Source organism: Psammomys obesus, unplaced genomic scaffold (assembly GCF_907164565.1).
Source record: "Psammomys obesus unplaced genomic scaffold, mPsaObe1.curated_primary_1811, whole genome shotgun sequence".
Lineage (NCBI taxonomy): Eukaryota > Metazoa > Chordata > Mammalia > Rodentia > Muridae > Psammomys > Psammomys obesus.
The window spans coordinates 1,410,225-1,512,802 of record NW_026589732.1 but is presented as its reverse complement, the minus strand read 5'-3'; the positions used below and the strand labels follow the sequence as shown (position 1 = coordinate 1,512,802).

The 102,578-nt window shown below is 46.9% G+C and overlaps 4 protein-coding genes across 7 annotated transcripts in view; 3 read left to right on the top strand and 1 right to left on the bottom strand.

Moving 5' to 3' along the window:
- The first annotated feature begins 5,965 nt into the window (after positions 1 to 5,965).
- On the top strand, positions 5,966 to 8,559 carry Tomm5 (translocase of outer mitochondrial membrane 5). The gene is made up of 2 exons (XM_055605226.1): positions 5,966 to 6,171; positions 8,095 to 8,559. The coding sequence occupies exons 1-2, from the start codon at positions 6,051 to 6,053 to the stop codon at positions 8,127 to 8,129; spliced, it is 156 nt and encodes a 51-aa protein (XP_055461201.1). The 5' UTR covers positions 5,966 to 6,050; the 3' UTR covers positions 8,130 to 8,559.
- Positions 8,560 to 23,707: 15,148 nt separating this feature from the next.
- Fbxo10 (F-box protein 10) lies at positions 23,708 to 69,725 on the top strand. Of its 2 annotated transcripts, none has more exons than XM_055605340.1 (11): positions 23,708 to 23,799; positions 44,171 to 44,761; positions 48,043 to 48,864; positions 54,643 to 54,792; positions 56,623 to 56,759; positions 58,886 to 58,956; positions 60,469 to 60,621; positions 61,382 to 61,651; positions 62,836 to 63,149; positions 64,123 to 64,304; positions 67,618 to 69,725. In XM_055605340.1, exons 2-11 carry the CDS (start codon positions 44,177 to 44,179, stop codon positions 67,790 to 67,792), a joined length of 2,859 nt encoding a protein of 952 aa, XP_055461315.1. In that variant the 5' UTR covers positions 23,708 to 23,799; positions 44,171 to 44,176; the 3' UTR covers positions 67,793 to 69,725. The 2 variants fall into 2 exon arrangements, with proteins under 2 accessions (XP_055461315.1, XP_055461316.1); XM_055605341.1 differs by lacking the exon at positions 23,708 to 23,799 and adding an exon at positions 32,646 to 32,660.
- Positions 69,726 to 71,206: 1,481 nt separating this feature from the next.
- Polr1e (RNA polymerase I subunit E) lies at positions 71,207 to 84,324 on the bottom strand. The gene is made up of 12 exons (XM_055605230.1): positions 84,183 to 84,324; positions 83,616 to 83,719; positions 80,483 to 80,559; positions 79,483 to 79,568; positions 77,418 to 77,476; positions 76,564 to 76,708; positions 75,985 to 76,092; positions 75,355 to 75,451; positions 74,224 to 74,357; positions 72,837 to 72,918; positions 72,075 to 72,206; positions 71,207 to 71,598 (listed from the first exon to the last, which is right to left on the bottom strand). Exons 1-12 carry the CDS (start codon positions 84,301 to 84,303, stop codon positions 71,439 to 71,441), a joined length of 1,305 nt encoding a protein of 434 aa, XP_055461205.1. The 5' UTR covers positions 84,304 to 84,324; the 3' UTR covers positions 71,207 to 71,438.
- Positions 84,325 to 95,414: 11,090 nt separating this feature from the next.
- Positions 95,415 to 102,578, top strand: part of Zbtb5 (zinc finger and BTB domain containing 5) — a 28,926-nt gene continuing 21,762 nt past the window's right edge. The window contains exon 1 of one of the 3 annotated variants that reach the window (XM_055605291.1): positions 95,415 to 95,538. Coding sequence is in view for 1 of the 3 variants with exons in the window: in XM_055605289.1 (XP_055461264.1) it covers positions 95,957 to 95,961 (5 nt within the window). In the remaining 2 variants the exon portion in view is untranslated. Of the gene's footprint in view, positions 95,539 to 95,572; positions 96,852 to 102,578 lie in introns of those variants that run through there. The other 2 variants (XM_055605289.1, XM_055605290.1) reach the window with 2 other exon arrangements.

Genomic DNA, 102,578 nt, shown 5'->3' with positions numbered 1-102,578 from the left:
TTGGGAGAGGGTCTCTCTGACGGAAGATACCCTCCGGGGATCTTTCAAAACCACTCTATTAGTAAACAATATATTTGAATGAAAGTGTCATTATGAAACCTGTATTTTGTATGATGACTATGCATTAATAAGGCTTTTTTTAATTAAAAAAAAATGCTGGGCAGATCTCTGTGAGTTCAAGGCTAGTCTGGTCTTCTTAGCAAGTTCTAGACCAGCTAGAACTATATAGTGAAACCCTGTCTCAAACAATGAAAAAAAATGGACTGGTAGATGGCTCAGTGGCTAAGTATACTTGTAGTCAAGCCTGAGGACATGAGTTTGATCCCAGGACCTCAGTCTGGACAGCAACAGCACTCATCCACTGGACCATCTCACCAGGCCCCTAACTTCCTTAGTTTTCTTTAGCCAAACAAAGCCAAGTTTACTAAAGCTGTAAGTCCTTACACAGAAATACAATAAATACAATTTGGAATAAATTTTTTTTGGGGGGGTAAACAGTTTCCTTTCCATCTAATATATATCTAATATGGCCATTTATTCATTCACTCATTTTCTCGATGGAGGGTAAATTTTATTACACATCAACACATGCCCTTGGTGATTGCAGGGGTTGAGAATAAGCAGTGCTATACTCCTTCCGCTTGAGGACTCCTTGAAAAGAGAAGACCTAGATACTTACAGGTCATTCAGATGATGGAGGCCTATCAAAGAGAGCAGTCTATAAAGAATGTGCCAGTGACGTAAAGCTTACCGGAACTCTCCCCGATCTTTAATTTAACCCATTCTGAAAGGGTTCGTGATGCGAACTCACTAGGCAGTAATTTCTGGAAGTAAGATACCTTGTCTATTGGGTGAGGATTATGAGCATCTATTACAGAGCACTCTTCTCGTTGTTTGGCATAGGGTCTCATTATACAGCCACAGCTGCCCAGGAACCCTCTATATCAGATCCGCCTGCCTCTGCGTCCTCAGCTCTGTGATCACAGCAGAGAAATCATTTTAACCATCTTTTCAAAAGTTTGTTTGTTTATTGCTGAAGGCACCAGTATGGAGGTCAGAGAGCAGCTTGCAGGAGTTGTCTTTTTATCCCGTGGGACTCGTGGGGGTCATCCGTCTTGGTAGTAAAGCGCTGTACTTGGTGAGTCATCTCCCCGACCCCACACAACAGTTTTCGGAAGTCCAAGTCTCCCTGGGCGGTGGTGACGCACACCTTTAATCCCGGCGCTCCGGAGGAAGAGGCAGGTGGATCTCTCTGTGTTTGAAGACAGCCTGGTCTACAGAGTGAGTTCCAAGACAGCCAACGCTACACAGAGAAACCCAGTCTCAAAAAACCAAAAAAAAAAGAATAAATAAAAATAAAAACACAACAACAAGAGAAAGCAGGAAAGAGAAAGGGAGGGAGGGAGGGAGGGATGGAGGAAGGGAGGGAGAGTCCAGAGGTCTCTCTTCATTGTCCTGATTTTATTTCATTTGAGTCAAAGTCAAATCTATTTTTATTAAAGTCCAAGTCAAGTCTATTTTCATTATTTTTATTATTATTTTTTTTTTGATGTGAGGGTCTCATGTAGCCCGGGATAGCCTTGGACTTGTTGTGTAGCAGAGGATGGACGCCCTAACGTCTTCCTTCTAGCTTCTGAATACTAGGTGTAAAGGAATGCCCCACCACACCCAGCCAGTGTGATGTGTTTCTTCCCTAAGGAATGAGGAAGGACAGGAATGGAGCTGAAGAACTCAGTCCAGATCACCTGCCATCACGGGTGTGGGAATATGGAAAGAACTCCCCTCTCAGCCTGCTGGTGGGTAAGCCCTGCCTCTCCAAAGATGGAAAGAGCCCCATTCTTCCTCTTCTTATCTCTCGGGGGGAGAACTGTCAAGGAAAGTTCTTATCCTAGCAGGATCTGATGGTCTGATGGGGGGGGGGGGATGCCAAACTAGAGGTCAGAGTGCCACTCATGTCATTCCTGTCCTCAGGAAGCTCTTCTCTGGGCTCCAGTTTCCCTGCATGTTAAATAGAGAGGTTAAGTTGATCGGTACCCAAAGCCCCTTTTCTATAGCTCACAAAGCACAAGCTCATTGATATGTTATATTGTGTTAATTCCTCAATCAAGAATCATCAGGGAATCTCTGGCCATAAATTTGTCTCCAGTGATGGAAATCAAAACACTTAATTCTCTTACAGTTTTGGTTGTACACTCTGAACCCTTACATGAGGGCTGTCTGAGAAATTGAGTCAAAGGAAATGGCTCCTAAATTCCTCCTGGGATCTAAATGGAAAACAAGACAGGCTATGACATAAGTTGCTATTTCCTCTGTGATCAAACTAAAGAACACAAATGTCAATATTAAATTAGGTATGCATACTTTTTGTTTTTGCCTCTCAGTGCACATCACAGTAAATCCATTGCTCTTAGATTTAGTTCATTATGTGGAAAGAACAGGAAACATAATAGTCTTAGAAATACAGTATTTTTAGAGTTCCAAGTGACTTCACAAATGGGACTTAAAACACTCAGCATGCGGATAAGGACAAAAATGAGGGGTGTAAGATATGAAATGGCTCCACCCAAAGCTGACTCCTGGAGGCTTATTTCCTAATTTACCTCACCTGCATTCACTGTGACCGGCTGACGATACCCCCTGTGCTAAATAAATAGATATATAAACAAGCACTACTTAAAAGCCTAAAATGGGGAGCCCATCTTTATTAGTGTCCTGCAAGACAATTAGAGGGCCATGCAAGGGGAAGAAGGCCAGGTTTACCAGCATGAGCGTTTCTGACACGGACACAATCCTCCTAGACTGGCTTCAGACCAGCCAGGCTTGTTGATTAATTCCTTCCTTGTCACTCAAGGCAGACAGGCAGCAAGCCTTCCTAGGAATTTTAATGAGAATTACATTGCCCTGGGGCCGAACAGAAGTCAGTGAAGAGCACCTGTTGCTTTTGCAAGAGGACCCAAGTTCCATTCCCAGCACCCACAGGGGGCGCAAAGCCATCTGCAACTGCAGTTCCAGAATATGCAACACGCTCTTCTGGCCTCCCTGAGCATCAGGCGTGCACATGATGCACAGACATTTGTGTGGGCAAACACTCATACACATAAAATAAAAAATAAATCTAAGAATCACACTGCCTTTTAGCAGATCAGCCATTTTCTACATGGACATAAACAGGTGCCTCTTTAATTGAGCATTGGATAAACACAATTCAAGTGTTAAAAATCTGTTTGTTTTTCATCCAGAAGTATTTTTTTTTGTTAAATTAATATCTTCTTTGATCTGTGAATCCAAACTACTCAAAAGTATCTCAGTAACTGGGGGAAAAAGTATTTCCACATCAAAACTAGGTCAGTATTTGGAGTCTAACTTATTGGAATTATGTAATTAAAACTTTTTTTCTTCCCAATCTGTGTTGCCTCACTTTTCAGGTGCAAATCTGCTTATTGATTTTGTTTTGTTTTGTTTTGTTTTTCAAGACAGGGTTTCTCTGCGTAGCCTCCACTGTCCTAGAACTTGCTTTGTAGACCAGGCTGGCCTCAAACTCAGAGAGATCTTCCCACTTCTGCCTCTGAATACTGAGGTTAAAGGCTTGAACCATCATGTGGCAAGATCTGCTTGTTGTTACACTCTTTCCTACCTTGGATAATACACAGACTGGCTCTTTTGTTATCTGTTTTAGTATGGTCTCATTGATGTGGCAAATACCATAACCAAAAGCAACTTTAGGAAGGAAATAGTTTATTTCAGCTTATAGCTATCGTCCATTACAAAGGGAAACCAGGGCAAGAATTCAAGGCAGGAAGCTCCAGGCAGGGACTAAAGCGGAGGCCAAGGAAGAATGCTGCTTACTGACTTGCTCAGCAGGCTTTCTTCTACAATCCAGGATCGATTGTCAAGGAATGGTACTGCTCAGTGGGCTGGGCCCTCCCACACCAATCACTGATCAGGAAAATGTCCACAGACTTGGCCACAGGACAATCTGATGGAGACATTTTCTCAACTGAGGTTCCCTTTTGCCAGGTGATCTAAGCTTGTGTCAACTTGACAAAAATCTAGGCAGCACACTATCTGACCACACGTGATGATATATTGACATTCACACATTCCAAGCTATTATGCCCTCCTCAGTGACACAAACAGATTTCAAAATGCACAGACTGTCAGAAGTGGAAGGGACTTTAGAGCATCTAACCATAAACCTTTCCCATACTACTCAAAAAAGTGAAGTTGCAATGAAACAGACTTGCCCCTGGTTTCGCGGGCAATGAGAGGCATTGTCAAGCGTGACCTTTCCAGGTTCCTTCTGCAGCACTCACTTGTGAAGGCTTGGCTGGGGCTCTTCCTTAGGAGTCAGCCCCTCCCACACCACGGCTGCCCCTGCTTGTCCACTGTGTGAATTATAGCTGCAAATACTAAGCAGAAGAGCTTTCCCTCCTTCCCTAACCCCAGGGCACTGTCAGTCAGGAAGGTGGGTAGGGTCGTTTTTCTAATATTATCAATTGACCTCATAGTAAATTAGTGTTCTTATTTAATCCCCAATTCATTGTTGCGATATAGTGTGCACTCAAGAAAAGAACATCCTGATATTGAATTATGTGAAAAATTCTGATTCGTGTCTGAGAACTCTCACGCTGGACTTAATTTCCTCTCATCTGTACAATGCTGATCAGATTTGAACTTGGCTCACACTTGCTGTATTCCAAGGTCTGCATTGGAATATTCAAGGATCAGTCACGTCCAAAAATGAGGATACAGAAATAATTCGGGAGATGTTAAGAGCTCACTCTCTGGGCTTCTAGAAGTCTAGGTATGAAACTCACAAACTGAACTCAGTAGCTGAGGATAATGACTTTGAACTCTGATTTCTTTTTTTTGGGGGGGGGTTGTTTGTTATTTGAGACAAGGTCTTTAGTTCAGATTGTCCTTGTAATTATTTTGTAACTCAGGCAGGCCTTAAACTTGCAGTAGTTCCTCTGCCTCTGTCTCCCGAGGGCTGAGATTACAAGGGTTGAGGTCAGGACCTCGAACTCTTTGTTTGCTTGTTTTGGGTTTTGAGACAGGGCTTCTTTGTAGCTCTGGCTGTCCTGGACCTCACTCTGTAGACCAGGCTGGCCTCCAGCTCAGAGATCTACCTGCCCCTGCCTCCTGAGTTCTGGGCTCGAAGGTGTGCGCCACCACCCTGACCTTGAACTGCTGAGCTGGGATCACAAGTGTGCACCACTGTGATGGTTAGTTTTTGTCACCTTGACACAAGCTGGAGTCACCTAGGAAAAGAGAAACTTAGCTGAGGAATTGCCTCTCTGAGACTGTCCTGTTGGTGGGTTTGAGGGGCATTGTGACACTGATGGAGGAGGCCACCTGGCAGGTGGTCCTGGGTAGGAGACTATACAGGTTGCTACTGAGCCTGCCCAAGCTAGCCCTAAGGGAAGCGTCTCTGCGTGGTCTCTGCTTCAGTTCCTGCCTCTCCTTTCCACTTTCAACCCCTGCCCTGGCTTCCCTGGACTGTACCAGGTTAGGCGAAATAAACCATTTCCTCCCCACGTTGCGTTGGTGTTTATCACAACAGAAAACAGATAAACAGTCACTACAAGAGGTTTATGCGGTGCTGGGGATGGAACCTAAGGCTTCATACATGCTAAGTAAACGCTTTGGCAAATGAATTACATTCCTAAGTTGTTTCCGACTGGCGTGTTTTAAATTTCGAACCCAGAAAATGAAGATTATATATGGGTACTCTATAAATGCCAGCACACACCTCCCCACTTGACAGCATAAGACAACTTTACAGGTGCCACCGCGGCCGACTCAAACACCAAAACCAAAACAGTCCGGATCCACCCAAGGCTCAGAGACCTAAGACCGCGGCCGCCCCCTTCAGGTCTCCCTGCTTTAAACGCACTCTGGCTGGATGAGGATTGTCTCTCGCAGGTTCCCGTCGCAGGACGAAAACGAGGGGTGGGACAGGAAGTGGAGTCTGGCTGAGTTCCGGACGCAAGGCGGCCACTGGAGGAGAGCGCGGTGCGGCGCTTGCAGGCTTTGAAGTCGTAGCCGCAATGTTCCGGATCGAGGGCCTCGCACCGAAGCTGGACCCGGAGGAGATGAAGCGGAAGATGCGCGAGGACGTGATCACCTCCATTCGGAACTTCATCATCTACGTGGCCCTGCTGCGAGTCAGTGAGTGTCCTTCTGGGCTGTGACCGTGAGGCCACGCGTCCACCCCAGCCCAGCACGCGGTCGTTGGACCTTGAACTGAGCATCCTGAGGAGATCGAGGTGCTTGGACGTCCAGGGCGGCCCAACTGCGGGCATCCTGGGGGTCTGCGGGTCGTGAGGATGTGCCAAGTGCACGGGGTGGCCGAGGGCGTGTGGTTAAGTCTCCTTGGCTCGCCCGACGCTTGTGTTGAAGGAGCTTCCACGTGTTATCCCTAGAGCAATACCTTCGTTTTGCTAACCTAGAAACGGTCCCTGAGAAGTGGCTGACCGAAAGTCATTTGACGATTCAGAGAATGAACCTCATCTAGAATCCCGAGCTCTTAATTCGGTACCAGGCGCTTCTCTTAATGTGCTTGCCTTTGAAATATAAAAAGATTTGCTTTCTTTGTGTTTATTTATACAGAGGCTAAATAAATAATTGTCTTTTTTCCTTGGGGAATACCTGAAGCATTTTGTCACCATTAACAAAAGTTAATTTCGTTACTTGATCTATGTCCCTTTTTAAAAATGAGAGCTTGAGTTCAAAGGGCACATATGCAAGGTTAAAAGACACAATGACAAATTAGAAAGCGGGGCCCGTCTAGGCTCACTGAGTTTTTTGTTTTTTTTTTAAGCGAGCAGCCTTATAGCCCAGTTCTCTAATAAGATTAACATAGAAGACTGGAGTTAGGCTTCTCCTGGAAGGCGCTGAAAACGGTGCCTCACTCTGGTGCCTCTTTTGCTGTATTCTCTCGGTATTGCTGGCTTCGCCAGGATGGCGTCTTGAGAATACAAACACCCAAATCATTTTGCTCATCTGACAGCTTCTTGAAATTGCTTTACCTTTACCTTGGGTTAGCTGCCAAGAAGATATTAGTTTTGTGGTCTTTGTATTGGACGTGCACTGATTTGTCATTATTTAGAGTTTTTTTTTTTTTTTTTTTTTTTTTTACTTATAACTGGGCACGGTGGCACATACCATTAATCCCAGCACTTGGGAGGCAGAGGACTCTGGATCTCAGTGAGTTCAAGGCAATCCTGGTCTACAAATCAAGTTCCAGGATAGCCAAGGCTGTTACACAGAGAAACCCTGTCTCCAAAAAAAAAAAAACAACAACAACAACAAAAAAAAGATTTTTATTTATGTGTTGTCTTCGTGTCTGTATATGAACCCCATGCCTGCAAGGTGCCTGCACAGTCCAGGAGGCATTGGCACTTGTCCCTGGAACTGGAGTTAAACGGGCAATTGTAAGCTGCCAGGTGTGGATGCTGGGATCTGAACTCGGGTCCTTTTTAGTGACATTGCACACATTTAAATGCTGAGTCATCTCTGGCCCAGTAATGTCACTTCAGTGTTCCGTTCAGCTCTATGTCTACTGATCAGTCAAACCAGCATAATAACTGGTGACAGGTAGAATCAGAGAAAACAGTAGGTGTCTGCTCTTCCGCTTAATTCCTTGGGGGAGAGGAGGCTGTCCCTATCCTGTATCTTCTCCCAGCATTGGGAATGGAACCTAATACCCATCTGTTTCCTCTTGAATCTTGCCCTATTTAGGTTAAAATAAATAAGCCCCGAGTTAGAGGTATGCCTTGGGGGTAAAGGAGCGTGCAGGGCCCTGGGATCAAGTCCTTGTAGTGCAAAATTGGTAAAAGGTCCCCACAGGAAAGGACGGAAGGAAGAGTGCAATACTGTATGGGCGTGTTCACTTGATGGCCCTGGTGGCTGAGGGACACGAGGTGGGCAGCTTTGCAAAGCAGTGGATCTCTTTTGGCATGTAGTGCAGGTCTGATCACAGTTTGAAAGTTGTTTTTAAAACCATATTTCACAATTTTTTACCCCTCCCCCCAGGGGCAACATAGCCTGTGGACTCACAGAATAGAGCCTAATTTAGGGTTTTTCTTTCAGCTCCATATGTCTTAAAGAAATTGGACAGCATATGAGGATTGGGAGTCGGCGTGTGGCGTGAAGAGCCTGGTGGTGGTTTCTCTTCCTGTCTGCTGATGAATTGGCCCAGAAGGGTGTAAGACTGATTAAATGGACATGAAAACTTGTTAAGAACAAGTTGGGAGCTGACCTTCATAGCTGAAATATAAAACTATTTGGGAAGTGCAAAAAGATGTCTTGTGGTCATGGTGTGCCCTTAAGCCTGTGATAACACACCTCTGTGAGTGTTGATGGAATTGTAAGTAATCTCAAATTCTAAGGGGCTTAAGTCTGAAATGGTACTGTCTTGGCAGTCATTTCTGTTTACAACTTGTGTTCAAAGTGTATTTGTGAAGAGTCTGTTTGATGGAAGTCAACATACACCACAATGACATTTAAGCACAAGACCATCAGTCTATATTTTTAATAAACATTCTGATGAAGAAAGCGTGGGTTTTTTAATCCTGGCATGTGGTATTCTGCTTCTTTGCCAAGGTCTTCATGAACTGCAGATGGCTGTTTGATTCTGAAAATACAAAGACCATTAAAGGGGGTTGAGGAATGCTGTGTTTAAAATCAAATAGTTCTCTTAAGTGTTTGGCCCAAGAGGTAATCAGTCTTCCTAAGCAACTATCCGTGCTCACTCTTTAGTAATGTATATGGGTTGTATTTTGTTTATGCATATGTGCCTGCCTACGTGTATGTATGTGGGTACCTGGTACCTGGAGGCCAGAAGAGGACGTGGGATTCTCTAGAACTGGAGTTACAGACAGTTAGGAGCTGCCATTGGGTGCCGAGCCTTCTGCAATACCAGCAGCACTCTTAACTGCCGAGCCATCCCCAGCACCGCCAGAGTGTCTTAGTGGCACGATGGTGCTGGCACCATTTCTGTTTTAGATCTTGCCTGCTTGCTTCTTGGTGTATCACTACGACTTGGGCTTCTTTTCATTCTTTGTATCACCATGCGTGTTTCTTGTCACCCGTCTTCTTGTGTGCAACCTGGTATGGTTTTGGTTAGGCCAATGACTTTCTTTTCCTACTTATTTTTCATTTTTCTGTGAAGTTTCCGCTAAATGAACTCATTTTTCAGCCTGTACCAAGACTGTACACATCATTTGGTTTGATTAGGCACCACATTGTCTCATCTGTCCTAGGGAGTTTTCCCCGGAGCCTCTGCTGTTTCTTCCTAGACTGTATGGTTGTGACCTGAGAATGGCCTTTCCTCTCGTTGAGTGTTTTAAGGCATTGGGACATTGGCTCTGGCTTTGAGTGCTGCTAAGAAATTGGAAACTCTTCTGATTACTGGTCTGTCTGTGAGGCCTAATTTTTCTCCCTGAGAAACAAGGATTTATTGTCCTGGTAGTCTCTTCCATTCTACAGTGACACACTTGTATTTAATTCACTGTGTAGATGCCTGATTGCTGTGTTAAAACTTGGAACATACATTTATTAGTTCTTATAAGGTCTGTGTCTTTTTATTGATTTTTTTTTCCTATTTTCCCCTCTTCTCTTTATAGAACAATATACAATTATTTGTTTTTTCTTTGTCCTTCATAGTTTGTTGTCTAAAATGGCTTTTGTCCCTTTTCTTTCACGTTAGACACTTCGCCTTTGTTAGTGACTGTGTAGGTAGAGCCTTGTCCGTGTTTGCTCTCCCTAAGGGAGAGCTTTGAAGCCTTTAATGGAGAAAAATGTTTGAGTCCATATCGTAGGTATTTTGTATTAAGCTGGTCATTCCTAAGAGAACATTCTTCCAATCTTTTATGTGAAGGCCTTGCTAGGGTTCTGGGAGTTGAGCCAGAGGGCTGAGGCCCAGGACAGAGAGGGGTGTCCATCTTGCAGAGGTTGCTTAGCCTTGCAGAGTTACAGGCGGCATCTGATACATAGATCTCTGACTCATTCTTACTTTGATGTCTCTTCACTCCTTACTTGCAGGGGCACATGAAACCAACAGTTCCTGAGTCTTGGGAATTCTGAACTGAAATCACCAGTTCCAGAGAGTTCCATAATATCCTGTATTAAAGGATATTTTTGTTTGTTTGTCTTGCTTTTCCTCCTCTTGGCTCAGAATTCTACTTGACTTTTCATCTTCCAACTTCCAACTTTTTGTAACTGTTGTCTCATTCACCCTCTATCCTTTCAGATTTTAACCTTAAAATGGGCAAAACCAGTTGACTGTTAGTGAATGGACACTCTCAAGCGAGCGGGCACATCCCTTATTTGTGAGCTTAGCACACCATCTTTATCCAGACAGCATGTATGTCTTAATCTTCTTCTATGTGGTGTGTTAGTACTTTACTCTTAGTTAAGGGGGTATGATTTGCAAAACTGTGGTCATGAATACTGCCCCTGAAGAAAAGTAGATTTGCTCTTGCTCCCGGGTTTGAGAGGCTTGGAGTAGCTGAACCTCTGAATAGTTTTCAGTTGTAGAATTAGGGTAGCAGAATGCCTGTCAAGGGGAATAACTGTAACTGTTGCCACTTGGTAAATAAACAACAGTTATTGATAGTCAATATAAGTTTCATCCGGCGTTTCCAGATGTGCTGAGGTAGCAGCGTGTCAATCCTGATGCATTCAGACTTCAGAATTACCTCATACTAACTAGGCATATGTGGCACCCACCCAGAATCCCAGCAGGAAGAATTCTAGTTTGAGGCCAGCCTACATTGCTTGAAAACAAATAACAAAATCAATTAAGTTCATTACCAAAAAATAACCTTGATGGGTCAGTATTAATGTCTTCTAGCAAACGGAGAAGTTGAGGTCCAAGTTTTAGTGTGATAACTAAATAGTTTGCCAAATCTTAGGGAACTTTTTTTTTTTTTTTTTTTTTTTCCTTTTTTGAGACAGGGTTTTTCTGTGTAGCCCTGGCTGTCTTGGACTCACTTTGTAGACCAGGCTGGCCTCCAACTCAGAGATCCACCTGCCTCTCTCTCCCAAGTGCAGGGATTACAGGTATGTGCCACCATGCCCAGCTCCAGCTCTTAGGGTACTTTTAATATTATTTGTGCGCTTAGAAAAAGTATGGGTGCTCCTGACGATTCTAGTGTGTGATCAGTATGAAGAAAATGTGGTGGTTCAGTCTTTAACGAGTGGCTTCTTTCAGAAATGGAGTCTTGCTGCTACATAGCCCTGGTGACCCTTGAACTTTGAATTCTGATGCCCCTGTCTTCCAAGTGCTGGGGTTAGAAGTGTGCACTTCTGTGCCCGGCCTGTAAGTAGCTTTTTAATTTCAGACTACACCCACTGGGAATGGTTCAGTGCTTGGAACAGACAGTTCTGAAATAATAGTTAATATTTAGGGTGCTGGAGCCATGGCTCCGTGGTTAAGCTCACTGACTGTTCTTACAGGGGCACCAGGTTCAGTCCTGAACACCTACGTGGTAGTTCTCAACCACTCCAGTGTATGTATGCCACCACCGACTTGCTTCCTCTGGGTTTGGTTTTGTTTTCTATAAGAGCTCAGTGCACTAGTTTGAGGATTAAGGCAGGGTACCTGAAAGTGAAGGTGGGGTATAACCTGTCTACATAAAGGCTTAGTGTTGGTAGAAACAGGCTGAGAATTATCTTTGTCCCGGGACATCTTTGTAGAGCAGGCTGGCCTGGACTCACAGAGATCCGCGTGCCTCTGCCTCCTGAGGGCTGGGATCACAGGCACAAGGCACCATTGCCTTGCTAGAGCAAACACTCTTATTCATTGAACCATCTCCCCAGCTTCCTCTAATGCTTTACTTACTGAAACTCAAGTAGCATTATTTGAAACTAAAGTATGAATTATTTGAATTGATGAGAAACAGGTAACATATGATCAGATGATAAAGATAGTGTGAAAATGTTTTGGGACTGTGGCAGGTAAGAATAAAACCTCAAAATTACCACTTTTATTGGCTCTTTCCCAGTTACATGTGTTGGGGGTTGTTCTGATGCTGGCACTCAAGATCTGGTTATTCCCTGGATATACCTGTCCTTGTTGTGTAAACTTGCCTAAGACAAACCTGATTGGTTAATTAAAGGGCCTGTACCAGATGGGGTAGGAGTGGTTAAGGTTCCTGGGCTTTTGAGTACAGGAGAATCACGGTAAAAAGATGGATGGGAAGAGAGGTGGAAGGAGGATGCCTTGATGGGTTAACATGGAGAAGAAGCCAAGTGGGCCAGGAGGAAGGACTCCAATCATGGCATGAAAAGGCGCAGATGAAGAATACAAGCAGGTATCTTGGGATTGTGGATAGAAGGTAGCCCAGATAAGAATAATTATGGCAGGTGGCACTGGGTCTGGGAGTTGGATGGTGAGCTTATTGAGATAGTGTAGGTAGAAATATCTGCCCGGCCCAAGGTAATAAGGCAGTCTAACAGGTGTTTGTGTTTTATTTGTGATAGTGGGTCAAATAATATCGCCTCGATAATTATAGGGCAAATAATACAGAGTCCAACACCCCTTTTACTTAACTACAACGCACATGTGAAAATAACAGTATATTTTACTTTACATTCTTTTAGTTTTTTTGAGGCTGATATCCTAATTTGGTCTCATACTGACTCTGGAACCAAGGAAGATAATCTTGAACTTCAGATCTCTTGTGTCGTCTACATCTCAAGTGCTAGATGACTTGCATATGTTTTTGCAGTGCTGGGGATGGAAAGCAAGACTTCGTGCATCCTAAGTGAGCACCATACAAACCGAGCTACAGGCCCAGCCCTAGTATAATTTAAAATACTCATGTTTCTTCATTGAGAAAGAACTATGGCAAATGTATCTTTGCTGTGACCTCTGTAATGGATCTTCTGATCACAATCTCTTAAAACAGCTGTCAGAGGCTACATACCTGCAAATCAAAGAACGCACACTCGGAGCCAGAAGCGTGCTCGTACCCTGGTTCTCCTGGTGGTGGGCTCCCTGTGAGAGAGGCTTAGGTATAATCAGGAAAACTGCACCTGTCCTGGTACGTACGTTTCAGATGTCAAGAGCTGAGGTGCCTTCCAAAACAAAAGGCACATTAAAGTCACCTGGCAAGCTTTTTAACAAAAGGCCTATGGAAGCGGAATCATTGTGGACCGGCCCCAGTAATCTGTCATAAGCATTCGGGCGAGTCACTGGCTCTGGATCTGCTCTGGTTAGCTGATAATTTCATACTAACTTCCAATTATAAAATTACATAACTGTTTAGGAGTAAGAAGCAAAAGGACAACTGAGAAGTTGTAGCTTTCATGAGTAAAACTGGCTCCACACACCTGTAATCCCAGCACTTGGTAGGTAGAGGCTGCTGGAGGCTTCTGCATGCTTAGTGTCAGCTGAGCTTCAAAGCAACCCTCTCTCCGAAGGGCTCTCTGCTCTGACAGATGCATCAAGTTTAGCCATCTGGCCACAGGGAGGTGGGGCAGTTAGTGCTGAAAGGGGACTGGAAACCTGGCTTCCAGAGAAGACTTCTGGGCTGGCCAGAGACCCAGCTCAACTGCTTTAGAAGCTGGGTTGTTTGTTGTTGTTTTGTTTTTGTTTGTTTTGTTGTTTGTCGAGACAGGGTCTCTCCAAGTAAGCCCTGGCTGTCCTGGAACTCACAGAGATCCACCTGCCTCTACCTCCCGAGCACTGGGATCAAAGGTGTGCAGCTCAGCTGAGAAGCTGTTTGTTTTTAATTACATCTCTATATTGTGTAGATGTACACGCTAGTGCAAACCTTGTGGAGGTCAGAGGACAATTTTGTGGAGTTGGCTTTCTCCTTTCACCACTATGTGGGTCCAGCTAAACTCAGAACCTCAGGATTGTCAGCATGTATACCTGCTGAAACATCTTGCAGACTCCAGGGAGCTGTTTTTACAGATGAAAGGAGGTGTGTTTTCAAAGAGTAGTTATCCCAGAAGGCAGAGTAGGAGCACCATATTGAAGCTAAGGAAGAGGATTCCTTCCTGAATCCACAGTTACGACTAAGACAAGCTGGAATAGGGAGGGAGCCTTTCACTTGAAATTATTCACCCTTTGGCAGTTTGCTAAATAGCAGAAGGGGGGGGGCTTTTTCTATTTCTGAAAACTGCTTTATACAAGTTCCCACATTTTCTCTGTGTCTTACATCGTAAAAGGGATTGAATAAATGACAGCTCGAATTAAAGGAGGAAAATACTGGCTCTGTGGGTGCAGCCTAATGTCCAAATATTGAAAACTATCTTCTTAATGGAAGGCTTCACAATCACAAGTATTTCTTTCATTTCCTCTGGTGCACCAAGCATCAATGGTAGGAAGATGACCCAGAATTCAGCCATTGTCTTAGTTAGGGTTTCGTTATGTTGTACAGGCAAGTCAACTGGCCTGCCCTCAGGGGCCTTTAGGGACCTGACAACCTGCATTCTAAGACATCACCTGGGCCAGGAGCTCCAGATATAACCACTCCCAACAGCTCTCTCTGTCTCAGATTCTCTTCTCTTTTCTGCTCTCTCTGACTTTCCTCTCGGGGCACCTCACCATGCCCCTCTTTCTCTTCTATGCTCTCCCACTGTCTTTGTCTCTGACTCTGTCTCTTTCTCTCTCCCCTCATAGCCCACTCAGGCCCTAACTCTCTCTTTTCTTTCCCCCAGATAAATTTCTTCATATCAGATTTGTGTGGCACCTATAGTTCCATAATGATAATAGGTTTCTCTTGCTGTGAAGAGACATCGGGACCATGGCAACACTTGTGTTTTCCTTCAAGATAGGGTTTCTCTGTGTAACCTTTGCTGTCCTGGACTCACTTTGTAGACCAGGCTGGCCTGGAACTCACAGAGATCCACCTGCCTCTGCCTCTGCCTCCCAGAGTGCCACGATTATAGGAGTGTGCAAGCACGTCCAGTTTGCCATGGCAGCTCTTATAGAGGAAAATATTTAGTTGAAGCTGGCTTACAGTTCAGAGGTATAGTCCATTATCATCATGTCAAGAAGCATGGTGGCATGCAGGCGGACATGGTGCTGGAGAAGGAGCCAAGAGTTGTATATCTGGAGCAGCAGGCAACTGGAAGATCTTGACACACTGGGCCTGGCTTGAGCATCTAAGACCCACCCCCAGTGGCACACTTCCTCCAACATGGCCACACTTCCTAATAGTGGCAATCCCCATGAGTCTATGGGGGCCATTTTTATTCAAACCACCACAGCCAAGGTCTCTGACCTTAAAGTCTTACAGGGCTAGAGAGATGTCTTAGTGGTTAAGAACATCTACTACTGTTGCAGAGGTTTGGTTCCCAGCAGCCACATAGCTGCTCACAGCCCAATTACTCCAGATCTCAGGATGATGCCCTCTTCTGGCTACAAACACCTGCATGCGTGGGTTGTACATAAATTCACATGGCCACAAACACAGATAAATTTTTTTTTTTTTAAGAGACACATGCCATGTTTTTAATCCCAAAGCTTGGGTAGCAGAGGCAGGTAGGTGTATCTGTGAGTTCAAGGCTTCACAAAAAACAGAAAAAGGAAAGTGTTATGGAATCCAGCAGACATTATGTCTTTTCTCCTCCATTTCTGATTACATCATTATGTAAACTCCTATGAGAACCAAGTGCAAGTACTTGTGAGAAGATGGAAAAGAAGAGCCTGGAGCATCTTTGGTTGGGGAAGAAGCAGAGAGGATTCTGTTTGGAAGATACAGCAAGATTTGGACCAATAGCACTCGGCCAGAGAAAGAATGGAGACTGTCCGAGAAAGCTGAGGTAGAAGCGTCCAGAGGAAGAAGGGAGGCAGCGTGGCTGAAGTAGTCAGAAAAGAAGCCGTCAAGGCCTTGAGAAATTTGCTTTTTCTGTTTTCATGCTTCACTCTGGAGGAATAGGTCCCAGGCTGACACCTGCTGGCTGGTGTGCACACTGCAGGTCCAGGCACCTCTTCATTAAGAATTGTAATAATAAAATTGCAGTGTGCTGCAGGAAATAGATGCCAGATGCAAGTACGTGTGTCCTGAAGAGATCCAGCTTGGGTGTTCCTCCAAAAGCCTCCGCAGATAAGAATGCTAAGGAATGTAAAGTTCCTGCCTATTTTAAGGTATGTTGCTTGGGTGAAGCAAAGTCAGCTGGGTGTCCTTGAGCTGTCCCACCTTAAAGGTGAAATAGTTTGGCCCCTACTGACTTGGCTTGGAGCTCCTTCCCCCATAACATGGTTCAGTCTGTCAGGGATATAGAGGAAGAGCTACAGACTTCTTCTATAGCAACTGGACACTTGAGAGCTCCCTTTTGGCTTGGGAGGGCCCTCCTGGAAGGGGCTCTGGGAACAACACAGAAGCCGCTGGCAGGACACAGGTAAAGCAGAATTCTAGGAAAGGGAGCCAAGGAGCACTCATGGGTTTGGAGGAGCTCAAGGGAAAGGTAGACTAGCTAAGTAAAGGGACACAGATAGAGATTTCTGGAGTTTGCCTGTAATCCCAGAAGCAGGTGGATCTCTGTGAGTTCAAGGGCAGCCTGGTCTACAAAGTGAGTCCGGGACAGTGAAGGCTACACAGAGAAATTCTGTCTGGAAAAACAAACAACAACAACAACAACAAAAAAGATTTCTAAGGAGCTAGCAGTTTTGTAGAATCGGGCTTGTAAATATGTATTTTTGTATATAGTTCAGAAAATAGTTACCTCACTGGGCTAGCAGATTTTTACCTCCGTTTATAACCTCCCCATGTCTTTATTGGTATAAATATGGGATAATTTAAAAGGCTAGATATTACAGTAGTGAAACAGACTTTCAGGCCAGTGAGATGGCTCTGGAGTAAAGGCACTTGCCATCTAGCCTGGAGGCCAGAGTTCAATTTCCAGGACCTAAATGGTGGATGGAGAGAACTGACTCTGGGTAGTTGTCCTCTGACCTGTCCTCTCAACAAACCATAGCACAGCCCTCCCCACACACACGTGAAAAGGGAAACAAAGTTTAAAGCACCATACTCTTCCCCTTTGCTTTGTTGCCCCTCCCTGAAGAATAAGTAGTTGCTACTTACATAGGTTCAGTATTATAAGAATGTTTGTATGGTACCAATTGTCTACATTAGAACAAGTTCACAGAAACATAGAAGCCACATGGAAAGGGTGCATAGACTTGCTACTGAAGCATTAGAACATTATAAAAGCTCTCAAATGCTTTGTCTTTTTTCATAAGAATGTCTGCGCAGGGGCTGGAGAGATGGATCAGTGGTTGATAGTACTGCTTTCTGCTCTTGCAATGGATAAAAGTTCAGGTGCCAGCACCCACCCTGGGTGACTCACAGACATCTATAATTCCAACTTCAGGGGATCTGACAAACTGTTTTTGGTCTCCAGAGAACTCACAGAGATCCATCTGCCTCTGTCTGCCTCCTGAGTGCTGGGATGAAAGATATGTGCCACCACCGCCCAGCTCTGATACAATATTCTTAAATTGTCTCTTTAGAAATAAAACATGAGGGCTAGTAAATGGCTCCCCAGTTAAGAGCACTGTCTGCTCTTCCAGAGGTCTTGAATTCAATTCCCTGCAACCACCTGATGGCTCACAACCATTTATACTGGGATCTGATGCCCTCTTCTGGCATGCAGGTGTACGTGTAGATAGAGCACTCATATACATAAAAAAATAAATGAGCTAGAGAGATGGCTCAGAGATGCTTTTGCAGATATAAATGTGTTTTGTTTTAGCCCCAGGAGTGGGATGTGGGACTGATTCAGATGGTCCACAGCAGCAGACTATTTGCTTCACCTGGGCTCTGAGAGGAGCTCTTTGCCAGCTGCAGATAGTTTAAATCTGAGGACTCTGCAGAAAGAATAAATGGCAGAGCCCAGAGAGTCAGGAGAAAGAACAAGGCTGCTACTGCTTTCCCCTTGCTGCTCTAGTTCCTGTTGTGAGACAAGAAGTTGGAGATCTCCTGAAACGAGGATTGGACTGATTCCAAGGAACCCAAAGACCCTAACAGCAGCAAAGAGAACTGTGCCCCCTCTCCCACTAACCCTTTCTCTCCTACCTGGTGTTGGGGTGTTGGAAGGGATTGGGGTGGAGTAGGGAGAAAAAGATAAGAAACATAAGAGTTTTTTAAAAGGTGCAACAACAGCAGAGGAACCGGGCTTGTTTACCTGCACCCATGCTGACTCCAATTCCAGGGAATCCAGTGCCCTCTTCTGGACTCCACAGGCAACTGAACTCATGAACACAGCCACATTCAGACACATTCACATACTTCTAATTAAATCAACAAATCTTCAGAAATAATGCAAGGCCTGGCAAGGGAGCACACACCTTTAATCCCAGCACTCAGAAGGCAGAAACTGGTGTATCTCTTGATTCACCAGCCGAGTCTATACAAGTTCCAGGTCAGCCAGGGCTACTTAGTCAAACCCTGTCTCAAACAAACTAAATAAACAGGCCTGGGTCAGGTTATAGCTCAGTAGCTGAGAGTTTGGTGTGCTTGAGGCCCTGCTTGATCCTCAGCACCACAGAAAGATGGGAAAACAGCTTTATTATTCTTCTAAGGCTAAAGATAGGCCTTAAGATGCTCCATAGTCCCACACTTCTCAGTTACATTGGTAATTTTCATATTCCACTCATGTCTCTAGAGACCAAAAATAAAAAGCAAGTTTTTGTTTGTTTTTTAGGTTTATAGAAGAGGGCTGAGAACATGAGTGTCTGCTGTACAAGAGGACCATCACCCGCATAAGAAGTTAGTATGAGTGGCAGCTTGAAGCCTGTAATACAGCATTGGAAAGACAGAAAGTTCAATGACCAGATTATAAACTGCTATACTCAGATCAGTGCCTGGCTCGGCATCAGAAAAGCTGCCTTCTGCCACAGATGGGGACAGATACAGAGATTCACAGACAGATATGCAGAGAGTGAGAGACCTTGGAACAGAGTCCTAAAGGATATGTGCCTACTGAATCCCTCCCCTCAGGGCTCAGGAACCCCCGTGGAAGAGGTGGAAAGAGTGTAAGAGCAGAGGGGATGCACCAAGAAAACGATGTTCTCGAAGTGGACATTAGCAAAGCTTTTTTTTTTTTTTTTTTTTTTTGGCTTTTCGAGAGTTTCTCTGTGTATCCTTGGCTGTCCTCGAACTCACAGAGATCCACTTTCCTCTGCTTCTCTGAGTGCTGGGATCAAAGGCGTGCGCCATTGCACCTGCTTATTAACTCGCAGAGGCAGGCAGCAGGCACAGGTGTACACCAGGTCCTCTGCAAATACATTATGTCCTCCAGCTTAGAGTTTTTATGGGGGTCCTGAGTGTGTGAACAAGCGAGTTTCTGATTCTTGTGCCGTCTCTTGAGCTCTTTTCCTTCTGTACAACTGTGATGTGATAAGTTTTTTAAATCTTATTTTATTATCATCCCTTAGGGGAAAGGCCTGGTTTTTTTCTAATTAGAGAGAAAAGGGAGTAGATGCAGTTGAGAAGGGAAGTGGGGAGGAACTGGGAGAAGGAAAGGAAGGGGAAACATAACCAGGGCATATTGTATGAGAAGACAGTCTGTTTTCAATAAAGGAAAACAAAGATGGAGAGCGATTGAGGAAGATGCTCTCTGGTGACTTCTGGTCCCCCTGCCGCCCATGCACATGCATACACAGCACAAACAAACAGGCACCCACACATATACCGTGGAGAGAGACAGAGAGAATGAATTCCATAGCAGATGCACAATATTTCTGTCTTCGAAACTGGATGTTCCGTTGGCAGCCGCCCCCTCCAAGCAGCCCACTCAAAATGTTTATTTTTCAGCTTCCATATAAATTCTGTTAAACTGATACAGAGATATCGATACTTAATGTAAAATTATGGACTGCTGGAACATGGAACTATGCATGTGGAAAGAACTCTAGGATCATAGTTCCTGGGTAACAGCTTCAGCTGCTTAATAAAAATATTGTGAGTCTGAATTTTTAGTTGCGAACATCAAAATCCAATTTTGGCAGTAGTTAGGAAAGGACTTTATTAAAAAGATAAAAGGAATTTCAGGACCACCAGAGATCTAGAGAATCAGCCTGGGATGGCAGACATCTGGAACAGCACCGTTGGTCTGTTGACCGTTAGGTACACCACTTTGAGGAAGCAAGCTGACAGCTTTCGTGGCACCCGATGATGCGCTAGCCAAGTTGCTGACAATGTTCCAGAGATGTTTTTATTTTTGGTTTTTCGAGACAGGGTTTCTTTGTGTAGCCTTGGCTGTCCTGGACTCACTTTGTAGACCAGGCTAGCCTCAAACTCACAGAGATCCACCTGCCTCTGCCTCCCTGAGTGCTGGGATTAGAGACATGTGCCACCACACCAGGCTCCAGAGATGTTTTTATATAGCATATAGGCCTCAATTCTGTATGGGGAATATTTATTTGTAAAATTAGAATTACATAGGAAAAAATCTAGACCTTCAGCTTCCATAACAAAGCACATAATTTGCTTTTTAACAAGATCATCAATGATGGTCCTGAAGCCCCAAGCTGAGTGCTGTGGCCCACGCCTGTAATCCCAGTGCTCAGGGAGGCAGAGTCAAGTAGATTTCTGTGAGTTTGAGGCCAGCCTGGTCTGTAAAGTGAGTCCAGGACAGCCAAAGGCTACCATAGAGAAACCCTGTCTTGAAAAACCAATAAATAACCCCCCAAATATGATCCCCACCCCAGATGTGGAAGAAAGTTGACATCCACAGGCAGCCAAAAAGGATGACAGCCATTGGGTTAACTTTGGACAAATGATTCTGCCCGAGTCTAACCTTTCTACAAAGTAAAACCTTGCATAGCTGAGGAGATGGGGTATCCCCTTATTCATTTGCTGTAAATACAAATTATGTGCCAGGCTGCTAAAATGAGCAAGCCCACTGTAGTCAAGTGAAGGAGAAAAGTGTCAACAGAATTTGAAAACAAGAAAACACTGCACAAATGGTGGGATGGAGGCCTGTACCAGACAGATGAGGGCACGAAGAAGATAGCAACCAACTGTTTACAAATGCTATTCTTGTACACGGGCATTCATGTAGCCAAAACACACATAAAATAAAATAAATCTTAAGTAAAACATCACTGTTTTGACATTTAAGTACTTATAAAAGAAATCAATCCCCCTCGTAGCACGCGATGCCTCCAGCACGGATGACGAAGGCAGGCAGCATGCTGTGGTAATGTTCTTTGGAAGTCCTGACTCTTACAGAAATGCCAAAACAAACAGTAATGATTGACAGCACCAATCCAGGAACTCAGGACTGTAACTGCTCACTGAAATTCATATCCAGCCTGCTGGTTTTATACAATGGGGGCACTCTGCAAAGGATTAGACATGGGATGGGCTTGCCAGTCATCAAAAACAAGCAACATCACCAAGTTTTTTGTAGTGCGTTTGTCCTGTTGTAGGCTCAAGTTGACCTAAGCATGGCCTTTTCGCTGCATCTGGGGGCCTGGTGCACAGCTTTCAGCCTTTATGTTGTTCTTAGACCTAGGTGTTTTATTTGGGGTTTAAACAAATAGCTAAGGGCTGGGATGTGCGTGAAGGGGATAGCATTTGCCCAGCATGTACAAGACCTTGAACTTGCTCCAACTACCACATGAAGCAAAAACCCCTGCAGCTACATGGTAATGTAGGCCTCACCCTATCATGCCAAATTCATCCTATAGTCATAATGGATGAAATGAATTTTAACAGACTATTTTTTTGTAGGCCCAGGAGCTGGCACAGGTCAGTGGGACGGCAGGGGTCTGGCATAAGAACTTCTTTTCTCAACAATCTGAGTTAGGTTCCCGCACCTGACAGTCTCTTCTCTAATTCAGAAGTCTGTAGAAGGAATCTCTTGTGTCTGTATGGAAGCATCACCTGTCCATAAAAAGCTAGCAACCCATTAGCTGAGGCAGGAAATAGGAAGTGGGAGTTCTGGCAGAGAGATATAAACTCTGGGAAAAAGACAGAGGTTGGGGGAGATTCGTCCCAGGAATCTGAGAAGATGAATGTGTAAAACTGGGGAGAGGTAACTAGCCATGTAGAACACATAGAATAAATGGGTAATTTAGGTTAAAGGTGAGGTGGGGAACAAGCATGGCCTAGGCAGTTTTTCATAAAAATAAAATCTCAGAGTCGTTATTTCAGGAACTGGGGTGTGGGAGAAACACCCTGTGGTTACAGAGGTCTGAGTCAATATGCTTTTTTAATTTAAAATTTTTTTATCATCCATCCATCCATCTCTCTATCTATCCATCTGGTTTTTTGAGACAGAGTTTCTCTGTGTAGCTCTGGCCTAAATCTCACTCTGTAGACCAGGCTGGCCTGGATCTGCCTGCCTGTGCCTCCCAAGACCTGGGATTAAAGGTGTGCACCACACCCGGCTTTCTTTCTTTTTCTTTATTTTATGTGTATGGGTGATTTTTCTGTGTATGTTTGTGTACCACATGTTTGCCTGGTACCTGAGGAAACCAGAAGAGGGCGTCAGATCCCCTGGAACTGGAGATACAGAGGGTCGTAAGGGATCTTGTGAGTGCTGAGAATCAAACTTGGTTTCTCCGCAAGAGCAGCCAGTGCCCACCACCTTCCGGCAAAATAAATTCTCCTGACGCTACACAGGTATCACACATTTAAGAACTCCAAAACGGAGGTTTTGATCTTCTGCCTGTCTGTGTTCCTCTTATGACAGTTCGATTTCTGCAAAGAGCACTTCCTTAGGCTGCGATGGTCGGTTAAGCGAGAAGGTTGGCTTCCCCCCAGTGTTTTCATAACCCCAAACTGACTCCACTGCAAAACTGTCTTCATCCTGTGCACCCCCACATCCACTACAGTACCGGAGTCCAATCGCTCTCCTTCTCTTGTCTTCTCACTACAGAGTAACAGTGACAAACACCGGAATTCTCCATCCCTTCTGTGGCTTCCGCGTACATAAAGGAAAACCTTTATCAAGGTTTGTGAAATACTGAGGTTATTGCTCTAACAAAGGATCCACTTACTTGGTGGCTCACAACTGTCTGTATTCAAGTCCCAGGGGATCCAGTTCCCCTTCTGGCTTCCAGGGGCTCCTGCATGCGCGAGGTGCACACACAAACACATAAGAATAAAGAATCTTGTGTTGTTGTTGTTGTTGTTGTTTTTCACACATGACATTTTTCATTTCTCTAAGAAGCGGTCTCACCTCCCTTGGCGCATGAACTTTCTCAAACACAGGCTTTCTCTGACCTCTTTCATAGAGCTACCACCATCACATTCCTCAACCCCTAGTTTTTCCTGTACCTCACATAAATTTAAGTACGTGTGGACTTACATAGCTTTTCATGTTTATCCTCTCCACCACGGAATGGATTTCAGAACAGAAGCCATCACCGCCTTGTTCTCTTGGGCCGGTAACTAGTAGTTGCCTCAACAAGTGCTATACATATTCAGATACATCATGCATCGTTATGCCCATGACTTCTAGCCAGGGTCAGGTTTTCGCAGGGTGAACCCAGCTCCCCGCGCTCACCCGCCCGGAGCCCAGGGTGCTGTTAGTCTCTAGTGGCGCTGGGAAAGATCCACGATGAGCCCCTGGGAGCCTCCCGCGGTCGCCGCCCACGGGTGCTACTCCTGCTCTGCCGAGGCCAGGCTCGCGCTCCGCAGAACCGCGCGCGCTCCGCCCCCCGCGGCCGCGCGCTCGCCGCCGGCCCCGCCCCCGCGTCACGTGACAGTCTCCGGGGGCGGGGCTGGCGGCGAGGTCGGTCCCTCTGGCTGCGCGCCGCAGTCCTCGGCAGCCCTGCGGCTTCCAGGGCGTCGCGGCCGCAGCCCCGCAGCGCCGCTCCCCGAGGTAAGAGGCGCGGGTTCGTCGGCGCGCCCCGGAGGCCTCTCGGGAGCCCGCGGATGCTCCAGGTTACCGGCCAGCTCGGCCCCGCCGTGGGCCCAGCGTGTTGCTGTGGGTCCCCGGCCCCGGGCAGTGCGGGAGGTGGGGGCCTCGGGCGCCGGAGCTCCGGGAGAGCTGTGCCTCGGTTTCCCCCCGGGACCACCCGCGGTCTCCTCCAGCCCCAGGGCTTTGCGAGTGTGTGAGAGAATTAACTGGACTTGGCGGTTTGCGAGCCGTCACCCGGGTTGCAGGACCAAGTGTGCAGTGGAGCACCGAGTAGGTCTAGTTTTAGCAAGGCGCCCGAGACTCGGTTTCTAGAAATCTTTGAAGGAAGAGGGCTAACCTCTGCCCGGCCTCCCGCACCGAAGAACTGATGGCAAAGCTGTTTGGAGAGCCAGAACTCCGGAGTTGCTCTTACTTCCACCACCCCCTAGCCAGGCAACCTTGAGCCACGTCGATGGTGCTCTGTTAAAAGAAGAGATGAATACTCCCGGCCAGAGGTTGCTGTGAGGATTAAGTATGAAGAGTTGAGCATAGTGCGGGGCCAGAGGGCTCCTTAGAGAGTGCTCTCGGTTTGAGCATTATTAAAATGGCAAGCTAGAGAGGACTCCAAGAGAGACACCGGCCACTGTGTGTATGATCCTGAAAACAGTACCGTTTTTGGCTGTAGAACCCTCTCCCCTTTCCCAGGCCCCCTTTGCCTTCTGTTTCATATTGGCATGTGAACCTGTTGTTCCTACCGAATGAGTCAGGCAGGATGGGAACGCTAATTTACTTGAGCAGATGGGTATCAGATTCCCTCTGAGGGGAAAGAAAACTGCCAGGCATGTGCTACCACCAAAAAAAGCACAGTAGAGGGATTGACTGTCTACTGGAAGATGCCTAGGAGCCCATGTAATCCAGCTGTCTCCTGCACATAGAGAAACTGGACCAAAAATGAGGCCAGGACTTGGATTTTGCTCAGACTTCAACACTGTTGGCCCTGGGTAGTAGAAAGAATGCTTGAGCTTCCCTATGCTCTAACTCAACTGTTCCTTCATTCTGGCTGCATGTTTGTATGTCTACAGGGAGCTGGAGATAGCTGTGAACCAGACAATGGTGTCTCTGCCTGTGGAGCTCTTTCCATAGCGAGCTAGGTTAGTTTAGGGTTATATAAAAGTCTCTTTTGTGCACATGTGTGTGTGTGTATGTTCATGTGTCCGTGTGTCCCTCTGCTGGTTCACAGTATGTTTTATGGTAACAGTAAGTTCCAGCTCCCAGGGAGCTTGCCTCACAGCAGCTGGCCCCAGGGGACCAGCACACAAAAGAGGCTTGAATTGTTTCTTGATCCTGGTCAGGTCTCAGGCCCTGGTGGAAGCTTGGTGAGATTTAGAGACTGGAGAAAATGGCACTTCGTAGGAGCTTTTAGGAAAGGATTTCCTCTGGCCTGGAATGCCTGGATTTCTTTGTCTCTCTGGCTTCTGGCCTCTTATGTTTTTTTAGATATCTAAAGAGAGCAACCCTCACCATGGTGCTTTCATTTTGGTTTCCATGGTTATCAGGGGAATTACATTTTCATGATAGCACCAGTAGCTCGTGAGCTGTGTGGCCAGCCACCAGTCGCTCACCCACCAAGTCCTGCTTTCCGGTTTGTTTTGTTTTTCTGCTGTAATGCAGACATATTCTCCCTTTTCTTTTTTTCCTCCTTCCCTTCAACGAATGACAGTGTGAAGAGGGATGGGAATATAGAGATAGACCCGGCCTGAAAGATTGTAGAATCCTTTTGTGACCCATTGCTGTTAGTAGTGATGATGATGATGATGATGATGATGATGATGATGATGATGATGTGCTGTGGCATAAAACTGAGGACATTGCCAGCTGTGAGAGGCAGGAGACTGGACCTTTGGAAAGGTGCAAATGGCGAACCAGCAAGAGCTCAGAGGGAGAGGGACAGTGTCCTGGGCAATAAAGAATGCCTCACCTGCTTTTGAAAGGTGATATGAAAGAAACATGTTGCTTTAACGGGCCTCAGTCACAGGAATACTAGCGAGCACAGCAGCGTTTTGTTCCGTGAGTTTGCCTTAATGGATGAGCCTTCTCTTCAGTCACCTGTCATGGGCTTCCTCTGAACGAGCTACTGCTTTTCCTGTTAGCTTGATGGCTTGTTTCCCAGCTCACCTGATGTAATGGGGTTGTTAACATAAACGGGGACTAGAGAAAACAGCTTTTTATGATCCGTCCGTTTCAGTGGAGATGTTTAACCTGTGTGTCTGATTTCTCAAGTGCAGTCACACATCGCTTTATTTTTCTCAAGTAGCCTATCAAGTGTTCCAAAGCCCTGGTTAGTAAGGATTTTAAGCTTTATGGAAGCCTTTGTAGCCCAAAGGGGTCCTTCCTGTCACTCTCAGATCAAGAGATTGTTATCTCTGACAGCCATGTGGCGTCACCGTGGAAGAGCTGCCCCTCACAGTCCAAGATGAGTAGTGATTGCTGCGCAGGGCCTTTCAGGGACTAGATCCCTGCCGGCAAGATCCCCTGCTTTTCTAGTTCATGCTCACATGCTTAGCTTTGTATTCCCAAAGCACTGCTTGTGGAGCCTTGCATTGAGCTTGCTACTAGGCTGGCTTCTTCTAGACTTCCGGGTCACCACAGATCACCAGGATTCTCCTCCTTTCAGAGGAGGAGAATTCTTTAAAATTCCTTTCTGAATTTTAAGAGCTCCGTCTTCCTTCCGTTCTCTAAGCTTAACCTAAGTCCCTTTGGTAAACTGGTTCTGCTTTGTCACCAGGGTTTTACCTACGCAAAGATTCTCAGGAATTGCAAATTTCAGCAAGATGCCACCCTAGGACTTTGGGTACCTTTTGATCCCTGTTTTTCCAAGTGTAAGAGGGGCTCCTGGGTAATTCTTAGCAATGCATACATCTCTTAAGAGGTGAGTGTTTCCCCCTGCAGTCCTAAGAAGTTAGACAGTTGAAAACACATCCTGCTTGATCTGGGGGCGTACCCTTGCAGTCTCACAGGCTGTAGGATAGGCAGGAGGATCCAAGGTTCAGGTCCACCCAGGCTGCCTGAGACCTTTCGTAAAGAAAAGGGAAAAAGAAAATATGCTTCACTGAAAGTGAAAATGTATTTGCTTTATACGCCATTAGGAATTTGGGAAGCAAGTTTTAAAACTAAAAACAAAGGACTGTGGCCAGGTAAGCTAACACTGTAGTCTCAGCTCTTGAAAACTTGAGACAGGATTGCCTGGGCCTAAAAGTTTAAGTCAGCGTGGCAAGATCTCAACTCAAAAACAAACAAAAGGCTGGTTACAAGTTTGGGGATTTTTTTTTTTTTAATAATGGTTTTTTTTAATGTACTTTCAGTTTTTCTAAGAATCAGTATGTTTATTTCATTATCTTTGTTTTGAATGTTTTTACTCTGAAGATATAGATAGATAGATAGATAGATAGATAAATAGATAGATAGATAGATAGATAGATAGATAGATAGATAGAAGCACAGAAGTAGAGTTTAGCAAATAGTTATGAGGGAAATAGCAATGTGAACACCGCAACCTCAAGAACTGGAACGAGCCTCCTTCAAGCCGTAACCTCCTCCCTGAGAAGCTGCCATCTTGGCCTGTAGATGACCCTCATTTTTGTTTCATCTATTGTGTGTAGGCATCCGACGATGCCATGAATGGTACACAGTACCATTTAGTTTAACTAGTTCGTGTGGGTGAGATCACCCTGTTCACATCTTATGTTTGGCTTCTTTTGCTCGGTGTATCCCTTGGCATGCATCCCTGTGGTAACTTCATGTTGGTTGCTAACAGTATCTGCCGCTGTGAATAGGTCACAGTAAGTTCAGTCATGAACAGCGGATGAACAGTAGGTTGCCAAGAACATTCTCAGACATAGTCTCTCTCATTTGAATTGAATTTACTCATTTGTTTGTTTAGTGGTAGGAGACATGCACAAGTTGGTTCTCCTTTCACTGTGTGGGTTCCCAGGATGGACCTCAGATCATCGGTCTTACCTCATGAGCCCTCTCCCTGGTTTTTCGCAGGCGTATTCTGTTGTGTATACCAACAAACTTCTTCCTAGGTTGCATTAATCTAAATAGAATTGCTTTGTTGTTGATGGTGGCGGTTTTGTTTTTTATTTTCTCTGTTGCTTTTTGAGATAGGACTTACTATGTAGTTAACGCTGGAAGTCAATATGTAACCAAGACTAGCCTGGAACATATAGCAATCCTCCTGCCTCAGGCTTCTATTTGTTGGAATCTACAGGTATGAGCTACTATGCCCAGCTTCTAAATGTCTTTCCTGCTATCAGTTTGTGAGTTATGCTTATTTTCAACCCTGGGAGGTACTTGCCTTGGTCAGTTTATTATTTGTAATTGCTTTCCTGTGTATAGTAGATCTTGAGGCTTTAACTTGCTTTCCTTGGCTATTGCTGATACTGAACGCTTCTTATGGTTAATGGATGGCCTCTTTGTGAAATACCTAAGTCATCAGCCTTGTCTTTCAGTGTGGTTCCACGTTGGCAGGCTTGAAAGTCACTTCATCCACAGATGGTTCAGCTGGTTCTGCAGGTACTTGAAGTTGAACACACACTAGATTCAACACTGTGAGCCACCTATAAATGAAAACATGTAGCGCTTATCTTTCTCGGTCTGGGCTGCCTCACTTAGTATAATATTCTCACTTAGTGTCCTCATCCCTTTACTTCCATTGTGTGGGTACCGTGTTTTTCATTATTGATGACATCTAGGCTGTTTCCCTATCTATTGCCAACAGGGTAGCAGTGAACATGGAAGAGCAGATATGTCTAATAGGGCGTGAGTCCTTTGGGTATGTCTGGAAATGGTGTAGCAGGGGCATGTGCATTTCTAGCTCTTTGAGGAATGCCACCGTAATTTTCACTGTGGCTGTGCCACTTTGCCTTCCCACCAACAGTAAATGAGGGTTTCTCTCTCTTCACGTTCTTGCCAGCATTCGTTAGTCATTCTGACTGGGGTAAATGAAATGCCAAAGTAGTTTTAATTTACATTTTCCTGATGGCTAATGCAAATGTTGAATTCTCTAAAAGATATGTCTTAGATGTTTAAGTTTTGTTTTTTTTTAAGCTGGGTGTGATGATTTTAAGTATGTTCAACATAGTCTTGGGCATTTAGAGGTTTAGGAGGTGTGGCTTTGTTGGAGGAAGTATGTCACTGGAGGTGGGCTTTGAGAATTTAAAGACTCGTATTCTCTGTTTCCTGGTTGTGGTTTAAGATGTAAGCTCTCAGCTTGCTGTCCCAGCCATCACTATACCACCATAGACCCTAACCCTATGGAACTGTAAGCCCAGACAAACTCTCTGTAGTTGCCTTGGTCATGGTGTTTTATCCCAGCAATAGAAAAGCAGCCAACACACTGGATCTCATTATGTATCCCAAGCTGACCTGGAATTTGCTGTATAAACCAGGCTGGTCTTGAACTGACAGGGATTTACCTGCCTCTACCTCGCAAGTGCTCATAAAGACACCTGCTTCCATGCCTGCTTAGTCATTGTCATTGTATTTGTCATCATCACCTTCTTCCTCCTCTTCCTCTTCTGTTTCTCCTCCTCCTATCATATTTAGTGTGTAGTGTGTGTGTGTGCGTGCTCGTGTGGAGGTCAGAAGTCAATTTTTAGGAGCGAGTTCTCGCCTTCCCCCTGTGGGTTCCAAGGATGGAATTCAAGTTGTCAGATTTAATGGCAACTGCCCTTATGAGCCATCTTTCTGGCCTTTGTATTTCTTCTTTTGAGAAGTCTTTATTCAGTTCCATTAGCCAGTTTTTAAAAATTGGGTAATGTGTTCTCTTGGTGTTTAGTTTTTCTGAATTCTTTGTGTAGCCCAGACACCAGTGCTCTGTCAGATGTATATGGCAGGGATTTTCCACACATTCTGTAGGCTGCCCTTTTAGATGACTAACAGTTTCCTCTGCGGCACAGAAGCTTTTCAGTGTCATGAGGTCGCATTGTTGGCTGCTGGGTCCCCATTTAGAAGAACCTCTATCTAAGTATATCCTGCCATATATTCCCTACTCTTTGTGAATTTTCAGAGTTTCAGGTCTAACATGGAGATTTTGACCTATTTGGAATTTTGTGCAGGGTGACAGATAAGGGCCAACTCTCTCCCACAGGACTCAGAACCTCCCAGAAGAGGGAGGACCAGGGTGAAATAGTACTTCTGGGTATGGTAGGACAGGTGTACCCATGAGCCCCTGCAGCTGGGTTGCCTGCACAAGAGCAGGCCAGTCAATATTCCAGCCTGGAGTGGGGAGGGGCCCACAGCCCGCACCTCCAGCTGAAAAGCTAGTGACAGCTTCTGGCTTCTGCTGGTGGGTGGGTCAGTTTACTTTAAAAAAAAAAAAAAAGTCACAAGATAGTGATGGCGGTAGAGCAAGCCTTTAATCCCAGCATTTGGGAGGCAGAGCTAGGCCAGTCTCTGTGAGTTTGAGGCCAGCCTAGTCTAAAACCGAGTTCCAGGACAACAGGCAAGCCTGTTACGCAGAGAAACCCTGTCTTGAAAAGACAGAAAAAAAAAAAAATTAGCTGGGTGTGGTGGTGCTAGGGAGGCAGAAACAGGTGGATCTCTGAGTTCAAGAGATCTACAAAGCAAGTCTAAGACAGCCAGAGATACACAGAAGTGCTGTCTCGAAGAAACAAAAACAAAACAACGATAAGTCACCTCTGGTGGGCGGATGGTGCTCCAGTGGTCTGGCCCACACCCGTGTGTATCCGGGCAACACAGACATCACACCCTCGTGCCTCTGCCTCCTGAGTGCCGGGGCCCAGTGGGTTATCAAAAATAGCTCTTTGGAAAGAAGAACAAGGAGTTAGGTGGAGGGTGAAAGGTGTGTTTGGGAAGAGTAGGGGATGAAGATGGTCAAAATTCATTAGTCTTAGTCACTGTTCTGTTGCTGTGGAGAGACACCATGACCAAGGCAACTCTTACAAAAGAAAGCATTTAATTGAGAGCTTGCTTACAGTTGCAGAAGACCAATCCTTGCTTATCATGGCAGGGAGCATAGAAGCAGGCAGACGAGATGCTGGAGAGGGAGCTGAGAGCTCACATCTGACCTACAAGTTGCAGGCAGAGCGAGGCAGAGACCTGGAGAAGAAGACACACTGGGCTGGCTGCCTGGGCTTTTGAAACCTCAAGCCCACACACAGGGTCACGCTCCTTCAACAAGGTCACATCTCCTTGTTGAAGGAGATATACACACCTCTATACATGTATTACATTCTCAAAGAATTAATAAAAATATTAAAAGGAAAAAAAAAAGTCTCAGGCTAGCAAGATGGATCAGCAGGTAAGGATGCTTGCCTCCAAGCCTGACGACCTAAATTTGGTCCCCAGGAGCCACATGATGGACAGAGAGAACTGACTCCCACAGATCATGCTGTGACCTCCAAATAAATGCTATGACAGGTGCCTTCCTCCAACATAAAGTAAATAAACATTTAAAAAAGAAGAAAGGAAACCTTTTTGTCTCTGAACCCCTGTCTCACTTGCTCTAATCTGGCCATATTCCTCAGTGCCTCAGGGGATCTCTCTCGAGTTTCTCCTGTTTCTGACAAGGGGCACGGATATCTGTCTACTTTAGGTCAAGAATCTATCCCACGTGGCATCTTGCCCTGGCTTGAGGCCCTGTGAATGACAGCCCACGAGGCTAAATGGGCTGGGAACATGGCTTTAAGAACAACGTGCTAGGCTTGATGTCTCAGGTCTGTAACCTCAGCTCTTTGAGGGGCTACAGAAGAGCATCACAAATTCAAGGCCTGCCTGGGTAGCAGAGAGCGGTCAAGAGCAGGCTCGGCAATTCCGTCAGACCGCAGAAGAGGAGGACTGGGGATCTAGCCTAGCATACACAAAGCCCTAGGACCACTGCCAGTACAGAACACAAGCAAATGAAAATGAGGAGGAAATACACGGCTGGGGCTTGCACGTTTAGAAGTAGAAAGTTTGAGACCAGACTAAGCAATATAGCAAGATCCTTTGTGAAAAATCAAAAACAAAAGCGAAGGGCCCGGAGGGGTAACTCAGCGGCCACAAGATTCTTTAGTATTCACAAGGCCCTGGGTTCAAACCCTGATGCTGTGAAAAAAAAATATGCAGAGTAAAAGTGGGCAGAGGACAGAGGGCTTTGGGCTGCTGTGAATCCAGACTTTCTGTCCTGTTGCGGACTGGCATAAGGTCCTTAACGAGCTCACCATTCACTCCCTTATTTGTGCTTGAAATAAAAATACTCCCTAGAATTTGGTATTTGGGAACACGCCCACCCAGGTGAATTTCTGCTGTCAAAGCTGTTTTAATCGCCCTATTCTGAATAAAATAACTCAGTCTCCTTGCCATTTGATGGTCAGGAACTAGAAACCTGCTTACCTCAGTTATATTGATTATTGGGCCTGGAGAAATGGCTCAGCATTTCTCAGTCACTGCTCTTTCTGAGGGCTTGAGTTCAGTGTCCCCTAGAAACTCCGGCTCCAGAGAATCCAACACCTTCTTTTGGCCTCTTTGGGCACCTTTACTCACGTGAGTACAAAGAGACACAATAATTAAAATTAAAATTCTAAAAACAGAAAATTCTTGGCAACCACTGCTCCTGAGCAGGTGGGCAGTCAGCTCCATTCCCTCTGCACTTCAGACATTTTTTTTTTCTTCTTCTTCATAAGATGCTGAGAAAAGAGGCTCAAAATGTGGTGAAGAGGAAATGGAAGGAATTTGATTTAGGAAAACATCGCAGGGAGGAAATCAGCCCATTTGCTGTGTGTCAAGCTCACTGTTAACGGCTTCCCGGGCACCTTTTACCCACCTAACACATCCCTAAGGTAATACTACCTCCATGTTTATAGATGAGGAAGAGCAGAGACCAGTCTGACTCCACTGAATGTTTAATGTCATCAGTAAAGTAGCAGTTACTTGTGCAAATTGTCTCAAGCTGAGCATGATTAAAGAGAAGTGGCGGGAGCGGTTTGTGACAGACGGTGACAACAAGATCTGATTGGGAATGTTCAGATGGTTGGGCTCTGCCCACCAGGCAAGGTGCCTTGGATTTTTTGTAGATGTTGACTTGAAATCCCAAGTCTTGAGATCCTAGCAGAGTGCAGTCAGTCCAGATTAGACGTTTTATGATGCCCCATAATAACTACAGGACCAACTTCGTGGTTTCCACAGTCAGTGAGTGTATGTGTACAGCTGTGGTGGCAAGGCCAGGGACCCTGGGCCATGGCGAGCTGTGAAACCCAACACTGTAAGGAGGGACCTGGGCAGCAGGTGGCTGGTTGTACTACAGGGACTTTGTACCTAGTCCAGATGAGGAATCCATCTTCGCATATATCACTTCCTGATACTGCTGAGTGCTCCCTGAGATGACTGAGGCACCCCGAGAAAAGTAAGCCCTCAAAATACCCTCCTGGTGGGTGTGGTTAATCCACCTTCAATCCCAGCACCCAGGAGGCAGAGGCAGGCAGACCTCTTAAAGTAGAGGCCCGCCTGGTGTACATACTGACTTTCCAAGTCAAGCAGGGCTACGTAGTAAGAATCTGCCTCAAACTTGCCGGGCATGGTGGCACACACCTGTAATGCCAGCACTTGGGGAGGCAGAAGCCAGCCTGATCTACAAAGCCAGTCCAGGACAGTGAAGGCTACAAAGAGAAACCGTGTCTCAAAACAAACAAACAAACAAACAAACAAAAAACAAACAGAAAAAGAAACAAAAACCCTTTCTTAACCTTTCAGGTTTGCTTATTATGTTTGTGAGAATTAGGATTAAGGGCAGTTCAAAGGGTTCCCTCCTGTGTGTTCCTTCCTAGCTGAACCTCAGTGGACAGTCCCTGGGCTGAGAGGGGAGGGCAAAGGGAGGGCCTCTGTGTCCTGAACCCCTCAGAGCCCTTGACTTTGATCAAGCACACAGCGCTCTGAATTATGGCGCCCGATTTCATCACTGAAAATACTGTCTCTCAGGCTGCAGAGAACCGAGGCTTGAAGAAATGATGGAATGCCCATCTTAGACATTTGCAACCTTCAGAGTTTTAAGATTTTTCTTATTTACAGCATCTGCGGATGTGTGTGGGTACAGGCCTGTGTACAGGCTTTTTGTGGCTTGTGTTTCACTCTCTCTTACTTTAGAATGGATTCGAACTAAAATCCACAAAAACAGAGATACCGCCTTTGACTTGCGATCCGAAATCATTAATGTATTCCAGTTGCTCTGCTGTACACTTTGTTCTTATTTAACTGGTGCTTTGTATGCCTCACGGTGTGGGTGGAAAATCTTGTTTTTCTTCTACATGGATACTAAAAGAGGTTTGAGCTGCCCTAGATCCATTGTTCTTATTGATTTTGAAGACTAAATCTAATCTCCCACCGCCTTGAAACTAAGATGCCCTCCTGTAAATAGGAAGCAATTGGGCTTTGTGGTTTGGGTTTTGTTGAGGCATCAGTTCTTGCTCTCCAGCCCAGACTGGCCTCAGACGCATGATCCTCCTGTTTGCCACCACCCAAGCTCTGGGATTGCAGGTGTGCGCACCATGATGGCTATTTTTGTATTATCTGATCATAGAGCATGAAAGCAGAGTTCAGTCGCCCCTCAAGGTAAGCCATCAAGGGGAGGCAGAGGCCAACCTAGAATCTGAAGTCCATTATGTCCTTCTTGTAGGAGTCATTTGACCATGATACGTAGAACATTTTGTGCAGGGACTTAAGGTAGCAGCTCCCCAAATTAACTAGTGGCTCTGGTTCGGGTGTCCATGGGAACCAGCTGACCCTGGAACTGTCTCAGCTAAGAGCTGCCCTCCACTTAGCTGCAGGCTTTCCCTCCGGGTTTTTACTGACACCTGGCTTCTCTACAAACATGCTTCGTTCCTTGGTTGTTTTACTCCTATCCACATTTCAGGGACGTACTCACTCACTCATGAAACTTGCTTTCCATCCTTATCCTCTCCTTTCTAGCAGTGACTTGGGCAAGTCCCTTATCATTTAAGATTTTTTTTCCAGGCTGAGTTAGTTCTTCATATGTATGTAAAATGAAGACAGTACTGCTTTCATTCAGTGCTTCTCAAGATTAGAGTCCACACAAGTTCTTTGGGGGTCTTGTTGAAATGCCTTATCTAGGTCTGGAAAGATGGCTCAACAGAGTACTTGTGCTCTTGGTTGGGGGTAGTGGCATATGCCTGTAATCCCAGCACTCAAGAGGCAGAGGCAGGCAGCCCGGTTTCTGAATCTGAGGCTAGCCTGGTCTAAAGAGTGCCAATTTAAAGACAAAGAAACTAACAATAATAAATATAAATAATAAATCAAGTACTTGCTGCTGTTGCAGAGAATCCCACATTCGGTTCTGAGCACCACACAGCAGCTTGCAACCAACCACCTGTACGCTCAATCCCAGGGGATCTAACACCCTCTTCTGGTCTCTGCACAACCCTCCTGAGGCATACATTTACACAAATACAGCAGATACACAGCTACAAAGAAATATTTTTTAAAATGCCACACCTGATCTAATAAGATGTGATGGCACCCAAGACTTAGTGTTCTAAAAAACCTCCAAAACCTGGGGACAGGTTTTTGAAGGGCTGTGAAGAGAAAATGATGAAATAAAGTAACATCTTATAAATGAAATAAAGTACATTGGAAAAAAGTAACATTTTCTTTGTGACAGAATGTTGCTTGAATGTAGTTTAGGTTGGCCTAGACTCAGTGATGGGTCTCCTGATGGGATTTTAGGTGTGTCTGTCATTCCAGCAGGTTTCTATTCTCCAAACAAGGGTTTTTCTTGAGGCACGGAGGTGTTTCCACTTAAACTGGGTTTTGTTTTGGTTTTGTGATGGATGGCATTGTTTTGGTTAGAGGGGATGTTGTCATTATTTTCCACAGATGAATCTTTGCCTTCTGCTGGAGAGGGGAGCAGGACCCTTATCTCCTTCCCCGCTGAATCGCTGAATCGTGAAGCCCACCCTGTGGTCTTAGACATGGCGAGTGTTGAGCACATACTTAGGCTTTATTTCCTTGTTACTCTGTGTGGTAGTGGGGAGTCTGTAGCAATGATCTGAAGTCTCAGCAGCGTCCGTCCGGTAATGATTTATTCATTCGGTACTAAGCACCTACCACAGGCTGGGCATAGTTCTATACAGATTACACACAATGATATAGAGTTCCTGCCTAAGGGGCTTCCATTCTACTCAGGAAAGAGAGAGAGGAGGAGAAAGTCTCCAGATGGTCTGTTTTCGTGAGTGTCAGGCTAGTTGGGCGTGCTGGGTCAGGCACTGAACTACCCCAGATTCTGAGGCTGGGCTGTCAGGCAACAAACCGAACAGAGCAGAGCCTTCTTTCTAGCACTTTCCACAGTGAGAGTACTACAGTGCTTGAAGGATGTTCTGTCCACTTTCTCCTCTGGAGCCCTGTGGCATGCCCTGTTGGACTGGCTGAGCGCTTGATCGCCAGGCTTTCTCTGTCTTCATTCTGTCACTAGTCTTCATTCATCTCATGCCAGGTCTCTGTTCAAGGGCACTTTCCTAGGGGCCTGTCTAAAATAGTCCCCGGCAGTTGTTCACACATTTGCACACGCAACCCCTGCTTCACTTCTCTGTCGCGTTTGTGTTAACATTTGCTTAATCTCTTGCCTGTTTCTTTATTGCTTTTCAGTACTTGGAACAGTGCCTGGCTCATAGTAGGCAACAAATATTTGTTAGCTGAACATCACTTTTCTTTAAAAGTTGTCAAAATCTGTACACCAGCAGAAGAGGCCTTTGGTGAGAGGTGTTAGTCTCGGTTCAGAGGTAGGGAAAATAGGTGCAGAGAGGTCCAGGGAGTTGCTTACAGCCACAGGGCATGGGGAGCAGAAGTGCATACTTGCTGAGAGCTAAGTCTTGTGGGCTCACCTCCCAGGAGGAAACCTCTGCCCGCTTCCTGAGGTTGGGGATACCATCTCCAGGGGGAGGTGGAAGAGACCATAGAAACCCTGAGGAACATACTAAATATGGAGGCGTTGGGGACCTACTTCAGGACCTATTCCCCACTTACATTGTTTTTCCAGTTCTTACAGACGTCACGCTACAGGTTTACAGGCTCTGGGGACAGTTGTTGCCTTTTAATTACATGCGCAGAGGCCCCAGTGGCAAAAAGGAAAGGCAGCACCTGTAGAACACACTTTAAAAAAAAGAAAACTGTTACCTAGTTAGAGAAATTCCCTTGCTGTTTACATGCCCAGTGGACTAATGTGTAGATCTCGTAAATAAAGGCAAATAGAACAACAGGGAACTGATAGTGGAATAAAAGGAAACCTTTATCTGAGCTTAGAGGGCATCCCGAAGGAAGGATTACGGACCTCAGCCTCACACTAGACTCAGCCCCCTGGAATTGGAGGAAGGAAGGAAGACTCTGGAGGAAGGATAGAAACTGGCGGCCTCCTGAGAGGCCAGCAGCTGGGCACACACTGTTTGCTTCCTCAAGCCAGAATCCGAAGCCTTGCTGGATTCTGCCTGTCTTCGTCTGTTTGCTATTGCTGTAACAAAATATTTGAGCACAGAAGTTTACAAAGGAAAAAGAGAAAGCAGCTGGGTGATGTCGCACACCTTTAATATCAGCACTCAAGAGGCAGAGGCGAGTGGATCTCTGTGAGTGAGTTCAAGGCCACTGTGGTCTACAGACTGAGTTCCAGGACTACACAGAGAAAAGGACAACAAAACAAAACAAAAGGCAAAACAGATTTATTTAGCTTAAGTCGAAGAGCACAGAAGCACATGGGATGTGCCTGTCATCCTAGCTATTTGAGAAGCTGAGATGAGGATCAGTTGAGGCCAAGAGTTCAAGGTTACCTTGTATAACACAGCAAAATCCTATTTCAAAGAGAGGAGAAACAGAGTGAGAGAAGAAAAGAAAAGAAAAGAAAGAGAGAGAAAAAGAAAGAAAGACAGAAAAAAAATCTACGAGCACAGTGCATCTAGGAAAGGCCTCTTGTTCATGATTAAACAGCAGAGGCCAGTGAACTAGTGCCTCATGAATGGCCACTACCGTCATCATGGACATCCTGCTCTAACAACCTCACCTAATGATTAGCTCCCAAAGCCTCTTTAGGCACCCGACATGACATTGGAGATTAGGTTTCTAACACGTAGATTGTTGGGAGGTGTACTCAAATCATTACAGATGCCTTTGCCCTAACCTTCCCAGATAGCCCCACCATCTGAGGGGAAAACATTGGCATTTAATATTTGCAAAGTTGTGACTTCCTGCCTTCGATGTTCTACTCACCGTACCTCTTCTGGAACTCCTTAAAAGACAGCTCTGGTCAGGTGGTGCCTCCCCTGAGAAACCTGCGCTGGAGTTCCAGATGCCGAGTCTGTCTGTCACTCAAGGTCTCTGCGCGTATGGATTGTGTAAGAGTGCAGAGCTGGAGTGGCTCCAGGGAGGCAGAAGTGAGACCAGCTGAGGAAGTAATTAAGAGCTAGCCACCTGCTCAGCTCTGAGACACTCGCTGCAGTCTCTGCGGGATAGCCATGGAATGGGCAAGCTCAGTGTTTCCAGAGCCTTCTCCACGTGCCTTTGGAGCAGAGGTTCACAATCTTCCTAGTGCTGCGACATTCTACCACAGTTCCTTATGTTGTGACCTTCAACCATAAAAATATTTTCATTGCTACATCATAACCGTAATTTGGCTACTGTTACTGTTATGCCAGGTTCACGGGACCCTCAGAGACCACCAGGAGACGACTCGATGCAGTTGCAAGAGAGCTTTATTACGAGAGCGATCGAACTCGGGACCCAAGTCTCACTGGCGCAGCAGTAGAGAAGTGGGACCCCGAGCTCTGAGTGGACAGGATTTTTAAAGGGAAAGTCTGTGAACCGGGGGTTTCCATGGCAGCAAGCAGGGGGGCACAAGCCTTGGCGTTACAGAATTGGGTGAAGTTTAGCAGGGCGGGGTGACCTTTTCTGAGGCACATAATCACAATGGCTAAGGCATATAATCACAATGGCTATTTTTCTAAACCATATCTGAAACATTGGGGAGAATTTTCCCACCCGATTCTCAACCGATTCCCATTGATTATTGCCAGGGAGTTTGTCTCTATTTTCTATGAAGCATTTATTCTGTTATATTTCCTGGAGGCTGTTGCTAGGAGAGTTAACTTTGTTTTCTGCCAGGTGTACATTCTGTGATATTTCCTAGTACCTGAATTCAGTTCCCAGTCAAGATCTTTATTTCAAAATGGAGTTATATTCAGGCTATCTTAAGCTCTTCATTACAAATCGTATAAATATAAATATCCGTGTTTTCCGAAGGTCTTAGGTGACCTCTATGAAGGAAGCATTCAACCCCCCCCAGGGGTCAATGTGGCCAGCCTTAGCCACTTTGTGGGTTCTTCTTTTTGCCACCATTTATCCTCTCCAGTTTCACTAGATGGGAGAGAAAGATGACTAGAGGGGAGAGAGAGATCCCTAAATCTAATTTCTTTCTTTTTGTTCTTTCAGCACAACTACTAACAAACTGCAACTAGTCCCCCGAACAACCACCAACTACAACCCCCAACCACACCTAGGTGGTGGTGGTGGGAGGCTCTAACATTTATACACCCTTTAAAATTTTCCCAGAATTCCAAACATCACACAATCTCAGGAACTTTCTGCCGCTGGCTGAGCCATACTTCTCGTAGAACCATGAAGCAAATCATATGCTGCAGATAGTCCGAAGCAGCCCCATATCCCCATACCTGGGATTAAAACGAAAACATTTTTACTGTATTTCTGTGTTTTTTTTTTTTTTAAAGAAACTGAAATTCCAGAATTGTCACTACAGGTCGTGACCCACAGGCTGAGAGCTGTAGCGCTAGCACTGCCCGAGTGGGAAGAGCTGGCTTTCCCGCAGTAACAGGCTAGACTCAAGTTCTCAGCATCTTCACGAAAAGATTTACATTTTCTGAGACCCTGTCACTCTATAGGCCAGGCTGGCCTTGAGTTCCCAGAGATCCCCTGTCTCTGCCTCCTGAGTGCTGGGACTAAAGGCAAGCAACCCCACTCCAGGATTTTTACTCTTTAACTCCTTATTTACATTATTACTGGAAGAATTTCTGTGTAGGAATCACTGGGTCAGTCTCGCTGTGCGTGGAAGGGGGGTTCTCAAAGCTGTGTCTACATGGTAAATTTACATCCAAGTGTGGAAACAGTTACCCACCTGAAAATTAGAGTGGAGACTTGATGGAGAGTGACCTGCGCCCACTTACTTCTCTGTAACTCATACAGTAAGCTGGGATTTGTGCTCAGCTTTAGATGGGTTTGGCAGTAGTCTTTGAATTGTGGCTTACCTTAACAGGCTTGACAGAATGCTGTCCTAATGATGAGCAACCCATCTGGGACAGAGACTGGCACATCAGGTCTGAAGTCTGTCACACAGTGGACTGCCTGGGCCAAACACTTTTCTGGTAAGCTAGGTCGAAGCTGTGCTTAGCATGACCAGTGGCTACAGTAGCTGTAATTTGGGTGTCTTTTAGCATCACTCTGAGGAACGGGATGTTAGCAATAGATCCTGGGGGCCCTCGTGGACAGATGAGGAAGGCTGTATAAGTCAGGGGTCAGCTCTAGCTCTGGAGCACCCGCCAGTCGTCTCTTGTGGAATTAAGGGACTCCATGGTTAGGCATGTTCGAAAGTGCATTCCTAGTGTCTGGTGCAGGAGCAGTACACCAGTACACGGTGCACTCAGGAGAACCAGTGTGAGAAAGTGGAACATGGAGACGAGGAAAACATGGGTGGAGAAGTAGGTCAGAGTCCCGAGGAATGATCAAAAGGTATTTCCTGTAGATGCAGCAATCGGTCCTGATTCAGATGAGCACAGGCTCTTGGAGATGTTCGCCTGTTTCATATAAGAAATTTATGGGGATGTGGTAGTTCTGATGGTTTTTAAATTGAAGGCACAAATAAAGAAAAGGGAAGTGAGAAGCAGAGAATAGTCTTGTCATGAGCTCTGAGAGGGAAAGAGAAAACATGAGAAAGATAACAGTACGGAGTTGATCAGGTGTGGCAGGGGACTTGGTAAGTGGGAGGAGGAGCCTGAGTCTGAACTGGGAAGCAGAAATGTAATGTGTGAATGACAGGGCTAGGTAGAAGAAATAGTGTGTGATCCCAGATACACGAGGTGGTGAGGCAGGAGGCTGCACATTGAAGGCCTGCTTGGACAGTTTAGTGAGACCTTGTCTCAGAATGAAAAGCAAAAAGAAAACTTGGATTAAAGCTCAGTGGTAGAAGATTTTCCTGGCGTGTGTGTGAGGCCCTGAGTAGAAATCAAATATGGTCAGCTTATACCAAAAGAAGAATATTTATTTATGACAGAGTCTTATAGCCCAGGCTGGCCTTGAACTTCTGATTCTCCTAAGTGCTTGGATTAGAGACTGGGTGACCGTACCCAGTCTAAAGGGGAACTTTTTATGGGGCTTGGAGATTACTGGTGGCAGTCAATGGCCAGGGGTAAAGCTGAGTTTAGAGACTAGCACTATGGCCTGCAGAGAGACTGGGATGCCCCTTGCTTCCAGTGCTTTCTCTGGTTCACTCTCTCCATGAAGCTCATCTTTTGCTTCCTGTCTCCCATGGAAAATGATCACTAGCACCTACTCCAGAGTTTATTGCTTAGAAAAGAAGTTGTTGGTGTCCTGTCCTCTGGAAAGATGCCAGCTACTAGAATAGCAACTCACATGCATCTAAAGAGTGTCTCAGTGGTCTCCTTATATCAGATGCAGCCAGAGGGCTGGCTGCCATTTTGTTCTGTACTTTTCTTCAGAGACCCCTGCCTCTGTAATCATGTGGTATAGATTGTTGGTAAGGGGGAAGAATATTTTCCAGTGGGGCAGCCAGCCAGTAGATAGTTAGGACATTAGGATTACCCCAGGGAGTAGCTGAGCCAGGACCAAAACCACACAGTATTTCTTAGGGAAACAATAGTGATTAGTTGATTTGGGAATGAGAAGGGAAAGACAGATACTTAGGACATCCACACTGCAGGACCATTGCAGCCAAAGATGGCTTTCTCTGTATGGTCCAAACTCTTAGGTAGATCCCGAGGGCATTTCAGGAATCTGTGTTCCATACCACGAGGGTACTTAGACCAGTCCTTCCCTTTTGTTTTCTCTCTTATCTTCATAGTTCATCTCTACTCCTTTCTGCATGGTTGTTAAACTTGTAGTGATTTGAATGCGAATAACCCATCATGAGATTCCCAGTTTAGTGGCACTGTTTGTGGAGGCTTAGGAGGTGTGGCCTTGTTGGAAAAAGTGTGTCACTGAAGTCAAGCTTGAGAATAAGAGTGTGGAAGAAAGCTGTTCGGACAACTGCTCGGACTTCGCAGGCCCAGCCCAAGAGGTTTCAGAGGGAAACAATATTTGCAACTCGGCTAGAGACCTTTCTGTGATATTTTGGTGAAGAATGTGGCTGCTTCTGCTAGGATGGCCCTTTAAGCTTCTCTTACACTATTTAACAGCTTTTCTGGTTCAAAGTTCCAAAGTTTTCCACATTCCTCAAAAAACTAACAAGGTCGGTCTGTCACAGCGACGGTACCAGCTTCTGTATTAGGTGCTTTTCTCTTGCTGTGGTGAGGCACTGTGACCAAGGCAACTCATAAAAGGAAGGGTTTATTTGAGCTATGGTCCCAGAGGGATAATCATCCATCACTATCATGTGGGGAAGCAGGTAGGCAAGATGGCAGGAACAGCTGATAGCTAGCTTAGAGGGAAAGCAGGATGCAGGGAGAGTGAACTCAGAATGTCCTGAATCTCTAAAATCTCAAGACTACCTCCAGTGACATACCTCCTCCAACAAGGCCACACTTCTTAAGCCTCGCCAAACAGTGTTACCAGCTCAAGGGCAAGCATTTAAACATATGGGGCCCCTTCTTACTCAAAGCACTGCATTCCACTCCCTGGTCGCCATAAGCTTGTAGTCATATCATAACACAAAATGCATTTGGTCCGGTTTTCAAAGGTCCCCATAGTCTTTCAGTCTCAACAATTGTTTAAAGGTCCAAAGTCTCTTCTGAGATGCAAGGCAATGCCTTAATTATAACCCCCTGTAAAAGCAAATTACATACTCTCAACATATAATGGCATTGAATATACATTACCATTCCAAAAGGGAAGAGAGGGGGGATAGTAAGGAAATACTGGACCCAAGCCAGACAAACTCCAAATTATAGCTGCACGTCTGACATCAACAGGCTTAGATGGATCCATCCTTCCTGCTTTGCTGCCTGCGACAATACCACAGGTTTTTCTCCACAAGGTGGCGACTCTGGTTGCCAGGAGTTCTGGGATCACGTCCTTAAAGTACCTGACCAAACAGAAGAGACTAACCTACTAATAGAGGAGTCTATACTAGTGACTTACCTTGTCATTCTGACCAAATACCTGACAGAAACAACCGAAGAGAATTTCTTATTTTGGCTCATGGTTTCAGAGTTGACAGTTGCTTTTGACTACATGTGCTTAGGCAGAATATCAAAACAGAGAGTATGTGGGAGAACAGGCTTCGCTGTTTTCGTGTTTTCTAAGACACAGGGCTGCTGCCCTGGAACTCAGCATGTAGACAGGCTGGCCTCCAACACATATAGATCTGCCTGCCTCTAGAGTGCTGAGATTAAAGGTGTGCACCACCACGCCAGACTCATAGAACATGCCATGTGAGTGCAGGTACCTGTGGAAGTCAGAAGAGTGTGGAATCCCCCTGGGGCTGGGATTACAGGTGGTTGTGAGCCAGCTGCTGTGGGCTTGGGGATCTGAAGGCGGATCCTCTGGAAGAGCAGTAAGTGCTTTTAACCACGGAGCCATCTCTCCAGCCTAGAACAGTTCCTTTACCTCATGACCTAGAGAAGCAGATACAGCTCCAAGGACAGGCCATCAGGTCCTGCCCACTACTTCCTGATAATTCGATCATATTATGAATATGTCAGGGGGTTAACTGCATCACAGACTTGCCCCAGGGTGTGCCTCACTAATCCCCTAGGTGTTTCTTAACCTAAGTAAGTTAACAGTCCGAATTAGCCATCCTAGGTTTTGTTGTTGTTGTTGTTTGTTTTGTTTTGTTTTGTTTTGCTTTGCTTTGCTTTGTTTTGTTTCTCTGTGTAGCCTTGGCTGTCCTGGACTTTGTAGACCAAGCTGACCTTGAACTATCAGAGATCCGTCTGTCTGCCTCTGCCTCCCAGAGTGCTGGGATTACATCACAGATTCTGATTGAGGAAGTGGAGTCCTCTGATTGACTGTGCCTCGTTCACTTACTCAGCCCTGTGGTCAGGAGGTGTTATTTTTAAAAAGGGAACAGTGAAAGGGGAGTAGACAAAAATCTTCCTTTATGTGTTTCCCCCAGGTGAACATGGAAACGGGTGGCCTGCCCCTGGAGCTGTGGCGTATGATCTTAGCCTACCTGCACCTGCCTGACCTGGGCCGCTGCAGCCTGGTTTGCAGGGCCTGGTACGAGCTGATTCTCAGCCTTGACAGTACCCGCTGGCGGCAGCTGTGTCTAGGCTGCACCGAGTGCCGCCACCCCAACTGGCCCAACCAGCCAGATGTGGAGCCGGAGTCCTGGAGAGAGGCCTTTAAGCAGCACTACCTGGCCTCCAAGACCTGGACCAAGAACGCGCTGGACTTGGAGTCCTCCATCTGCTTCTCTCTGTTCCGCAGGAAGAGGGAGCGGCGCACTTTGAGTGTTGGGCCAGGCCGTGAGTTTGACAGCTTGGGCAGTGCCTTAGCCATGGCCAGCCTCTATGATCGAATTGTGCTGTTCCCAGGGGTGTATGAGGAGCAAGGTGAAATCATCCTGAAGGTGCCAGTGGAGATTGTGGGCCAAGGGAAGTTGGGCGAGGTGGCCCTGCTTGCCAGCATTGACCAGCACTGCTCAACCACACGTGTGTGCAATATCGTCTTCATGCCAGCCTGGTTCTCGCCGATCATGTACAAGGTGGGTGTGCGCTGGATGCTCGTTCCTGTCCTTCCCTTTACGGTTAGATTGGAGAATCTGGCGTTTATTTCTGTGCACATACTTCTGAGAACTGAACTCGCGAAGACGTGGGCACACAGGCCAGTATGATCCAGAATTATGCTTTGTGCCTTAATTCCTTCAAAGCTGCGTTAGAAACTCGAGGTGGGCTGAGGACCAAACTTTTTTATACCTCTTCTATTTCTAACTGTATCAGCTAGAGCACCAGGTAGAGCGGTGAGGTGGCAGAGTGAGCAGCGTGTCCAGAGAGAGGGCAGAGGCCTCAGCTCCCGAGTCCTCCTCCTGTGCTGGAGTCACTGCTTCTTAAGGGCACCTGGAGGGGAAGCCAGGAAATATTAGTCCACACAGTATCCATGAGCACAGAGCAGTCACCTTCTAGACAAAGTGTGTGTGTGTGTGGGGGGGGGGGGGGGGCTGGTGGTCCTGAAAAACAGCCCTGAGCCTGTGCATTGGCTAGTTATGAAAGATCCCCGGAGGGTATCTTCCGTCAGAGAGACCCCCTCCCAAAGAACAACGAGGCCATTCGGATGCAAACAGCAAGAGGCTTTTATTTTGATTCACGAGTACTCGGGGCAGCAAGGTCACTCGGGAGGACCTTACGCGCCCCCTAGATGGGAAGCTGGGGTTTTTATAGGGTTTTAGAGGCAGAAGCACTGGTACAGAAGCGAGAGGGCATGGTTACAGGGGGCTGATTGGTACGTTTACACGAGACCACAATTTGCGTCAAAGTTTGGCAAGGGCACCAAGATTCTAGGAACTGGGTGGTCAAGGGGGGTAGGATGACCCCTTGACGTGGCCCGCCACCTGTTATTTTGTTTTTCCCTATCTTAGCTGAAACAGTCTCACAGATATCTATGAGAGTGATTAACACAAACTGTTTTTAGTATGACTGGGGCAGCCTGACCACAGATATCCCAAGTGGGTGACACAGCTAGGATTTCTCAGTAATTTTCCAGTTTCTCATCTGGCCTTCAGAGTTTTATAAAACAGTGGTGTCTCACAAAATGGCGTTAGCTATGTTTAACTTAGGGTGAGGCTGGGGTCTTTCAGTTACAGCCAGCGACAAATCCTTGTCTCTGTTGTCATGATCTGTACGTCACTGGCCATTTGTGACACTCAGTATGCACCAGGTGTGTGCTTTACAGCCATACCTCTCTTATGTTCCCTAGAGCCTTAAGAGGAGGTTGCATCACCTGGTTTTATAAATGAAAGAAACTGAGGCCCAACGACAGCAGCAGAACCTTGGGCAGAGCTTCGACCCAAAGCTGTATTAATAATCAAGATAACCTCAGGTCTGAGGAAATATCCGTGGTGATCAGTAGCTGTGGTTCCCCTGGCTGGTGAGGGACATTAAAAGTCAGAGATGCTAGTGAGTTTCCCAGGTGGGTAATTCCTGAGGTTAGAGCTCAAATTCAGGCCTTCTGATGTGTAAAACTGCATTATGCCAGAGTCCTTGGGATCCCGAAAGCCTGCTTTTTAGCTCTAGCGTGTTTCATAAGAGCTCCTGGGCATCCCTGGAAGTAAAGTTTGCTTCCAGAAACAAGGCTCCCGACCCTTCCTGCCTAGGAATACATTGATTCTTAGAGTAAGTGCTCACTTCAGTCTCCCAGCTGTAGCTCCTCGGGAGACAGGCCCGGCACAGGCTTCTTTGTAGTTAGCCATCTGTGAGCACTCACATGTGTGAGTGCTGGGTCTGTGATGGTCTTTGAGCTAAGAAGGCCAGAGGTCTGAGACATCTTGGCCTAAAAACTGCAAAGGCCGGGACGGTGTCACAGTTTTCAGTGACCTCTTAAGAGAAATGTAGATTAGTCTGCATCTCTGAGAAACTGAGAGCACCAAGAGGAAGATGAGCTTCACTGGCGGCAGGGGCAAGTAGTGGAGCCATAAGGAAGCACGCGGCGCATCCGGTAAGTGTGGTCACCCTCCTTCCAAAACCATCAAGGCAGGTCACTGACATGGGATGTTTTCACTTGCTCAGGGGCAGGTCTCTCTGGGTTGTCGGTTACACTCCTTATTTTATGGTTGAGAAGCATCTCGTAGTGTCACGAATGCAGAGGTGTCTTCAGAGTCTGACCTCACCACGCTTACCTGTCACTCAGGTCTATGGGTCTCAATTGAATCAACAGGTTCAGCCCTTTCCATCCCACCCCAAGACTCCTGCTTTGACCTTAAATGATAATAGCTAACTGTCACTGAGTCTGAGTACCAGCTTTGTGATTTACAAACTAGCAAGCTCCATGCTCCAGACAAGGAAACCGAGGCCTAGAGAGATGAAGCCATTTGTTCTAGGTAAGTGCGCTTGGAAGACGCAGCGCTGTGGTCAGCCAGTGGAGCACATCCTAAGCATTGGCAGTGTCCCCTGTTCTGTCTCTTTGAAGATGAGACCTGTCACTTGCTTTGCTCCACCACACACCACTGGCTGCACAGACTGGGCTCTCATGATGCCTGTGGCTGGGCCAACCCTGTAACCTGTCCCAGTCACGCAATCCTTCTTGCCTGTCCTCTACAGTGCCAGTATCGGGGCCCAGCTCTTTGGTCTGCTGCAAGCTAGCAGGCTCAGATAGAGAACTACCTGTGGGGATGAGGGGAAGATGCCTTTAAAAAGATGCCATCAGGAGAAACGTGTACAGATTAGTCACATAGCCCAGTCACTAAGCAAGGGCTCTCCTCCTCTCAGAGACTTGCTGAAGTCCAGCTCAGATCCCAGCCAGCTCCTGTTTGGGAAAATCCAAAGCTCTCCCCAACTGTGCATCCCCTAGATGAGTGTGACCCTCCTTCTTACTCCCCTTGGCCACCTTGGTATCAGTTCCACGTCACCAAGCCTCCCTGTGCTGCGGCTCTTCCGTCCTGCATGCTAGGCAAGTGCTGTAGCGCTGAACTGTGTCCCCAGCCTTCCCTCCTTCCCATTCCACCAAACAGAAAACAAGCGGGCAGGGAGGGGGTGGGGGACATCAATTCAGGAGTTTCAGAGAACTTATTTAAGACTTGAACTACATAGAGGGGTCCTGCCGTAGAGTATGGGTTTCTCTTCCATTATCCTTTAGAATTAGAAGGATGCAACAATTGGCAGTTTTTCTTGTGCCCCTTTGATGTGGACAGCTGACATCCCAGACTTTTAAAGAAGGGGAGGAAGTGAAACCAAGGGCCTTTCTATCTCCTCCCTCCTTCAAGAGCAGCAAGGATGATGACCATAAAAGCAAAGTGTAGGCTTCTGACCACGTCTTCTCCTTCTTGTCCCCCAGACCACATCAGGTCACATCCAGTTTGACAACTGCAACTTTGAGAATGGACACATCCAGGTCCATGGCCCAGGCACCTGCCAAGTGAAATTTTGTACCTTCAAAAACACCCATGTCTTTTTGCACAATGTGCCCTTATGTATGTTGGAAAACTGTGAATTTGTGGGCAGTGAAAACAACTCGGTAACTGTTGAGGGCCACCCGTCGGCAGATAAGAACTGGGCCTACAAGTACCTCCTGGGCCTTATCAAGTCCTCTCCCATCTTGCTCCCTGCAGAAGACCATGACTTTTTAATGTCCTTGGACTTAGAGAGCCGGGACCAGGCCTGGAGCCCAAGGACCTGTGACATTGTCATTGAAGGCAGCCAGAGTCCTACAAGCCCAGTCTGTAGCTCTCCAAAGCCAGGCTCCAAGGAGGCAGAGGTGGGCAGCGATGGGGAGAGAGTGGCCCAGACTCCAGACAGCAGTGATGGTGGCCTGAGCCCCAGCGGAGAGGAGGAGGATGACGAACAGCTCACATACAGACTGTCCTACCAGGTTCAGGGCCCACGCCCTGTCCTGGGGGGCTCCTTTCTGGGCCCGCCACTACCAGGAGCATCCATCCAGCTGCCCAGCTGTCTCGTGCTGAACTCGCTGCATCAGGAGCTGCAGAAAGACAAGGAAGCCATGGCGCTAGCCAGCTCTGTGCAGGGCTGCCTCATCCGCAAGTGCCTCTTCCGGGATGGGAAGGGTGGCGTCTTCGTCTGCTCCTATGGCCGAGCCAAGATGGAAAGAAACATCTTCCGGAACCTAACTTACGCAGTGCGGTGTATACACAATAGCAAGGTACTGTCCCAAGGACCGACACTGTAACTTGAGGCCTCCCCGGGTGGTCACTGCTAAATGCATGAGCTGTGCTTTTTGAGAGGGCCCCTGTGGCTCTGTGTGGGAAGGGTGTGATGAGCTAACTGCACATTTAGATCATTTTTCAAGCTTACTGGAGATCTTTGACTTCTGTCCATCCTCTGACTTAGATAAGACTAACGTCTTCCCATTTCCCAGAAAAAGAAATAGAGGCCCAGAGAAGGTCATTGAGCAAGTCTGAGACAGAGCCTAGGTCTTCTTCCTCCATTTACATGTGTCTTTCTGTTCCTCATACATGTTTTCTAGGTGTTTGTAAAAAAAAAAAAAAAAAAATCAGGTTTTTTTTTTTAAAGCACAGATGGCCTCCAGTGAGACAGTTGAAAAAGAGTTTCTGCAGCAACAGGTGTCTGAGCTGAGTCGGAGAAATCGAGGGTGCAGGACAAGTGGAACGTGTGTGATGGGAAAGGGGGGTACATGCTGGAAGCAAGCACACCCCGTTCTGGGCAATTTGTGAGGTTGGTTCACTCGTGCAGCTGGAACACATTCAGAGGTTGTAGGGCTGGAGACACGGTTTAGTGGTTAAGGGCACTTGTTGCTCTTCCAGAAGACCCAGATTTGGTTTCCAGCACCCATGGGGTGGCTCACAACCATCTGTAACTACAGTTTTAGGGGATCCAAAGCCCTCTTCTGAACCCCATGGGCACCAAGCAAGCACATACATACATGCAGGTAAAACACTCATACGCATAAAATAAAGTAAATCTTAAAAAAAAAAATCAAAACAAATGTGTAGCTAGCAAGCAGGAGTTCCCCTTGCCCAGAGTCCAGAAAGGCAGACACCACACTAAGAGCAGCCGGCCACCACTGAGGAGATTGCTCCCTTATTGGCGAGGTCACACTGGGTTCTGTGGAACAACCTCCATGTCCATTAACAGTTGGTGCCACAAAGTGTCTGAAAGGTGAGCAGGCCATGCAGAAGGAAGCATAGCTTGCCATGGGCTTGGGTCTCAGCTCTCTATCATTTCCCTGGGAATCACCTGCAATTGTGTACCGTGGAAGAGAGTGTTCCAGCGTGGTTTTCTCAGAGGTCTGAGGGCTTGGTGCTATAACCTTAGCAGAAGTGCTCAGGAAACTAAAAAGCATTGCAGAGTCCAGTGTGGTTCTTAAAGGCCATGAACGGTTAACTACAGTTGTATTTAGTTATATATAACCAGGCCCACTTTTTTCTGTTTGTTTGTTTGGTTGGTTGGTTTTGGTTTTGGTTTTTCTCGACAGGGTTTCTCTGTGTAACAAAGCCTTTGCAGTCCTGAAACTTGGTTTGTAGACCAGGCTGGCCTTGAACTCAACAGAGATCTGCCTGTTTCTCAGTGCTAAGATTAAAAGTGTGTGCCACCACACCCAGCTCCCAGGCCGCTTCTAAGGACAATTTTTGGTGATGTTACCATAAAAACACAAGACTATACTACATTATAAGTAGAAAATTGTTTTGTTTTGTTTAAGGAAGAGGGGCTAGTGTGATGGTGCATATCAGGAATCCCAGTACTTGAGAGGCTGAGGCAGGAGGATCACTACAAAAAAGTGAGACCTTGTCTCAAAAAGGAAACAGATGTGGAAGGAGGCTAATTTACTTCCCCAGGTACCATGTTGAAAGGGTCAGGTCTGAGCCCTCGGAGAGGACTTTTCTCTTCACACAGTTATCGAGGGCATGGCTGCTGAGAAAAATCTGGCTCTCCTGCCCATGCATTGTTAAAGGATTGTGAAGATGATTAGCAAAGGTTACATATGGAAAATACTAGCTTGGTCATGGTGGTGCATGCCTGTAAGTCCAGCACTCAGGAGGTTAAAATGAGAAGATCACAAATCTAAGGCCAGTCTAAGCTTTGTCTAGGCCCTAATCTCAAAAAAAAAAAAAAAAAGAGAGAGAGAGAAAGAAAGAAAGAAAGAAAGAAAGAAAGAAAGAAAGAAAGAAAGAAAGAGAAGGAAAACTTAGTATACCAAGTGCTCAATAAGCCTTTTTAAAGGTGATGACAGTCCAGTTGAGAGGTTCTCTGATAGATTGCTGGGGGTGTGGCACAGGAACCCAGAAGTGATGGCATCCGACCTGCCCTCAAGGAGCCAGGACAGGTCCCCTAAAGTAAAGCCATTGCTTCAAACTGTGCAGGAGGAATAAGGCTGTGGTTGGAAACCTCAACAAGGACAAACAAGAGTGTCCACAGCTCTAACTGTAGCTGTATTGAGCATTGCCTCAGGAGACAGTTGGCAGGAGTTAGGTGGCCAGAAATTCCTGGATAGTTTCTAGCAAAGAATCTGGAAACTGATTTTCAGGAATTTTGACTGGAAAGGAAAAAAAAATCAACTTATTTGGAAGTCACCATTATGAATGCTAAGTGGAATGAACACAAGCTGAGGTTGTAGGTGGGAGTGTGGGGCCCTGAGTTGAGGGCCAAGGTCTTCATCACCGGTCAGAGGGCTTCTACTTCCCTGGTCGTAAAATACGCCAGCAGGATGACAGCTGGCTGAAGCAGCCTGGTTGTTTCGTGGGGGCTGTAACGTTGGAAGTCGAGGGAATCATGTTTGGAAACACCTTTGTGGTCTTCTGAGGGTCAGACTTGGCAGGAACTGAGCTGGTTTGGTTGATGGTGGCATTGTGATAGGCCTCAGTTTCTCTCATCTTTGCCTTCTGCTGCTTTTCTGTCTGGATCTGTTCTTTGCACCTGCTCCTCTGAAAGGCCCCTGTGTCAGCTCTCACCCTCCCACTACCGTGAGGGACTGGTGTTTGTCAGCCTGCCCAGGAGAGCCTGGCAGTGACAGAGCTCTCCAGTGTTGTGCTTCATCTTGGTCGGGGTAGGGATTATGGCCTTAGGTCTAGGGGAGCCCCTGTCAGTGGTCCTTTCTCACTAGCACTAGGGGCTTTCTTCATGGTCTGGGCCCAAGCTAAATTTCCTTTCACTGCCTTCAAGTTACAGACAGAATATGAGTGTTAGGCCACCTGTCACCAAAATATCCCGGGGCTTCTATTCTGGTTCTTGTGTCCTTCCTTCCTCTCCTCTCTTCTGTGTTCCTTCTATCCCCAAAGCCCGAGAAGCTTAGCCAGGCCTACCTCCTTCTGCCCTGCCCACATATAGGCCTTTTTTTTTTTTTTTTCATTTTTTCTTTATTAATTACACTTTATTCACTTTGTATCCCCCCGTGGTTCCCTCCCTCCTCCCGTCCCAATACCTCCCTTCCTCCCTCCTCTGCACACATGCCCCTCCCCAAGTCCACTGATAGGGGAGGTCTTCTTTTCCTTCCTTCTGATCCTAATCAATTAGGTCTCATCAGGAGGGGCTACATTGTCTTCTTCTGTGGCCTGGTAAGCCTGCTCCCCCCTCGGGGGAGGTGATTAAAGAGCAGGCCAATCAGTTCATGTCAGAGACAGCCCCTGTTCCTATTACTATGGAACCCACTTGGACACTGAACTGCCATGGGTTACATCTGTGCAGAGGTTCTAGGTTATCTCCATGCATGGTCCTTGGTTGGAGAACACCAACAGCACAGGCTCTAAGAGCAACAATCAATAAATGGGACCTCATGAAACTGAAAAGCTCTGTAAAGCGAAGGACACTGTTGTCAGAACAAAATGACTGCCTACAGATTTGGAAAGGATCTTCACCAACCCTATGTCTGACAGAGGACTAATATCCAGTATGTATAAAGAACTCAAGAAGTTAAACAGCAACAAATCAAGTAATCCAATTAAAAAATGGAGTACAGAGCTAAACAGAGAATTCGCAATAGAGGAATATCAAATGGCAGAGAAACACTTAAAGAAATGCTCAACATCATTAGCCATTAGGGAAATGCAAATCAAAATAACCCTGAGATTTCACCTTACACCCATCAGAATGGCCAAGATGAAGAACTCAAGGGACAACACATGCTGGAGAGGTTGTGGAGAAAGGGGAACCCTCCTCCACTGCTGGTCGGAATGTAAACTGGTACAACCACTCTGGAAAGCAATCTGGCGCTTTCTCAGACAACTAGGAATAGCGCTTCCTCAAGATCCAGCCATACCACTCCTAGGCATTACGGATAGGCCTTTTAATCAGCCAATCAGGGATAACTGGGAACATTCCTTGTCATCACAAGGTCACAGGAGATTGTTCAACATTATAACAATACCCATGGCAGGGCAGTACCCAGATCTCAAAGCACTGAAATCAGCATTTGAAAACACATTTTTCTGACAAGGTTTTTCTAACAAGTTACTACACCAAAAGAAAAAAACAACAAACTTTGTGTGTGCGCACGCATGCGAGCAGGTGTGGCTTGAACTCAGGTCCTTTGTTCATGCAGCAAAGCACTTCACTGACTAAGCTGTTTCCCCGTAACAACTGATATTTATTTTCTGTTTTTCTTGTGTTTGAGGCAGGGTCTTGCCACATAGTCCAGGCTGACCACAGTCTCCCTCCTTCCTTCTCTGTCTTCCCAGTGCTGGGATTAAAGATATGCATCACTATACTCGGCTTTAACAAAGTAAGCTTTTTTAATTTGGGAATTGGTCTTGGGAGCAGGGTGGTGGTACTTGAATCCCAGCACTCAGGGAGGCAGAGGCAGGTGATTCTCCAGGAGTTCGAGGCCAGCCTGATCTACAAAGCGCATCCAGGACAGCCAGAAATATTACACAAAGAAACCCTGTCTCAAAACAAAACAAAACAAAACAAAAGAATTGGCCTGGGGCCAGAAGTGATGTCATATAGCTGTAATTCCTGGCACCTCATAGCAGGAAAGACCATGAGCTCCAGCTGAGGTGGGGTGGGGTGTACTTGCCTAGTAGGTACAAAGGCCTGAGTTTGATCCCCAGCACTGCGATGATGATGACGATGACGACGACAACGACGACGATGATAGGCCTTGGTTTCATAAATTCGAGGGAAATCTTTGGAGGAGAGTGCCTAAGCACTGTGTTTAGCACTGGCTGTGTAACCTGCACTCTTTGATGAGGATTCAATGGAAGGGGCAGATCTGGAATTGAGTGCAGGAAGTTGCTATGGACTAGGAATGTGACTCGGTGAAGTGCCAGGTTGGATACCCAGCACTGTGTGGTGGTGCAGCTCTGTAATTCCGGGGCTAGGGAGCCGGAAGCAGGTGGGTCCCTGGAGCTCAAGGTCGTGGCTGGCTACAGAGTGAGTGAGTTTGAGGTCAGCCTGGGCAAACTCAAGAGCATGAAGTTTGGCGAGCACTTGATCTGTGTCTCTCCATCCCATCGTCTAGTTCTGAGGCTTGAGCCCAAGGTCAGGCTTCTGAGCTTTAGTGAGACCCTGGCATGAAGTAAGGAGCCCACAGGGCAGTGTCACACGGGATAAGGGAGACCGCGTCCTCTCAAGCACGGAGCGGGAAGGTGGAGTGCAGAGAGGTGCCCCTCTCACCAAGTGTAAACCGCCGGAACCGCTTGGGTAGGAAAAGGCTTGTATGCTCTTCTCATACGTTTATTATCATCACTACATTGTGTGTGTGTGTGTGTGTGTGTGTGTGTGTGTGCGTGTGCGCGTGCGCGTGCGCGTGCGCGTGTGTCACAGCATGAGTATGGAGGTCAGAGGACAACTCTGGGGAGCTGGTTCTCTCCTTCCACTCTGTGGGCCCTGGGAATTGAACTTAGATTGTCAGGCTTGTCAGAAACTGCCTTTACACACTGAACACTCTCCCTTGGTGGTTTTTGACCATGCTTTGACAAAAAAAAAAAAAAAAAAGTGTTGTTTTGTTTTCCTCTCTTTTGCTTAGATCGTCATGCTCAGGAATGATATTTACCGCTGCCGGGCATCAGGCATCTTTCTTCGGTTGGAGGGTGGAGGCTTGATTGCTGGCAACAACATTTACCACAATGCGGAGGCTGGTGTGGACATTCGGAAGAAATCGAATCCACTCATCCTGGTACTTCTCTCTGTTCTTCTGCGTTCAGCCTGGCTCTTACTCTTTAGAAACTTTGTCTGCAGATGGTGAAGTATTTCAAGTTGGTTCCTGCCCGTCTTTGTGTGTCCTCATGGCTCTTCCTAGGTGTATTACTGGTGACTTTGGACTTTTCACATCCTGAAATCTTCTCACTAACAGGAAAAGCCGAGCCTGGACAAGGAAATTTCTCAGGGCCTCCTCAGAACCCATATATATCTGGCTTTGAAGCTAATTCTAGTAAAGAGGTGCTGTCTGCCCTGTATTACATATGAGTCTAAAGACAAAGTCCAGTCAGTCCATTCTCTGGAGAAAGGACAGGTATACTTTACCCGCAAGGCAGTTTTGTAGTGTGGAGTTGGGTTCTGTTTTATTCTTATTAGGGAGTTGGCTGGAAGATACAGACAGGTTCTCCTGCAATTCAAGCTGGCCTTGAAGTCTTAATCCTCCTGCCTCTACCTCCCAAGCCCTGGGGATTACAAGCATGGCTTGTAGTTTGTATTTTACCAGCTTGAAAACTACATAAAGTCCTTGACTGTGGAGCTGGGGAGATGGCTCAGTTGATAACGTACATACTTGCAAGCATGAAGTCCTGTCAGTTCAGGCAGAGCGGAGAAAGGACAGGGGCCTATTTCAGTCCTTGCTCAGGGAAGTGTTTCACGTACACCCACCGACCTCTCTAAGCTTTTCAGACTCTCCAGGGGCATCCTGTGGATCCCGTGGCCAGCCCCTTCGGAGCTCTTGAAAGAGAGCACATGTGGGAGACCTTGTAGCACTAGTCTGCTGTGCTGGTTACCTCTTAGCATCCAAAGTCAACAAGTACAGCCAGGGCGCGTGGGTGGAGAAAGGCTTAGCCGTAGCAGGTGTGGGGCGAGTATGAGATGTGTCTAAGATGGCGCCCTCCCAACAAACGAAGCACGGGGATTTATTCGGGGAGCTTGTCCACACAAGGAGAAAACACTGTAGGGCGGGCACGTTCTTGGGCACACTCAGTTAACGATGCATTTGTGTTTAAGGTCATAATTTAAGGAGAAAAGATGGTGAGCACACCTTTGGACATGACTAGATCAGGTCACATGTTCAAAAGGTCAAAATGATGGACAGAAACGTGCTTTGATTTTGTCATTGTCCTAGCTGAAGATAAAGGGAAGAGTTCTTTGAAGGTGCATTGATACAGGAATTTTCCTGCCTCAATTAATGGATCAGATTTTAAGTCTCTGTGACATCATTGTTTTGTTGGTTTGGTTGGTTGGCTTGTGTCTGAGCTTTGGATTTTTTTGAAATAGGTAGCCTTGAACTTGGGATCCTTTTGCCCTCGTGCTAGGATTACTATGACCAAGCTGGGCAACCTGGCACTGTTTGGAAGAGTTATCATCTCAGCACTGGGGAGGCAGAAGCAGGGGGATGCCTGGGGCTCTTGTACTGAACCGATGTCCTTCTCTCAGGAGTAAGCACAAAGGGCCAAGTTGGCGTGCCCTGGCTGGGTGATTTTATAGTGGGGGTGGGGATGGGGGCTCTGGCCCTTTCCATAGCCTCTTGCCTTGGAAAAGAGGCACAGAACCCTCCAACAGCAAAGGCCCCACAGCCATACCCCAAGGCTGCAGGGAGGACTCACCTTCACACCCTGCCTACTGCTTGCACGCACACAGCTGGCAAGGAAAGCAGCTGCATCACTTAGTCCCTTTGCTGTGTGCTTGGCAGCTTCTGGTGGTGGTCTAGCCGTGCTTGGGTCCATCCTGGGACAGCTGTGAGGCGGTACTGAAGCACTCTGCTTCCCCCAGGAATTTGTCTCCCAAATCTCACTTTCACTTGCAGTGTAACCAGATCCACCATGGTCTTCGCTCTGGCATTGTTGTCCTTGGCAATGGGAAAGGCGTCATCAGGAACAACCAAATCTTTTCAAATAAGGAGGCTGGCATTTATATCCTGTACCATGGAAATCCAATTGTGAGGTAGGCACTGCTCTGCCCAGACTGTCTGCCACTTCCACGCTCCTTTACTCCCCTTCTCTGTCTTTCTTCCGCTCGAAAGCCTGTTTGTTTGCTACGGCTGTGCTGCTGCCAACAAAACAAAGTGTCTTCATCCATAATCCCACCCCGCTAACGAAGCTGCCCCGGTGCTCCTGTCTTCTCTTCCACTTAGCTGTGTGCCGGCATTCTGTTTGGCCACACTAATGCGCACTTCTAACAGAGATTAACAAAGGCAGACAAGTGCCTGCTGCTCCCTGGAGCTTACCCTAGTCTGGGACAGTAGAGGCACTGCTACCAAGCCTGACAAACTGAGTTTGATCCCAGGGACCCACACGCTAGGAGGCGAGGACCAACTGTTGCAGATTGTCCTCCAGCCTCTATGCGTGTGCTGTTCTGAATGTGCACAGAGACAGGGACACATAATGAATGAGTTAATTAATTAATTAACTAATTAGTGTGAACACATGCTATGCTCTTTATGGGCTGTAGGTCTTCAGAGGGGAGGGAAAGACAGGACTGAGTGTCTCTGCAGTAGTGTGGGGCAGACTGGGAAAGGCACCGTTGGTGCTGTCAAGAGGAAGGAATCGCTCTAAGAGCAGGGAGGAAGGCCTTTCACTGGGCATGCCATTCAAGTAGACTTTGAGGGCTGGGGAGAACTCATGGAAGAAAACTTACCCAGCATGCACCAGGTCCTAGAAGGTTCAGTCTTCCACACTAAAAAGGAAAAGAAAGAGGTAATGGCTGGGTTTTAAAGTATGGGTAGGACTTGCACTCTTTCAGAGCTGTAGCAGCCATTCCTAGAAACAGGCACAGCAAGAGGAGAGGGACCAGCAGCAAAGAGCCCATAGTCCTCAGCAAGAGCATCAGGTGCTCAGCCATCTCTCCTGTCCCCCATGTTTCATAATTGAGACGGTCTCAGTAAGTCATTGCCCTGGGGGCACTGTAGCCTGACCTCCTGTACCCATGGATATACCTTCTGGTCTGCCATGCAGCGTAAGAGTGGAAAGAAATGGCAGAAAGTCTGGGCTAGTGGAGTCAGGCCTACGTCAGCCAAGGCCGAGGAGGGGGTGGGCAGAGGCTCAGGCGTGTCAGCGCTTGAGGAAAGCAGCTGCCATCAGCGTGTAGCAGGCGTGCTCTGAGGCGCTTTCCCCTGTGCTTTTCCATAAGAGCTTTTCTGAGTGTTGTTGTGTGATGCTTACCCGAGTCACTTGGGGAAATTCCAGGTCACGTCCATTTTATTGTTCTTCGTGTTTCATCTACTGCTTTTAGGCAGATAGCATCCCACTTCTAAGGATGCTTACATGAGCACAACATGTGGACATAGTACATTTTGCGTGTTCTAGGACACTGTTAAAGAGTTTTGAATGAAGACTTGCAGTCGGTGTTACTGTTTTTTAAAACTCAGACATCCTGCGTTTCTTTGGTTTTGGAGGTAGGGCCAGGGGAGGGGACACAGAAAGAATCTGAGATCCCTGACTGAGACGCCACAACGCTGAGAGCTGTAGAGCTCTGGTTACTCTAAGAAAGCTTGGTACAGCATCCTAGGAATTCTTCATGCTGCCAAGACTTGCCCGTGACACTCGTACAATGGTGAGATCAGTGTAAGCGTATGTGTGATGACCGGTGCAGTACAGAAAAGCTTGAGAGCATTGGATAGTATTATGCTTATGTCCCAGAGTTGCGAGTTTTGTTTTGGGTCAAGCTATCCCAGGGACAGCCAAGGAATTCCAAGTGCCTAGATTGTGGGATTTCAGAAGGTGACTGTTCCCTATGACCTTGGGCCACTGGGAAGCCTATGAAGGAAGGCAGTGCGGCCCAGTGTGATGGTGTGTGATGAAAATACTTATTATGCAAGCTTGACAACCTGAGCTTGATTCCTAGAACCTGTAGTGGAAAAACAGAACCAACTCCCAAAAGTTGTACTCTGACATGAATGCTGTAGCTCATATGCACCTGCGCTCTCGCTCTCTCTCTCTCTCTCTCACACACACACACACACACACACACACACACACACACAGCATTTGTGAAATGTTTTAAAGGAAAGCGCCTTGAACTATGACATAGGTGCCTTGGTCTCCCATCTTTCCCTGTCTCTTCTGTTGCAGTGGAAACCACATCTTCAAGGGGCGCGCAGCTGGCATAGCAGTGAACGAGAATGGCAAAGGTCTCATCACAGGTATATGGTAGGGACTGCTGAAGCCACAGCCAGCCAGGGGAGGTAGCAGCTAACCCACCTCTGGCCTCACCCTACCAGCCTCAGGCCCTTAGGCTACTCCTTTACTTACCAGACCTTCCTCTTTGATTTGCAGGTGGTATTCAGGGGTGCTAGTTCCATGGGGGCCATGCTTTTCATAGGAGGGCCCAGGATAGCATGGGAGAGGGGTGCCATCTCTGCCAGCCTCTGGCTGACCAGCTCACACTTCCAACCGCGCCAATTCAACAGGTGTCTGGATTTTCCCATACTTCTGTGTGAGCTTCTGCTCACTCTGAAAATTGCCCAATTCGTACAAACCCTTTATGTCTCAACTCATGCTGCTTCCTGAAGGAAGCCTGCCCTGACTCCCCGCAAATGCCCACTGAACACAGGGTACCTCCCCTGTTGAACATTTTACAGAATTTCTTAGTGCTTTGTTTCATCTGTCTCCTCTGGTACCAGGCAAGGATCAAATCTGCCTGGCACATCGTTGGAGCCCGGGATCTTGATTTCCCATAACCACCATTTACCAGATACTCAAAGCTCAGTTGTAGACTGCTTTTGCCTAGCATGTGTGTGGCCCTAGGTTAGATCCTAGATTTGAGAAGGAGGAGGAGGAAGAGGAAGAGGAGGAGCATGTGCAGCCCTTGTTTCAGGAGCTGGACATGTAGCAATAAATGAAACAGATACTAACTCTGTTTTCAGGAACTGACAGTTTAGAAGAAGAAACATGTAAAAATAAAAAGTAATGTATATAGACATATCTAGACAAACAGAAAGTGTCCAACTGAGTGTGATCTAGCCATTTGCATAAGGTGAGGACTTGAGATCATATGATCATGGTAGGCTTCTCTTCAAGGATGACATGTAATCCAGAACCTGAGAGATGGAAGAAGTCCAGTGAAACAGCCCTGAATGCAAGGCTCCCTGTGGGAACAGACTTTCAGACCTAAGCAGGGCTGCTTGTAGGATGGATTATGGGAGCAAGGGTTGAAAGGTACGAGATAGGGTTGCAGAGGCAGGGAGGGCCCATTGCAGAGGGCCTTGTAAGTACTCAGTCCCTTTTGCCTTGCCCCTGTGCTGAGGCAGCAGTGTCGAGGACCACTCCTCTGATGTGAGATTCTTCCCCCAAGTCCCGGGGGTGGAGGTAGCTCCCAGGGACGGGACAGGGCAGTGAGGTTAGAGTGCAGGGCTGAGGCTGAGGGCGAGCAAATGGGAGGAGGTTGTTCTTCCTCATCAGTCTCAAGGCTGCAGCCTAGAGTGGGTTTGAGGACACAGGAGTGTACAAGACAGACACAGCTTTTGTCCTTGGGAAAGCAGACGAGTTCCTGCAACAACCAGTCGGTGAACTTCAGGGTGCTGGTTGCTGGCAGCGCAGATGTGGGTATCCTGCTGTGGGTGAGAGTTGGGAGTGATTTCTCTTAGCTGCCCCAGTCACCACGGCCTGCACTGGAGGTGGCTCTTGGGTCCTGACCTCTCCACATCTCCCCATAGAAAACGTCATCCGTGAGAATCAATGGGGAGGGGTCGACATCCGCCGCGGAGGCGTCCCAGTCCTCAGGAGCAACCTCATCTGCTTTGGCTACTCGGACGGTGTAGTCGTGGGTGATGAAGGCAGAGGGCTGATAGAGGGGAACACCATCTATGGTAAGGAGTGGGGTCTGTGATCCAGCCCATCAGGGAGGCGGAGAGCCCAAGTGTCAGTGCCAAACCAGTGGGTCCTGAGAAGGCAGTCATCTCCTGCAGGCCTCACAACCTTCACTCGTAGGACAGACATGGGCTCTGGCTCCTAGCAAGAGTCAGCCACAGTGCTCTAGCTCCATGGAAGATAAAAGGCGGGGTATTGTCTGCTTCAAGTGTCCATGTGGGTTCCACCTCGTGGGTGTCTAATGCCTCCCATCCCTTCTCCTTTGATACAGACGATGGAAAATGTAACAGAAAATCATATTAATTACAGAAAATGCTGTCACTGCCAGTGTGACATTAAGCGAAGGCTCAACCTTTCTGGACTGCGTCTGATAATATCTGTAGCTAGGGTTACTCAGCCTGCCTCTACGCACTGTCACATTTAACCTTAAGACTGCCTTGTAAAAGTAGTTATTAACCCCAGCTTAGAGGTAAGGATGCCGAGGCACAGGGGTTCAGTAACTCCGTCACAGCTAGGAGGTAGTAGGGCTGGGGTTCACACTGAGCCTGCTCCCTTGCAGAGGCACCAGTGTGCCCTTGCACTGCCCTGTGGGAGTTGGCAGTACTCGGAGCACTTCACACCCTGAGAAATGATCCTAGCTTGTCCCTTGTGTGCGCCAGAGCCGTGAGGTGACGTGTCTCAGTCCTCCTTTGGGGTAACACTGGGTGCTGCTTCACCTATTCTTGGGCGCCGGTGACAGGCTCTTTTTCACTGTCCCAGCTAACAAGGGCTGTGGTGTGTGGATGATGTCCTCTAGCCTGCCCCATGTCACCAGCAATCATGTGAGCTACAATGGCCTGTATGGGGTGGCAGTGTTCAGCCAGAAAGACGGCTCTGGCGGGTTCCCTGGAGGCCACGGGGCACAGGAGAACTTCAGTGAGGATGGGGATGCCATCCTCTGGGAGACGGAGCTGGAGAAGGAGGACGACCCTCTGCGCCGGCCGATCACCATCGCTCTAGTGGAGTCCAACAGTATTAATCACAATGGAGGTGAGTGCTCCCCAGCCCCCACTGTAGCTTTTCATGGCTCCCACTGTCCTGGAACTCTCCGCGCTCTGTCCCAGCCTGCCCTTCTAGCCTCACTAGCTACTTTTTGTCTACTTACTTAATAACTAAGACCCTGAACTTTTCCCTAAGCTCAAATCCATTTCTCCTTACGTCTACCCCACTGACTTCACTAATGTGTTTCTTTTGCCTGGAGTTTGCTTTCTCCATCTACATCCCATGCCAACGAGGACTTTCTAACTTACTGTAAACATAACCCCTTCATCCTCTCTTCCTTGGATTTCTGCCCTAACTCATGCCCAGTGACACGGGTTGTTAAAGGTCTTAGTTGGCTTTGTTCTCTGAATATTTGTAAAATTTTTTTATGTGTGTGAGTGTTTTGCCTGCATGTATGTCTGTGTACTACATTCATGTCTATTGCCCATGGATGTCAGAAGACGGTATCGGATCCCTCTGGAACTGCAATTATAGATGGTTGTGAGCTACCATGTGGGTGCTGGGATTCGAATCCAGGTAATCTATAAGAGCAATAGGTGCTTTTAACCACTGAGCCACCTCTCGAACCTGACCCAATGACATGATATATGGGTTATAAGAATCCCAAGTTCTATTGGAGAAAAAGAATAAATTCATGGGCCCTGGAAGGCTCTTTTCTCTGGCATGACGTTCGCAGTGAGATCAGTAACAGCAGCCCCGGGGGAATATGTCTGGCAGCACACCCCCGGTGGAGGATTTCCCTGGGGGAATGAATTCTGCCAGCACACCCCCACGGAGGATGTCTTTTGTGAGGCCCTGACGCTTGGTAACACAGGCTAAGGCTGATGTAAGGTGACTCATCCAGGTTGGGGATGCTACCAAGAGGCTTGCTCAGACTGCCCCTGAACCAGCCCACGTCTTGTCTTCCACATGTCCCCTCCCAGTGCTGATTCAGTCCTTCTGCTGTCACTGCAACCCTCCTGCCACTAATAGGATGAGGCTGTAGGGGGTGGGAGCTTGGGCCAGAGGACTGAGACTAAGGAGTCTTCTTATAGCCTGTGTCCCTGGGCCACCTTCTCGGGTCCTGAGTGCCTCTTCCCTGCCATCCTGGAGTGCACACTAACAGTGAGGCTGCTCCCCAGACCAGCGTTGTCAGGGTTGACCTATGCTCTTTCCACTCCCACCCTCTGTAGCATCAGGACTCTTTGTCCAGAGCAGCGAGGCGCTGCAAGTCATCACCAATGTAATCCACGCCAATGGGGACAGAGGCATCACCATCGTTCAAAGCAGCCAGCTCACACGGGTGGCCAACAACAGCATCTCCTGCAACCGCCAGAGTGGGGTCAAGGTGGAAGCCCAGTGCAAGGTGGAGCTCCGGGGCAATGGCATCTATGACAATAGGGGCCACGGCATCATTACCAGGGGTGACAGTACCGCGGTTGTGGAAAATGACATCATTGGCAACCGCGGCAGTGGACTGCAGTTGCTGCCCAGGTCTGACACTAAGGTAAGTGTATGACGTGTACGATTCAAGGGGCCAACGGGGCTTAGGCCTGGCTTGCACATTGTGCTGAGAAACAGAACCATCAGCACCCTACAGCACGGAGCTGTAGGGAGAATCAGTAATCAGTGTGGACAGCGTGGCTGTGCCTCATGGAGAGGGAACAAGGATGAACAAGAGTTCTCAGCAGGGAGCCAAGGGTGGGAGAGTGTTGCCTAGATTCATAGTGCAGAGGGCCTTCTGGGTGTCTTCTTGGTCCCTAGGCCAGTGTCCTGGCTATTCCAGCTCATTCACTGACAGAATAAGCTTGCGCTGGGCCGTTGTGTGTTAGATGCTTGACAGGAGGGAGCATGAGGGCCTTGGTCTGTTAGGGAGTCCTCCTTAGTTGTTCATACAGCTTACTGACACAGGCTTTAGGAAGACTCTCTGAGTGCCCAGGCTACTTGAGGTGCTCTCTTTTGGACCTTTGGGACACATCCCTGACCCCTACTTCCGGAGCACCTCCCGGTGCTTCCTGTTTCTTTACCTGTCCTGGCACATGACCATGAGCTCTGAGCATGGTGCTAAATTTCACTGTAGGCCTGACAGACACAGCACTCTCCTGTGGACTATCCCAGAGGCTCTCGGCCCTGAGCTTCACAAATCAGCCGTGTAGGCAAGGAGTAAAGATCTGACTCTCCTGAGCCCTTCGGATCAGGGGCAAGAGGGTATGTTATGGCCCAGTTGGCCTAAAAGTAGGCATGGCTTCTGGCACAGCAGCGCCTTCTCTGGTAGACCTTTACAGACTGTTGCTGGGCACCTGCTGACCTCCTGCAGCCTGCCCATCAGCTCTAGGACACCCTACTCAGAGCTCCTGCTGCTCTCTGATGACCTCTCCAACACACTCAAACTGCATAGTTTTATAACAGTCACCCACTTGCCTGACTTACACCAGTCTGCAGGTCTCTGAAATTTGACAAGCCCTGGCTGCTTCTCCTAGGTACTAAAGAACCGGATCCACTCCTTCCGGGCCTACGGCATTGCTGTGCGAGGCCGCGCTAAGGCCCTGGTACAGGAGAACATCATCTTCCAAGGCAAGACCAACAAGACCATCTTCCAGCAGATCACAAACAATCGGGAATGCGTCATGCAAAACAACAAGTTCCTGGTCTTCAAGAAGAAGTGAGTGGGCGGTGGAGATGGCCCCTGGGTAGAGCGCTTGCCGTGTGAGCACAAGGGCCTGAGTTTATATCCAGCACCCACACAGATGCTGGTGATGTCGTTCAGCCGAGTGCAGTTGTAGTTGGCCTGGTGCATTGCTTGTGGGAGGCTCAATCGTTTTGTTCCTTTTCCATGAGTGTACAAAGCAGTGGGCTTTAGTATAGCATTTTCATACAAGTCTCATTGCCACAGTGCTCTTCCCACCGCCGTCCTTATTCTTCGTGTACCCCTCTTACTGGCCTTCCTCTTTCTTCTAAGATAGTCCCCTATTATTCATTTATTTCTTGTTGTTGTTCTGGATAATTTATTTAGTCACCTTAGTCCTCTAACGTAAGGAATACAAACCAAAGTTTGGCATGTGGGTCATGCCTTTAACCCCAGCACTTGGAGGCTGTTCAGGAGGGTCACCAAATTTGAGGTCAGCCTGAGTGAAAATATCAAAAAACTTTTTGATATTTTGATACTGTGACTAATGATGTCTAATTCTCAAGGCCTAAAATTGATTCAAAGGTTGGAAATGTTACTGATTCTCTTCTGTTATCACTTTGTGAATAGCCTCTGAGAAACAGAAATTATTTTAACCTTGTAAATATTTGGGAATAGGTTGACCCTGAAAGGTTTAAAGAAATTTCAAGTCCCATACTCATCAGTAAGTTTTACTGGAGTTATGGCCATGTTCATTAGCTGATACACTTGTCAAAGTCTGTCACACCCAAGTGCAACACGGCTGTAAAAACAAGACAATATAAACCAATAGAACAATAGAAGCAGTATAAAAATATAAATATGTTAATAGTTACTATCTAGGCCATTTTAAGAACTTCATAGACTTTAGTTTCAAACAGCAATGTCCTAAACTTTCTATAATGTTCTGAGCTATTCCAAGATGGTTACTATCTGAAAAAACTGCTCTTACTTTTTTTTATATACATTATTCTGTCTGCATGTGTGACTGCATGCCAGAGGAGGGCACCATATCTCATTATAGATGAGCCACCATGTGGTTGCTGGGAATTGAACTCAAGAAGAACAGCCAGTGCTCTTAACCTCTGAGCCATCGCTCCAGCCCTACTCTTACTTTTTAATTAACCAGTATCCAGCAATAAGTAATGCACAGCTGTCATCTAACACCTGTAAAAATAATAGCTAGAGGCATGGCTCAGTGGCCCTGGGCATGAGTCCATTGCTGCTGTGTCCCCAAAGGCATAACTGAACTTTGTAAGCATTCTCTAGCATTACATCTGAGCTCTCAGCAATTCTCTACAACAGTTTAACTTTTCTTTCCCATCTGAGCTAAAGTATTTTAATTAGGACCGCATGTAAAAGGGGACTATGTACATTACTCAACAAAATACACTGTCGTCAGAAAACTGAGGGCCTGATGGAGCAGTTTTCTCCTTCATATCTGAAAGCCACAGGTGCACACTGTCGTGGGTTACTGCTTCCTTCAGAGGAGTGAAGCCCACAGTGCTTCAAGTCATCCTGGGCTAGTCTCCAGAAACTGGCAGCTGGCTACTTCACATGTGATCCACAGGATACCGCAGCCCCGGCAGAGGCCACCGAGGAAAAGCCCCTACTTCGTTTCACCTGTGTTCTCTCTTTATTCCTCTCTTCTCCTCCCTCTCACATGGTCCCTTTTTTTTTTGTGGGTGTACAAAGTGCCTAACAAAAGCAACTTCAGGAAGGGAAGGTTTGTTTTACCTCACAGTTTGAGCAGGTAGTCCCCCCACAGTGGGGAAGGCACGAGGGTGAGGTCAGCTGGATTGTGGCAAGTCACACTGTGTCTGCTGTCAGGAGGCCGATGATGGGTGCCCTTAGGATGGTGTCACCCACAGTGAAGCTGTGTCTTCATACTTCTCAGGCTCCTCTAGAACAGCCCCCCTCACGGGTACACTCATAAATAGATCTGTTTCCTAGGCGTGATACTGTTCTTGGCTATCATCTTGACTACATCTTGTATTAGCTAAAACTCAAATGGCTAGGTACACCTGTGAGGGATCTTTCCTTAATCACATCTTCAGAGGTGGGAAGATACACAATTAATCTGGGCCACACCTTCTGCTGGCAGCTTTTGCTCTCTGCCAATCTACTTCTTTGGGATCTTGCATATACTGAAGACTAGCTGAGACAGCAGCCTTATGAACTGATCAACTACTGGATTTTTGGAATTTCTGTTAGTAAACAGTTATAGCTTGACTAGCTGGACCACAGCCTGTAAGCCAGTCTGATAAATCCCCTTTCTATATAGAGAGAGGCCACAGAGGGAATGAATATATATATTTTCATTCTATTAAGTTCTGTTCCACTAGAGGACCCTACTACACTAAGTTAGTCTAATCTAGTCAAGCTGACAGTGAAGATTAACTCTTTTCTACTCTGATACCATCCTCCTACACACAAATGCACTTTTAAATCTAAATCTAGATTCTGCACGTGAACTGTGGTATTTGTCTGAGCCTGGCTTCTTGCACTCAATGTTCCATCCATTTTCTGAAAATGTCATGGTTTGTCTATCTGTTGATGGGTGTCACGGCTGGTTTTCTCTCCTGGCTGTTGTGCACAGTGTGAGCCGTGAGTGTGGCTGTGTGAGCGTGCGTGTGTTATAATCGGGAGTGCTGTGGGAGCTCTAGTTTTAGTTGTTTTTATGTGTATGTATGAATGCTTGCTTGGATGCCTGCACATCATGTATGTGCCTGGTGCCCGCAGCGGCCAGAAGAGAGGGTTGGATTCCCCCAAAGTCATTCATTCTTTTTTTTTTTTTTTTTTATCCAGACAGGGTTTCTCCCTGTAGTCCTGGCCGTCCTGGAACTCTGTAAACCAGGCTAGCCAGGGTTACTGGGAGTAAAATCATGTGTCGCTGCACCCCGCTTCATCATTCCTTTTCATTGTCAAATAGTTTCCATGCATGGATGCAGCAGCTCCTTGACCTGCTCATCACCTGAAGGGATTTTAGGTAGTTTCTAGTCTTGGGTGATGATAAATACGGCTTCTACACCAGCTCACAAAGCTGGTGTGGGGGCTGTGGGATAAAAGCCACTGACTCATACCCAGAAAGATGGGGAAGTTGAGGGCCATAGAGGAAATATGACCAAGGTTCCTGCAGAAAAGCAGCAGAGCTCTGTCCCTTCAATTGTCACTCCACTGCATCGGGCAGTCACTGACCACACCCAGCTTTGAACACTGCGATACAGAGAACTGGAGCCACGTGGGAGGTGCAGGCACCCACCGTGAACTCCTGGCATCCGGTTCACCGGCTTTCCTTTTGCACCCGCAGGTCTGATACCTGGCGCCTGGTGAACCCACCAGCACGACCCCACCTTGAAAACTCACACAGGGGCTCCTCTGCAGCCCACAGTGGGCACAAGATGACAGCCATGGCGACCAGGATAACAGCTCGTGTGGAAGGAGGTTACCATAGCAACCGCAGCATCTTCTGTACCATCCTATAAGCAAGAAGGCCTGCTTCAGGCCCAGGCCCCAGTGAGTGCTCAGAAGAACTAAGGCTAAGATTCTTGGGACAGAAAGTTATGCCTGGGAAGACTCCTAGATCCGCCCCACCTTATCCACCACTACTCCTGAAAAGTGGGCGTAGGCCTCCTGGGAACTAAGAACAAGGTACCTCTAAAACCCTTGAGCTCCACAGCCTTTGGCAGGAAGGAGCCTGGAAACATTTCCCCAGGAGAAAAAGGAATAGCAGTTGGAGTGTTTCCAGTCCCCCAGGACAGAGGTTATGAAGAGCTGCGGAAGCCAGACTGTACATGCAGTTTGTAGGTCAGTTATCCCAAGCTACAGAGAACCTCACTTTGCACAGCCCAAACCTAGACTCTTCTCAGGGTTGAGAGTACGTACTTCTGATCAAGGATGGAACTGTGGTGAGGTGGAGACAACTGCCCCATTTCCTGGACCTGCCCCTCTTGGTCCTTCTTGGCACTGTACCAGCCTCCCAGCTGCCTCTGGGGCCTGGGCTGTTTTTATTAAGACTGACACATGGCCCCGTGAGCAGGAAAGGGGCTTGGAACAAGGAGTTCCTCCTGAAAAGTTGCCCCAGGAATGACAAGGGGACATGCTGTAAATAAGAGGGGCAGGTGGCAGGCGGTTGCTGGGCCGGGCCATGTGGGGATAAACAACCGCCCCTGTCCTCAAAGAGTCCCCAAGTTCAGAGCATCAGCTCAGCGCCTGTCACAGGCTTCAGGCTGTATGTGAACACACATTGCAGCTGCCCCTGCAAGCTTCAGCCCGTCTAGACAGAGGTACCCTCTGACGTGTCCATGTCCTCATGGATGATTAGCTGCCTTGACCAGCCCTCCCTCACTCCCCACTCTGTGCCTTGGCTTGAGCTTGTTTTTTCTCCCTGGCATGCCCTTCCCAGCCATGTCCGTGTGTAGATCTGCCCTTTACTCAAGGTTTAGCTCAGACACTGCCATCTCCTCATGACTCTGCCCTTGCCCCAGGTGATAGTGTTGTCCGCCACGCTGAGCCTTGGTCGCCCTCCTGCTCCCTTTCAGGTCACTGAGCACTTTCTGCCTTGCTTTGGAACTCTGGGTCCATACGCTGTCCTGCCCATTTACCTGTGAACTCTGAAGGTAGCGCCACCTCTTGTGTGTCCTATGCCCTAACCCAGAGCCAGAGCTGAGTTAGTGGCCTAAGTGGTGAGAAGGCCAGCTCCCAAAGGGCTTCTGTAGACTGTACTGTGAATGTGACAAGCTTTGGGAGCCAGGTGGGCCCGGACCCCACTGGGGAGGGGGACTGTATGCAGGGCCAGCTCTGCCTTCATCCCTTTCCGACTTGGCCTTTACTGCAGGGCCCATGCCAGACTTTGGGGTCACTGTCCTGCACTGGGCCAGACCCCATGCTGGTTCTGTGGAGCCCTAGGTGCTGCTGTTGGGTGGGTGGGAACAGGGCACTCTGACTTCTCCCTGAGCACTCTGGGAAAAGGAAGACTGGCCTTTCCCACCTGCATCATTGTCCACTGCACTGTTTGGTGGCCCCAATGTGAGTCGCTGTATCAAGTACTGCCTTGGTTTTGTAAGAAATGACTCTTCTGTGAACCAAGTACTTACAGAAATCTCAATAACCAAATTAAAGTTCTATATTTTAAAGGAGGCGCTTCCGGGGTCTTACCTTGATCCACACATTTCCTGGAGTGTCAAGTGACCAGTAGGCCTCCCCACAGGTGCCACTGCCTGCACGGTGAGACTGCAGAACTTGGGACCCTCATCAGCTTGCTCCCGCCATAGCTCAGAATTCAGAGCTGAAGGGTCTCCATATCAGGCAAAAGCTGTAGCTCTAGTCCTGCTCAGGGCCCTTTCGGAAGACAAACAGGGGCTCTGTGTCTTCATTGGGATCACCCGGGGAGCAGGGTCTTCAGCTACATGAACATACCTTCCTGGACTTGGGTTGCTCCTCAGCATCCTAGTTTTTGCTGTACCTCCTCAGGCTTAGCGCTGCTTTAGTATTGCTTTTTTTACATTCATTTTGTGTGTGCACACATGTACATGTGCCATAGCACACATGTGGAGGTCAGGAGACAACCTTTGGGGAAGTTGGTTCTCTCCTCCCATGTAGGTTCCAGGGACTGAATTCAGGTTGTCAGGCTTGGGGGTGGGAGTGGGGCAAGGGCCTTAACACTAAGTCATCTCCTGGCCCTAGTATTAAATATTTTTGTCAACTTTCTTAATCTTAATTTTTTTCCCTAGAAAATGGTTTAACTCTCAGCAAGCTCACTCCTGAGCTAAGGTAAACTTTCCTCTTGACTCCCTTTCTTCTGGACAAGGGGCATTCAGGGACAGTTCCCTCTTGCTAGCATCTCTTGTGGGCTTCTTACTGCTTTGCTTTTGAAGCCATCATGTTTAGTTGAAGCCAGCCTTGAACTCTGGTCTCTCCTAGAACCTAGCGCTCATGCTTTTCAGCTGGGCTGGCAGCTAGGAAGAGCCAGTGGCTTTTCTGCCTTTGCTTCCCAGTGTTGGGAATATGGGTGCTAGGTTCCAAACATAGGTGTTTGTGGGACCTTTAACCATTGAGCTCTCTCCAATTTGTTGTTGTTAAGCCCTGCTGGTGTGGGTGTGTACATACCACAGCTCACCAGTGGAAACAGGGAAATTTGAAGGAGTTGGTTCTCTCCTTTCACAATGTGGACCCATGAAAGGCTTTCTGTCGACTTCTGTCTTAACTCCCTTGCAGAATCATGGCCACAGGATCATTTGGTTCTCTAGGTACAGCTCCCCTCTCCAGACCTCAGAACTTTATTATCAGTAGTGGGTCTGTCAAGACCTGAAACCAAAGCCAAGTGAGGCCACCAAGTTGATGACCCTTGCTCTCCACATTGTATTCATCTCCAGTCCCCATGCCTTGGCTAGCCAAGCCTTTCTTTGTGGTCTGAGCAAGGAAGAAAAGCTGTGTTATCACTTCCTGATTTGGCTGCACCATATGATAGCAGGCTGTTACATCAAATCCCACTGCCAACCTAACAGAGCCAGGAGCCTCCTCCAAGCCCTGTGGAGCTCAGCCCTCCTTTACCTACTCCATGGGCCTTCTAGGTCCTATTTGTTTCTTTTTCAAGACTGGCTTTCTCTGTAGCTCCAGCTGTTCCGACACTAGATCTGTAGACCAGGCTGGTCTCGATCTCTGGGATCCACCTTTCTGTGAGTGCTGGGCTTAAAGGTATGTGCCACCACCAGCTGGCTTCTAGGTCCTCTTTATACACTTTCATCCTTTTTTGGGGTGGGTGTGGAGTGTGCTCGAAATTCAGCCTAGTAAAATCTTTTGACTTTAAATTCCCCAGACTCTCCCAAACCCAGCACATGACCCAACAGGAGAAACATCTGCCACTTCGAACCACAGAAACAGCAAAGGGGGACATGAAGTCAAACCTGGGCCACCACTTTAATCTCTGCATAAGAGAGGCCCAACTGGAATGCTAGCTTCTGGCTGATGACCACGCTGAAGTGAGGCCTCAGGGGTGTGTGGTGGAGCACAGGAGAGCCTCAGACAGGCCAGAATTCACAATCCTCCTGCCCCAGTCTCCTGAGTTATAGGGATGTTCCACAAGGTCCAGTGCTTCCTTTCCAACAGAAGTGACTCTGGTCTGGGAAACACCTACTGAATCTTCTTCCGCTTTGACTGGCGGTCTGAGGTCTGGGCCGGAGGCAGTGGGACAGACAGAGTGCCTAGTCTGTGTTCCTCTTCCCTGCCATCTGCCAGGGACACCTTTCTTTTGGAGATCTTCAGCCTCATGGCTTTTGCTATCTCAGTCATCCTAAGGAAGAAACAGAACAAATGGAGAGGAGCCCTGTGTGCGCTATTCAGGTCTGGCAGCAGGGAAGAGCACCCTGAGGTGGGCTCTCTGCTTCCACCCTCATCTCACCCCCTAGGTCCATGGAGAATTCCTCTCTGGTCACAGCAATGCAAAGCCCACAGGGTAATCCAGAACAGAGAGCTGTGGGAGGCACAGGCCTAAAGCCCAGGCACCCATTTTGGGAGTGAGGTCTTAAGAAAGTCATTACTTTTCCAGACCTTAGATTCTTCATTTGTTTTTTTGAAAATCAATGAGGGACAGTGAATAAATTCAATGCCATGCCTTACAAAGAGAAGGCACTCAAAGTGTCTTGCCAGTCAACCATTCACTCATTGAAAACTGTCCTCTTGTCCCAAGATTTTCCCCTGTCCCTTAGCCATCAGGAATAGGGACCCGCCCAGGCTCTGCAGGGGACAGTGATACTCTGCTGTGCTCACCTTTTCTCACTGAGTTTCAAGTCCCTCTGCAACAGAGTCAGGTCGATCTGGAAGTTATTTATATGCAAGGCAAGTATGATTGCATATGCAGTGATTTTGGCCTTCATAGAGCTCGAAATTAAGTTCCGTAAGCTGCAGTCAATGGAAGGGAAGGAGAAATGACGTTAAATTCCAAATGCAAATTAAGGACACCAGAGCCTTCCTCTCTGTGGTCAATGTTCCCACTCCAGGGCGCCCAAGTCTCACAGTGAACAGTGCACCAGCCCATGACAGAGAAAGCACTGCCCACGTTTTTCCCATGTGTTGTGGTAGCACTGCACTCATGGAGGCCCTCTGTATGAGTCTGTTACTGTCTGCTCAGCAGGCCTGCTGGAAGCCCCACCCTCCAACCCCCAAACTCAGTGCTGCCTTGCTGCTTCCAAGCACAGTCAGGAGCAGGAAACACAGCCCAATCGAACAGCTGCAAGCAAGCCCAGGATGCTGCTGGTGGAAGTTCTGTCTTCTAAGTCACCGCACTGGCCACCCTTTGCTGGGGCACTGCAGTCATCAGGACACTTCACTGCAGGGCCTGTCCCACAGCCAAAGACAAAATGGACACTCCCAAGGGGACAGTGTATGTGATACACTGTGTCCTTCAGAAGCCCACCAAATGGCAGTGAAATCTTTGGCACCGGATCTCTGTGGCCATGAAACTGCAAGTTCAGCCCCCGCCCCCCACTGCCACCCCCACCTGCCTTCTTCCTCATAGACATAGCCCCTGACCTGCCATTGTTGTACGTCAGGCAGGTGAACTGCTTCAGCAGCTTGGTGTTGATGATGTGGGGGATCCCAGGGCCCAGGGGACCTACAACACAGAGTCGCATCAGATCATTTTCCTGGAAAGTCCACATGCCACACATCCCCTAGAGGGTCAGAACCATCACAACAGGGAACAGGGGCCCAAGAGCCAAAGCAGCCACTTTAAGGTCAGACACACAAGAGGTGCTTGCAAAGGGGATATGAAAAGATAGAGCAAACAAACTGATGAAGACTAAGAACACAAGATACTGGAAAATAAAGCAGCCTGCAGATTGAGCCAGGGAGATGGTTCAGCAAGTGAAGATGTGTGCCGCCAAGTTCCAGCCCAGGATGCACAGGCTAGAAAAGACTGATTCCCAAGCTATGCCCCGACCACGGACATAGACAGACATTCCCCACAACTACTGCAAATAAGTAAATGGAGGCGGAAGGTGTGAGACTGGAGTGCGAAACCTGAGAGTTGGCAGGTAGCTATGCCTCCATCCTTGGTGCCTTTCACGGCAACAGTGACAGACACACCTCATACTGGAAACCCCAGGTGTCTCCTGCTGGGTTTCCAACTCTGAGTAAGAGCGTATGACCACATATGATCATGGAAAGCAGGTGGAACTGGAATTTTGTTTTTTTGGGGTTTTTTTGTCTTCGTTTTTCGAGCCCCGGTTGTCCTAGAACTCTGTAGACCAGGCTGGTCTCAAACTCGGGGGTCTGCCTGTCTCTGCTTCCTGAGTGCTGGGATTAAAACTGTGCACCATCACCACATGGAGGAACTGGAATTTTTTTTAACATTACAAACTGACTTTCTCCGTCTAAAACAAGCTGTTACAACATTATCCCCTCCCCTGCTGCTGCCAAAAGAAGAAAAAAAAAAAATGCCAAGTATGGTGGCACACACCTTTAATCCCAGCCCTCGGGAGTCAGAGGTAAATGAATCCTGTGAGTTCAAGGACAGCCTGGTCTGTATGGTAAGTTCCAGGACAACAGGGCTATACAGTGATACCGTCTTAAGAAAGAAAAGCAACCTGCCCAAGCTTCTCCACAGCAAAGCCACAATTGTTCATAATTGATGTCTGCTCTAAGAGCCTCCCTTAAATTACTTGTTTCACTTGACCTGGATACACTGCTTTTCCTAACAAACAGAGGCAGTGAGTGCCCAGCCACCCTGTCCCCATTTCCCGAATAGAAGAAAGAAGTCCAAAGAGAAGAGGGCCCTGCGAGGTTCAGGCAGGCAGCGGGAGCAGGGGAAGGGCAGGCTGCACAGAGAGGGCCTGGGCAGACACCACAGCGGTGATGAGAAACTCGTGACAAGTGACTGGCTGGAAATAACTGGGGTAAAGTGCCGGTGGGGGCTTACTTTTCCCCTTTATCACTTTCTGAGCTCGGAATCTGATGAGGGCATCTAGAAACCAGACTCTTCGGGCTTGCCGGTCGCGACTCTCCTCATCTGATGGCAGAGACTTCAGCATTTCTATGACGAAGGAGCAGTGGCTAAAACAAGGAAGGAAACAGCAGCACATGAGGGAGGCCCAGGCTGTCAGGAGCCACCCCAGCACACCATCCCCGCGCCCTGCATGTGCCTGTGCAGCCAGGCCATGGAGACTAGTCCCATCAGGGGCACAGAGGGTTTGACGGACAGACCACCACATTGGATAAGGTAGGACAGCGATAGAGGATGCCTAAAATCAACCTCCACATGCATGCCCACAGAAACACCATCACACACACATAAATACACGTACACGCACACAATCAAAAACACTTAAAAGAGTAGGGCTGGAGAGATGGCTCAGCAGTTAAGAGCACTTGCTGTGGGACCCTAGTTTGTTTCCTAGCACTCGAGTTGGGCCCTTCACAGCTGCCCTAATCATAGATCTAGAGGATCCAATGACGTCTTCTACTGCACCCATACTCATGTCATATACACACATACATAATCTCAGAAAAGAAGGGAATAATTAGAAGAAAAGGCTCAAAACTAAGAAATAATGCAGCCATCATTAAAAAAAAAAAAAACAAAAACAAAAACAGTTGTTTTAGTGGCAAAAGAGGGATAGTCTCTATGTTATTCAAAATAAATACACAGTATTTAAAATGCACGTATTTGGTTTTGGAGGAGGTGGACAGCATGCAGTTACAGAGAAGCTTCCACCCTGGGCAGCACCCACACCCATGCTTCCTGTAGGCATTGCCAGTGACAATCGGCATCAACAAACAGTGGGGTCTGGGGCTAGCTAGTGGGTCCCAGGTTACAGCACCTTGCCACCGCCCCCTACCATAGGCTGTACACACATACGCTGGCCCTCTTCCTTGAATCCAGCCACAGCCCCTGAAAGCCTAGTGTCAAAGCTCCTTCATTCCAACGCTGAGCAAACACCTCCCACAGACCAAAAGGTGCTAATTTCTGCATGGTATCTGCAAGGCCTTGCTTCGTATTGGACTGCTATTTCCCATCATGACTCCCAGAAATGCCATCTGCCCAACGTACCTGTTCTCTTCAATCATCTTCAGTATGTCTTCTGATGTGACCTTTCTGAAGGCTTCAGATGGGCTCTCCAGAGCGTCATACTCAGCTGGGGACAGAACTGGTTGCAGGTCAAGAACATGACTGACCAAAATGGAAACCACTGAGCTAAGTCACCCCACAGGGCACCAGGTAAGAAAGCTAAGGCTCACAGAGAAGGGACTCGCAGAGGAAGGAGGGCAGAGCTCGGGGACCTGCATCTCAGACCCCAGCCCAGGGGTCACTTTCTGCCTGGCCCGCTCTCCCTTCTCCTCATCAGAGCCTCTGCCAGCATTTTCCAGTTAACCAGACCCACTGAGCAGTGAAGGTCTAGGTTGCAACCCTTCTTCAGTATGTCTGCTCAAGACTGTGGGACCAGCCAACTGTCTGTGGAGAATGACCCCCACAAGGCCAAGCTATGTCCGTTTGTCCTGTGGGCCTCTCAGTGCCAGGAAACCTAACCAACCAACCTCTTGCCAACAGCACTGGGAAAAGATCTGGATATCACGTTTATTAATGGCACAGGACCACGACCGCCCTTACACAGCCTGGCTCCGCCAATATGTACAGATACCACGGCCTGCAAAGTAGGCACCTTTCCAACAGCAAGGATACTGTCTTCAAATCTGTACACGTCTTCAGGCTTGGCTGCGTCAGCGTGGCAGGGAGGAAGGTAGAGGGAGTCATCCTGCGTGTCATCCTGCAAGGCGTCGCTGACCAGAGCTTTCAGTGAAAGAAAAGTAACATCAGTGTCCCCGTCTGGTTTCAGGGTCCCCAACACTGTGTGAACCGTGAGCAGGGGAGACCACGTGCTCTAAAACTCAAATCTGAACACCTGCCAAGATCTAACTGCCCATCTGGCTGATCTCCAGGAGTCACAGCCATGTGGAAGGTGGCTGTACTGTGTTTGTCCCCTGGCAACTCACACCAGAGTTAAAAGAGACGTGTGGCAGTAAGGAATTACTGCCTAACATCAGAGAAGCCACAACCCTGGCCAGGGGCAGGGCGTGCACATGTCCCTTCCTGTGCCTATGTCCTCCCCGGGCCTGAGGACAGGACAGTGTCATGTCTCTCCTGCTTCCAGAGCCGCTCCTGAGAAGAGCCTCAGCAAGCGGTGGGAAGGAATGCAGCCCTCTGGCCCAGCACTTGCTTCTGTGACAGATGCCCGGTCTTTCCCAGGCGCCAGCTGCTCACCATTCACCCCCTTCGTGTCGATGATATTTTCCGCAGCTTTAGCGACTGTGAGATTCAAAGATTCGCTGCCGACTTTGTTCATTCTCCTGGAGTTCAGGGACCGCTTCTGCTTGGTGCTTCCAAAGGCTTCAATGCAAGAATCCAACTGCGCAAGGAACACCTCCAGTCACTAAGCACAGCCTGGGCGGCACAGCTGTTGCCAGCTGTGTACGCACAAGCAAGCTGTGCGCTCCCTGAGCCTGGACTCCCTCACCTGCCAATCGGGCCAAGCCCTTCTCATACCTGTCCACCTCACGGCACTGTTTCACAACAACACTGAGGTTCGCTGCACTGACTCCCATGTACGAGTCTGTAGAGTTCCTTCAGTACAAAAAGACTCGACTAGCGTTTGGGCCTACCAATTCTGCATCAGGAATACACCTTGTTAACAAACCACGCCCTCTCCCGGGCCACAGCGTGGTCTTGCGTTCTCAGCAGCGCATGCACGCAGCACTGCAAAGTTAACCTGCCGCCCTGGGCTGTGATCACGTCTCTGAGCCTCCTCTGCATTGAGAAGTGCAAAGAACTTACGTTGTCTATGTGGATTCCCAAGCACAACAATGTCCTACAATGTGGACCAAAACCTAAGAAGTTTGCTGCTACGTTCCATCAGCCCAGATGCTGACACTAGCTGTTCACCTCGCCAGCACACCAGCAGGTCTGCTCCTTGGGAGACCAGAAGGCCTCTGCAGGTAGCGACCAGGCGCAGACCCACAGACCGACTGAGCTACAGCAGCCAGTGAGGCCGGAGTTCAGGGGGCTGGTACACTTATGGGAAAGCAGGCCCAGAAGGGGCTTCCTTCTCCGTCGCTCACCTTCTCCCTGAAAGTCTTGTTCTGATTCTCCAAGGGAGGCGGAGGCTCAATAGCATCTTCTGTGGAAACAGAGAACAGGAAGAGAACAGGAAGACAGTGTACCGTGAGGTTCACAGATGTGTTTTACTGTTGTTTTAGTGAGGTCTCACTGCGCTGTCCACGATGGCCTTAAACTCATGAGCTTAACTGATGCCTTGGACTCAACCCCAGCCACCGAGCTCGGCTCTGCAAGGCCTTAAAAATATTCATAGTGCTCAGTAGTAACTTAACATGAACCTAAGGAAAACATATCCATATTCCAAGATTTCCCTAACATGTACGTACACCTCAGTACATGGGTAAGAGAACTGGGAAATAGGTGTCCTCTGCTCCAGCCGCTTAATTCATAAACAAGGAAAACTGAGGCCTGTAGACATAGTGACTGGCCTCCAAAGGCCAGAGAGGATCAGAAACCAAATCCTTGTCTCTTCCCAGAAGTAGATTTGCTTTGCTGGTCAAAGACCTAAAGGCAGTTGTACACATAAAGCAGATTTTCACATGACACTATCCAACCTTCCACAAAGTATTCAAGTAGTGGGCAGTATAACCCAGTGAGCAAGAACACAAGCCAGGCCTAAGATAGCTCAGTAGCAGGTCACCTGACTAAGCCAAGTTCCAACAGTGGTTTAAAAAAAAGGAGTAACAGTACGTATAAAGTAATTATGTGGTGTTTATGCAAGGTGTTCAGAAAAGTGACAAGCATATAGCAAGGACCAAAATTAAAGTTTGGTGGGCACTAGCCAGAACAAGCTAGTACTTATGAGCTACGTACACAAAGGTATCGACAAAAATTAAACAACTTCAGAGTCTGAGGAGAAGACCCAGCGGTTCAGAGCACTTGCTGCTCTTGCAAGAGGACCCAGGTTCGTTCCCAGCACCCACATGGAGGCTAACAACCAGGTGTGACTGCAGTCCCAGAGGATCCAATGCCTCTTTAAACCCATGCATATAAAATAAACTTTTTTTTTTTTTTTTAAAGAATGTAAATAATTTAACCTTACTGGGTTGGCAGAAGGCCAGCAAGAAAAGGTGTTTGCCACTAAGTCTGAGGACCTGATTCCCATTCCTGGATCTGCATGTTGAAAGGAGAAGATCAACTTGCTTGAATTGGCCCGTGACCTCCACACATGCACTATGGTGTGGGTGTGCACGCATATAAGATAATGAAGAAATATAATGATTTTAAACCTGCATGGAAATTTCAAAACCGCATAGATGGCTGCAAGTGCAGCGAGCTTGCTGTCCAAACACGAGGGCCTGCGTGTGGGTCCCCAGCCCCATGTGAAGCGAGTTGTGATCTGGTACCCCACAGTAAGACGGGGAGCAGAGACAAGAGAACCCTAGGTTGCGAGCTCACTCGGAACCAACAAGACACGCTGTCTCAAACAGGTAGGTTCAGACTGACGCGGAGGCTCCGTTCTGAGCTCTACATGCGTGCTGTGGCGCAGGCCCACCTGCGCTCACACAGGGAGAACTAAAAGCCTGTGATGGAAACGCATGCGCATGCATGTTCTGTACTGATGACTAGTCATCTCGCCCTAAAGGCTGGTGCCTGACCCCACATCTGTAATCGCTGAAAAGACAGGATCTGACTTATTATCCACATAGTAGGAAATCAAAAAATGATTAATTTAAAAATATGTATCTATAATAACTTTCTAAATTAAAAAAGAAAAACAAAAAAACACCTAGCAAGAATATATCCTTTATGGCTGAGGATAATCTGTTTGCCCAGCACACACAGAGTTCTGAGTTCACACCCTCACCGTACACAGGTGTGTGTACGGTGGCACACACCTGTAACGCTGGCACTCAGGCGGGAGGACCAGAAATTCAATGCCATCCTCACCCACCCAGCAGATTTCAAGGGCAGCCTGGACTACATGAGACCTTGTCTCAAAAAAGTGTGTTGGGGGAGGAACCCACTTAGAAAAAAATTACAAATGCATTTTAGAAGCAAACATGAACTCATCCAACAAACCCAACCTACACAGCCTTTAACTGAATCATCACGTGAGGAACCTACCAGCAAACAGTGGCTGCATGTTGAACAATTCAGCATCATATACTTCCATCTGGCCAGAGGTCTTATTCAGAATTCCCACAAAGTGTCTAAGTAAAACAAACAAAAAAAAGGAATAATACCATAATAGGTTATTCAAAAGGTATTGTTTACACAATTCCCTTTCCTATTTACAAGCTCCCAGCTTCTCTCTACCAAAGGAAGGCATCCACTTGCTTACATCTAACGATAATCTCTTTGTGGAGAGGGAAGACAGGAGGTGATAAAAAGGGAGGGGACATAGATGGCTGAGGACTGAAAAAGCCAGCAGCGGGTTCTGACAACCAATCGCATTTAGAGCAGCCGCTCTTACGTGGAACCCTTCTGAGGTAATAATGTAGACTTAAACTAGAACTGTTGGCCCACTATAACTTTATGGAGACAGATACAAGTAAAACCTTGTTCCTCCTGGGGAGAGATCGATGTGAAGCAGGGATGACACAGTGTTAGGATTTAATCTGCGTCAAGGCTGAGGCCCAGGACGACTCTGAAAGGCCTTCCTGTGATTCCCTGTTGTGTCATGGGGCCCTATCTACACTGTGTTCTGTGAATTAGACTTTTGAGGCTGGACACACTCTTACACAGAAGACACCAGAAGTGAGTGTGGGGCAAAGCTGCCAGGGCCATTCATGCCACCAGTGACCCTGCTGGAGGATGATGCTGTTTCAACCCAGAGCCTTGAAGATACCAAATCCTCTGTCCCAAGGCAAACTTGAGGCAAGCTTTGACCTACTGATCACATTCTAAGTTAGCCGACATAGCTGTCTTTTAGGCTAAGACAGTCACAAATAACATCACACATAAAGGAGGTCCTTAGAAACCTAACAGATGCAGGTCATCTTTTCCTTTCCAGGTGTGTCTGGGTCTTGGTAAGCCTGCAGATCCATCTAACTGCCCCCGAAATAAAGACCACCACCACTACAACCCCGCTTTCACCTCTGTCACTGCCCCAGTCGTCCATTACCTGCAAAGAGTGTTGCACTTGAGGGCACCAGTCCCAAAGTTGTTTGCAACATAGGAGAGCCTGTCTGTTTCAGCTGCCTGAAAAACAGGGAGGGCTCCATTAGGAGCCAGCATTGAAAGGCACTGAGCCTGGGCTTGTTTTCACTGGGGCCTCAGGATCCAGGACCACAATGTACCAGCCCCAGAAACCTCCCAGATGATCCGCCTGTCATCTCTACAAGAATCTCAGGTGTCTCTTGGGGAGAAGGCAAGAAAACTTTGGGAAGGGAACCCCAAAGTGATAGGGAGTGACACGTGGGGATTGCATGAAATTAAAAAGCTTCTACACAGCAAAACAAATACTACCCAAAGTTTAGAGACAGCCTATGGAAAGGGATAAATCTTTGCCAAGTAGTAATAGTATTAGTCAAACAAGGGATTAATATCTAGAACATACAAAGAACTATAAAATTTAATTACCAAAAAAAAAAACCCCAAATAATCTTGTCAATAAGTAGGCTGATGAGCTGAATAGACAGTTCTCAAAAGAAATAACACAAATTGCCAATAAATATTTGAAAAGTATTCAACACCTTTAACCATCACAGAAATGCAAATTAAGGCTTTTTTGACGCCTGCTGAATTGGCTCAGTGGGCAAGGCATTTGTGATCCAAATGACAACCTGAGCTAGATCCCCAGAACCCACAGGTAAAAGAGCAGAACCAATTCCCTAAATTGTCCTCTGACTTACTAACACACCACACCTCACACACACACACACACACACAGACACACACACACACAAACACTTTCTCACACAAAATAAACTTTAAAAATAAAAAAGCAAAACCTACTTTGAGGGCCAGCAAGATGACCCAGTGAATAAAAGTGCTTGTTACTAAGCCTGACGACCTGACTTCAATCCCCAGGACCCACGTGTTAGAGAGAACTGCCTCCCCCAAGTTGTCCTCTGACCTCCAGTCGCGCACCACAGCATCTGGGCATCCCTTCCTCCTCTTCAAACACACACAAATAAGTAAATGTTTTTAAAAATTGCTTTGAGATTCCATCACACCCCAGTCAGAATGGCTAGTACCAAAAAAAAAAGCAAACAACAATGCCAGCAAAGACATGGGGAAAGAACCATTATTCACTGCTGGTAGGAATGTGAACCGTTGCTGCCACAATGGAAGTCGGTCCGATGGAGGGTCCTCAAAAGAGAAAATTGAAACTGCTGTATGAGGCACTTGTTCGACTCCTAGGCATACACCCAAAAGGACTCTTCGGTCAGCGCACAGCACACACACTTCTACAACCATGTTTGCTGTGGCCCTCTTCACAAAAGCCTGGAAATGGAACAGCCTAGCCCGTCATCCACAGAAAAACGGAAAAAGAAAATGTGGTACATATCCACTACAGAATTTTTTTCAATCATAAAGAAAAATAAAATCACAATATTGGTGGGAAATTATTAAATTAAGTGAAATACATCAGGGTTAGAAAAACAGATACTTTTTTCCCCCATATGCAGGATCTAGATTTAAATGTGTGTGTATGCCTGTGCACACAGTCGGGACATGAACATAGCAAGGAATCGTGAGAAAAAGAGATGCAGAGAAGAGAAATGAGAGCGTAATATAACATGTTAGCAATGAGATACGTGCGGGTTGTGGGTGTTTTGCCTATAAGCATGTCTGTGTGCTTTGTTCGTAGTGCCGGCGGAAGCCAGAAGAGGGTGTTGAGTCCCCTGGGACTAGAGTTACAGACAGTATGTGTCTCTGTTGATGCTGGAAACTGAAGCCAGGTTGTCTGGAGGAGCAACAAGTGCTCTTTACTACTGAGCCATCTCTCCTGCCCAGGATGTCATGCAGAGGGGCAGGGGAACAGGGGGCATGGAGGAGGGCAGTGGGCAGAAGGCCGTGGGAATACTGATGAAAATTTTAAAGTGAGAGGAAAAAGTTCTTGAGTGAGCAGCACCACAGAACTAGACGGTTAGGTCTTCAAGCACTTATGGGGGCCGTGACTGTCAGTAATTGCCTTGGCCCAAGACCTAGATCTCTGCCAACCTTTCTGATACGAGCTCTTCCTATATCCCCAGGGACACTGGAAATGGCTGGCTAGCTTCCAATCACAGCCAAGCTTTTCTTCGCCTTCTTTTCACTTTGGACACCAAACCTCCCCCACTCCAAGGCATCATTCCTAGGAAGGAGTCAGACAAGCAGAGACTTCTTTCTCTGCTGAGCTCCCTTAGACCCCAAGCTTTGTCTATTGTGTGTGTGTACTACTTGGAGAGCTTGCATCTCTGGAAAGCAGATGTTCTTAACTCTGGCATCTACCAGACAGAGACCAGAGATGCCAATAAACACCCTGTGCAGCCTGGCTGTGGTGGCGCACGCCTTTAATCCCAGAGCCTGGCACTTGGGAGGCAGAAGTTGGTGGATCTCTTGAGTTCAAGGCCAGCCTGATCTACAGTGTGAGTTCCCAGGACAGCCAGGGCTACATAAAGAACCCCTGTCTCAAAAAACAACAACAGAAAGCATCTTCTCTGGGATCAGGGGTACTGGCTGCAGTTCCAGGGGGCCTGATTCCCAGGACCCACAAGGTGACTCACAACCATCTGTAACTCCAGTTCTAGAGGATCATATCTAGCCTCCACCAGCCACACACACGGTACACAGATAAAATGAAAAACACCCACACACAAAATAGTATTGAAGCCGAGCTCTGAAGAGTGAGTCTCCTAAGATTTGCAAATTTCATTTAGGTGCTTCCTTAGCCTGCTACATGAGGACGGACGTGGTTAATACTCAGTAAGTTCATGTTGGGAGAAAAAACACATGAAGCTGTGAGTGGCTAGTAGTGCATACTTTTAATCCGAGCACTAGGGAGGCAGAGACAGGTGGATCCCTGAGTTGGAGACCAGCTAGCCAGGTCTACATAGCGAGTTCTAGGATAGCCAGGGCTAATACAGAAAGCTAAAACTCAAATGTAGGAAAAGTCATCAGTTCATCCAAAATCTTGCTACTCAATGGAGCCACAGTCCCATTTATCGCACAGTCCCTGCTTTTCTCCCCCTCTGTCCCTCCCACATCTGCCACACCAAGAACCTGCTGAGGCCCTCAGCGCCCAGACAACCTGCACCCGCAGCACTCACCAGGATCCGGTGGCTCCTCTGCCTGGGGTTTCCCGAGTCGCTGCTGTTGTACAAGGTGAAGCGCATGTTGCCTGGATTCTGCAGCTTCCCATTGGAGAACTGGACTGTAACAGTGTAACCCAAGAATGAGCTGAGAGCAGGTCCAGCAGGCTGTGGTGGGGAGCCCGTAGCGAAGGCAAGGGAGTTCACGTCCAACTTTTAGGGGGACTGAAGGAAGTGCTAGTCTAGTTTTAAAGAGGGAGATGGAGGAGGGGTGGGGAAGCGACCTCTGCGCAGGGGTTGCGACAAAAGAAAATGACTGAGGGAATGTCCGCAACTGGCAGGAGAGGGAACGCTGCTCCGCAGAGGAGAAAAAGGGCGAATGAGAGACCTGCTGAGGTGGCAGGTCCTGGGAACTGCCCTGAGAAGTGTCCTCGCGTGGCTGTGAATGGGGACAGACGGCTGGGGGTAGGGGGAGTGGCGGGAGCCCTGTCCCAGCTCCTGGCAATGGGCAGGAGGGCAATCGCGGTTCCCAGAGGGAAGGGGATGGGGCTACGCAGAACTCTGCTCTGGCCCAGCAGTCTTTACCCAGCACAGCTTTCTGCCTGTCGTCAGGCTCTCCACAGTACAGCCACCTTGCACTCTGCAGCACCTCTGTCTCCGTGTCTCCAGTCTGGCCATCGAGCTCGAGAGACGCCGGAGCAGCCATGAGTTCGCCGGTTCACACGCGGACCCCAAAACCGGAAGTGGCGTTCTGGGCCCTGCCCAGAGCACGCGAGCAGTGAAGCCACGCCCCTCGCAGGGTGGAGCTTCGTTCCCGCCCACTCTTAGGCTCCTCCCGCGATGAGCACGCCCCCTGTGTGAGGTACAGTACCTCCTCTTTCATGGGAGAGATCGACAAATGAGCACCTTTGCTTTAGTGACATACTGCTCACTACGGGCTCTAAGCTATCAGACCAATCATAGACCAAAATCTCCAAAACTGTGAACCAAAGTGAAAGGAAGCTTTCCTCTTTGCGAGCTGTGTGGCTCTTGTTGTTTTAGACAGGCTATCACGGTGCGTGTAATCCTGGCTGACCTGGAACTCCCTCTGTTAATCAACCACAAATCCTGGCCACAAATCCTCAGGGATCCGACGCCCAGCTTGGTCTCACATACTTTGTTACAGCGTTAGAAAAAAAAAAATGACAAATGTAAGTCCTGTAATTTCAATACAGCCACCAGAATAAGAAAACTAACATTGATGCAACCATATAAACCTCCCATATTCAAATTCACTAACTGCCTCAATGCTGCCTTTAAAGCTGAAAGATCCGGCCAAAAATCCTGCTGCAGCCCGATATTAACACCTTACTCGTGATCCCAGCCTTAGAGGACTGCCAAGCATGTGAGGCCAGCTTGGGCTCAAGAGAAAACTGTCACACACACAAATCATGGTTTCCTTTTAGCTCTCACAGCTCTTTGTCTGGCTGGAGAGTTACTTTCTTTGACCCTACCCAATGATTTTCAATTGATCGTTTTTTCCAGAAAGAAAAATAAAGATGAAAAGCACTTCAATGTCATTCATCTACCTCTTCTGTCAATCTTTTCCATACAAAGCTTATTTGAAGTTAATAACTAACGTTGGAGCTAGTCAGAAACGATTCATTGTTAAATTTCTTTATTTGGTTCCCTAGAAGGAATGGTGTGGTAACGCAAAACTGCTCATTTGATGGCTAAGCATAAAAGGAGGAAGAAGGGGCTGAGGTCCCGGATTCCCTTTAGGCTCTGGCTGTCTTCAGACTCCACCTGCCCCACAGTTCGTAAGGTTGACGGAACTTGATATCCTCCCAACAAGTGCTGGGATTACAGACACACATAATCACATCCAGGCAGAAAGTTTATTTCTTTTCTTTCAGTTCTGCACCTTCAACTCCAGGGAGGTCCTGTAAAAATGGAGACTGTCAATAAATGTCAAAGGAGAGAGCTGGCAAGGTAGCTCAGCAGATAAAGGCACTTTGCCACCAACCTTGATGGAGTTCCTAGAACCCCCTGATAAAAGAAGAGAGCTTACATGGTAGCATATACCTGCATACACTATATATATATTGAACAAGTGAATGAAAGGCTAGGTAACAGGTCGGAGTAAGTCTCTTAATGCTTGGAGCCTAGAACAGGGAGTACATCTCAGACATGCTTAGTAATGTTCTTGAAACCCATTAGCATATGGCTTGTACATAACAGATACTCTGCAAGTGTCTACAGGTTGAATGAAAATGAACAGTTATATCAAAGTTAAGAAGACTGTAGTATAAGGACTCAAATGCAGTCCTTGAGGTAAGTGTCTGGACCCCTCTATAGCATAGGGACACGATGGCCTTTAGACTCAAGGTGTCATGGCCTGTGGAAACAGCAGCGTCATTATTTGGGGGACCTTCTGACTGGAAATCAGCATGTGATTTCCAAGGGCAGGAAGCTCTGTTACACCAGAATGAGTCCCCTTTGTGACACCTCTTTGCCAGTAGAATGTAAACACTGAAAGTCCTCCTCTGTTACACCAGAATGAGTCCCCTTTGTGACACCTCTTTGCCAGTAGAATGTAAACACTGAAAGTCCTCTGGGTTGGCTGCTCTGTCACTGATGGGAGAGTGAGGATCCCCGAAATTACCACAGGCAAGAAAGAATTCAAAAGATAGCGAGTCTGCTCAAGAAAGGAAGTGTTGACACAGGGCAGCTGGGTCGGAAGTGTAGTGTACCCCAGTGTTGTTCAGGTTCTTAACAGTCACTTGAAATACACAGACAGCATATGCATACGCGGACAGTAAATGATAAATGAGATGGGACAGGATGGCGGGAACATTTCTTCAAGGAGCAATCTAAAGTCAAAACTATACAGTGGTCCCTTTTGGATTAAAAGCATGGTGGCACATGCCTGTAATCCCAGCACTTTGGGAGGCAGAGGCAGGCGGATCTCTATGAATTCGAGGCCAGCCTGGTCCACAAAGAGAGTCCAGGGCAGCCAAGGCTACATACAGAAATCATATCTTGAAAAAAACCAACCAACCAACAAAAAAAGCATGGGCTACTGAGAGTGTGCAAAACTTACCACACAAATATTTACTTCTTCAATTCAGTTCGGAGTTGCAGATTCAGAGACATCTGGAATTCTCTTTTGATACGTTTTTAAGAAAAGGAAAACTTGAATTTTAAGTTGGGTGAGGGCTGAAAATTTCTCCTTTTCGAGGGCAACATCGCCATCTGCTGGTGTTTCAGGGCATCGCTGATAAAGGAGGAAATGCAAGGGAGAGGTTTGCAGTGATTACCCAGAACTCCAAAACGACTTTTTTCATCTTATTTCTCCTCTTCTTTTCTTTCGCCTCTACCCCTTTTTCTTTTTCTTCTTCTGTGTTGCCTCACTCTTCTTTCTTCTCTACTTTTTCCTTTCTCTTCTGTATCACTTGTGCAAGCTGCACAAACAGCTATAAACATGGCTTTGTAAGGCTAACTTCAGAGAGGACAGATTTTTTTGTTGTTGTTTGTTTGTCTTCCTTGCACAGACCTAAATCTGCAGCAGCTTCTACCTGTGACTTGAGTTCTGATCTGCAGGGCCATGGAGAAACCAATAAATCTCTGTGCCAGAGCCTTGCAATAATCTCCCTCCTCCTCCTTCTCCCTGTTGTCTCCCTCCTCCTTGTTGTCTTCCTCCTCCCCCTTTTCCTCCTTCCACGATTTCCATTCACTTGCTTTGGCAACTCCTTCCCACCTCTCAGCTGTTCCTCACACACCAACACTTGTAGCTCTTTTTTCATTGTGGTTACCCCTGTGAGCCATATGCCCATTAGATCGTGCTTCAAAAACTGTATGCCACAAAATTGGAACACCTAAATGAAATGGATGATTTTCTTGATAGATACCACTTACCAAAGTCAAGAGTAGGTTAACAATTTAAATAAACCTATAATCTTAAGGAAATAGAAGGAGTCATCAAAAGCCTCCCAACCAAAAAGAGCCCTGAGACAGATGGTTTTAGCACAGAATTCTACCAGACTTTCAACGAAGAACTAATGCCATGACAAAAACTATTCCACAAAATAGAAACAGAAGGAACAAACATTGCTAAACTCATTCTATGAGGCCACAGTCACCCTGATACCTAAACAACACAAAGACCCAACAAAGAAAGAGATTTTTCAGACCAATCTCCCTTACAAACATTGATGCAAAAGTACTCAATAAAATACTCGAAAACCAAATCCAGGAACACATCAAAAATATCATCCACCGTGATCAAGTAGGCTTCATCTCAAGAATGCAGGAATGATTCAACATACAAAAATTCATCAACATGATCCACCATATAAACAAACTGAAAGAAAAAAAAAACATGTGATCATCTCATTAGATGTTGAAAAGGCCTTTAACAAAATCCAACACCCCTTCATGTTTAAAGCTTGGAGAGATCAGGGTTACAAGGTACATACCTAAACACAATAAAGGCAATATATAGCAAGCCTATAGCCAACATCAAGTTAAATGGAGAGAAACTTAAGGTGTTCCTGCTAAAATCAGGAACAAGACAAGGCTGCCCACTCTCACCATATCTCTTCAATATAGTACTCAAAGTTCTAGCTAGAGCAATGAGACAAGTAAAGGAGATCAAGGGGATACAAATTGGAAGAGAAGAAGTCAAAGTATCACTATTCAACGATATGATAGTATACATAAGTGACCCCCAAAGATTCTACCAGAGAACTCCTGCAGCTGATAAACGCCTTCAGCAAAGTGGCTGAATATAAAATTCACCCAAAAAAGTCAGTAGCCCTCCTTAATACAAGCGACAAATGGGCTGAAAAAGAAATTAGGAAAACAACACCCTTCACAATAGCCACACAAAAATATAAAATATCTTGGTGTAACTCTAACCAAGCAAGTGAAAGACCTGTATGACAAGAACTTCAAGTATTTGAAGAAAGAAATTGAAAAAGATTTTAGAAGATGGAAAGCTCTCCTGTGCTCATGGATCAGTAGGATTAACATAGTAAAAATGGCCATCCTGCCAAAAGCCACGTACAGATTCAATGCAATTCCCATCAAAAGTCCAACACAATTCTTTTAGACCTGGAAAGAGCAACCATTAATTTTATATGGAAAATAAAAGAGCCAGGATAGCCAAATAAGTCAACATCCCTGATTTCAAGCTATACTACAGAGCAATAGTAATAAAAACTGCATGGTATTGGCATAGAAATAGACAGGTTGATCAATAGAACCAAATTGAAGGGCCAGAAATAAACCCACACTTCTACAGGCACTTGATTTTCAACAAAGATGCCAAAACCATACAATAGAAAAAAAGAAAGCATCTTCAACAAATGGTGCTGGTCTAACTGGATTCTGCATGTTGAAAAATGCAAATAGACCCAAATTTATCATCCTGCACAAAACTCAAGCCCAAGTGGATCAAAGACCTTGACACAAAACCAGAGACTCTAAATCTATTAGAAGACAAAGTGGGGGAAAATGTCTGAAAATCATTGGCACAGGAGACAAATTCCTGAACAGAACACCAACAGTACAGGCTCTGGGATCAACAATTAATAAGTGGGATCTCATGAAACTGAGAAGCTTTTGTAAGTCAAAGGATACTGTCAATATAAGAAAATGGCAGCCTACAGATTGGGAAAAGATCTTCACCAACCCTAAATCAGACAGACATCTAATCTCTAAAATAAAGAACTCAAGAATTAAACATCAATAAATCAAATAATCCAATTAAAAAATGGGGTACAGAGCTAAACAGAATTCACAACAGAGGAATCTTGAATGGCCAAGAAGCACTTAAAGAAATGTTCAATGTCCTCAGCCATCAGGGAAATGAAAATCAAAATGACACTAAGATTCCATCTTACAACAGCCAGAATGGCTAAGATAAAAAACTTAACAACACATGCTGGCAAGGATGTGGAGAAAGGGGAACCCTCCTCCATTGATGGTGGGAATGTAAACTTGTACAACCTCTCTGGAAATCCATCTGGTGGTTACTCAGAAAACTGGGAATAGTTCTACCTCAAGACCCAGCTATACCACTTTTAGGCATATACCCAAGAGATGCCCCACCATACGACAAGGACATTTGCTCAACTATGTTCACAGCGGCTTTATTTGCAATAGCCAGAAACTGGAAACAACCTAGATGTCCCTCAGCCAAAGAATAGCTACAGAAATTGCAGCACATCTAACGATGGAATACTACTCAGCTATTAAAAACAAAGAAATCATGAAATTTGCAGGCAAATGGATGGAACTAGAAAAAAATCGTGAGTTAACCCAGACCCAGAAAGACACACATGGTATGTGCTCACTTATAAGATATTAGACCTATAGTACAGGATAACCATACTACAATCTACAGACCCAAAGAAGCTAAGTAACAAGGAGGGCCCAAGAGAGAATGCCAGAATTGTCACTCAGAAGGGGAAATAGAATAGACAGCAGAAGTGGATGAAGAGAGGGAACTGAGCAGGAGATGGAATGGGGAGGGAGATGAGGGTGGGAATCAGATGTGGGAAGAACAGGGGTAGGAGGTGAGAGGGCTGGGAACAAGAAGGGAAACTGAGGGGGGGACATCTCTTTGTCAAGCTGGAGGCCATGCCTGGGAGGACATAGGAGTGACCTTAGCTGAGACTCCTAACAGGGGACATGAAGACTGAAGTGACCACCTCCTTGCCAGGCAGGACTAGTGGAGGGAGGGGAACAAAAATCCACTGACAAAACCTTTGATCCAAAAATTATTCTGCCTACAAGAAGAGCAGAGATAAAGAGGGAACAAAGACTGAGGGAATGTCCAACCAATAATTGGCCTAACCAGAGACCCACCCACGGTAGAGAGCCAGCCCTTCACACCATTAATGAGGCTCTATTACGTTTGCAGAGAGGAGCCTAACTTGACTGTCATCTGCAGCAGCAGATGGAGACTGAAGCTGGGAGTTGCAGCCAAGCATGGGGCAGAGCTCCTGGGGTCCTGTGGAAGTGTTGGAAAAAACGTGGAAGGATCTGGAGAGACAGGAACCTCACAAGAAGACCAACAGAGACAACTAACTCAGTCCCATGGGGCCTTACAGAGACTGAGACATCAATTAAGGAGCATGCATGGTCTGGACGTAGGGCCCCTGCACATATGTGGTCAAAGGGCGGCTTGGTTTTTATAATGGGGTACATGGGGAGTGGGGAGGGTGTGCTGTTTCTAACATGGACTCTTGCCTGCTTTCGGATCACTCCCCCCTGGCAGCTTGCCTGGCCTCAGCGGATGAGGATATTCTCAGTCCTGGTGAGACTTGAAGTGCTGGGGTGGGCTGATGGGGGTGGGGGGGTAAGGGGACTCCCCTTTTCTTGGGGGAAGGGGAGAAGACAAGGGGAAAGAAGAAGGGGGTAGTTGGAGGAGAGGAGGGAGGGAACTTCCTTAGGATATAAAAAGATTGATAAAAAAAAATGTAACCTAAAGGAATAAAAATAATGGCACAAATATAAAAGTAACTACACAGCATATTTAAATCTATTGAGGAATGAGGAACAGCTGGGGAGAAGCTGTCTATCAGATCCCCTGTAACCAGAGTTATGAGCCATCATGGGGGTCCTCTGCAACAGCAACAAGTGTTCTTAACCACTGTGCCATGTCTCTATCCCAAGTGCAGAGAATGTGGATACACGTGAGTTCTATCAACAGACATGCCAAATTGCCTTCTATAGCACTCTATCAACTTGTTCCCACTAGCAATGATAGAAGGAAGTTATTTTGTGCACAAACCCTGTTAACATAGTACAAATTTTATTTTTTTCCAACCTGAACTGCAGATCAGCAGTGTGCTATTGTATTGTTTTTTAAATTGCTTAAAATTTTTTATGTATGTATGTTTTGCCTTCATGGATGCCTGCACAGCACATGTGTGTAGTGCTCATGGAGGCTAGGTGTTGGAGTCCCTGGAACTGGAAATTACAGATGGTTGTGAGCTTCCATGTGGGTGAATCCTGGTCCTCTCACAAGATGAGCTGCCAGTGCTCTTAACAACTGAGCCATCTCTGCAGCCCTGTATTGTCCTTTTTGTTTGTTTGTTTGTTTGAGATAGACAGAAAGTTTCACCTCCAGACTATAGCGCAAGTTATTAATTTAATTTTGGGGTGCTATGGATGGAGCCAGGTGAATGCTAGGCAACATTCTACCACTGAGTTAAACCCCCCAGGTTACCCTTGATTTGGGGGACAAAATCTGGCTCTGTAGTCCAGGCAGGCCTCGAACGAACTTCTGATTCACTGACCCTGCATCCAGAGTGTTGTGATAATTACAAGGGTGGAAAACCATCACACCCAGCTGGCTTTATTTTGTATAGATATGGGTTCACTGGTCAGGAGGAAGGCATCATATACATGTGACAATATTTAAACCCCGTGTACACACGCATTTAGATTGTATCTTTCTCTTCTGATAGCTATGGAGAACAGCGTCAGCTATACTTTTCACATTTTCCCGATTTCAGTTCATAAGCCTGCTCCTTTTGGATAGCGTAAGTATAGCCATTTCTGTTTCAGGCCTAACAGACACATCATCTCAGCTTGATGCTGATACAGAAAAAAGAATCTCTGTACAAGGTCAGGTTGACCAAATCCACGTTTATGTTCAGCATACTCCACGGCCTTGTTCCCAGAAATTCCCCAACCATAAGTGTATCTGGCCCTAGCCATAAACTTTACTTGGTGCCAATCAAATTAAAGGTCAGCTAGAACTGCTTGTCTAAATAGCAAAAAAATAAATAAAATAAAATAACTTGAGTGAGAATGACTACCCTGTTCCACTGTGCCCTCTGGCCTCTCACCCCCATGTGAGCTAATTGTGGTTTTCACCCTTTAAATATGCCACACAGCTTCACCTCAGGGATGCGATTCAGATCTCCAAAACGATCAACTCCCTGAGCTCAGAAAATAAAGCTTTCATTTTAAGCTTCTGTATCTCAAGGTGAGTTTTCTCAGCTTCCACCCCGAACCCAACACAGTTGCAACACAGTGTTTGTTTGTTTAAGAAAGAAATTGCCAGCAACAAGAGAATTCATATTTTAAATTTTGCAACCATTCTTCAAAGATAGCATCTATGATAGCCCCAGCAAAAAATGGAAAGGGCACTAATTTACAAGATGTTTAGTTTGTTTTTGTTTTCTTACCAATTGGATGATATATTATCTAGGTTACAGAATTAACATAAGATCCACATATTTGAAAGGCTTTCTCATGAGAGCCTGGCTTTTTGTCAGAATTCCATATTGTCCTAGTTAGTTTTTATGGTAGTCATTAGAAAGAGGGAAGCCATATTGAAGTATTATTGTCTACATCAGACTTACCATGGGCAAGTCTGTCTAGCAATGTCTAGATTGACTGCTGATTCGGTAGGTCCCATCCCCTGTACTATCCCTAGGCAGGTGACACTGAGCACAAGACAGACAGCTGAGTGGCACAGCCATATCTAAAGGGCACAGAGAAAGTCATAAAGCCAGCAGAGCTGCTTGGCAAAGATCCAGCAAAGCTGAGCCCAGTGAGCCCAATGATGCAATCCCTGTCATGTGGTCTCCCACTTTTTGGCCTTGATCTCCACTTGTCAAATGCTGGGGGGGGGGGGCTTTTATTATTTGTACAACTTGAGGATATTGGGTTGATGGAAAATTTCTTATGAATCATTTATGCCTCCTCCCAGGAATACTGCTTCTAAGCTTCCTAAGCATTATCACCCTCACACTTTTAGGGAGATATCCTGATCTGGCCCTAAGGTCTTCCTTAGACCCTGGAGGTTGTGACTCAAAGACACCAGAGACCCCCTTATGAGGCTCTGACTCAAAGATACTCTTGACACATCTGCCCCTGCAATTACTCAGGAACAAGATAATCAGAAAAAGGAAACTTGAAAAAGTAGACCATATTTGGTGGGCTAGAGAAGTTGGCAGCAGATAAAATTAAAAGCCTCTTCCTACTACCGATGGACAAAGAATGGTGTGGATAAATGCCAAAAGAATAAAGTGTTAAGACCTCCCTTTCTTAGATAAAGTTAACTCATACAGGGCCACTGTGGTGTTATATGACCAAGGATGAAAAGAATAACAAGATTAGACATATAAATTCTACAAATATATAAAACATGAACAGTATTGTGGTCGAAATTGAGTAACAACTGCAGCAACTCTGGCCTGAAGAGTCTTCTTGGGCCTAATGACAATTAGCACTCTGACTATTAAAAGTTGATAATAACACTGCTTGGGACATGACAATCTGCCTAGGCTGGCTTGGAGATTTTCTGTCTAGTGCCCTTGAAACCACAAGAACTACGAGCCTAAGAACAGGTTGTCATGCCCTTAAAACCACAAGATTGTTAAAAGTTGGGTTGCGGGGTCAGTGAGGAAAAATGATTGTAAAAACTAAACTTAGGACCAAGAAAAAGTTAAGACTCATGTCTGCGGACAAAAATGATCTGCTCTGTGTTTTGAAACTACATGCATCTATCCCTGCCGACTGAGTTCTGAATAAATAAAGAAGCAGTCTGACTGCCAGTCAGAATATAAATCTCGCCCCACTCCCTGTGCCTAACTCACTCCTCCTTTCCCGACTCCTTATCTTCTCTGCGGGTCCTGGCCGTAGCCTGAGCTGGTCCCAGACAGCTGAGCCTAAGCCAGGAGGCAGCGGTCCATGATTTCTACTTGAGTTCTTTCTTTGACTTCCCGAAATGACGGTGATCTAGGAATGTAAGCTAAATAAACCCTTTCCTCTTCCCAACTGCTTTGGTTAGTAGTGCTCCACCCAAGCAGCAGAAAAGCAATGTAGAACACACATCTTGATTTTACTGCTCGATGGTGTCAGGTACGGGAACTATAAAATGTCAAGGATTGACCATCACGCTTCATCAAGGCCGGGCCGCCGCTTTCAGACGGTAACGTCGGGAGGGACTCGCCAGAGGCGCACTGCAAGGTTCTGAAGGTGCCTTCGGAAGCCTGCGTGTCGCCTCCTGAGGGCAGTGACCCGACAGGGAGGAGTGGGCCTTGCGGTTTTTAGGTGGTGGCCGCTGTGGAGCCCACGCCGCGGAGAGGCAAGCGTCGGGCTGGGACCCCGCCCGTCGCTACGGTGGGACGTCCGTGCCACCGAGACGCGGCGCGGGCGGCGACCCGCCCAGCGGCCATGTCCTACTTATTGTAGAGCTCGCTTCTGGGTCCCATTAGATTCAAACAGCTTCTTGGGGCTTCGTTTTTCCTCCTTTCCCAGATCTCTACAAGTTGGGAGGAACCTCCATCCCGCTGCGAGAGGAGGCCCCGGTGCGCTCGGGGTCACCGCCCCGGACCAGGGTGGGAAAGCCGTCAGCACCGGCCAATGGAGGGACAGAGGGATGGCAGTAGCCATTGCGATTGGCTCACCTAGACGCTTTCTTTATCCATGGCGAGTTTGGATTGGATGCGAAACAAAGTCCCTTTTCTACAGCCCAAACCCGGCGTTGCTTAGCGACAGGTCCCGCCTTGGAAAGTCTTTTGCGAACAGGTTTACATGCTGTAAGGCAGGCCGTGATTGGCCAGAGCGCTCACGGACACTGTGATGGTAAACACAACCGGGTTCCTGGGCCCGCGGATTGGTCAGCTCTTCAGGACGCCTCTCCTGCCGTGGCCCCGCCCTCCTCCCTGCTGATTGGCCAGTGGGGGTTTATGGGGCGGAGACATGCAACCTCACATCCGTTTACTGCGGACAGCTGCCGGGTTCTCAAAGAACCGCGCGAACGGGCTGAAGGGGCCGGGAGCGAGAGGCGGGGCGCGCGGGGGGCGGAGCGGGCGGAAGTCACAGCCGGGGAGGCTAAGTCTGGACCTTCCCGCCTCCTTCCGCAGGGTCGGTCCGAGCAGAGGAGGGTCACCGCCTCCTTCTGCGAGGAGAAGGGGGGCGGAGCCCGACCCAGGTGAGGCGACCCTATCAGCTGGAGTGGCCTTGGCGCGCGCGCTCACGTGCGGGCGGTGGAGCCCCGGGAGCGCGCGGGGGCCTCGCGGAGCGCGCAGACACGTACCGGTGTCGCCGGTCCACCCTGTCTGGCTGCCGAGGGGTATTGTTACCCTTCGCTTCTGGGGCCAGGCGGGTGGGAACGGAGTTCTTGTGCGCAGGCGTCCCTTGTGTCCGTCCCCCCACCCCTACGCCCGGCTGTCTGTGCGGGGTGGGGCAGGAGCTGGTGTCCTGCAAATCTCCCTTTGGAGATGGAGCCTCCTGGGATGCTGTGGGAACCGGCTCTGGATTTGCATCCTAGCGGGATGAGCCGAGGAGTGGCTGCCCTTCGGGGTGGAGGCGAGTGGATCTCGTACCCCTGTCCTGGGTCCCTCTGAACGATGAGGTTTGTCCATCAGACCAAGGCCATAAGCGGTCAGGATTCGGGAGCCAGCCTCCTGGCCGGCAGCAGGGGTGGAGTCAGCGTTTGGGAATGCCCTAACTTGTTAGACAAAAGTGTTTAGTAGGCATTTATTGAATGCCCGCTTCTTCCAGGCTTCTTGCGAGGAGCTGTGGGATGCGGGGCTAAGAGCCAGCCGTCCCGTCTTCCCCTGGAGGACCGACTGCTTTGCACATAAACAACAGTAATAAAGCAGCGGGTTAAGGGCTTTTGCTTCGAATTGTTTTTGTTTTGTTTCGTTCTCTAAAGTGCCGCCTAATAAGGTCAGCCGACGTCGGGCTAGCATCGTGGAGGATACTGTAGGAGCCACATTTAGGTTATTTGGAGGAAAATTTTTAGGTCGAAGACTCAGCGAGGTCTTAATTACTTCAGTAGTGTGCTGAGTCTGGGTACTTTAAATTGATAAAACAGACTCATCACTTTCAACGATTGAAAGAAAAATATTTCCAAAATGTGTTCTTGTACTGTTGAGTTGCAGTAAGACCTTACAAACCTTTCGATTTTTAGAGCTTGAAGAGAACACTGTGCCTTACTCGTTGGTGATTTGTCTTTGTATGACATGTGCTTTACATGGATTTTAAGAGTGGACCGAGCACTTCCTTGTTTTACTAGAGGTTTTTGTTTTCATTTGCCAAAAAGTCTTGTGGTTGGCAGTAAGCTAAAGGCTTGCTGGCTAGGCGACAGGACAGATGGGCAAAGAAGAGAGTTTTAGAGTAAAGTCTCTAAGCTAAAGGAAGGCCTTCCACTGTTGGATTTAACACTTCTGGAAATCTCAGCAAGCTTGGGAAGACAGACAGACAGACCTGGCCGCTCCTGCAGCCTTGGTGACCTGCCAGGTAAGGTTAACAGATTGAGGATTCATTCTGGGCTCTTGGGTTTTGCTAAATAAATGGACTAGGACTTTTTGAGCAGTGTGTTTTCTGAAGATTTGTTTTCCACTCCCCGTTCCCCCCGCCAAAAAAGGTTGTGTGAAAACCAACCTTTCTGTCTGCTGAGGGTGCTGGCATTTTTAATCTAAGTAGTTAATGTTTCTCCAGCAGAATTTTGCTGAATTGGTGAGTAATGAGATTTTGGAGGAAAGCGTTTTATAAGATGGGGCATTTCCCTAATTTTAGGGCTCAGTGTATTCACAAGGGACAATCCATACTATCCAAGTCTAAGAATAACAACAACAAAAAAATGTTTGGACAGAAAAATACACGTTTTAGTTTTTAAAGCTCACAGCATTAATTATATAACACCAGAAGTGTAAAAATACCCCGAGTTCAGTGACAGTGACAAAAAGTTCAGTGGGTCCAACAAACTCTTGAGTCTTCTCCAGTGTTCCTAAGAAAGGGGGGGGGGGGATCCAAAATGCAACTTCCAGGTCAACTTTCAATCTCAACAAATTTTTCAAAATGTGAATTGACTGTGAATACGGTTTCGATCTGTCAGTTTTGAACACATGCTCTCGTACTGTACTTGCCCTGTATTAACAGGGATGTTGTCTGCTGACTTCTGCGTGACAGGTGGGATGGAATACAACAGTTCACTGCACCTTCTGTCTGACCAAAGTGAGCTTCTGAGATGTTCAGGTGTTTCTGAGAAGACTACTCTCTTCAGTTTCCTGGGGGTGTCTTTGACTTTATTTATGATTCTCTTTGCTAAAACATTTTTACCATGGGAACTGGAGGGATGGTTCAGTGGTTAAAAACACTGCCTGCTCTTCTAGAAGACTGAGAGTTTGATCCCAGCACCCACAGGGTGGCTCACCTTTGTAATTGCAGTCCCAAGGGATCTAACACCCTCTCTGGGCTCCTCCTCATGCACATGGTGCACAGACATACTTGCAGGCAAAACACCTGTACGTATAAGATAAAAATAAGGGAATTTTTTTCAAAAGCTTTTGTTGTTGGCCTAAACAGATTGGAACTATGTTTGAGTACTGACTTGATTGTAACTGAAGAGATGGTAGATTCTTAGTAGTCAAGCTTATTTTATCTGTAGATAAATTTGATCTCCTAAAATATTATGGTATGGTTCCAGTAGTTCCTCAGTTCTAAAACTATTTTTTACAAAAGTATTTATTTATATTTTATGGACATTGGTGTTTTGCCTGCATGTATGTCTGTGTGAAGGACTGTAGGGTCCCTGAAACTGGAGTCATGAGCTGCCAGGTGGGTGCTGGGAATTGAACCTGGGCCCTCTGGAAGAGCAGTCAGTGATATTAACTGCTGAGCCATCTCTCTAGTTCTAAAACTAGTTTTATTACATTTTACTTTCTTTGAAGATAGGATGGCATAAGTAAGCCTGTTATAGCTTAGTTGGTAATGTTTAGTCACCTGTGGTGGCTTACACCTTTAATTCCAGCTACGGATGCTGGGGCAGGAGACCCTGTTTCAAAAACAAACAAAAAAAAATTGACAGCTTTCTTTTGTTCTTTTGTGTGTGTGTGTTACACAAAATTATGCAGTTTATAACTACTGGCATTTTAGTCTTAATAAAATGTGGTGTAATTAAAAGACCTGTCCTCAATTAGTTCATTATAATTGTAATCTGTGAGTTTTACAAATTTGCCTTTGTGTTCTTGAGGAAGTTTGTTCCTAAGAAGGGTGTATTAGGAGTGGGTTCTTCCTGATATAAATGGAAACTAACAAACTGTTTCACAAACTTTAATGAATGATTAAATGGTGGTGTGCTTTTTGGAAATTTATACATGATAATCTGTTACTTCTCATACTCAATAAATGGGTTTACAAATCCTTTATAGTCAACTTCTTAAATTTAAAATGAGTAGAGTGAATTGCTTCCTGTTTTCTCCTGAATATGGTATTGTTAACATGGTATAATTGATTTTTCAGTATGTCTTAATTATTCCATCATTACTTAAAATCAGCTCAACCATCCTCCTTCTCTAAAATTGTGAGGTGTTCAACTTTTGTAATCTTGTTTTAGTCTCCACTACAGGGAGGTCGAGGGAGGGTGACAAGGAAAACAAAACCTGCTAGTGCCTCTACTCAATACCTCTCACTCTGTCTGTCTCTCTGTCTCTCTTTCTCACATACACACACATTTGCATAAACCCTAAACATGTCTCGTACAACAACATGCATCATATTGTGTGTTGAAATAGAAGGTCAGAGCAGCTCAGCATGGTCAGGTACTGAACACTGTAAATTTTTAAGTGACTCATACTGCTTTGAAAGCAAACTTGATATAAGAAATTAATTTCTTTTCTGTCTAGTCTACTGGTAAGAGACTATTACCAGAGCTTTAGGGCAAAAATCCTCTAAGAGTCCCAGTGGGCTAGTCTGAGCCACCTGACCAACATGCCAAGCAAACAGAGCACTGGTGAAGGGTGGGAAAAGCAGCTTTAATCAGTGTGATCACATCGGGGACGGCTAACAGGTTCAGTCATCTTGGGTCTGTCTTGTATCAGCTGACAAAAAACTTGAGATTTTGTAGGAAAGGGAAACAGGCAGAGACTGAAGGTTTGCACAGCTGACAGAGCAGGTGCTCTTGGTCTGACTGCCGACTGTCTTTGTTCTGATTCTTAGAAGTGATGCTAGAGACGCTGCTGCCCCACCATCATCTGAGGGGCACAGTCTGCTTCCCCTGAGATGTCTGCCTTGGGGTAATTGGCTCCCATTTGGGGCTGATCTCATCAAGGGGAAATCTTTTTCTGCCATGGTTAGCATTGATGGGGTTAGTTCCATTTCCCTGTTCTAAAGATGATTTTTTTTTTTTTTTTGGTCTGTCATATTATTCTTAGAATCCAAGGTAACTGCAGAACAGGAACTCAGGAGGACAAGAGTTAGAGACAGAATGGAATCTGTTAAGCCAGTGAACAGGCTGTTTATCAGCACTATAAATATCAGTGTCCCCAGTACTTACGCATTGCTTTCTTCTTAAGAAAATTCCTCTCCACCTTTAAGAAATAATATTCCAGCCAGGCATAGTGATGCACACCTTTAATTCCAGCACTCAGACAGAGGCAGGCAATCTCTGAGTTTAATCCAGCCTGGTGTACAGTGTGAGTGCCAGGACAGCCAGTCTACACACAGAAACCTTGTCTCGAAAAACAAAACAAAATTTCCTTCTTTGCTTTCTCTTTCCTTAAGAGACAAGGTCTCCCTCTGTAGCTCTGGGTAGCCTAGAACTTGCTGTGTAGATCAGGCTGGTTTAAGGCTTCCTGCCTGTCTTGGAAGTACTTGAATTACAGGTAGAGGCCATGGTGTCCAGCAAGGAATAAGTTTCTCTGTTAGGAATGAAATGCAATGAAAGCTATTTGTGTGTACATGTGCACACCAATTGCAGGTGGAGGTCAGAAGCCAGTTTTCGGGGATCTGTTCTCCCACCTTCACTTGGGTTCCAGGAATTGAACTGTGGTTGTACAGCTTGCACATCAAGCGCTTTTACCTGCTGAACCATCTTGCCTCCTCCATGCCCATTCTGAGACAGAGTCACTTGTAGTCCAGGCTGGCCTCTGTATGGGGACTGACCTTTAACTTCTTATCTTCCTGCCTCCACCTGCTGAGTGCTGGGATTCCAGGTGCTCGATGCTGCATGTACTTTACTTTTAACTGATAATTATTTTTCACCTAATTATTTGTATTTTACATGTATGGATGTTTTGCCTGCTTGTTTGTGCACCACTTTAAAGCAGTGCCTAAGGAGGGAGGAAGTTGGATCCCCCTGGGATTGGATTTACAGGTGATTGTGAGCCACCATGTGGGTGCTAGAATTGAACCCAGGTCCTCTAGAAGAGCAACAAGTTCTGGTAATCACTGAACCATCTCTCAAGCCCCTACTTCTTGTTCGTAGTAATAGTTTAGACTTATTTATTTTTATTTTATATGTGTGGCTGTTTTGCCTGGATGTATGTCTATGTACTGCAGGTATGAGGAGTCCAGAAAGGTGTTGGGTCGCTTGGATTTGGAGATGAAAACAATTTTGGTTCTGTGGGTGCTGGGAATCGAACATTTGTTCTTAATTTTTAAGGTAATATACTTGTATCTGATTATACAAATTCATACCAATCCCTAGCTTCATTGTCAGTGTTGTGAGAAATTGGAGATGAGCTCTGTGTTCTCCAGTTTCACCTGTCACTGTAACACACACCGCTTTCCACAGTGTAAAACACTGCAGTGTGCCTCACTTCCACTAAACTCCTGTGACTGTGGACACTCTACTGTATAGATCTATGTCCCACAGCATTTTATCTTGAACACATTAAACACTGAAAAAAACCATTAGGTGGTACAAGGGAGATAGCTCAGCCTTTAAGGTGATTGCCATGCAGGCTGGGACTTAATCCCACCTCACATTAAGAACAGAAGCTAGTACAACAGCACTGCAGGGGTGGAGACAGCAGGGTCACTGTGAGCCAGCACAGCCTAATTCTGAGCTCCTGCCAAGTGAGAGACCTGTCTCATAAAACAAGTGACTGAGGAGTAAAACCCTAGGTTGACCTCTGACCCCATACACACATGAACTCACTTGAACATGCAAACACAGACAGAACATTAGATGGGTAGATTTCTGTACCGGATGTGTGTGTGCCTCCATGTGCTTCATAACCCTCCACAACACGCTCCATGCTCCTCTATTTCTTGGTGGGTCAGTGTCTCACGGTGCAACTGTCAAGGTACCTCAGGCAGCTACCCCTTGCCCTCATTCTAGAGTGCTGTTGCCCATCTTAATCAGGGAATAAAAAACACCTATGTTTTATTTAAAGCAAAGGATTGAGGGGTTGAGGGACTTTCCTGGAAAGTCTTTCACACAAAGGCTTTGGTTTTCATTTTGCATGTTTGGAAACATTTTCTATTTTGGCTAATTTTAGAGTTTGTTGTTGAGCTCAGAAAGCTGATTATTGAGTAGTCATGCTGTTTATCTCATCTAGATGTAGCTGAAGTTCATTCACAAATCATTTGTCATTGTATTACTTGTCAGGTGTTATGGAGTTGCAGAAAACAGTGCCTGTTCTCAGTAAGCTGTTTCAGGAGAAAAAGTTGAGTTTGTGTTAGCTATGTAACTAGGGAACTGATGACTTTTTTTTTCACTCAAACTCAATTTTGAAGTTTCAGGTCAGTTTACCCCAAGGATTCTGGAAAACAAGGTGGCAAAATGCTGATAAAAGCTTCTGACATGAGCTGACTCACCTTTAGTTGGTGATGGGTTTCTGTTTGATAGCTCTGTTATGTCTAGTTTCCAAGACATTACTGCCAGCAGAGCTGGAGAGATGATGACATCAGTCATGCTGGCAGGTCTAGTATCTGGGGTTAAGCATGCATGCAGGAAGTGCACATAGCTGCAGCCCTCACTGCTTCTGCTCTGTTGTCCAATCAGAGTGGTTCCATGACACCACTGGGCCTGAGTAGGAGTCATGTCTAGTCTCTGGCCAGTGCTGTGGGAAGAAAGTGATTGCTATGCAAACCTGGTGAACTGAATTCCATCCCTGAAACCCGCCCATGGAAGGAGGAGAGCACTGGCTCCAGGAGTTGTCCCCCTAGTCTACATAGGCTCATGTAGGAGGCTTACTTTCTCACACACTGATAAGTTAAAAAAAAAAAAAAAAAAAAAAA

Excerpts from the sequence above, each read along its gene's own strand:
- Polr1e (XM_055605230.1), bottom strand. The coding sequence starts at position 84,303 with ATGGCTGCTCCGGCGTCTCTCGAGCTCGATGGCCAGACTGGAGACACG. Across the intron at positions 83,720-84,182 it reads CAGGCAGAAAGCTGTGCTGG|TCCAGTTCTCCAATGGGAAG; the intron begins GTAAAGACTGCT and ends ACACTGTTACAG. Across the intron at positions 77,477-79,482 it reads CATGCAGCCACTGTTTGCTG|AAGATGCTATTGAGCCTCCG; the intron begins GTAGGTTCCTCA and ends CTGTTTCCACAG.
- Tomm5 (XM_055605226.1), top strand. The coding sequence starts at position 6,051 with ATGTTCCGGATCGAGGGCCTCGCACCGAAGCTGGACCCGGAGGAGATG. Across the intron at positions 6,172-8,094 it reads CGTGGCCCTGCTGCGAGTCA|CTCCATATGTCTTAAAGAAA; the intron begins GTGAGTGTCCTT and ends TTTTTCTTTCAG.
- Fbxo10 (XM_055605340.1), top strand. The coding sequence starts at position 44,177 with ATGGAAACGGGTGGCCTGCCCCTGGAGCTGTGGCGTATGATCTTAGCC. Across the intron at positions 54,793-56,622 it reads AATCGAATCCACTCATCCTG|TGTAACCAGATCCACCATGG; the intron begins GTACTTCTCTCT and ends TTTCACTTGCAG. Across the intron at positions 61,652-62,835 it reads CAGTATTAATCACAATGGAG|CATCAGGACTCTTTGTCCAG; the intron begins GTGAGTGCTCCC and ends CACCCTCTGTAG.